General features: G+C 34.5%; 4 protein-coding genes across 4 annotated transcripts; 2 read left to right on the top strand and 2 right to left on the bottom strand.

Moving 5' to 3' along the window:
- Positions 1 to 3,012: 3,012 nt before the first annotated feature.
- Positions 3,013 to 11,488, top strand: LOC123537266 (alpha-mannosidase 2-like). Its single transcript, XM_045320924.2, has 2 exons — positions 3,013 to 4,112; positions 9,082 to 11,488. Exons 1-2 carry the CDS (start codon positions 3,249 to 3,251, stop codon positions 11,377 to 11,379), a joined length of 3,162 nt encoding a protein of 1,053 aa, XP_045176859.2. The 5' UTR covers positions 3,013 to 3,248; the 3' UTR covers positions 11,380 to 11,488.
- A 2,996-nt stretch (positions 11,489 to 14,484) lies between these two features.
- LOC123537457 (mucin-21-like) lies at positions 14,485 to 29,288 on the top strand. The gene is made up of 8 exons (XM_045321176.2): positions 14,485 to 14,671; positions 18,837 to 19,010; positions 19,617 to 19,784; positions 20,424 to 20,579; positions 22,205 to 22,345; positions 23,182 to 23,330; positions 24,245 to 24,821; positions 25,094 to 29,288. The coding sequence occupies exons 1-8, from the start codon at positions 14,605 to 14,607 to the stop codon at positions 25,927 to 25,929; spliced, it is 2,268 nt and encodes a 755-aa protein (XP_045177111.2). The 5' UTR covers positions 14,485 to 14,604; the 3' UTR covers positions 25,930 to 29,288.
- A 4,261-nt stretch (positions 29,289 to 33,549) lies between these two features.
- LOC123536221 (uncharacterized) lies at positions 33,550 to 64,965 on the bottom strand. Its single transcript, XM_053529032.1, has 8 exons — positions 64,669 to 64,965; positions 56,268 to 56,441; positions 45,702 to 45,866; positions 44,146 to 44,304; positions 42,745 to 42,879; positions 40,712 to 40,857; positions 39,817 to 39,895; positions 33,550 to 38,590 (listed from the first exon to the last, which is right to left on the bottom strand). Exons 1-8 carry the CDS (start codon positions 64,736 to 64,738, stop codon positions 37,968 to 37,970), a joined length of 1,551 nt encoding a protein of 516 aa, XP_053385007.1. The 5' UTR covers positions 64,739 to 64,965; the 3' UTR covers positions 33,550 to 37,967.
- A 34,115-nt stretch (positions 64,966 to 99,080) lies between these two features.
- LOC123536864 (heat shock protein 27-like) lies at positions 99,081 to 100,191 on the bottom strand. Its single transcript, XM_045320350.2, has one exon. The coding sequence runs from the start codon at positions 100,056 to 100,058 to the stop codon at positions 99,537 to 99,539; it is 522 nt and encodes a 173-aa protein (XP_045176285.1). The 5' UTR covers positions 100,059 to 100,191; the 3' UTR covers positions 99,081 to 99,536.
- Positions 100,192 to 122,873: the final 22,682 nt, after the last annotated feature.

Genomic DNA, 122,873 nt, shown 5'->3' with positions numbered 1-122,873 from the left:
CATTTCCCGGAAGCACAGAGCCTCCCAAACCCATTCTTAGAGCCACGAATGACTTAAGTCCATTTCTGCCCTAAACGTTTTGATACATATATTAGAGATAACAATTTTGAGTAAGAACATTTTTGTTGTAATACAGGGATATTTCAAAAGAGTTTTAGATAATTTATACGGGCAATTAAAGACGCAATAAAAGGAAATGCAGATGTAAGCTTAAAGGTGGTCAGTCACATTTTAACAACCTTATATCATACTTTTCATTATAGTGTATTCCGTTTTTTTATTTTAGTTTTTTTTTTTCAGTCTACCGCCACCTTGACGGTAATTTATGAAAGTTACGATTTTAGCAAAATAAGACCATATTTTTGAGTTTGGTCCTTCGGTCACGGTATAGAGGCAAAACCGCGCTGGAAAAATACGATCATTACTTCGAGCTCCTGTGATAAAAAAAAACAACGTAGTAGACGGTGAGCCCTAAATCAGACTGTATTGTAGTTCTTTATCTATTTATATACAATTTATATACATTTTGTATTTAAAATTTTAAAGAAATATAACTACCTGATATCAACAATATTTTTACGATAACTTAAAATTTATTTAAAATGTATAATAGAAGACTGTTCAATACAAACTATGTTAAAAGATGGTAAATCAGATTTTGATCGAGTTAAGTTTAACAAATGATCGTTTATGCTTACTTGTGTTCGCTGAGTGTTTAATACATATTCGACCAATTGCAAAGATAGAGGATATTACATGAGTGTCTGTTCATAGTGAATTTATCAAACGAGTTGAATAAAAAGTTGCATTTTAATGAATTTTGGCCACAACTATTTTTTTTGTTAATTAAATCTTTTACAAATATCATACAATAGCTCTTACATTCATAACATTCTCTAGGCAACGCAAGTTTATGACTTTTAAACACAACATCATCTCTGTTGGGAACCAGGATAGTGAAATCAAATTTTAGAAATATAGTGGACGCAACTTGACCCCGATGGTTGACCTTTTTATTATAATACATAATGAGGCACAACCTATTATTGAAAAGGAGTGTACGTTAAACGATTCCTCTCTTTGCATTCATAAATTTAGATACACGGCTACCCTAAGCACCCCTTATTTCTAATTTCTACAATGAAATAATCGATATGAATAATCCACCTAAGGTCAAACATCGCGGTCAAGTTGCGACTACAATACCTCCGGAAATGGAACATGTATTAAACATTCAGCAAACACAAGTAAGCATAAACGATCATTTGTTAAACTTTACTCGATCAAAATCTGATTAACCACCTTTTAACATAGTTTGTATTGAAAAGTCTTCTATTATACATTTTAAATAAATTTTAAGTTATCGTAAAAATATATTACATACAGTATAGCCCTTTTGAAAATGTTGATATCAGGTAGTTATATTTCTTTAAAATTTTAAATATATATAAATAGATAAAGAACTACAATACAGCCTGATTTAGGGCTCACCGTCTACTACGTTTTTTTTTTTATCACAGGAGCTCGAAGTAATGATCGTATTTTCCAGCGCGGTTTTGCCTCTATACCGTGACCGAAGGACAACAACAAAAAAAAAGCAACCCCCCCCCCCCCCAAAAAAAAACACTAGTTCTTTTTAGTATACCCGAGGTTGTGAGTACTGTTCTAAAAGTTGAGATTATGGAAACTGTTGATTACATTCGTAAAGGAAGGCCGCAAGCTCCGTCAATACAGATAAGGCCGGCAAATTTGCTTTCGCGGCCTCGAGCTCCTGTGGTTTTTATCAATGCCTTCAGATAGTCACAGTGCATTGGGAAGTTCACATGGAAGCTCTAGAGAAGGGTAGGCTGTTGTGTACATTATACCTACTCCCACCAGTAAAGTAACCGACCAATCAAAAGTTGGGCCCTGGAAATATGTAAAACTTTTCCCCCCTGCACATTGAGCGCTGTGATGAAAAGCAAGAAACTAGTAAACCGTACCACGCCGTGGTTTTTGCAGAGTTCAGCTCTTCAACAGGGAAGGTATGATTGGTGTACTAACGTATACCGTTCAAATGGGTTATCGAGTATAGAGTCGGTCTCTACTCTACCCTAGAGCTTCTTTGTGAACTTACCCAGTTTTATGCCTTTATTCGAAACTTAGATAATAATAGTACTGTTCGAAAGGATCGACCTCTGACATTCATAAATATTCCGCACATTTCCGTGAATTATGTTTTTCGGTGTTCGAACCTATATAACTATTGTAAACCCAATGTTATACATTTCTTATCAATTAATATATCGCATGTGTAGATATAGTTGTATGGACAAAGCGTCCAGCAATCAGTCTCTGGGTTGTGGATTCGATTTCTCTGTCTCTCCATATATATATTTTTTATTTCATCTGTAAACTTAACAGAAGAGATCATTGTCCCACTTATAACGATTTATCGTTCATTTATCTAAAGTAATACTCTGCCATTCAGCTACGTACATGTCACTTAACCGTTCTAAGAAATGTGAACTAAAAATCTTCAGGACCGGACAAGTGTTCGTTCATTCAAGATACAAGTCAGGGAACTCGCGCCAGTTTCCGAGAAAATGATATGTTTCATAAAATAGTAAAAATATAAGTAATATCGATACAGTTACATTAAATTTATTTATCAAAACGTTTGTTACTAAATTTGAACCAATGGGAACGTGCATAGAAGTCAGAGAGTTTACCACCACGCCGCAATGCCATCGGTTAACTATACCGGTTATTTTGATTAATGTAGATATTTTCATGATACAAAATTTATATCGTGTAAAATAACGATTACGCCCGAAAATATTGGCAAAGATTTATGTGTGCCAGATCAATACTTAGACAATATTAAAGTATATCACATACAAAAAATATGATTTTCAAACAGTCAAGCATCATTTAATCTTGAAAGAAAACTGCAATTTAATTGAAGGTTTAAGGTATGAGAGACGGTCGGTATAACTCTCACAGTCTACTACGTGTAGCTTTTATAATGTATTCAGGCCACCTTTATTCATAACAGTAGTACATATTTATTCGAAACCTTTTTTTTTTTCAAAAGACATGACTAGATTAGATCGCATTTATATTCAATATCAACCCCATATATGTTAAGCTAGGAGTAATTTAAGACTATAATTATGTTTGTTTTATTTCAACGCACTACACACATGTATATACTCGATTGGGGTGGCTATGAATGGAGTTAGATATTTTAGTTTGTGCAGTAAAGAATGAAAATACGTATGGATAAATTTATTGTTCGACTGCTGGTATTTTTTGTACTAATGTTTTTTGTATTTTTAATAACTTTTACAAAAAATACCAATAGAAGCACAACTTTTAACCCCGTGGACAGTATTTTATCTAATAACAATGTAAAATCAAATTCAAAATGGAATTTAGAAATGGGCATAAACTGGACGTGGAATTCAGTTTTGGATATTTTGGAACATTTTCCAGGCCGCGGAGATTTCTTGCCAAGTGATTCAGAGGGTCCATCTGTTTTGTATCCTAACAGAAGCAAGTCGGAGGAGTTGATTAACGATAAATTGTCAGTTTTTGTTCTTTTACATTCACATAACGATCCAGGTTATAGACATACATTAGAAGATTACTACAAATTTAGGGCGAAAAAGGTATTATCTTTAGCTGTCCAGAAACTGACAAAATATAAAGATCTGACATTCATATGGACTGATACATGTTTTCTTGAACGATGGTGGAATGAACAGAACAGTAAAACTAAAAACGAGCTAAAACAGCTAGTAAAATCTGGACGATTTGAAATCGCCTTGGGGGCATGGGTGTCCGCGGACGAATGTGTTACACACTACTTTGCCTATTTAGATCAACTCATAGAAGGTTACTATTGGATACGGCAGCATTTGGGCGTGTTTCCAAAAATATCTTTTAATATGGACCAGTTTGGATCATCTGCATCTGTAAATTACATAAGGAGTGTGGCCGGTATAAAAATCTCATTTTTGAATCATTTACATAAAGGAACAAAGAAGTACTTCAGACAGCACAGACTGCTAGAATTCTACAATCGGCAACTTTCGGACAAGACGGGGGAAGATGATACATTTATGCATGTAAGTACTTCTTTTTCAATAAGAACTCAAAAAATTATACTTTTCAATAGCAATCAGTATTTCAAAACAACATAACAAAATATATAATTTCATCTTTTTTAATTTTACAGACAAAGGAAGAAATTCAATTTTTGTTTCAGATTTTTCCTGTCTGAATTGCACATATGCGAGAAATATCAAAAACTCTATATGAATCTAAAACTCTCCATATAGTTTAAAATATAGGATTCAAATCCATGCTTAGTTACTATGAGTCACAGTGTATAAAAGGTTTATTTGATTATCGGATATCTTTGGTTTAAGGTATCGGATAACACAAATAGAACATTTCAATGCCTATAACGATTTTTGATATAATTTAAAGAGTGTGTGTCTGCTGATTAAGAATAAGTAAATAAGATGACCATAATATGCACGAATCACTACCGTCGTTTTACACTGTAATAATTAGTTTTGTGTTGAAGTTTCATTGAAAACTTTATCGTAAGAAAATAAAAATTATATGATATATTTTTGTCATAATATTGATAATTTTTTTTCTCAGTAGATTTTCACTTTCAATTGATACCAAATATAAACTAGCATACCAGGCTTTAATATTTCATATGTTATAAAGAACTTGTTTATTTGTGGACTGGATACCTTGATTAACATTAACTAGGGTAGTGGAATCCATCATGTATTGGGCTGACTTATTTAAATGCATCAAATGAATGACATCCACATTAATCCTTACTATACTAGACACAATTGATTCTGCCTTTGCGACCAGTGTCCGTGCAGTCTGATCATGATATGCACTGTTCGCTACTGTCCAAATTGGTAGATGGACAAGTTCATTTTAGAAATTTAGCAGAGTAAGGATTTAAACTATTTTTTCCACGATGAACATGAACTTGTTTGATTTATTGTTCGAAGGCATTCATTTAGTTGTTTTTGCACTTACCATATAATCGATTGCTTTAAACACATTTTGCATTATTTAAATTGAAATTTTGAAATAAATTAGCGAAAGCGTAAATGTTTTACAAATTTATTTGTTCTTGTATATACCGTAAAGTCGTCTGCTTTAAAATCATATCTTTTATTTCAATTGAAATATTGATTATATAAGCGAAAAGCGTTATGTCAATAATTGGTTTCGAACAGAAGACATTGTTGTGATTATATCACGCAGAGAAGCTATTTCTGTCGATGTCTTATTGATGAGGGATAAACCTTGTCATAAGTACTAGTTTCAGTTGTAAAAAGAAAATAATTCATGCACATGCCAGTTCATGGTCAGCGATTATAGGCCTATTTGCGTTACTATTGAACTGTTCTGATACGGTTACATCCTAAGTCATATTCCTGTACTTTATTACTAAATTTTGTGTTAACGGCATTAAACATTTAGAACCGACTTTAAATTATGTTTTTAACTGACCGTTATCCTAAAAGTTACACGTTTGGTTTAGCGCCGTTTTCAACTTGGTATTACATTAATTATTTATTTTATGACGGGTTGTTAATCTCACCGTGTGCCTTGATGTTGTCTTCTTCGTAAATACCTGCCTCTCCATAGGAAACAGCAGAGGAAGACACCATGTCTTTTATCAAATTGCCAGGGAGAACAGACGCCACGCCTGGGAAACCGAACTTAGTACCGTGACAGCCGTAGATCTTGCACATTAGATTAAATAGTTTCAGGTGGACATTTTTTTTCAGTGACATAATTGCCAAAATCTCTTTTTTTTCAGTTGATTTGAGTCAGACAAATGTGTGTTATAACATGATATACATGTAGCATTATTTTTAAATCCAACCTTTACCTTTATAATTCCATTGTACCTCATTAAACAACCCATTCATTATTCATGCTGAATTCGTCTTCTGGCGAATGTCTGTTTTCTTTTCTAACGCAATCCTTGAGAAGTTCCAGATGTGTCAACAAATTTACCACCAGAATTCTTTTGTCGGACGTGTTGACAGTTTCAATGGTTTTATTTTACCTGACCAACTAAAATGATGTCAAAATTAAAAAAAATTTATATCACTTTGAAGTCCATATATGTATTCCAAGTTTTCGTTCAATTAGTAATAGACACAACTTATTCTTCATGCATATTTGAATATGAATGGTTGCCCTTACCAACAGTTTCATGAAGTAAATGTAATCAGAATTCACCAATGTAATAGCAAAAACAAACGTTGGCTTGATATTTATTGCCATGCACTCCATTGACAGGTTATAACTTGTTTCAAGAGTAAAAACCTTCAGACAGCCAAGACTTTGACCTAGAGTGGCAATTAAGAAAGCACTTTGTTTCATTTCATTTTACAACGGTCGATTTCAATGGCGAGCTACAGAGCTTGTTGACATAAACACACATGAACTGAAATACCAGCAAATGGGTTTTCAAAATGGTAAGGATAAGAGTACTAATACTGGTCAGTAATGCTCTATTCAAAGCAAATGCCAGACTGGGCTAGTAGAACCTAGACGGTAGTACTTTAATTTTTTTATGTTTTTACTTTATTTTCCTCGATTGCGTTGTATGCTACCAAAGCATCTTCTCAAAGATCATAATATTGTATAGCAATTTTACGGACTTTTTGACACCTAGTATTTCAAACTAACCGTTGAGGTTGGATTATTCTTTTAAGATCGGTGTGCAAAACTGTACATGTCATCCAAATTTCAAAGCTGTATCTTAAAATGGTTTTGATCAGAACGACGTAAACCGTACCTTACTCCTACTTCCCTTTACGTAATAAATGCAGAAAACCTTCTACTATTTCAACGTAAAGCCTTTTCATTTTATGAAATATATGGAATTTTGTATCATTTTTATATTGATCATAACTGAACATATTTGAAAAAAAAAAGAAGATTTAAAAAAAAAAAAAGAAAAATCTGTATTTAGATTGGTTTTACCATTATTTTGTTTTAAAGATGTCAATAGTATCACCTCTTTATTTCAATGACTATTTCATTGATACGTGTAGAAAAAATTATGTATATGAAACTACTGTATAGATTGGGTGCTCTATAAATGCAATAAGATCTTGGGTTACTATATCAATGATCAGCTAAACACTCCTTGGCCCACTGATTAATTTGAATGGGTGCATTTATTAGTCCCCTAGTGGTTGAAAACCAGTTTCGGGGACTATAGGAATGCGCTTTTCCGTCCGTCATTCCGTCCGTCCATCCGTCCGTCTGTCCGCAATTTCGTGTCCGGTCCATAACTGTGTCATCCATGTAGGAATTTTAATATTACTTGGTACAAATATTCCCCATAATGAGACAACGTGTCATGCGTAAAACCCGTACCCCTAGCTTAAAGGTCAAGGACACAGTTGGAGGTCAAAGGTCAACAGGGCTTATTTCCAGTCCGGTTCATAACTATGCCATCCATGAAGGGATTTTAATATTACTCGGCACAAATGTACCTCATAATAAGACGATGTGTCACGTACAACTTTCAGATCCCTAGTTCAAAGGTTTAGGTCACATTTGACAGTCAAATGTTTACATAGCATGAACTGGTCTGTTTCGTGTCCGGTCCATAACTCTGTCATTCATTAAGGGTTTTTAATATCACTTGGCACAAATGTTTCCCATGATGAGACGACGTGTCGCGCGCAAATCCCGGACCCCTGGCTCAAAGGTCAAGGTCACGATTGGAGGTCAAAGGTCAACAGGGCTTTTTTCCTGTCCGGTCCATAACTATGCCATCTGTAAAGGGATTTTAATATTACTTGGCCTAAATGTTCCCCATGATGAGATGACGTGTCATGCGCAACACCCAGAACCTTTGCTTAAAGGTCAAGGTCACACTTTGAGATCAAAGGTTAATAGGACTTTTTCCTGCCCGGTCTATAACTTTGTCATGCAAAACAGAATTTAAATATCAGTATGCACAATTATTCTCCTGGATGAGACAATGTGTTATGTGCAACACCCGAGCCCTTAGCTGAAAGGTCAAGGTCACACTTGGAAGTCAAAGGCCAAAAGGTCTTTTATCCTGTCCAGTCTGTAACTCAACAATCCTTAAAGGAATTTTAATATTACTTGGCACAAATATTCATCACCAAAAGACGGAGTGTCATGCGCAAGAACCTGGTCCCTAGGTCTAAGGTCAAGGTAACACATATAGGCCAAAGGTCAAATACAAGAATGACTTTGTTCGGAGCATTTCTTCTTCATGCATGGAGGGATTTTGATGTAACTTGCCACAAATGTTCACCACCGTGAGGCACCCTTGTTCCTATTATTACGTCCCCTTGTTCTACTATAAATAGATTATATTGTAACTTATTTATTACTGTTCGTAGTGAAAAATCGAGACCAGTTTTCTGTGGTAAAACATGCATTTTATATCCAATTTTTAGAAGCATTTTGACCTGTCTCTACCTGGTAAAGAGTGTCTTGTGGACTTATTATTATTATTATTATTTTCCCTTTGTTGTTACTATAAATAACTTTTGACACCCTTTCTGATAATCGGCCAAAAATGCCATATGCAAACAACTGTAGGTTTTTATATATATACATTTTAATCCAAGTGTTTTGTTATAACATACTGTATATATAGTACAGCATTGTTTATACATCATTGACAGATATCAGTTCATTATGTTATACTACGGTAGAGAAAATAAGGTGCCTTCCAGTAGGGGACTTTGTATTGCATGGCAATACTTCATTCACTTGTTTAATTTTAGATTACGGGCAAGTGCCATAGTGGCTCTTTTCTGCCAAGGCATGCTATCTTGTTGGTACCTCCGCCAGAGCAAGATAAATCATATTTGTCATATTGTCGTGTTGGCGTCCCCACCGGCACAACAGCACCAAGACAGGACAGTACAAGGACACGATCAAAGTAGCGCAATGACACGACAGATGTCCGCTTGAAAGAAATATTGAGTAATACCTAATGTAACACCAGTTAAAAATTTTCTTATTTATTGTTTATCATTGCAGATTGAACCATTTGATGATCTTTCCTTCAAAGGAAGTTGTGGACCAGCCAAAATGGTCTGTGTGTCACTGGACTTAAGAACATTCAAGCTTCCGCACCCTGATGAGCTGTCATTTAAACTCCCCAAACTTCTGAACGGCATGCCGTACTGGAACGTGCACCATTTTGCAAAGGTACTTGTTTCCCAAATGAAAATAAAAAGTGACGGTTACTTACATAATGTTCTAATGCTTCCGCTAGGGAACGATATTCTTTACCACACCGCTGGAGAATGGAAAAATCAGTACAGAAACCTGAAAATATTAATGGAATATATCAACTCTTATAAGCCTTTTAAAGTCCATATGCAATTTGGAACAATAGAAAAATATTATGAAGAGGTTATGAGACAAACAAAACGGTATAAAATACAATACGCTTTGGCCGCTGGTGACTATTTTCCATACACAAGAGGTCCAAAATATTGGAGCGGGTATTTTACCACTCGCCAGTTTATGAAACGTCTTGGACGCGAACTTCAGGAGTCCGTACGCGCGGTAGATCTTTTAATGTCATTTCTTGTATATAATGGTCCAGGTTTGAATAAGCAGACGACTAATTACAAAATAATTTTGTCAAATTTGACTTATGCCAGACGACAGCTATATATATTTCAACATCATGATGCAATAACTGGAACGGCAGAAGAGGAAACCGTGAAAGATTTCAAACAAAGATTATCGTCGGCTTTCATTATGTCACAGGAAGTGATGTCAGAGTTACTAAAAATAGCATTACAAATGAGCTGTACAAATACTGCTTTACGACACAAACATCCTAACAAAGATGGAAACTTCAACCTTGTCGAAAAAGTAAGAGATGTCTTAAATATTTCTATTTTTCCTACTGCTGTCAGAGATAGAGTGGAAGAATTAACGAGACAAGAAGTGCTTAACGTCAGTGGTGACACAACCAAGTTAATTATATTCAACTCTTTTACTCAGACAAGAAGGGAACTTATCACGGTGTCAATTAAAACCAAAGGAAGTGTTTTAATCAAGGACCCAAATAACTTAAGTGTTGATTTTGATGTTGAAATATTTAAAGATATTATGAAAGTTACATTTATATCAGAACTTCCACCAGTAGGCATTTCTGTTTTTAATATAGTAACAAATTCAGATAAGACAATTAAACAAGAAGTAACTCCAAAGAAAGAGGAAAAGTATTTTGTTTGTCAAACTCTTGAAATGAACTTGACGTATTCTATATCCGAGGGGATCCCTTTAACGTTGTGTTCAAAGAAAGAAAATACATGTTCCATTTTCCAAATTGACCTCTTACATTACACGCCAATTAGTGATGCGTATACCTTTCCGGATTCTGGAAAATATACAATTATACAAGACTACTCGTGGCATCGTATCATTAATGGAAAAACGTTTTGCTCTGTGGAATTCTTCTTCAAATTTATAACATTGAAGTACGTTCTTCAAAACGTACATGGTGTGAATGGAAGACGAGTACAGATGGAAATTCACGATAACCTATCTAAAGCAACTGCGAACAATTTTGAAGGTCAGTTCGTCGTAAGGGTAAAAACAAATATTGAGAATGGAGACACGTATTACACGGATTCAAATGGTTTACAGCTCATGAAAAGAACATTCAGAAAACATTTATCTTTTGGTGCAAACGTGTACCCAATGACATCTATGGCGGTTATACAAGATAGATTTCAACGACTCACAGTGCATTCTATTCAGCCTAATGGTGTTGTGAGCAGGGACTCGGGATCGTTGGATATAATGATTGACCGGGTTGTAACAGCATACAGTGATGGAACGGTCCGTGAATTCGCAGGGAACACAAAGGACAATTTACCAACTTTTACTAAACTGTATTTCCAGCTTGAGAAATCTTTATTTTCTGTACAAGACGGTCAAGCAGAAACGCTTCAACCGTCGTTAGAATCTGTAATAACAAATGATTTAATTCAACACCCTGTTCAAACATTCTTCACTCAGTCGAACTTTGCATGCAGTCAAAACTCATTCTCATTTCTAAATTGTGAAATTCCTAGTGAAATGATAATTGCAAACCTTAAGTGTTTAATAGGAGATGAATTTAATTTGGATGGACTAACACTGACATTGTTACGTCGAGACGTTTCTATTAACACATCATATTTGGAATTCAAGCCGTCTACAATATTTAGAAACGGTTCAGTAACGCTTCATAACATGTTTAAAGATAGTAATATATTCCATGGTAATTTTTCTTTCAAACCTCTCGAAATGAAAACATTTTTAATCAAATAGATATAGAAAGGATAGCTGTTATCAAAAATTCATTGAACATTTGTAAATATGTTTATTTATTTTGTATGTGCATATAATAAAGTTTACTATTTTTGTTGTTCGAATACAATTTTATTAACAATGCATTTTCCCAGAGAGTTTAATTATAAAGTACAGTTGTCTGTTTAAGAGTAAGATAAAAAGTATCGTTCACAAAATATACACCCAGTAGCAAGGAAAAAAAAGTAAGATCCGGTGTTCACGAGGGAAAGATTACGAGGGGCGTTCAACATGTAATGTTACTCCGTATGTAGTTCCGTAACCGCTGGTTATTTTAAGATGCAGTTTTTGCACATTATAGAGCAATTTATTGGAAACACAATGCTATATAAATTATAAAAATCGACAGGTTCAAAGTAAAAATATAACCTTTTTAGTGAGGTGTACTCGGGGATACTGGACCATTATTATAATTTAGGTTTGTCCAGGGCATCCAGAGTCTAAGAAAAATAGAATAACTTGTAAAATCACAAAATTCTATCATTTTTCTACAAGGTACAGCAAATTGTGATGCGTTTGCGTTTGTTTTAAACTATTGATTGCATTTTTAATTTTACAACACAACTAGAAAATCTAAACTCGAGGTTGATTCCATCCGGAATGGGTGTTCAGAGGGATTAATCAAAGTTGTAAGAACTAGTTTCGCAATCGAGAATTATGATATTAGTATCAATTTAAAATACAAGAATTTTTAAAGATGACTATCGCGCCTGGCAAAATTGTAGAGGCTTATTGTACTCGCCTTATCATTTTTCGAGTAAACATGGTAAAAATATACACACTCAATTTAAAACTGTTATAAACTTTTTTATTTTAGTTTTCATATGTTTTTGAGAAGATCATGATTTGTTTTATCTGTTTAAACTGAAAACTGAACTATAGTTCTAGTTGTTGAATAGTAGAATCAAGAGATTTTTACATTTCCGAAGGGAGTTGAATACAGGGTTTAGTATTCATAAGTGAAATACGCTCTATGATAAAGTGTAAGATTTTGAAGATATATTTTTGTAAAATAAATGATTAAAGTGTCATTTTGGGAAAAAATGGTTAACAGCAAAAAGAAATGGATAAAGTACACATGAACAAAGTTTTTTTCTCTCTCTCTCTTAAAGGATATGTATTATGTATTATATACTTACTATTGGTGTGAAAGTAAGTTTTACGTTAAAGTAAACTTGTTGGGGAGTTTAAACTAAATCATATTATCATATGCATAGACAGGACAAGACAATGGATAACGACGCGGCTGATGAGTTAAGAAAATACAAGAACACGATGAAAAAATCCCATTTCATAAAATCTATCAAAAAATCCTTTGGAAGCATAGAACGGAACCAAGCCACCAATAGCAGACTCCGTTTGACCTGAAATGTCCAACACCCCTAACGCCCCCTAGCACCTGCTTAAAAGGAATTCTGTTATAGTAAGCGGAATGCTATTAATATAAAACGGAATGTTCTCCCTGATCCCAAATGACCAGAAATTATAACAACACAAAGCCAGAGTATGGGAGAATTTTACATACTACAGTCTAAAAAAAAGAGCAACTTGATTAGGTTGTGTAACAGACTTAATAAACGGCAATGGTGGGCCGCCTTTGGAGCTTATTAGTACGACTAAACTTATTTTTGCACGAGGATTACGCTTTCGTAAAAATGTAGGCTTTGAAAACCACATAAGGAAGTCATGGCGGTTTACATTAGTGGTTTGTTTATTATATACCTAAACATAGTAACGATTTCTTGACTGTTTGAATCAATTAATCATATAAAATATTGACGTTAACGAATTTCTTTATAGCAACGAAACAAGAAAAATAACGTCATATAGGCCTATCCCTAGATGTCTAAAACTGGTCGTTGTGTCCGCTTCCACTTTTTGTGCCCGCTTCCGGTTATTGGCCTGGGTAAGAGGCTTTTGTCCTATGCATTTTCATTAAGTAAGGTATACAATAATCTGTTACATACTTTTCTATAAATATTAACAAAATCCTGTACCCCAGGAGGCGGGCATTATTACCGGAAGCGGACATTATAATCGGTCCGCCACGGATGAGTGACGTCATGTTTGACGTCATTTTATCTTATGTCGTCGCATTAAAAATTCGTAAACATCGATATTTTATGTGATTAACTGATTCGAGAAATCATGTAATCGTATTGTGCTTAGGTATAGTAAGCAACTCATTAAGTGTTTATGACGTTCCTGACGAGGTTATTAGCACTCCTATACCTATTTTGACACTCGGGCTACACCCTCGTGCAATATAGGTTAAGTGGGGCTAATAACCACTTAAGGCCCGCCACTGCCGTTTAATAAGTGTATAATACTCATGTAATGAGTTGTTTATTATAAACACCATGTACCTAAACACAATAATGGGTACCAGCTTGTTTAAATCAATTAATCATTTAAAATACCGACGTTAGAGAACTCTTTAACGCGATAACAAAAGGTAAAATGACGTCAAATAATGACGTCACCCATACGTGGCGAGTCCAATGGCCTGTTATTTTGTCCGCTTCCGGTTATTGGCTTTGGTTACAGGATTCTACCCATACGCTATTTTGTTACTTTTTATAGTAAGGTATATAATAACTGTATATATACACTCTCTTCAACTGGGTAATAACTGTGTACTGTTATTCATTTCTATATCGTCTTGGGATTAAGCAGAAATTGTCTGTTTACGTTGTCCAGTGTTTGGGCGTTTTCAGGCGAGCGTTAACATCCGCAGGCGGTACACTTTTTACGCTTATAGTTCTTAAAATATTCTCGCTTTTAACACGAATAACTTATATTTCATTCCACTTGAAAAACAACAACAAAAAACAATAGGAACAATTTTGTTTTCTCACAGACACAATTTCCCTTCCTGTTCTGCTATCTCGGCATCTTTTGAAGGAGAATGTTGAAGTTTTCAGAACGTGTATTGAAAATGCAAAGTTAATTAAGTCCCTTGTGACCATGACACTCACGTTAGTGTTATTGTACACGCACTTGGCTTTTTTTAGGAAAGTAAGATAATTAGCTCTCGACTCAATGCGTAAGTTCCGGTTAGGCTAAGTGACTACTGGTGACAAAAAATGCATTCATGAAATTCGTATTTGCAATAAAAGTTTATGGTTGCACGCAGCTGATCAAGATTTGTGTAAGACTTTGGTTGTTTTGATTTTAGTTTCAGCCATGGAGATATTCAATATATTGTGTCTACTGACTTTGAATTATTTTGCAACGGACGCATATATGAGAGGTAAGATTTTATGCAAATACAATGTTATGATAGTAACTGCGCAGCTGGCCGGCTTAAATTACTAAATCATATCCGAAATAGCATGCATTTATGATGATCCATAAAGTAGACACTTTGCAAACAATAGCAAAGCATTTTATTTGAATAACTTCCGTCGATATATTTCCGCCAATTTACTTTCCTTCAAACTCATGTATAAATAATTTAAAACGATTCAACATGATCTTAAGATGGATCTGATGGGCACGGAATGAGTCTAGCCAACCCAATTCTAAATCATTAAGACGAAAAATAAGACATCTATTAAATCTTAAGTCACCTGATTAAAGTTTAAGGCAAAAAGCCGTAATAAAAACCTTTCTTGGAGGGAAAGAAAAAGATTTGTTACGATACATTTTATATTTGTTCTCTTTTACTTTCTGTCGAAGAAAGATATTGCTATGAAACTGTGTAATGTCGCGAAAATGCAAGGCACTCTTTATGATTATCATTTATAATTTATGGCAAGTTATTGTCTTGCTATTTTTCAGGTAATCTCCTTGCCTGACATACATATGTCAAATTAATGAAACTCACGGATTTTTTTTACGCGCACGTATTCTGCTTAAGAAATGATCATGTAGCAATGTATTACGAAATGACAGATTTATTTCATGTTTTAGATTAATTATTAGAATTATGTTTGTCCTCAATCCCAGACTTCACCCCCACCCACCCATCCATCCCCAGAAAAAATGACTACATTTTCTTCACCACAACCAAATAAATAATTGTACTTTACGTTTTAAATTGTAGAAAATATAGAAATAAATCTATTTCAAAAGGTCTTTGCTAAATAACGTGTAAATGACACCATAAACACTAAAATGGATGCCTCCATGATTAACAATTTTCTTTACTTTCAAACTGTCATGATATGGATGGTTGAACAATGGCTGCCATATAAAATCACCATATGAGCCACACCATCAGAAAACCAACATAATGCGTTTGCGACCAGCATGGATCCAGACCAGTCTGCGCATCCGCACAGTCTGGTCAGGATCCCTGCTGTTTGCTAACAGTTTCTGTAATTGCAATAGGCTTTGAAAGCGAACAGCATGGATCCTAACCAGACTGCGCGGATGCACAGGCTGGTCCGGATCCATGCTGGTCGCAAACGCACTATGTTGATTTTCTCATGGCGCGGCTCATATACTTCAGCATGCCATTTCCTTCAATCTTTTCTATATTAGAAGGATTCTGTTTCTCGTGCAGTGCTGGACATGAATCTGTCTTAAGCGTTCGAGATCTTGAGAATTCTGCAACCGGTGATGTGAAAACATGCTGACCTTTCACGCGCTGTTTATTCTATATTCAGATACTGCATGTTTAACAGTAAACAAGAAGAACATTTGAAATATAGTTACTGTAGAAAGTGAACAAACTGATCAATCCAAGAAAATGCATTTGGACTATATTGCAAAACACGTTTGTTCTAAAGGATTTGCATTTGAGTGAGGTATGAATCCGTCCTTAAAATTAATTTTTTTTTATAATTCTGCCGCCGGTGATGTGAAAGCCGCACGTAAATACTGCATGTTTTACAGTAAACAAGAAAAATATTTTAAACATAATTACCGTAGACAGTGACCAGATTCGAGAATCGGCTTGCAAAACACCTTATGTTCGAAAGGATTTACATTTGAATGTGTTGACAAAAAACGTGAAAAGATTGTTTGTTTACTTGTTACATATCATTCAAACTCATGTTTAGATGGATATGAGTAACGTTTTATACGTCTATACACTAACGTCATTGATCAGTTTTGCTCATATCATCAAAGGTTTGCTTTTAAATGAAACCAAAACATTTCGGAAACTAAGAAAGTGAATCCTAGCGATTATGAACACATCTCTAATGAATACCCACAGAGGCCACGCCCTTAGCAACAGAAATGAATCTAGTACAGCTTGAACGAATAAAACGTCTTAAAATATATAAAATGAATAACCAAAAGGAATATTTCCTTACAGGGAAGGTAAAAATAACGGAAGGGTTTCAAACTCAATATCTTGTACATTACTCGCACTATAAAAAGTAGCAGAGTACAGTCTTAAAACTATGAAAACTTGTCGACAAATAGCTGTACACCTAAAAGCAAATAAAATTTGCGGAAAGATCCGTTGGAGGCATAGAACTCTACAAGGCAACATAGCAGCAGTTTCGGCATGACTTGACAATCGCACATAAAGCATAATGCCATATTATCTAATTCTATCCAGTACACGAACACTAACGCTTAATACTGCGCTTTATTGTAACCTGATCAAGAATCCAATACTATGTGTAAATTGAAGGAAGCAACAATGTATTCTTAGTCTGTCAAAATAAATAAAACCTATGGCCCTTTATATATCCCAGCATCCCTGGTGAACACTTTATTGTTCCCGAGACAAGAAATGGGAAGTATGATACAATAGGGTTATTATAATAGTAGTCCGATCTTGGATGCTGTATTCAGCTCGAGTAGATTTTGCCAGATCGGATCTCACGAGGCGCGGAAAGCTGAATATTAAATCCCAGATCTAGCTACTGTTATGACCCTTTTATCATATACCTCCACCTTTTAGTTTGTTAATTTGTTTTCGAACGAAACATGTTAAAATAGAACTGAGTGAAGTTTTTATATGCGCTATTTATAGAACCGTGTCAGGTCATGCATATTAAATGAAAGTCATACGGCAACATACAATACAAAAGGTACAATACGGAACTTTTTTCTGTTTGTTCATGTTTACTTGTGAAGTACAAGCCGAATTTTTAACAGAATTTATAAAGGTATATAATAAACACATGTATTATATTCCTATATACATTTTGTTCAAAATACGGCTTGTATTTCACAAACAATACGAACAGACAGAAAAAATCCGTATTGTACCTTTTGTATTGTATGTTGCCGAACTACTTTCATTCAATATGCATGTCAACCAACATTTCTATAAGTAGACCTCAAAAATGACACTCAGTTCTATTTTTATCATCGATAAACATCGAAGAGTTCGTTCGAAAAACAAGACAACAAACAAAATGGTGGAAGTATATATAATAAAAGGGTTTATACAATAGGAACTAGATCTGCGCGCCTCGTGTGATCAAACCTGGCAAAATTCACTCGAGTAAAATACAACATCTAAGCTCTAGCTACTACTGTATAATAACCCTATTTTATTACATGTTCTTCGGTTAATTATTGAAACATTAAAGTGAAATAAGCCTAATAAGTTTGTAGCATAGAAAATCTGGTTAAAATCATTGAAACTTTTATGTACATGCACATCATATATATCTCTGTCTAAAACAACATTTTACAACTATATTGCAATAATTAGCAACGAAAGGAAAGGAGTAACATGAAGGCAAAACGTGTAAGTACAGTGACCCTCCTAATTATAACATTTTTACCGGAACACCGTTTAAGTGGGTTTGCTAATTAGTTGTTTACACGACTTCATGGCGCTACCATCAAATATTTAGAACGGATCCGATTAACTCAAATAATACTTTTCAGCATTAGTTCATTACTACGCATTTACTTTACTCTCAAGTGCAAAGGATTAGTTAGTTTTGTTCGTGCTTTACCACTTCCTTAAAATATGAGAGTATATTGCATTCTATCTAATCTTAACCACATATTATCAAGTATATGAAACAACGATTAAAACTGACTGTTTAACCAAGAACTATTGCAGTTAAGGTGTCATGTTTTAACGCATGTCTGTCCTCTACTATTCTACCTTTTTTCCTACATATATTTTAAGAGTCGACTGAGTTAGTGGTTAGAGCATTGGACTAGCACCCGAGCGATCCGGGTCAGAATCCCGCCACAGGCAGTTGGATTTCTATGCTCTTTGATATGTAAGGCTAACCGTCGAAAGATGAACATCAGGACACAGCCTTAAGCGATAGTCTCTTGGTGGAAACAAAACAACATAACATATACAACAATAAACATTCTTTCAAAAAAAAAGATGGCTTACTCAGTTTTTTTTCGAAAAACAATAATAAAACGTCCAAGAGGCTATGGAATGGATATTACGAACTAAACTAAATCAGTGAAGTGATGGGGTTCTGTCTAACAAAACGAATTTCATTTCTTAAATTTTAAATTGTAAATTTCAGTTGAAAGAGCAGCCAATTGTCCGGGGATTACCGACTTCCCTGGGAGAGTGAAATACAGAAGAAAAGGAACAAGAGCCGTTTTTAAGTGTCCAAAGAAGTTTGACCGGTACGGCTCGAAATTTGCCACGTGTCAGTCAGATGGGACTTGGAGTAACGACCCTCCACTATGCATCAGTAACTATTTCCTTTAACCAGGCATATTGTTATTTACAGTGTTCAATGGCAGCTTATATTGCATCTGTTTTCTAGCTGTATTATACACTTATTGAATGGCTTACCGGTCAATAGTTTTGACTATTGAATGACAAGCCATTCAATGAATGTTTTATTATATGATATTTAAAATAAATTTGAATATTCCTATTCAAGTTTTTGGCCTGATCCCAGCAAATGATGGCGTGGTGGCCTTGAACTATAGTACGGTCAATCGCACAAACTACGAACTGGCGATTTATATTAATAGTGATAAAAATAAATAAACAAAATGCGTAATGGTATTCATGCGGAATTCCTTCTCAATGCAATTTCAAAATGACAAAGATGACCAGTACACCCTGAAATCACTTTAAATGTCACCGATATAGCAATGTTAACTATATATGCTTACAGTAATGTGAAGTAGAATAAAGAAAACCTGGACATTTTTAGCTCTAAGTGGGATATGATCATGAGTGAAATAGTGTACAATATACAGTTACATTTTCAAGAATAACATTTTAAGCAAGATATTGTCGTGCTTCAGTTCATTCTAAAATTGTAAAACAAATGTTTAAATTTCAGAAACTGGCTGTGTACCACTCGACCCGAGTCAGGTAACCAATCTAGATATGGAGGTTGTAAACGGTGCTCTAGTAAAATTCACCTGTTTGGCGGGATATTTGCTTATAGGGGAGACACAGGCTTATTGTAATGGCAAAGACTGGAGTGCTCCCTTACCAAGATGTGCCGGTAAGTTCTTATTTTCATTCTCAATCATTATCTAACCTTTAGCCTGCTAAATTTCTAAAATGGACTGGTCCATCATATTTAGCTTGGACAGTACCATTTATCATTCAAAGGGGTGTTCACTGTACATTTACTGACTGAATAGCGAATAGTGCAGACCATGATCAGCCTGCACAGACGTGCAGGCTGATCTTGATCTACACTGCTCGCAGAGGAGGAATCACTTCCTGCCAGCAGGCTAGAGGTAAACTACCATCCTACCATCATACTGTCCTATTATCATCATCCTACTATCCAATCATCGTGCTTTGGTTACTGGGCATTTGGGCGAGGGGCAAGATATGAAGGAAATTGGATCTGTAGATAGGGATGGGGGCGTGAGAGGTTTTACACTATTTATACCTCTCATGAACAAACTTCGCATAAGCTGGTTCTGGAAGACGTGAAGGTTTTGTTTGCGCTTTTTTATCACTCATGAACAGACTCAATCATGGCAAACAGAATTTGCTGTTATTTTTCTTGAACGCATTCATATACCCAAAGGATTAAAGGATCATCTTATAAGACAATGTATTTAGAAGTTTGCCTTCACTGTTGACTCTATAATATGAAGGAATGACAATGTCATAAACTATGTTATAGCACCACATGAGCTAACAGAATGTGACTTTGAAGAGGATTTATGTGGATGGACACAAGATGACGATGAAGAACAAGATTGGATTAGACAAATGGGACCAACGCAAACCGGAAATACGGGACCAAAACATGACCATACCTTAGGCGACTCGGGAAATGGTATATTTTCGTTAAATATCGTATTTATTCAAGTTATTGTATTGATATCTATATGTGAAATTAAACTTAAAGCTGCACGCCTAAAATTTATGTAAATTTGTTTGAAAATTAGAAAAAAGGCTTTTATGCGTTGGTAATTAAAACAGAAAGAAATGTTAAAGTTATTATTTACGTTTTAGGACATTTTTTTAATCTATAAAGCCCTCTTTTGGTCAATAAAGTTTGTAGAAACTCTCAGAAGAGGCAGTCACGCTCAAGCTGTACATTATACTATCTACGTAACTTTTACCCTGCTATATTTCTAAAGTGGACTAGTCCATCATTCAATTTGGACAGTACCACTTATCATTTAAAGCGGTGCTCACTGAAAATCTTCTGACCGAATAGCGAAGGCAAAATCACTTGCCGCCAGCAGGCTAAAGGATAAATATCGTATTTATTCGAGTTTTTTAATTGATCTATTGATGTGAAATTAAATTTAAAGGTGTACGCCTCCAGTTTTATGTAAATTTGTTTGAAAATTAAAAGAAGCTTTTATGCGTTGGTAATTTAAACAGAAAGAAATGTTCAAGTAATTCTGTACGTGTTAGGAGACTTTTTATCTATAAAACCCTCTTTTAGTCAATGAAATTTGTAGAAAACTCTCAGAAGCGGTAGTCGCGCTATTAAAAATTGATATAGGCTGTGTATTATACTATCTACTTAACCATTACCCTGCTATATTTATAAAATGGACTGGTCCATCATTAAATTTTGGCAGTACCACTTAATATTCAAAGGGGTGTTCACTGAAAAATTACTGACTGGATAGCGAACAGTGCAGACCAAGATCAGCCTGCACGGAATTTCACTTGCCACCAGCAGCAATACTGGCTTAACGTTTTCGATATCTAATGTTTATTGCCTGTTTAAAATATAAATACAAGAATTTTGATGTTCATCTTTAAAGAAAATTTGTTGACTTTAAGTTTGAAGATACAGTAACACACTGCTTGCCAGTGTTGTTGAACGTAAAAATAAGACAACTTCAACTTTTAGCCTGTTGGAAGCAAGTGATTCTGCCTTTGCAACCAGTGTAGACCAAGATCAGCCAGCACGTCCGTGCAGGCTGATCATTGTTTGCACCGTTCGCTATTCAGTCAGTAAATTTTCAATGAACACCCCTTTGATTAATAAATGGTATTGTCCAAATTGAATGATGGACCAGTCCATTTTAGAAATTAAGCAGGGTAAATGTTAATTTTGCAAAGGATTATTGGTGTTAAAAGCTTAAGCTTTACTTGGTACGTTCACATACTAGTTAATAAAAACGCTTAAAAGTAAAACGACGTATATCGTTTATTTTCACAGCTTTTATTTAAAAAAATATTTCAAAGTTTATTTAAATTACTCTCAGTTTGAATATTTACAAATACATGAGACAAAAACATTCACATGTAGTACATTATATAAAACGCACTCAAAAATGAGGGTAACAATAAGAAAATAGAACTATCTTATCGAAATAAAGTCATTCTAGTATGTATACGGTATATGTGCTTCTCTATAACAATTACGATTTTATTTAACAAGAGAGTCTCTTTGTTTTATATGGTATAAATACTTTATAATAATAATATTTTCAGGTCACTACCTTTATTTTGAGACATCAAATCCAACAATGGCCGGGCACAAAGCCAACCTACTTTCACCAGTGTATACGGCGGATCTCAGTCCCATGTGCTTTGACTTCTGGTATCATATTCTTGGCCCTGAGGAAAATGGGCGTAAGTGAAGCTTTGTTTTGTTCTTATTTCAATTGAATAAATAAAGATGACAGTAGTGATCCTATGAAAAGATGTGCTTGATTTTGAAATTAAATTATTGCCATTCAACAAATTTGGTATGTGTAAACTTAGTAAGCGACAATTTAATGGTGTGTCTTAGGTGGGTTTTGCACAGTTAAAACTATTAAACCTATATTGGCACGAGGGGATATGCTACTAATTTGGTTACCATAATTACAACACTCGAAAAACAAAAATCGAATATTTATTATTACCTGGATCTTCATGTCCGACCACCAACCCATATCAGAACCTAGTGTGAAACAGTCTTTGTCACCTCTTTATGTTTATTTTTTTTAAAATACAAAACAATAAACTGCTTTTGCATAAAATGTTTTATTTTCCCAACTATTTTGGAAATGTAATATGTAAAAATAGGACAAAATGTATTCTTTTATCCATCATCGCTATGCAGCAAATTGAGAAATGCATTTCTTTTCATAAAGATTCGCAGCATTCCTTTCATATGTAGTGGCTTTTATAGATAAGCTAAGTCGGTATTCATTAACTTAGACTTCGACCTTAAAATTCTTCTTTGTCATTATAAATAACTATAAACTGTGCTGAAACATTACACTGAGACGCTATCTACTTGTGCAGACGGCTTGTCCAAATTTCAGCCTTATAAGCTTATGATAAAGTTATGAATATTTGAATATTTTGTGTTCCTAGCTCTAATTTTCAAGCTTTAAATATTGCTGAAATGTGACACTGGTTTAAATGCTATAATTAATGGCATATAAACAGGATGCATCATCTCTGTAATACTGTTTTAGACGTTGGATCCCTCGAAGTGTTCATCTTAGACCAGTCACAATTTATTGACGATGACGATGTCCAACCAGTATTCGTTAAAGAAGGAAACCAGGGAGACATGTGGCATAGGGGCGACATATTTATCGATACACAACCGGAACCATACCAGGTCGGTCTTAGTATCCCAGTCAATAGAGCTAAGGATAAACAATGAGAAAAGTTATAGTACTACTTACTCAAATTGATAAATTCATTTATCAACACAAATTCAATTTACTTCTCATAACATATTCAACTGAATAAGAAGAAAAATGCCATACATTCTCTGTCGTGTGCTTAAAAAGTGACATAATCTATGTTAGTGACAATTCTTTACATTTGATAAATATTTGTTTTCATTAATCAACACAAATTCAATTTGCTTCTCATAACACCTACAACTGAATAAGTAGAAAAATGCTATACATTCTCTGCATTGTGCTTAAAAAATGACAATATCAACGTTACCAACATTATGCTAGTGACAATTCTTTACATTTTATGATTATGTTTTCATTTCTCATACTATTGCATCATAATGAAAAAGGTAAAAGTTAAAAAGGACAAGATACCTATTAAACGTACACTACTGTATGTGTAATGTGGCGGATGCAAAAATTCTTGCCGTTCTTTAACGCGGAGTTGTTATATTTTCTGTTAATTTGGGACCATTGAGTCCATTCAATATGTTGCACTTAAGCCGGTGATGGTTGGTATTAGGTGCGTTGTACATTTCATAACATCTCATGACCAGACTCAATCAAACCTAATCTGCTGTTAGTCTGTTTGGTTGCGTTCTATGCCTCCAAAGAATCTTCTTATAGATTATAGATGTACATGTATTTACATAAGCTGAATTTATGTTATGTTTTAATTTTGTTTTCATGGTTAAATAAGAAATCTAATTCCGCATTGCCGACATGACTATATGCATTGAAAAAACAAAATTCTTCGATAACATGTCGTTCGGGATTTTATTTTTGCCCGCTCCACTCTCTGTCAGAAAATTCAACGTACACGCTGTTTTCTGCTGTCTCTTTACAGATTGCAATAGTTGCTACAAGGGCTCTAAGCTACATCAGTGACATTGCTTTTGATGATGTTCGGTTGTACAACTGCACTCAAAGCACAACTTCTACGCCAAGAACAGAAACGACACCAACAATCACTACCACTACGTCAACAACCTCAACAGGAAGCACAACAACTACCGTGAAGAAAACAGTAACTTCGTCGGCGACGCCTGTAATCACTAAAACAACAAAAACAATAACAACAACAGAATCGCCAACGAAGACAACAATAAAGACAGAAACAGTTACTGAATCGCCAACAACAACAACCAAGAGTACAACCATTACCGAATCACCGACATCAACTGCCACAAAAACAACAACTGTCAAACCAAGTTCATCAACGAAAAAGCCAACACCTGTTGCAACATCAAAGCAAACAACTGAAGCGACTACAAATACAAGTCCAAACACAAACACTTGGAGTTCCGTTTTTACTAAGACCACAATGATAACACCAAAAAGTACAAAGCTTTCCACTAAAACTACAACAACTGCACCAACGGAAACGACTGAAAAGACCAAAACTTCCAAGCCAAAGACTTCAGGTATGTTTTTATCCTTTTACTTCATTTTATCTTTAATAAAAAAGGGAATCAAACTGTGTAAACTTATACAAAATAACTAAAATCCCTGATTTCACTTGTTTCATTTTACTGAGGTTTACCTCATGCTTTGTAATATGATATTTGAATGTGCTTTATAATTTAAAAACGAAATATTCTGATTTTGATAAACCGTAATTCGAAGATTAAGTATTGAAAACTGAAAAAGGTAGCTGAAACCACGTTACAATCTACTTCTTTACAATCTTCATCAGCAAACACAAGCAAGTCAACATATGCCTCCTCTTCTTCAACGACTAGCAGGACAGTAACAAGTGCGTCCCCTGTATCATCACAAACCTCTTCTAAATCAACCGTGACAACGTCCTTTAAGACATCCACGGCCACACCAAAGTCCGAGCACAAATCAACGGTAAAAACTTCTATAAAGTCGTCAGGTACACCAATAACAACTTCTACCAAAACAACGACATTTTCAGAAAGAACTACAGAATCCCCAGTTAAAACAGATGCATCCACAAGAAATTCAGCAAGATCTTCAACTTCAAGCACAGTGTCAACCAGATCTTCATCCTCTTTTTCTTCTTCATCCAGTAGCAGTAGCAGTAGTTTTAGTTCTAGTTCAAGTTCTAGTACAACTTCTTCGACCACAAGAAAAGCATCTGCTGAAAGTAAGACGGGAGGAAACAAACAACAGACAACATCACCAAATTATAATACAAAAACTAAAGTCAGTAAAGATTCTAGCGAAGCTACCAAAACTGTTAAACCAACCAAAAGAACGAGTGCTTTAACAACCAAGTCACAGAAATCTAGCAATACATCTATAGACAATTCCATTTCAGTATCTGAAGGCAGATCTCAACACCCCGAAGACGATACACTAAAACCATTAATGATTGGACTATGTGTCGGCATTGTTGCAGGCTTAATCATTATTGGCGTGATCGCTTACGTGTGTGTTCGCCGTCGTAAGTTTTACACGAGTAGATACGAAGATGAACTGAAACCTATAACAAATTCAGCTTCCCTTCAAAGTCTGAATAATGGACACTATTACCAAGACGAAGAATATGAGTCTGAATCATGAGTGCTTTGGTAAGGTCATGAGTGATTGGTATTATGGTAAGAACATAGGTTATGGATGTTTTTGGTGAGATTATGAGTGGTGAGTGTTTTGGTACGGTCATGCGTGTTTTGAGTAGTTCATAAGTGTCTGGTATGGGGCATCAGTGTTTTGACAAGGTGAGGAGTGTTTTGGTAAGGATAGTGTAGCTACTTTGCTTTGCCTTATTTTTTATGAGTAAGATTTGTAATGATAGCAAAGTAGATATTATATTTTAACTTCGATGCGTTCTTTAATTTGTACTTGTTTTTGTTCATTCTGCATGAAAAAATTGAACCACATTTTGCAAAATTTGATGTAGCTTTCAGCTGAATTGTTGACTTTGTTCGCATGTATGAACTCTTATTTAATTTATTAAGCCGTTTCGCTGAGATAGTTGTAGTTAAATGATGTTTGTATTTACTCCACTATTTCAACTCTTGGTCTGGCTTTTACTGCACAACGGCATAGTGTTTTAGACGTACTTTAAGTGTTTGTCTTGGGTAAGATGATGAGTTTTTAGAAACTTATATAAAATCCTCCTTTTTAGATACCAAATTAAATTAGATATTTTTCAGGCCATGTATTGCTTTTGCTTATAGCTTGAATGGTTTGGTATGGCTTAAACATTTCCCCCTCAAATGAGTTTAGCTCTATAGCTTGCGATTGAATTGTTTAGCGGCTTTAAAATGTATGTTGTAATTTTGATCTCCCTCTAACGGTTGAATGTCATAATGTTGTTTAGTTTTCCACTTGATTGAATCAAATGCTATGCTAGACGTAGCTTTTCTTTGGTGACAAGTTAAATTAGTGATGTTTTGCTTTTGTAGATTGCATGTAAATGATTATTTTCCATTATGGAACTATGAACTTGAATATTGTAAAATCACATGACATTTACATCTATTTGAATGATTAAATGATCTGCATGAGTATCTGTGAGATTGACATCGACTGAACTATTCCTTGATTACAGCATTGTCACAGTCTTGTAACGAAGCAGATGCTACCATAGACATTACTACATTCTTCTCGCAAACCACAATGCTTAAATGAAATTACACCTTTTAGTGTTTGCTTGCATGATAGAGGTTTTCGTCGTTACAAACAAGTCCTTGATGAATTTGAGCAATTTGAACTTTAAGTGCTTGAAAGTGCTTGACGAATTTAAGCAATTTGAACTTTAAGTGCTTGGAAGTGCTTGATGAATTTTAGCAATTTGAACTTTAAGAGCTTTATCTAAAACAAGTTTTAAGTGCTTTATTTTAATAATGTTTTATATGAATAAAGCATGATAGGAAATGTTTATACAGAAAAACAGAATCTAATGTTAGGTAAGCAAACTAGCATTTCATGTTTCAGGAAAAAATAATAACAATATATTTTTCACCTGTTAAACTATTGCATATATTGTTCACTAGACGATATATGTAAAGGATAATTGTTTGTTTCTCGTGAATATAGAATATATCTCTCCGAGAAGTCAGACATGTTTTTTTTGCATTTTTTTAAAAATCTGAATATTGCTTCACTTTCAGGTGAGATATATTCCATATTCACGGGAAACAAGTAATTTTATTTGTTTATTTGCTTTGCAATATGCATATTTCAACATATTTTATTCTTACCGTGAGAAATGGACGTCAGACATTTTGTGGCATTATTTGAACACGTGAAAAAAGATATTTTTTAAAGTTCGATTTCATTTATTATTAACAGCATAACGTTATCGGCATAAAACTCTCGTCAAAAAAACGTCATTTGCATCGAGAAATATGATATTTAGGATAAAACGTGCCTACATTTTTCGTCACGGTTGACGCGTAAAATTAGAATTTAATATAGGTGTCTCCATAGCGGAGTGGTTATTGTAACAGTTGCTCACTTTAAATCACCTGCCTCTAACTCATGTTGGTTCGAGCCTCACATAGGTTGTAGAGTTATTCACGTGAGGAAGCCATCAAGCAGGCGTACGCAAGTTCGCTGATTCTACATAGGAGGGGCATAAAACAACAAAATTGAGTGCCGTTGTGAGAAAACCAGCATCAAGAATTTGCAACCAGTTGATCCAGATCAGGTGTCGTATATGGATCCATAATACTCCCATTTCATTTGCATGTATGAATGTGGGATAAATTAACAGTATGCTTGTGTACTGATCTGGTCGCAAAGATCTGACGTTGGAATTTTCGTACAGCTGCGCTCATTTGTTAATTGAATGTAATGGTATTTCCCAATTAAATTTGGTTATGTTGATTAAAACTGGCGTTTCTAGTTAGTTTGAATATTTGGGTTGTCAGTGACAACTTTGAAAAATGTAAATAATATGACACTATGTGCCAAATGTTCTTTGTTTGAAATTTTATCAAGTAACTGTTAGCAAGAGCGTGAACAGTATATCATATTTATGCTCATTGTTTATAAGGTGTAATTAATTTATAGTATTTACATTCACTAAATGTTTGTACAGAACGAGAAAAAATGTTTATTTCCGTGTTTACAATATTTGTATAATATCTTGGGCAACTCTTTCCACCAGGTTGCACGCGCTATGTGACGTCCTTCAAAATGGTGCCGTTGTATAAAAATCGGCAAGCAAAATTTTAAACAGAACGCTAATTAATCCACACAACTTGGTGATGAAATATCTTGAATTTTTAGTTAAAACCAGGATCTGTCTGGATCAGACCGCGAACTGCGACTTAGTGTTAGTGTCACATTTACTGTTGTTTTCTCTAGATGCTGTAAAGCCCGACATTTCTTTTTATGGAAATAAAAAACTTCTTGTAAACCACCTAAGAATTACTAGCGCTATTCGTAGATTTGAAAGAAATCCCAAGATGGTTTATACCCGTCTGTACGCACAAAAATAACATTTATTTTCTTTAATTATATTGCATTGCTTCTTGTCTGCGTCTTCGATTTCAGATTTTTTAAAAATGCCATGTTTAATGCAATTATATTTATAAGCTTTTTACAAATACTTTATATACTTTATCTAAATAAGCCGCGCCATGAGAAAACCAACATAGTGGTTTTGCGCAGTCTGGTCAGGATCCATGCTGTTCGCTAACGGTTTCTGTAATTGCGATATGCTTTGAAAGCGAACAGCAAGGATCCGGACCAGACTGCGCGGAAGCGGAAGCGCAGGCTGGTCTGGATCCATGCTGGTCGCAAAACCACTATGTTGGTTTTCTGATTGTGCGGATCAAAGTACTACACAGTTGTTTGTATAAAATCAATAAACTTTTATATAGTTTTAAACAAATGTCATTAATGTAAATGAATTCATTTCCATGTTATGATTATGTAATATGTATATATTAAATACTAAATTAAGAAAGTGTTATGTTGGGTTTTTATTTTAAAATGGATGGTAGTAGAAATGAAAGTTATGGAATACTGCCAAATCGATAAACATTGATATAAAGACATAATCCTGGTGGTGACGTCACGTTCCACTAGTCCGATTTCTAATTACACACTATGAAACATATAGGAAGGGTGAACTGCGACTTTCACATTTCATAGTTCTTAATTCTTCTTTTCGATACAAAAATTGAGAAGTGTGAAGTGACGTGAACACATTTTACACTTTCTATGTTTCGTAGTGTGCAATAGGAAATGGGAAGAGTGAAGCACTATCGGGACTTTGTACAGAACAGAACAGAACAAAAGTTTATTCAGTAATTTGTACATATAGTACCTCATTACATAATATACATTGACATATAAGATATGATCATGTGACAAAGTTGTTGAAAATTTATAAAAGGAGAACGGATCGTAACGGGTCGTAACGGGCGGGTCTTTTTACCCCAAGACTCCCCAGAGCACCCCAAAACACCTCAAAACAACCACCATGTCACCCAGCATCAAAATAATCACTTAATTTGATATTGTGAGTGGGTAACTATATAACATGATAACTCAAGGGGAACAACCCAAAACCGCTTAACTGTAAATAAAGGTGTTGCAGTTATTTCCCTCTCAATTGGTGCGATTAAGTAGTTGTTATTTAACAGACACACAAACCCAAAAATGTACACTGGGAGGTCCCGGGGCAAAAGGACCCACCGGATCGTAACGGTCTTAAGAATAAAGATGATGATGTTATTAAGAAACACAAAAAGTGTTAAAGTTTCAAACAACTTGGACCTGCTGATATATCCAGAAATTCTGTAGCACCGATATCTTGATGACGTAAAGTGCACGAGTTGCTTATATGTAATATGTAATATTTCAGATTTTAAAAGTTTGCAGCGAAGACATACTCCCAATTGACTCTAACCGCATGAAACCGTCAGAAAAGTAAATAAGTTGCCCATATTTTGTAACAATCTGCAATTCAAGGGTTTATGTAAAAGTAATGTCAGTTGATACATAAAAACAATGAAAAGAAAACAATAAAATATGAACGTATCTTGATTTTTCGAAAGACGTTAGATCATGTGTTAATTTCATATGATATGGCGCGTTATTTTGGTTTTTAAACACTTTTAATATACATTTTATATACTATTTATTATTTAAAACGAACATTCTTAGAAAATGATATGAATCCGTGTAACGTACGTCATAAGTAAATTTTATTGATAATAACAAAAATGAATAAATGTGACATTGCTTGTTGAACAACCCTCATGCTTTATGCCATATTCAGTTGATTACTGTAATTAATATGAAAACACTTTCTAAACAATTCACTTTAAGTTTTATAGCCCATATAGAGTCTAAGGTATATAGAAGTTTCTGTCGACAAACAGTGATGGTAAAGTTGTTTGTTTTTTTTCGTGAAAATTGGTGAAAATTGACATCAGCTATTTAAAGAAACGTTATAGTGAAAGATAAGATTCCGTAAAAGTTTAAATTCTTTACTTACAATCCATGGCTTTATTGATTCTATGTATTATCTCTACAACAGTCTTAAATTGCCGTGCGGCGGCCGTAAAACGTCTCCCATTTCTTGAACGCACTGCTGTTATATTTATCATGGATGGTTTTCAATGTGTCTCTTCAATAGTATTTTGAATGCCGCAAGTACAAAGGGCTTGAGAGTGCTGAACAGTTGATTTCATGTGGCGGTGGTCGATTAAACTCATTTTCGTTATATTATCTGGTGCTTCGGAATCATGAAGGGGTCTAGAGGGCGTGAGAGGTGTTGCACATTTCATTACCTCTCATGAACAGACTAATCAAACCGAGTCTGCTATTATTCTGCTTGGTTGCATTCTATGCCTCCAATGGATCTTTTTACAGATTTTACAAATTTTATTATTCAATGTATCTGTTTAGAATAATTCTATTTAAGCCGATGCAAGCGGGATTGAATGTGCTGTTCTTTTGATATCCTCTCAAGAACATAATCAACCTAAACGCTACTACTGTTTGTATTATGTCCTGTGCTCCCAAAAGATGATGTTATAGCTTTTGTTCATACGCAAGAAGAAATCATATATTCGTTAAATTGTATTTTTTATCACGTTTAGTTAGTATGTAAACTTATATGAGCCGCGCCATGAGAAAACCAACATAGTGGGTTTGCGACCAGCATCCGCGCAGTCTGGTCAGGATCCATGCTGTTCGCTTTCAAAGCCTCATGAAACCAGAGAAACCTTTAGCGAACAGCATGGATCCTGACCAGACTGCGCGGATGCGCAGGCTGGTCTGGATCCATGCTGGTCGCAAACCCACTATGTTGGTTTTCTCATGGCACGGCTCATATATACAATCATTATAATTAAGAAAATACTTTTAATTTTCATAATTTTTAAACAAATAAGATAATATCCGTTTGCTTATGACTTCAAAAAGGTATATGACAGTAAAGGATAATTAATGTCTTGCCCAATATACATTTCTTAAAAAAAGACTTATTGAGTGATGAAATGATTTGTTTTATACTTTTTTTGTATGGTTAAGGGGTCTAACATACTGTCATTGTATACCGGTCTGGTCAGGATCCATGCTGTTCGCTTTCAAAGTCTATCGCAATTAGAGAAACCATTTGCGAACAGCATGTTTCCTGACCAGACTGCCCGGATGCACTATATTGGTTTTCTCATGGTGCGGCTCAAATAAGCTACAACCTAATAAAAGGGAAACAATACACTTATTTCTCTAAACTTTATTGAATTAAAGTGCAGAAAATAATTATACAGAAGCGCCCATACAATGAGCAACAAAATCATCACATATTTACAATATTAATATGTGTTAAGGAAATCTCAACATTAATAGGTGATCAGATTTGCTTTTGAATTCAGACCATAAACCTGCAATATAAACATTATACACATCGTAAAATAACTGAACACAATATTGTATTTCTCCAGTCAAGATCTGGTCATATCGCATATCCCATCATGCATGCAAATGAGATTTGAACATTTGTCCTGTGATCACAATTTGAAAAAACTGAACATTATGTATCAAAAAATGGGATTTTAGCAAAAGTGGAATGCATCAGCAAACATTTGGCTTCTTTTTCATTTGTCTTCTGTGAATGTGAAGAAACATTTTTGAATGGATTAAAAGAAAATAACAAAAAAAAAACACCATATTTGAAAGAAAGAAAGAAAGTACACCATTAAATGGAAACTTCTTTCCACACAATATAACGATACAATCTTCTAAGTACAAAAACAAAGGAATGAACCAGTTTCTTTATACAAATGTAAAGTACTTGTCATGTAGACAGGATGAGATTATTGTACAGATACCCCTTTATAGTGGTAGAACCAATACGCATGCAAAAACACATGCACGCACGCACATATCAACTTTAGACCTAAATGAGACTATATACAGCAATTATGATTAAATTTCCATGAATAATACTGACGTTATGACGTGACGTCGCTGCTCCAACAATTGTGACATATATGGCTTTGAAAGGATGTAAAATTAGGTCAAATAATGTCAGTGTGAATGAGAAAACTCTGTATACATGAATATGAATCGTGATTTGAGTAATTCTTTATCTAAACATGAAGTAAATTGTTGAGTTGGATAATAGCTATATCAAAGCGCCGCTGCGCGTAGCCCAACGTCATGGCTTTGTGACCAGTATGGATCACAATCAATCTGCACATCTGGATCCATACCGTCATTTTATCAGTTGCATGCTAGCGCTGAAATTGATAAACGGGCAGTTCAGATATGCGATGATCAGGATTAATGCTGGACGCGAAGACTTAACGTTCGTTTTCGCACAGCAGAGCTCGTTTGTATCAATACAATTTATTGCCTTGTATCTGTGTCCTATGTTAAATATACAGGGAAATTTATGCTCAGTTCAAATCAACAGGAATCCGATTCATTTCCTATTTTAATACCAAATTACTCCTTAACCTAATTATTGTCTTATTTACATAGCAATGTTAATATAACATGACATAAATGAGTACAGTGACACTTAAACAAACAGGATGTATCATAGACAGATGATATAGATCACATCATCTTTGAAAACATAAAAGTTATCCATAGTTTCCTGTCGGCTTAAACAAAAGGAAAATAACGTCTACCATGTTGTACAATTAATATATTAGTATCAATATGAGCCGCGCCATAGGAAAACCAACATAGTGGCTTTGCGAACAGCATGGCTCGGCACATATATTACTATATATACAGTAACGAAAACGGCGGTGTTTAGTTGGCATTACGAACCACGTCAATCTATTATGAATTTTTGTTGGCACGCTCCTGGTATTCTTTTGTCATTATGGCCTGCTCAAGTTTTTAACGTGTCGTAAGGGACAAGATCACTACATAAAATTATGGCCGCTACGTTGACTATGTTTATATTTTTACATTTTTATCATTTGCCAAAAATAACACGCAAACAGTAAACATTTTCCTGCCTTAATTTTATCTATATATTACTATAGTATTATCTATGGTGGCTGATTTCTGCCATTTCGTTAGGGTGTGTTGGCGCCATTGTAGAGCGCCAACACACCAACACCAAAACATTCCAAACAAGCGCGCCAATACTACAAAAAAAACAAAAACATTTTTGTAGTATCGGCAAGCTAATTTATTGTGCTAGGATGCTGAAGCGCTTGGAGAGACAACACGCGAAATCAGCGCAAAAATCAGGTATTTTTTGTTGCATTAGCTCTCTAAAATGTATCCTTTGGGCATGTTGGCGACTTTATAACGCACCAACACACATGAACGACAAAAACATTTTGAGCATTTAAGGTAGCGGACCCGTAGTGACATTCTACAATGTCCATGCCATAACGTATTCTTCGCATGAGATTGCGCTATTTTTTGGCTAGTTGCCAGAATAAACAAAGTTAGCAGCAGGAAAATGACGAAAAATGACGAAATGTCGTACGGAGAATGCGCTACAAAACGTTAATTGCCAAATGATATTACGGGTCTATTATCTTAAAGGGCACCCACCAACTGGCCAGAAGGATATATAAACGCGCCAAGGCGAGAAAAAACATATTTGTTGTATTTGCGGGCTAACTTTTGTCGCTCTTGCCTGTTGACGCCGTTCAAACGCGCCAACACACCGTCTTGTCAAATGACCAGTTTTAATCTGCTTGTCAGAGATAATGTCTATATAATGCTTAATGAATTTAAAATCACATGAAGAAAACTAGACAATATTTGAAACATGTTGCTCTGTACACAGTTCTACACACACAACATATAATAATTAGATCACGGTCACATACGCCCAGTCAGTACTCCCTATATTTGCTATGTAAAGCTGAAAAATTCAGACCCATTATAGAAAAACAAATCCTTATCTAATTTTGAAGTTTATGATAAAACTGACATAAAAAAGTTGGAGTCATGTAATGTAAAATCACATCCATACCATACTGTTGTGACCTGGCAGTACTACTCATACTACAATCGACTTTCTCTTCACTAAATACTAGTAAAACCTTATCTCCCCTTTTGTTCTAACAGTATGCCCATAATGAAATTCAAACATAAAGCAGCTTGAAATAAAACCTTTGTGGCCATGTCATGTCCAAAATCTGTTTTCAAAAACCTGTCCGACTTCTGGTTCCTTTAGCTTTCGGCCAGGCCTTGACTGACATAGTTTAAGGAGGTAGGTTACCTTTATATCTGTATGTGCGCATGTCCAACCGGAAGCTAACGTGACGATTTACGACGACGTTTACGACAAACTAAATGTGTTTGTATATTCATTCTTCTAAAAACAAATCATAGACCTGTCTTCGATCTGACGCTTAATGGTTTAATAATGCAGAAATAATGAATAAATTGCCGCAGAAACGCTTCAAAACAATGTTGCCTTAAAATGACGTCATTGACGTCATGACGTTACGTGTCAGTTACCGCGCAAAATAAATAGCTTTTATCTTGAAAGTATGTAATTCTGTGCATTTTCTTTATTCAAACTATTTTCAAATAACCATTATTTGCTGAAATATTTTTTAGGAGTCTTTTGCTCTGAATAATAATCAATATTTTGCTTCTTTAATGTAGTTATATTGAAATGTTATGCGGAATGTAAGAAAATGGATGATGGTAACCAATGTTATTTGGAATATAGTTGGGTGAGAGGTTACTTGTTACGGCCATTTTCAAATAAAAAATCTAGCAGTTTCATTTGTAATACCTATTTTTCAGGTTCCGTTGATATTTGTTACTTATATACTAAAACTAAGATCTAAAATTGTTCAAATTTCAGTAAAAAATTGTGGTTTCTTATAATGAATTGATGTTACCATGGAAACGAAGCCCGTGACCTATGTATCTAAATGTAAAATTCAAAAGCGTTGACACTAGTCTATTTAAGAAACACAGCTTCGGCTTTTTATTTTCATTTCAACAATATCCATGAGAATAATAGTAGCATGCTGAACGATTTTTCCATGAAAAATGCCAGACGAGGGGCACTGCTGTAAGTATTCTAAGCTTAGAAATTTGTTTGAATAAATGCAGATAACACGAAAATATAACTTACGTTAGAAATAATATGTTTTAAAGCTACATCAACTAGAAAGATAATCTTATTCAATATTATTTTATAAGAAATTACGTCAAAAAGCAAGATATAAGCCATTTTAAACGTCTCTGTTGCCATGGTTACTTTAAACTTTAAGAAAAATAGGGTACCATGTATAGTGCTTGGTATTTTGCTAATAATATTACCCAAATATTCCATGTTGGTCATTAACAGAATGGCACTGAAGCGGTCGAAAACCCCTATTTTTATACATAATTGTTTAAAAATGAGAGAAAATGCGTTACCATAGAAACACGAGCCCCGCGACATATACATTTAAAGCTTATATTAGAAAGCTAACGTGCATACTAGTAAAATTATAGATTATGCGGACTTCTATGAATATCAATGAAACTAAAATACACCGAAAAGTGCTAAATATCCGTATTTTCCTTCTTCTTTCAATAAGAAATACCTTTGGAGGGTCATGTTCTTCAAACCTGGGTAAAAATTGAACTTGAAGGGACAGAGACAAACGAAACTGAGATTTTAGCAGTTAAAACTTCATATTACACGAAATACAAAAAGATGCTGCGGTTCAACTAATTTGAATTTACCCTTGTAACAAGGTAACCTACCTCCTTAATGACGTCATCTGTTAACTGGCCGGTTCCATAATAAATCGATGCTATGAAACTCAGTTAATTGCGGATGCCTGCAGGTAGCTGAAGAATTAATAGATTGTCTTGTGCGATTATCACTTAATTGCCCTCAAAGTAGGACTTTCTGGTCTACGGCCCTCAAATCAATATGCACTACCTAGCGGGGAAAGTATACATTTATCCGAGCACGCGCCGGGGATAGATATTCCTGTCTTTCCCTAGGGAAAAAACCTTGTCTAAAATAGCGTGCACTAAGGTGACGCCACATAGTACTGGTACCATTGTGACGTCATAAACTTTATAATAATGTCAGGAAATACCAAAGACCTATTTGTCTCCACGATCTATTTTGAACATGATAGGCAAGAAAAATGATCTAACATGTCTGCCTGTGTAAGACAGCTGTTTTCCCTACCCTCGGGACAGCACGGATAAAAAACCTTGCTAACGCTCGGTTTTCCATTCCACACTGTCCCTCGGGTAGGGAAAACCCCGTCTTACACAGGCAGGCATGTAAGATCCTTATAATCTATAGAATATAGTATATCAATTAAAATTCAATTCTATTTCAAAATTTTAAGTCCTGAGTCATGAAATTGATGACAAAAGAATATTCCTAAGCGTAGATCTCCACGATCTGAGTTATAAAGGTTTCGGTTTCTTAAAACTACAAAAATATCACAGATAAGATATGGAACTAAAATACTATGCATGAGTATCGGCTATACATTCTTACCGCGGTACATTATGATTTTTACTCTGTACCACAATGCTTTGCAGATCTAAGTCTACAAAGTTAGGTTCTCCCTATTCTACAGGAAAAAAGTCATTCATTTTTATCTTCTACCAGCTTGATTGTAGTAGCAAACATGACATTTTGCTCTGTGTCAACGATATCTTGATAGAAATGGTGTAAACTTAAGTCATCATGTTTCATCTACAACCGAAAACAATTTTATACTGTTTTGGTTTTTCTTAAAATATTGTAAGAAAGTTCGCATTTTCTCCTTTCGTCATACTTGATTGAAAACAATACCAGTGCATTTAATTTGCCCTGGCACCAACCAATCCCTGGTAGATGTTATAACACGAAAAAACGTGCGTTATCTCCCATAGTTACACATCAAGTTATAATTCATGTTATTAGAATATTGTATGAATAAAAGCTTTAAACATCACTTTATTTTGTAAGAGATAAAACGACCGTTTTTGTGGACCAATGCTACATTTTCTAAATACGTTCAACATTTGTTTAAATCTCATCTCAGACTTAAAAAAAGGTACTTTGGTTTGAATATCATTCATTATGGCTCTAATCAAGAAGCCAGCACATTTTTTTTTCATTTAGTTTTCATATCATTTAAACTTATTCCGTAATCCTTCGATTGTCCGATTTCTTAAAAAAATCATTTTCAGTATCCCCCGTGCCCATCGGGATCCTCGGCAGCAAAATGAACAGTCGCTTCGTCCCCATTTACTGCGGTATACAACGGGTTTGTGGAACTTAATGGATCGAGTTTCTCACGACGTCTGTTACTGCGTCGGTACATAACAATACCAAAAACCACTGCACCAGCAATCACCAAAACTACTGCAACACCCAAGACCACCCACACAATACTAGAGGGACCGGTTCTATCTTCTCCGGGAATATGCTTCGACTCCTGTGAAGAAGGCAAATTAGGGTTAATTTTAGGTTTAAGTGTCTTTTTATACTGGGTGCTTTTTGTTTCATCTGTATATACTTGCTGTGTTTTTGATGTTGTTGATTGTATGTTATCTGTTTTAGCCGTTGGTTTGTCCGTAGTCTTCGATGTTGTTATTCGCCTTGTTGTTGGTACCTGAGTTGTTGGAACTGTTGTTGTTGGTTTTGTTGTTGTTACCCTTGTTGTTGTTTTTACTGTTGTTGTTGTTGTAGTTGGTATTGTTTTTGTAACGATTTTCGTAGTTTCTGTTGATGGTGGTTGAGTTTTCTTCGTGGTAGGAGTGGGTAGCTTGGTAGTTGGCGGGACAGTTCCACCTGTTGTTACATTATCTAAAATAGCCAATAAGACACATCTAGTTCTGTTTAAACATGTAGTCATTTTCAGTTAGTTATATACAATGCATAATACACAAACTTTCTTGTACCATTCCTAATTTTTAATCACACGAAAAATAGGTTTTCAAATAAACTTCACCGCATGAGTTTTCATCACAAAGAAAAATAAGAATGCACTGGATTTTCTTTTGTTATTATTAATTCGTTCTCTAACCTTTTCAATATAACCGTTACAAGTTAAGTGTAAAAGCAGTGATATTCAAATCAGTGTGGAACAACTATCGAAATATACTAAATTAAGTACGTAATTTTTGTTAAAAAACAACAACAACAAAAACCCTCAAAGACAACATTTGTATATGAGACTGTATCCGGATTCACTTCTTGCGCTGTTGGGCTTTCAAAATTTCTTAAACCAGATATAATTTCACGGACACACTACTTTTATTAGTAGTATAGGGTACGTTTTGGGTGCAAGAAAGCGCATGCACATGTAGTATAGGGTACATTTTGGGTCCAAGAAAGCGCAGACTGACTTACTATTTAAATGATTCGGCAGTTGTGGGAGACATGCGCTTTTCTCAAAAGCATCTCTAGTTATATCATGGTGTTCAGAAAGGGACATCACCACGTACAGTTTCGTTTGTAGCAAAAGAATGTGGATTATAAAACAACTAATAAACTATACATTGAAGTCCACTGCTTTTATGCATTTGGTCCCTTAACCCTTAGCCTGCTGGCGGCAAGTGATTCTGTCTTTGCGACCAGTGCAAACAAAGACAGCCTGCACGGTTCGCTATTCAGTCAGTAAATTTTCAGTGGACAACCCTTCAAATAATAAATGGTATTGCCAAAATTGAATGATGGACCAGTCCATTTAAAAAATTTAGCAGGGAAGGGTTAAAAGGTCATTTTAGCCACCATCCGGAGAACTACTTTTGTGTTACTTATGATGTCAAGTCGCGCGAAATGTTAAGTCGTGCTTTAACGGATCATTCATTTTTATTACAAAAGTGCTTGAAATAAAATAAATGCTTGTGTTTGGTTGAAAATTTAAAAAAACAAACAACAACAAAAAAACACACACAATGTCTTCTTATTAACTCCATTTGTAATATTTTCACTCTTTGCGATCAAGGAAAATACTATAGATTCAACCAACTCTCTTTCAATGTAAAGCCAAAGCTAAGACGTAAACCGTTTAAATAATAAATACAAACCTTGGCAAATTTCAAGAGAGACATCATCGACGGCAAAATCGCTTCTATAACTAGTTCCTCGAGTTGCTACCAATAAAATCTGAAGATATATTAAAATATGTTTATAAGGGACACCATGTCGAACCGTTAAGTTCAGCATGGCAATTTTCTTGTGTTAGGCAATCATCAATACTATACCAAATGTAAAGCTGAACAGCATCCTAATATCCATTCAAATACTGATATAACAAAATCTTGAAATTCTTTACATTTTCCCTGTTATACACTTTGGATTATACATCTTTACTATTTTTTGTTCACTTTAGCTTGCCTTTAACCCTTGTGGAACAATAACCGAAAAGTTTCAAAGTATAATTTTACATGAATGTCAATTTTTATATGTGCAAAGCTGCCAACAACTATTTGTAAACAGTAAACATTCTATTTTGAAACATTTTATTTTAATACCACCAAGATAAGTATACAGATGTACATAAAATAGTTTCTATTAACCTTTGTAACCAATGCAATTGTACGAATGTTACGTAACATATACAACATTTGAGCCGCGCCATGCGAAAACCAACATAGTGGATTTGCGACCAGCATGGATCCAGACCAGCCTGCGCATCTGCGCAGTCTGGCCAGGATCCATGCTGTTCGCTTTCAAAGCCTATTGTTATTAGAGAAACTGTTAGCGAACAGCATGGATCCTGATCAGAGTGCGCGGATGCACAGGCTGGTCTGGATCCATGCTGGTCGCAAAGCCACTATGTTGGTTTTCTCATGGCGCGGCTCATTTCTGCAACTGCTTAAATGCCAAATTGAGAAATATATTTCGCAATCTATTGAAGATGCCTTGTTTAAAGAATGGAGTAAAGGTAGATGAACGGACTGATATCACGTCTGATTTTACCTGAAAAGCTTGTGTCTGCAGGGGAATGGGAATGCTTTTCTCATACCAAACATCGCCGCCATCTTCATTTGTATGAAACACGCGATCCAGTGTATTTAGATCGGTAACACTCTCCGGCTTGAAGAAAACTTCAAGGTCACCAATATCTGTGGACAAATCAAAGCGCATGTGTATGACATAACTCAATGTTTCTTCAGAAGGACAAATAAACACACACCCTCTTTCCTCCCCCCCCCCCACCCCCCACCCACCAACGTAATAAAACAGAACAACAGTACAAATACACCTATATGAACTTGACCAGAGAAAGAACGAAAAATGGTAAAAGTAGAGATACACATAAATTAAACTTGACTGAAAGAGAACGAAATGTGGTAAAAGCAAAGATACAACGAAATTAAACTTGAGTGGTGAGAACGAAAAATGGTAACAGTAGAGATACACGTAAATGAAACTGGGAAATGAAAATGGGTAAAAGAAGATATACATATAAACTAAACTGGATAGAAAGAGAACGAAAATGGGTAAAAATATAGATAAACAGGAATTTAAACTGAATAAAAAAGAGTACGGAAAAGGATGCAACTAGAAATACACATGAAATAAAACTGGACAGAAAGAGAACGAAAATGAATCAAACTTCAATATGGCAACCCCAAACTGCATAGAAAGAGAACGAAAAATATAAAACCGGAAGTTACATTTACATTAAGCTGGAGCACAGAAAGAAAGCAAAAATCAGGCATGCATTATACACCCAGAACATAATGAAATGAAAATAACTGAACTTACACCAGCTCCATAGCATAGGTTGAACATGAGTCAACATAAAGATATGGACAGAAAAAGGAAACGAAATAAAAAGAAATTAAACTGGACAAAATAACAAAAGTGAGCAAAATTACAAACACATTTATCAAACTGGGTAGAAAGAGATAGTGCAAGGAATAGATACATATACATTAAACTGGAAAGAACGTGAACAAAATGAGCCAAAGTGCAAATACACATACTTTGAACTGGTAACACATGTAATTAGAAGGAGAAGTACAAATACACCTGCATGGCCGCCAGTGTAAATACAATTACGTTAAACTGGACAGCCAGAAAACGAAAATGAGTCCAAGTACAACATCACTTACATGGTCGACAATGTAATTACAATTAAATTAAACTAGAGTCAGGTATCGAAAATGAGTTCAAGTACAAATACACCTGCATGGGCGCCAGTGTAATTACAATTAAATTAAACTGGACAGCCAGGTAACTAAAATGAGTCAAAGTACAAATACACCTTCATGGGCGCCAGTGTAATTACAATTAAATTAAACTGGACAGCCAGGTAACTAAAATGAGTCCAAGTACAAATAAACGAAAAGAGCCTTAGTACAATCACAATTACATGTATATTTAACCGGACATAGAAAAACGAAAACGAAATGAAAAAAAAAAAGAGATGAATTATTATAACTAATAATTAAGATTTAAACCAAAGACCAGTCCAATGATTGTAGCAGCTAAAATGGTTCCGAACGTTGCCGTGAATGAAATTCATAGCAAATGCAGCTTTATACAGCTACCCTTGAAGGACTGACGTTTGATGTTAAATTTATACTTATAAACATACATTATACATTGTTTAATAACCTATTTGTAATATCATTGCAAATAAATATCAGAAATGCTTAAAACCATGCATTCTGTGTGTTACAATGAAACTATTTGAGCCGCGCCATGAGAAAACCAACATAGTGGGTTTGCGACCAGCATGGATCCAGACCAGCCTGCGCATCCGCGCAGTCTGGTCAGGATCCATGCTGTTCGCCAACAGTTTTTCTAATTGCATTAGGTTTTAAAAGCGAACAGCATGGATCCTGACCAGACTGCGCGGATGCGCAGGCTGGTCTGGATCCATGCTGGTCGCAAACCCACTATGTTGGTTTTCCTATGGCACGGCTCATTTCTTTTTTTAAGGTTATCAGTTCCATTACAACGTCATTATTATAGAAAAAGCATCAACATCAACAACATACCGCCAACACCTAGAATATGATACCAGAATTTGAAACATCTCTGTTGGCTATAGTCCCCTGGATACAGCGGAGATTGCAAGATGGCTTTATGGTTAGTCCTTGTTGGACTTGATGTCTCAAAATACATGTAGTGACCTGTAATGAATCAATATGTTATTTTATAGTGGATTCAAAGCAAATAATGTTTGATATATATAAAATCATTTGTTATTAACCTTTAGCCTGCTAAATTTCTAAAATGAACTGGTCCATCATTCAGTTTGGGCAATACCATTTATTTTTCAAAGAGGTGCTTACTGAAAATTTACTGACTGAATAGCGAACATTGCAGACCAAGAACATTGGTCGCAAAGGCATAATTACTTGCAGGCTAAAGGTTAATACAATTCAAAATTATATCAAAAGAAGTCAGAAAACAAAACTGCATGCTGAAACAATACATTAATTCCAAATTACGTTTTGATTTTTCATTCAAAATTCTAAATGGTTTAAATAGCTCAAGCTGATAATTATTGTCAATGTTCTTATACACTACAACTCATTTAGACTCATTTAGACAGGCAAAACCTACATTTGTACTTGCCCACAGTTTGGGTTAAATTTTTCAGCATGTTCATTTCCATATAGAACGTATATATGACACTGAAAAATGATATTGTGGGAGAAAATAAAAGTTAAATAATGGTAAAAATGCAAGAAGAATCTAAATTGTCTGCATTATTTCAAAAGCGTTGCAACGGTTTACCACCGTCTGCACAATATTTTTGGTTATTTATAAGCATATCTTGCAAAAATTTTATGTCAATCAGTTTGTACTACTAGTCACTTTCAAAATACTCACTATTTATGGATTTCTGAGAGAAATTATTTTCGCCTAAAATGTGTGCGTTAGTCCCGTTTGACACAAGTGATCTCTTCATCAATACAACTTGATTTGTTCGTAAAAAGCAAAAAATATACAGAACAAAAAAAAAAGCAGTATCTTAATATAAGTCTCTCAAACAAGTTTAACTGTATATGTAATGAAGAAACTTCAGTGTTTGTGTTTTTGCCTTTATTTACAAAAAAACTTTATAAACGTCGTTTGTCAATGTTTATAATCATTCAGACTTATTGACATTAATTATATGCATATCGAAACGTACATAATACAGTTTAACATTTTCTGTATTAAAGCTTATTCACAGGCGCCACCTGTAGCCTATATGGGCGAGTCCTCTGAAAGACTGTTGGTAATTTCTGTTGGAGCATATGCAAGATACACAGGACGCTCGAGTCCGAGCGGGAATTCGAAGTCATGACACCCGATTTCCTATCCTTTCCTTTCCTATGGTGACAGCGTCACCATTGGTCCATTGAGCCCTGTCTTAACGTTTAACAGAAAGAAAATAGTGCGTTTACCATCTTTTCCATCACCAAGCGTATGGTCATGGGTAGGACCCGTACGTGACGTACTAGTCTTTCCGGAATTCCATCTCCAGTCTTGGTCGTCTTTGTCGTGGTGAGACCAGCCGCACAGATCTGTTTCTTCAAAATCACATGAAAGCGGGGGATTCCAAGCTAGAAATTTATTAAGATTTCCTGGTTAAGATACTGGACATTCAAACTTGATATAACAATCTTAAGATCGTACAGAAATTAGCAAAATTATTCAACAATTATAATATCACAAAATGTAAATGACTTATAAACTAAATTTCTACATTAACATACAATGTAATGTGTATTCTCAATGCTTCAAACTAATATTCACTTTTTGCACAGGACTAGACCTTTACTGGCTGGGGACACGTAGATGGACAGATTCTCATATTTCAGTTCCATTATTTTCTCAAAAAATATTTGACATAAGTGAAGCCCACACTGCACAGACTTTAGCTCTTTCCGCATCTGATATTGTAATCAGTATCTCGTTGTGACGTACAATATGGGTCCAATGGGGCCTCGAATGTGGTCACAAAAAGAAGTTATTTTCCCCTTGAGCTAAACCAGTAGTCGGACAATTATTTTGATGATGGTTTGCTGTAATTTTGATATCGAAATAAGTAACTGAGCTATTTTTACAGATTTCTTTATCATTAATATCTCCAACAATGCATATGAAAGATAACCAAAGCTAAGAGAGGCTAACCTCAAAAACTCGAAGATTGTCTAACACGAATTCTTAATAATTCAATAGATACAGGAAAAAATTAGTGCAAAAATCGACAGTCTTCCATTTTATGTAACTATTAGTCTATTAGCGTGAAATTAAAAGTAATATATGTCATGTGCAGAAAATCAATGTACAGTTTAATTATTTTTCCCCTCTTGATACCTCGGCAAGTTAAAACTACTGCGCATGCGCAATGCTATCTTCATGCCCCGTTAAGACCGAAAGTTGTTTTGTAAACATAGGTGAGATATTATCATGAAAGTTCAGCCTTGTAAAACAGTGGTTTGTTGTAGACATAAAAACAAACAAACAAATGATCCAGATGAAACATCTGTGCGAATAACGCTCAAATAAAACTGTTATTGTTTGTGTCCGTATACTGGCCCTGTCCGGATACTGGTTCCCAGTATATCAGCATTTCAGTAGAAAAATATATCATTTATATCCAAGTATTTGAGTTATGATACAAGCGGCAGGCCAAACACAACACTCGTTCTACTTCAGAAAATTCATTCTGAAGTTTAATTATCTCCTAGTACTCGTTCCTTGTCTACCTTCCTCCCAGAAATTCGTTTAACAGCTATAAATAAGTACAGTGTCTGAAATGTGGATTTAATGTCATTAAATATTTATATGTGGTATGGTATTAGCTCTTTCAAACAGAAAAGTAGCAGCTCAAACCTGAACTTAAGGTATATGACAACTTTTGAAAATGCGATATCGGTAAAGTGCTTTTGTATCCGTCTACTGGTCTTTTGTAAATACATACCACAATTTGCCAATATAGTTTAGATATACTCACGTGTGCAAGATGGTGTAGGCGCGCTCCAGTCAGTTCCGTCACAGATAAGTTTGATTTCACCTTTCAGTTTATACATCGCTGCGCACGAAAACTTTAGCACAGCTCCGTCAAATTCTTGTGAAATCTTCAAAGTTGACGTCGGTAGTATGGCTTTACAAGTGTTTGCTGAAGTTGAAAGAGTTTTAAAATACATTTACACACACTAAATAAAATAATGACTAATTTTAAAAGGAGCTTACAGTTGCGGTCTTTGAACTACGCATTAAGCGGAGATGGGGAGGGGGCGGGGGAGTGGGTGAGATGTAAGCGGGAGTTAATACGAAGTTTTCGTTTATATGCACATAGACTTTCGCTGTAGCCTCTCAACATTGTCTTTGAAAGATAGGAAACAAAGAGCAAATTCGCCAGAAACGTTTTACAAATGTTAGTGTTAATATCCTTTAAAGAACAACCTACATGTTCAATTTCAATTGTTTTTCGTTATTGTTTATTTTTTTCAGCTAGTACATACACTTTGATCTTTTTGTTTTGCTTAAAACTGTATATGTTTTTTATAGTTAGCTTACTGAAACCCATTGAAACACTTTATTTTGTATTGTATCAAAAGTAAAGCTATACTTAACATTCAAGTCGATAAAGTAGGGTCCTAACTATTTCGCTAACACATAGATACAGTGACCTACTAATGTTTATTGAGCCGTGCCATGACAAAACCAACATAGTGGGTTTGCGACCAGCATGGACCCAGACTAGCCTGCGCATCCGCGCAGTCTGGTCAGGATCCATGCTGTTCGCTTATAAAGCCTATTGGAATTGGAGAAACTGTTAGCGAACAGCATGGATCCTGACCAGACTGCGCGGATGCGCAGGCTGGTCTGGATCCATGCAGGTCGCAAATGCACTATGTTGGTTTTCTCATGGCGTGGCTCATATATCATCAAATAAACAGGAAGCGAGTACTTATGAAACAATTGGACAATAACTGAAAAAACTTAAGAGACCCATATAACCTATGTCACTGCAAATGTGTGTAGGCTTCGTTTAAGAGTTTTGCGACCCCTACTTTAAATGGCACATAGCATTGACAATAAACCTTTGCAGCCATAAATCTAGACACCAGCTGTAAATTATGTATTAACTCACTTAAAGATATACAATAAGTGTACACAACCACTCTTGCAAATTTCACCAAAACGACGCCGTAATATTACTAAATTGTTACTGTTTCAACGCAGAAATCTTATTCGAAGAGCAGCTTCTATTTCCGTATCAAAATTGAATATTCTTAAATGTCTATCGTAGTAATTTGATATTTTTTTTGCTACCGTCAACTTTCCGTAAATGGTCACGTGATTATGCATGTAATAAGCTTAATTAACGCAAAAATAAAGCATTATAACTAGAAGTAAGTAGTAAGACTTTACTCTTATAACAGCAAAAATATGAGCACCTTCATGATATAGGCCAAGACAATGTGTTTAATGTCTAAACATTTGACCTTATTAACTTATGAACAGTACTTAATGTATTTAGTTAGTTTGTTTGATTGTTTTGTATGAACTTTGTTTCTACTGTGTAAAATAATCATTTATTTTTTAAAACTATACTGAAAACAGACTGACTGAATAATGAAGTTGAGAAAAAACATTAATTCAGGAATGGCCTAAATTGTCCACCTGCCATCATGTAAGAATGATTTTCATTAAGTTTATGGTTTATGTGGGTGAGGTGTGGGGAAGGAGGGTAGCGGATGGGAAAGTATGTGAATAGGTTGTGTTGGGTCTTTAAAGCGAGATGCATGAAATTTTCGTAACAAGTATAAGTGGTAAACTTAGGACGTATTTGGTACTACTGCAAGGCAACAATGCGAATTAGCAAATATGGATAAGCCACAACTAAAGTTGATGGATTTTAGTTGTGCAAACTAAGCTTCAGTTTTAAATTGTAGAAATAATATATACTTTGAGAGAAAAATATGCCAGATAGTTTACATTTTGAACAGCTCTTTAACTCACTTAATGTATGCTCAAAGTCATAGATCAAGCCTTGAGTCATAACTTCCGGTTATTGAAACTGACAACTGGATAATATATGTAAATAATGAAACTAAACACGCATGATATGGAAGAAATAAAGAGAGATTTGCACAATTTACTGGTACATATATTTGAAAATTGCGATGTATCCTCATACTATCAGCCAAATAAACCTTTAGCCTGTTATATTTCTAAAATGGGCTAGTCCATCATTCAGTTTGAGTAATACCATTTATTATTCGCAGGGGTTTTCACTGAAAATATACTGACTGAATAGCGAACAGTGCAGACCATGAGCAGCATGCACGGATGTGCAGGCTGATCTTGGTTTGTACTGGTGGCAAAGGCAGAATCACTTGCCGACAGCAGGCTAAAAGTTAAGACGTGTAGTTGAATCAGTCAGGTTTGAAACAGGCATATATAAAAACCTAATTGTGCATAGTGTGCATCCGCGCACTCTGGTAAAGATCCTTGCTGTTCGCTTTCAAAGGTTATTGCAATTAGAGAAACCGTTAGCGAACAGCATGGCTGGTCTGGATCCATGCTGGTCGCAAATGCACTATGTTGGTTTTCTCATGGTGCGGGCTCAAATGTACATTTTGACTTTAATGAGTTTCTTATATTTCTGTAAAGAAATGTACGTGCACTGTGATATGTTTTAGTATTACTCTTATGTTTTACATGTGATGAGACGTAAAACTGACTTGACTTTATGTGGTATCTTTGTATTGTTTTACTTTGTAAGTCGTTGTAATAAACCAAAATACTGTTTTGGCAATACGTGATGTCGCAAAAACAAACTAAAATTCAAGGACATATAAAAATAGGAAAATGAACGTCCTTTTGTTTAGAGTAAAAGTGAGAAATATGTTGCAAACATTATTTCAAATATTATTCTATAACAATTTCATTTTAGTATCATATGACCTTTAGTGATTTTAAGAATAGATAAGTCAAGGTTAATAAAAAAGTTCTAGTTAAGATATTTTTGACTACATTAATCTCTTATGAATCAAATGGTTGGCATTTTAAAGCTTAAAGTGTGATAACAGAACACTTGAACGAAACTACATGAGAATCTGCTCACAAAAACTGGTAATACACCAAACAATGCCTCTGTACCGGAAGTACAACGTCCACTAACAATACTTGAAACTTCTTTTTCATGTTTGTTTATGTTTTCAGCTTAATGTTTGGTCACGTCAGTCAAAAACAAAATTCACTTCAACACTGAAACCATCGTTACAATTTTCTAGAAATGACAGCGATTCGGCAAGCAAATATACTGTTGCCAAGTGGCAAATAGCGACTGGCATAAAGCAATAAAGTAAATTAGCAACTAGCAAATAGCACTGTCTAAGCAGATGAGCAGATGGAAAATAACATTTAGCTAACAAGCATTCGACAAACAGCAATGGCCAAATAAGCAAGTGGTAAATTGCATGTAGCAAATTAGCAATCGGCAAATGGCAATTACCAGATGACACATCTAAACACCCAGTCAGCAAATATTTTTTAATCATTGGCAAATGGCAATTAGCAAATGGCCAAGCATTTAACAAAGGGCAAAGTGTTTATCAAATAGCATCCGGCAATTTGCAACTGGCTGGTCAAAACCCACATTATACACCGATGTACTCTACCGTATGTTTCACACTTTTGCAAATTACATAATGATACTGAAGTTATGATGTAGATTTGACCCCGTTACGATTAAGGCACTGCGATCCAGGAAAATACAAATTATAAGGATAATTGGCGGAATCTGCTTCTCCTTATATTTTTACGCCACGGTAATAAAGGCTAATTTTTTTTTTATCTGTGATATCCTGGTATGTGTTTTTTACCTTGTAATTTAAAGTTTTCGTAAAAAGTGTCTGGGTTCTATTTAATACGGAAAAAACTGAACAGCTCTGTATGTTTATCTTCCTTGCAATACACATGTTAACAGAAAGAATAAAGCCTTTCGTTCTGGTACATGACTTGATTGTTGGTATATTTTCTGGTCCTTCGGGATCATTGATTTCAACTCATTTAGATTTGAAAATTAAATACTGCTTAAGCCGGTGCTAGGGAGCGTGGGTAGTGTTGCAATTGCCATTAATGCTCATGAACAGACTCAATCAAACCGAGTCTGCAATTTTCACTGTTTGGCTTGTTTTCGGTGCTTTCGAGGGATCTACTTTCAAGACTTTATTGATTAAATACAATAATTTAAAAGCACAAGACAAGTAGAGTATTTAACATCTGATGCAATTACGCTTTCCTGCATTTTAACCCATTGCCATTAATTCAGGAATGTATTGAACTACAATGAAATGGAAAGCTAATTTACAATGCTATTCTTGGCAATAAACCAGGTTTTGAACAAGTTCTATTTACAGTGCAATATGCGTGCTTTTTCTAATTGCACCCGCATCTATACCGGCTAAAGTAATTAATTTGAGTGCTCGTTCATGTTTGTTTATGTTCTCAGCTTGCAATTCGGTCACGTCTGTCCATACATTTATAACACAATTCACTTCAACACTTAAACCATCGTTACAATTTTCTAGAAATGAGAGCGATTAACATTTAATTTGCACTTTTGCCAATTTATTTGCAATATTGACAAGTAATCAGCCCCAGAATTACGACTGAAGTTATGAAATGTGAAATTGTGAAGTTGATTATTGCATACTTTGCTGTTTCACGTTTTATGAAATTTTGGAAAATTTTGAAGTTCTGAAGTGTAAAATCGTGAAATTTATGATTTCGTACTTTACAATTTCAAATTCCAAATTATGAAGGTACCACCGGTCGTTCGTGAAAACAAGATAGGTGCTGCCAAAGGCTGCACTTTCTGCCTACTGTTTGGCTGCACTTTCTGCCTACTGTCTGATCAACAAACGTTTGTGACATGTATTCCCCGGTGAATTACCCCTTTTATTACATGATTTTGGTTCACTTTCGAAACATATCTAACAATGTCACTGTGAAAAGTATCAAACGTATTTTTTTCATTGCCATTTAAAACTTACAATACAAAATCTTTCCCTTATGAAAACCAGATTTTACATTATCGGTCATTCTTACGCCGCAAGTGAAAAAGAAATGAGCCGCACCATGAAAAAACCAACATAGTGCATTTGCGACCAGCATGGATCCAGACCGGCCTGCGTATCCGCACAGTCTAGTCAGGATCCATGCTGTTCGCTAACGATTTGTCTAATTGCAATAGGCTTTGAAAGCAAACAGCATGGATCCTGACCAGATTGCGCGGATTCATGCTGGTCGCAAATGCACTATGTTGATTTTTTCATGGTGCGGCTCAAACGAATCTTGCGTTTACTCGGTGTTTGTTACACTGAAACAAACAAAATGCATCTATATTGTGAAAGATAAAGATGGATGTTGTACATAATTTTTAAGGTCTCCAGGGATGATAGTATGAAATTTTGAGTTTTAAAGAAGAAAATGTATCTTGTTAAATGTAGATCTTATTGCCGCGACTATGTTTTCTCCAAGTTTAAAATTCGTGGCAATAAATGTTTGTCGATATCTGTGCGAAAAATATACATCTAAACATTTTTTATGCTAACACAAATACCCCGGTATCTTGAAAGTTTTGTATTGTAAGCTATTAGACATAACTGAGTAATCAATCAGCAAATAAAGTCAGAAATGACATTTGTAAACTTTTCGGTGCCAAGGATGGCTGAAATTTAATATGTACACTACCTTGACAAAACTGTGTTTGACAATAATTTAAAAAAAAACTTTTATATTTGGAAGACGGACTGATTTGTAAATGTGTACAAAAGTGCATTCTGTTATTTCAGCCCACGAAATGTCTATATTTGCAGTACACAAATGATGATAGCTTAATTAAATGTGCAATATCTCGGGGATATCTTTAAAGCCAAAACAAGAGGTAATTGTTGTTTTTTTGTGCTATTGCGATTTCTGACTTATCTTAAAAGCCAAAACAATGGGTAATTGTTTCCTTTTTGTGCTATTGCGATTTCGGACTTATCTTAAAAGCCAGAACAATGCTTAATTGTTTCCTTATTTGTGCTATTGCGATTTCGGACTTATCTTAAAAGCCAAAACAAGAGGTAATTGTTTCCTTTTTTTTGTGTTATTGCGATTTCGGACTTATCGTAAGGTAATATGCGCCACCTAACAATTTTCAACGGACTGTTATGAAATTTTACCAAATTAAAGTTGACGATATTTTCGATTGACTGGTATTTTTTTTCCAGTTTTTGTTATTCTCCATTTTGCAGCTGTAAATCTTCAAACTTGACCACTAACGTCATTTTTCAGCAGAGCGCAAAATGACGTACTTGACAGGTTTTTTAAGTAGCGTTTTTATATACAACAAAAATACGGCAAAAATTCTTTATTTTCAAGTTTGTATTAAAATCATCTCTCCAATGATATATAATTTGTCAAGTTTATTTCGACGTCACATCGGAGGCAAACGATTTATGAACGCAAAACACGCAAAACTGACGTCGAACTTCACCCAAAATTTTGCATAAAGACGCCATATTTAAGAAACTGCCGGATAGTTTTTTAAATAAATTTGAACAAGCGTGCAAAATTTCAATCGCTATCGATTCCGTAAAAGAAAAATGGGGGTCACCGTTTTAGATTTCGCTCTATTTACCGCGGCTCTTCCCCTACCCCCCAGTTAAAATAACGACGTTTTTATATTTATTTTTTAAATTTCCATCAATTTAAATTCAGTTTCGGTTTCTGTTGGTGGATATAATTAAATAATATCACAATAATGATAAAACCAAGACGTTATTTCATGATATTCTTCAAACAGATGAATGTTTTCGAGAAAATGTTCTATACGAGACAAAGAGACAGATTTTATTAGACAACAAACAAATTTGCCTAATACCCCACATGCGGCGCGGCGCGGGTAGCTACGTCTAGCCACGGATAGAAACGCAGTAATCAGTATCAACACTTGGTCAAAACGTATTCAAGACTTATCCCAAACTTGCAAGTTTCTCCAACTTTTGAACATGCATAAAAGTTTGAGCGATCCGTAGCTATTTGAGCGTGACTTTAGTCCAACTTGGTTGAAACTTATTCATCCGTAGTTAAACGTACTAAAACGTAGTCATCCGTACTGAAACGTACATTGCCGTATTGATCCGTAGCTGAACGTAGTTACCCGAGGCTGCCCGTACTAAAGCGGAGTCCAACGTAGTTCACCGCCAGCGGCGTACCTGGGCATACGCCTGTGCGTACAATTAAATTCGGCACCGTGAAAATGAAAAGGCTCAAAATGCTAAAAATGCAATAAAATGTAAAGCCTTAGGAGGTAAGGTGGCTATTTAAAGTTCTTCATTTGAACAATATCATCTTTAAGTTAATAAGATTATCAATTTAATTTTTGAAATACTGTAAATCACGTTATATCCGCATGATCTTTATTTCGCGAATTCCCTCATCCTGAATTATTTCGCGGCTTTATGAATTCGCGACGGGAGGGTCAGAAATTTAAATTCGCGAAGTTTCTTATCTTATATTAGTGAAATTCCAATTCTGGAAGTCGTGATTACATTAATGTCCATTATTCCGTATCGTATCGGATTTATGCACGCCAAAGACTCGTTAAATACATGGTCCGTAACGGTTATTTCGTATTAGTAATCGGTTACTGTGTTCACACAAATTGCTTTTGTTCAACTTAAATTGATTGAAAAGAGCTTTTTAATCCTTTATTCAATTTACGGGCAATTATTCTTGTTACAGTCCTTCACAAATAATTGTAACGTACAAGTATATAATACAACGGTGTGATAAATTGTCCACTAATCCCTATTGTTATTTAAACAAAATGTGTAAAAAATCAGGTTTGTCGAGAAGATAAAGGATGATATGGATCATCCCCTCAGGTAACACGTGCTCTGCTTGTTTGACAAAGTGCATCAAGGAGATGCTCTCCGTAACCTGTTAAAAACAAAGTTATCATCCTGCCAGCTGCATGTAAATCCAACCTCTACACATTAGCGTTAATTCTGTCTTTAAGCAGTATATTCTACATGAAATGTAGTTTCGGTGATTTTTATTATACTTATTGATAATATATTGAAATAAATTGAAGTACATTTAATAAACATCGTGTACAGGCGGCTAGTATTCATTGCTGAACTTGACCGTATTTCGGACATTTTTTTTCGAATATGTCTGTATGTTATGGAAGGACACTTATGCGGATTTATGAATTCGCGATGCACCCGATTCGCGAAAAATAGCGGAAATTAAAACATCGCGAATAATACCAGATTTACTGTATGAGATTGATTTGTATTTTTAATAATCATGAATACAGTAGAAAAAAAACGTAAAAGGTAAGTTTAAATTTCATGGAATCATATAGCACAGCAAACACAGCCAGAGACACAGACCGCCAAATAGAAACACTCATGCACACACGCAAACACCAGTACACAAACTGACAGCGAGGACAAAACGAATGGATATGTGTTTATTGGGCATCCTTTGTTCAAAAATATGTGTGCAAAGTGTATTTTCTGTTTAAATGTCAGCCATTTTTGTTACAGCGATACATTTCGCTCACTTAATCCTTACAGCATACGATCATACGTCCTTCCCCCTGGTTATATTGATTTGTCATGTTTGCAATTAAATCTATCAATCTATATCCAAGTCTAGATACGGAAATACCATATAGCAATTTACGCAGTTTGAATTTGCGTTTGCAAATACAGTAACTAGAAAAAGGTTACGTTTCGCACGAGAAAACTTAAAATATTTGCAATGTGTGGGTAGATACATGTCAAAATTCGGATGCAGAAGTCATGCATTAAATTAAACATTGACAAAGATTTCAAAAACGATAACAAAAAAAAAAAAAACTAATACATCCTTAATGTGTGCATTAACGTTCCATTCATTGCCTAAGAAGTATGCAATCTTTACATTGTAGGGGATATTAAATAATAAATAATGATAATAACAGCTTTTCACACGGTTCGAATATGCGATTTGTTCACATGTATATTTGGGATTAGGTTAGAGTTTAGATGCAGTTATAGTACGGAATCCTGTTTCCGCCATCAACTTTTCGACTACACGAACGGGCAAAATGCACTTCCGCCGAGAAATTTCTAACTTTTGCCTGTTTCCTAGCTACCGGCTTGTGCACACATGTCACGTGCAGTATTATTTTGTATAACGGTTCCTTTTGTCCCTATCACGCGTTCGACAGAATACCAAAGGAAGATAAAAATACACTGACATGGGAATATCCGGACCCGGCATGAATCATACCTGGTAACTATCAGTTCCGTGAACATAAATTTAAAACGAAGTCTTAGATGTACACCAAAATATCAAGTAATAAAATCTCTTAAAGATTGACTACAAACATTTTGTTTAGAACTATAACATTTGATTTGTGTATCAAAGGATTATATTCATTTTTCTGCCGCAGTAATGTTTTAGCATTTCGACAAATATTATTAATGTTCTCAAATTTAAAAAAAAAAAAAAACGTTTGTTTAAGAATTGAAGCTGTAACTACAAATAAGAAATCAGCGTAAGCCCGGTGAATACGACTTTTGGCTAGAACGCACTTTACCGATACGCATTTCATGTTTCAGTAAAAGGATTGTTTGTATTTCTATGTCGTATAGGAGAGCATTTTCTCGAAATCATTCATTTATTTCAAGAATTTCATGAAATAATATCTTTGTTTTATCATTATTGGAATTTGATATCATATATCCACAAATATAAACAGAAACTGAATTTAAATTAATGGAAGTTTACGTAATAAGTATAAAACGTCGTTATTTTAACTGGGAGTAGGGGAAGCGCACCGGTAAATAGAACGAAATCTAAGTCGGTGACCCCCATTTTTCTTTTACGGAATCGATAGCGACTGAAATTTTGCACGCTTGTTCAAATTTATTCAAAAAACTATCTGGCAGTTTCTTAAATATGGCGTCTTTACGCAAAATTTTGGGTGAAGCTCGACGTCAGTTTTGCGTCATAAATCGTTTGCCTCCGATGTGACGTCGAAATAAACTTGACAAATTATATATCATTGGAGAGATGATTTTAATACAAACTTGAAAATAAAGAATTTTTGCCGTATTTTTGTTGTATATAAAAACGCTACTTAAAAAACCGGCCAAGTACGTCATTTTGCGCTCTGCTGAAAAATGACGTTAGTGGTCAAGTTTGAAGATTTACAGCTGCAAAATGGAGAATAACAAAAAACTGAAAAAAAAAAAATACCAGTCAATCGAAAATATCGTCAACTTTAATTTGGTAAAATTTCATAACAGTCCGTTGAAAATTGTTAGGTGGCGCATATTACCTTAAAAGACTTATATCATCCACCTAACGAAGAAAACGCGAAGGACTTCATGAATTCATGTACTAGATGGTAACCATAAAACCTGTATAATATTAGATTGAAAAAAATTCCTTGCATGCATGTGAAAACAGTTATAGAATCGTCTCTTTTGATACATTTACTTGATATACATACCGATACACAGGGGCGGATCGTTTGACCATTTTGAAGTGAAGCACACCGCTCGCTCCATGCCATACAACTGGAAGCCATCGTTACACCAAAATTCTGCCACAGAATTTCCGGAACGTAGTCTGTAGTCTCCATTTTTTATGTCTAGGCTTCTTGTAGAGCAAAATCCCCTTTTAACTGAAAATATATGAGCCGTGCCATGAGAAAACCAACATAGTGGCTTTGCGACCAGCATGGATCCAGACCAGCCTGCGCATCCACGCAGTTTGGTCAGGCTCCATGCTGTTCGCTTTCAAAGCCTAATGGAATTAGAGAAACTAATAGCGAACAGCATGTATCCTGACCAGACTGCGCGAATGCGCAGGCTGGTCTGGATCCATGCTGGTCGCAAAGCCACTATGTTGGTTTTCTCATGGCACGGCTCAATTATCAAGATATGATCAATTTACAAGACACCGCCTGCTTCGTATTAATATGCACACAGCTTAATTTCGTCATTAATATTGTTTTCATCATCTTATCATGAAAATTTGTATCTTCAGATTTAAAATGATAAAAGCTAATTAAAGAATTTACGCATTCAATCATAAATTTCAGCATTGTTTTCTTTCAATCCAGACAGGAATTTCCCGTGGTTTTGTCGGTGCTGGAAGATGACTCACGTGCTGAAATTCATGAAAGAATGCGTAAATTCATACGTTGCTATAATAAAATAGTGCCTAAAAGAAAAGCGTTTGTTTTTATCTTATTTCTTCTATAGATTGAAGAATACGATATGCAAGAAGAAGAATCTATCACTAGTTGAAGGCGCGGAAGGAAATATCAGGCTGGCTCTCGGGTAACTGTTTTGCGGTAACTCGACAGAGCGTCGTGTTAACTATCGCTTAAACAGTTACCTTCGAACCAAATACTCAACCAGTGACAGTTTCTTATATCAGTATAATTATTGATGGCAAATAGCCATTTGATAAGGGGTGAAGTACATCATTTTTTTTTGCAATGGAATGAAAAGTTTTCTACAATCAACTGATAAAAAAACAGGGTGACCAACATATGTGACTTTTTGGTAGCGTACAAACGGAGAAAATGTCCCGATTCAGTTTGGTGAAGTGTTCGAGGAAAGTACTGAGAACTGTTCGTAGAAAAGCACTCATTTTGCGAAAATATGTCAAGTAATAAGGAGAATATAAGTAAATTGTTACATGAATCGAGACATTTTGTTTCGTGTGTACCGTAATCAAAAGCCGCGTTGGCAACCCTGATGAAATGGGCTAATATTATAAATGTGCGATCGCTGTTGCAAGTCTCTTAACACATTGCGGCTTGTCATATTGTATTTACTTGTATATGCAAAACTGTAATCGTTTGAAATTAAAATCCTAATTTTAAAAATCTATTCTGCAGTCAGGGATGAAACAAAGTATAGCCAACTGAAATAGAAGAATTTACTCATACAATTACTCTCCAAACTATTCAATATGACTTTCAACTGTTAGTCACCAAGCACGATAGGGACAAGAGATACGCAATTATTATTGAACATCAGATATATACAAACTTAACATAAGCATATGTGAAAAAACACCTCAAGGGCATCTGAAAGCTTACAGTCTTGTATAACAATTCTCATGAAGCAGATATCCACTTACATTGGAACTCGATGCCCTCGCCGCCTCACCTCACCACCCCCTCATACGTGCGCATGAGTATTAAATAAAGGGGAATCACATACCAATTAAATAAAGTAATTCATTATCTCATGAAATTGACTGACTACAACGCGTACAAATCAATTATAAAAATGACCATCATAAGTGTTAATTTGGGTAACAAATGATGACTAATTAGATGTACTAAAACGCACAGTTAATGAGTCACCATGTACGTAATATTTACTTATAGTACATTTAGATATTTGCAAAGTGTAATCCTGTTACGTAGATTACAACGCAGAGCAAGATATTTAGAAGTATGGTCCATTTTAAGTAGATGGGAACTCAGTGTAACCTTAATACATCTAAGCATGAAAACAGATCAAATTTCAAGCACCACTGGATAACATAAGGAGGCCAGTTCCGGTTTATTTTGTCTTAATTGATGTTCTGCAAGGCTCCTTATTAGAAATACCCCTGCAGGTTTCAAGTGTGCTAAATAATATAAGAACTATAATGCGTAGGTTTTAGCAATCTTCTGCTCTCTATTTTTTTTTACAAGTAGGAAGACATATAACGTACATGGAGAAGCTGTCGCTTCTAGAGACCAGGGATTTGTTTTTCGTAAGAGTATATAGAGGGATAAAGTCAGTAATTCGGTCGAAAATGTGCTTCTACACCATGTGCTTCCGTGGTGTAGTCGAAAGAAGTCCATAGTAAATATATATCCTAATTTTTCCATTTATTTTGCGCAATTCGTGTAGAACAAGTGCTTCGATCACACTTTTTCACTTCTAGAATACATTCTGCATGAAATGAGACGGTTTTCATGTTCGTACATCCCACATGGGAAGTTTTGCAGATCGAAACCGGAAGTTTATTGTACGGACAAGAGCAAATATGCGCCATTTTTAGGGTAGCAGACAACAATTGACTGGCATTTCTTTAGGAACGATTTGAATTACTGACCTTCAACCTAGAACAAAGTACACTGAAATGTATTTAACACTCCCCTTTCAATGTCTGGCAGCTACTTGACATATACGGTATACGATTTCTGTCAAATAACTGAATTTATGAAAAAGTTGTAGCATTTCACACGTCCAGTAGGCAGTGTCCATTATTTCCATTATTACTTAAGTCCGTGTTTTATTTGTTTGTTTTGGGTTTAACGCTGTTTTAATAGTATTTCTGTTATGTAATGACGGGCAATTAACCTAACCAGTGGATTTTGTACCAGCTCTGTTCATCGCAAGTAACCGCCAACTTTCCCACATGAATTAGAGGTGGTGACTAATAATTTCAGACTCAGATATTTACGGAGAACATACGCCTCGCCCAAGGATAGAACTGAAGAATCTTCCAGTTGAGCTAAGCGGGCGGGCGGGCTTTAAAGTTTCAATTCCTGGGATAAAGAAAATTTGATATGGGAAGAAGAACTAGGGAACTGGAAGGCGTTTATAACCTAAGTAGCACTGAAAAATAACGTTTAAGACCGCAACAGAATAACTGTTTTCTTTCGTATTTTCCATGATGGTAATTATATATGATTTGCATGAAAAGATTGAGAAATAAAAGTATCTCGTTATAAATTAACAGTGACATATATAAGACCAAGACAATGTGCGTGCTTAAGACAATGCGGTTAATGTCTAAATATTTCATTGAATGAATGTAGAAGCATGCTCTGTACTTGAGTTAGACCACACTTTGTTTCTACAGGGTAAACTAGTTATTTATTTATGTTTTAAAACAATACTGGAAAGAGATTGTCTGAAAAAGCGTGCAGACGAAGTTGTGAACAACATTACTTAATTCAGAGAGGGTTGTGATCTTGTAATATAGCTGCATTATACTAGTATTATCAGAATGATTTTCACGAAGTTGATGTGGGAGGAAAAAAGAAGGTCCCTAGGTTGTAGCAGGTCTTTAAGAACCCGCGTAAGCGGTCACTAACATTAAAGAGCCAAAATGCCTTAAACAGCCAGTCAGCTAACTTCTCAAACTGACATTTTGTCCTAATTTCAACTTATCTTAATTAAAGCCCTCTACAGACGGTAGGTTTTTGTTGTACAACACTAATTATCTCAAAGATGTACAATTTTTAAAATTGTACATTTTTCACATACAGACAGTATTCCATTCCAATATAAATCACAGAGATTTACCTAGTAAACATAGTGCATCAGGTACTGAAAAGAATGTAACCATTAATAATAAAAAATGATATTCACTTTTTTATGTCCCATGAATTTGATTACGCATGACACAAATAAGCCACGCCATGAGAAAACCAACATAGTGGCTTTGCGACCAGCAAGGATGCAGACCAGCCTGTGCATCCGCGCAGTCTTGTCAGGTTCAATGATGTTTGATTTCAAAGTCTATTGCAATTAGAGAAACCGTTAGCGAACAGCATGGAGCAGACTGCGCGGAAGCTGGTTGGAAACGCACTATCTTGGTTTTCACATGGCGCAGCTCAAATCATTTAACTTTTCAGTGTCATCCTTTTTCCATTATGCATTAGAAGCCATTTTATATTCAGATTTGTGTTTATTTTTGGGGCAGTTGTTTCTGGAATTTCATTCACTTGCCTCTTATCAACTAATTATTTACCAATTTGTTGCTTGTCAACGTGGGTGGTACGTAAAGGCAAAAGTTACGAAATAGAACATGTCCTAATCTGTAAGTCAAGACTTAAGATTTACGAAATTAAGGAATAGCATCATACACACGATAATATTTGGCTGTACATCTTGAATTTAATTGGTGTTGTACAACAAAAACCTACCGTCTGTAGAGGGCAATTAAACAGCCACCATCCTTGAGCAGTCAGAGTGTGTCCCTCCCTTGACGGGCTGTTTAATACAGGTTTAGCTGTACATGTGAACTGTTTTTCCGCATGCTTTATAGTATGTAAATACATTGTTCATCATTTCTCAAATTTAATGTACTTATTCATAAACTGATGCCGGGGCATCGCATTATTCTCTATGAATGTCATTTTTGCATTTGAAATAGTTCGAAGAAACTTTAGAAATGTAAAACAAACAATAGGGATGTTATGTACACCTCTGAATTTTATCACAGACACCTGATTTCATAGAAACGTCAGCAAACGAATCATAACGCGCACTCTGACTTGGTATAACAATATTATATAATGATATCCTGAAATGAAAAAGCTAGCTAACAACTCCAAGGGATCTCGCATGTATATTATTTAAAAGACTTAAACGTTTTGTTTTTTTTTTGTAAAAAAATACTACATACATTACTGATATATTTCATATTATCTAGAATAAATTACAGATGGAATTCCTCGAGGTATATAGTTATACGGCGTTATTTCAAAAGTTAAATCGTACTCATACCGTTTTTTCTTAAGAAATAATAAAGTGACCACGTTCAGACGTTTTCTTACAATTATGGATAATGAGTTCCTATGACATTCGGTGTCATAGCATGGCTTAGTACTGGTTTCTAGGTTGTGAAATATTTCATTCCCTGAAAGCTAAAAGGAAGTGACCATAAGTATGATTAGGATTATTCATGTACTTTATACCGTTTTTTCTTAAGAAATAATAAAGAGACCTTTTCTATAACGAGTTCGTATGACATCCGGTTTCACAGTATGGCTTAGCCCTGGTTTCTGGGTAGTGAAATATTTCATTCGCTGAAAGCTTGAAGGAAGTGACCACAAATTATCATTAGGATTACGCATGCACTTTATACCGTTTTTCTTAAGAAATAATAAAGTGACCCTTTTCGTATCGACAAGTTGAGAAGTTTACTTACGATTATGGATAATGATTTCCTATGATATCCGGTGTCATAGCATGGCTTAGTACTTGTTTCTAGGTAGTGGAATATTTCATTCGCTGAAACCTTGGAGGAAGTGACCACAAGTAGGATTAGGATTTATGCTTTGTACTTATAACTATTTTCGTTAACGAAATGATAAAGATGGTTAGTTTGTTTTAAGGCATTACACCGATTCAGTTTAAAAATAATGTAATCCTGTACAATACGGTTATCAGACATTGGCTTAAGTACTTAGGTAGTGGAATATTTCATTCGCTGAAAGCGTGACGGAAGTGACCACAAAAAATGATTAGTATTATGCATGTACTTTATACCGTTTTCCTAAAGAAATAATAAAGTGACCTTTTCTGTAATGAGTTCCTATGACATTCGGTTTCAGAGCATGGCTTAGTACTCGTTTTTAGGTAGTGGAGTATTTCATTCGCTGAAAGCTTGAAGGAAGTGACCGCAAATTATCATTAGGACTATGCACGTACTTTATACCGTTTTTCTTTAGAAATAATAAAGTGACCCTTTTCGTATCGACAAGTTGAGACGTTTACAATTATGGATAATGATTTCCTATGATATCCGGTGTCATAGCATGGCTTAGTACTTGTATATTGGTAGTGGAATATTTCATTCGCTGAAAGCTTGGAGGAAGTGACCGCAAGATATGATTAGGATTATGCATGCACTTTATGTACTTATAACTATCTATTCGCATTAACTCTGTCCCACAAATATTTGATACATTTCTTAGACTGGTTAGTTTTGTTTTAAAGGCATACCAAGCCTGCATTGCATGTTTAAAAATATGTACATATGTTACAAATATAGTTTATGTAAAATAACAGTAACAAATTTATTTGCATTAAAAGTACTATAGAATGCATATGCAATAATGTTTGAAATAGTACACACTAAATACATGTATATCTAAATACCATAAATGTTTGTTACCACTAAAAAGGTTTTTATTTTAATAACCGACTGATACTTATTGACATCAAAATTTGATGAATGTTGCTTTACAAACAAAACTAATTTATAAGTTTAGTAGAGTTTTCAACATTTTATGAGGATTTTTCTACATAACAAGTTAATATCTAATGACAAAAAAATTAGTAAAAGATGGACATAGCGCTTTTTTTTAACAACGTTATTCTACGTATTGGTCACCGATTATTCTTACCAGTAATCCGTGCAACACTATTTCAAACAGAGTAACTGGTAAGTTCCTTATACCATTTAGATACCAATAAAACTTTAACTTTTGAAGAATTCTTCGGAAGCGAAAAATGCAGTCAATCAAAAAGCCAAGTCCGTGTGATGAAAGATAATGAAAGTGTAAATCCTCTCATGCACATCCCCAACTCATCCCTTCGAACGGAAATTCAAGACTGAAGATTTTACAAAAATGAGTTGATACCAGTACGCAGAAGAATAAAATGTACTTCTGAGAACTGTCAGGAAACCTCCTCCGCCCATGTCTGCCAAGCCTGATAACACTGATTGATATATATATAAACAGTTGTCTGTTATTCGGTTTATCATGAAACTCATATAACCTGTCCAGAACAACATATGTCCTCATTTCTTATTTCGTAAAATTTGACTTCTAAAGCAAAAAGTACATTAACTTAGATTTTACGGATTTGAAAATTCATCCAAACTTGAAACATCTGGACAAAAAACAGATCTGGTGCGCCTGTGATATATATTACAGATATATATATATACCGAATTCAAGCGATTTGAATGTCTAATGTAAAAACTAAAGTCAGTAAATATCGGAGGTCATTAATTTTGATATGACCTGATATCGAAACAAAATATCAGACCTTTGGTATCAGGCACTTTGCATAGTAGTTGCTTGATAAATTACAACATGCTCATTTTTTTTCAGAACCTAACTGAAATCAATTTGATATAGTTGTTGTGACGAAAAAAAAAAAAACAATTCTAGAGAAAACAACATAAAAGGGGATCAAAATATGTGATTTGTAAAAAGGCTTTTGCTCTACCGAGAGCTAAAACATTAATTGAAATTAGAAAGAATCTGACTTTTTAGAGAGACTGTTAACAGAGGATATACTGTAGTGGAGTTATAATGATTTGACATTATTAATATGCAAAAATAGAGTTAAACCTGTCGGTTGAGACCACCCTTAGGAAATGAAAAAAACCTTTATTGACAGGTGGCCTCTTAACACAGATATTTTACACCTTGTATTTGCAGATCAGAAATTAATGGCCCCAATAAACAGGTTTTACAGTAGAGGTCCTTATAAAGGGGTGACAATTAATAAGGCACAATTTAAAACATCCGCATTTTTGCTGCCTTCAATTGAGTAGACACGCGTATGGATAAATTACTTATTGGCAAACTGCTTCTTAATGGTGCGTTCTTCATGATTCCCCAAAAATTCAGTAAGAACCTGGTTCTTATTTCGTAATTTTGAACTGATAGGTTTAATTGGGAAGGTCATGATAGGACCACAATCAAGTGATAAAGACAATTTATTTATCAGACTCATTTACACCCACTTTATTGCGTTGTACTTTACAGGAATGCAGTGGCATACTGATATTAAAGGTAATTCACACTTATCTTACCAGTGAAGACATAAATTTGTTTGACAACAGCAATTTCATGGTCAATAAGAAAGGTCAGATTTCTTCACCCCCACAGTAGGTAAGACATTTTGATAACCGGGCTTCGCCTGGTTATCAGAACCTCTTACCTATACGAACCTGGTTCCTACTGAATTTTGGGGGAATTATGAACAACGCACCATTAAGAAGCAGTTTGCCAATAAATCACGGAGAACCTGTGTCTTATCACTATAAATGCAGGAAATCGAGACGTGCTGTGTATACATATCAGCGATACAAAGCATTTGAACTTGATAATTACTCATTTGTGCAAAAAGTAGAAAACTTACCTCTGACTGATCCACCTATTTGAATTGATACACACAAGACAAGCATACATCTTACAAACAATGCCACCATTGTTTCCCGTTTGAACAGTTAATTAACGTACGTTTGTTTACTGTCATGCAACGAAAATGTCCGTATAATAGTTATCACTGCGCATCTGCAATATGTGCTACATAAAAAGTATCTACACTTGTTTATGATCCCTTGCCAACACTACGTAAGACTAAGAGAAACCTCGCACGGTTTAAACAACAAATACTGTACAAAACACAAGTAGACAACATTCTACTATACTCGACTTCGATCATTACATCAAGTATATACAACAGTGAAATCACATGATCAAAATTGGCGATTTCCGCACCGGGCCGCAATTAGTCAATGCGACGTTGTAAGATTTATCAATAACAAGAAAAGAAAAACAAAAGAGTCCTCAATCTTATATAGATACATCTACTCTTAATAGGTAGATAAAATGATAATCAAAGTGATTGTCAAAGAAGAAAAAGGCCGCCTTAAGACACACTTGTGAAGATCTAACAACATTGAGTGAGAAATTAACTTGAGTGAAAAATGTAAAGGATTAATGAACTGTCATAATTTTTTTACATTACTTGAAAGATTACCGTCATTAATCTAATGATACGGGACAAAAATGTATTTGAAACCAAATGGAGACAGGTGATACTGAATTTGAAAATTCCGCAAAAGAGCGTTGATACTAGTACGAAATAAATGAATAAAAGTAAATAAAATAGATAAAAGAGAAATGTCAGAGGAGAGTAACGTGTTTTCTATCATTGCCAGATATTTACGACATCATCCGAAATATACAGGTACACTCTGGTAAAACCGGTTCAACAACCTCATGACTTTCAGTCTAAATACACTACAGGATATACAAGGAAATTCATTGATGCAAGCATCAAGACGCCGCCAAGTGTTGTGTCTGAAGTACATTTATTGCAATATGAGAAATCACCTAATCATTACTTTATTAGTCTGACTGGCTACAAGTTATCAACATTAGCACATAAAACAATATATGTTATAAACTGTTTAAAACATAAAGAATAAACATGATAGAAAAGTTTTACCATGACATTAACATTGCGAGTAGGCGGTCCCTTTACATACAAAATTAAAGTAATTATTTCACTAACTAAGGTCACCTCCTGTGAAAAGTTCTTATATGCAGGAGCGTGTGTATGAAGTTTCACAAAAAATGCAGTTTGTTGGGAAATGAGGAAATGTCGAAATTATTTCAAACTTGTGGTTCACAGAAACCATTATTTTTATTATCATGTAATGTAATGAGTGTGTTCTATTTACTGATGAAGTTTTATGGACCTTTGTCACCTACATTATAGATTTTAGAATGCAGATTATATACAGCAATTTACTGTTTCCGTTGCCAAAAACAACCAAATATTTTGTCCAAGAAAAGAATGATATAACATAAATTATCTCTATATTGCCCCTATTCACAAAGCATGAATCTTTCTTATATACTTTTGAATATCATAGAATTCATTTTTTTTCCGGACGAACGATAAACTTGAAGTCCTCATTGAACTGTAAGGTTACTGGGAGTATGTCAGTGTCTAGATTCAAATCTAATATTACAAGAAATTTAGCAAGCATAATAACCCACTGCTAAAGTGTAGAAAATATTTCAATGAAAATGTTTCTTTTTTGTTTGTTTTTTTTTTTGTCAAGAATGGGCAAATACAAAAACTATCTATTAATTTAAAAAGAAAAAAGAAAAAAATGAAGCAAGTAACAAGATATAATAAAACCAGAGCAACTGACTAGTCATGCATATAAGATCAATGAACATATAAATTCAACAAGGAATTCTATTTTAAAGTCACTGATGCTTTGATAAGTTATGGTCCCATGGCTTTTGATATTTCGATCTAACCACATTTAAAGAAGTATTAACTTGTCACTGACAAATTCAGCCAAATGCTCTTTAGCCTATTGCACACCTTAGTTGACAGTGTATATCTGTAAACAATGAGTAGATCTATATGACACATAAGCAAAAAAATAAAAAATAAAAAAATAAAAACAGAGAGAAAAAAAACAAACAAACAAAAAAACAAAAAAACAAATAGAAATAGGAATTTGCAAAAGTGTGCGCATTCTGAAATTACATCACTGTACCTATCAACAAAGAAAATAAGACAAAAGGTTAAAAATAAGTTAACAGCGGCACTTCCTTCGTTCATTTCAACATATCTATGCTTATTGATTCCTTTATTTACTTTGTAAATACGTTTTTTTCCAAGGAATTTTTATGCAGGCAAATTGTAATTTTCCACAATTTTTTTTTAAATATTCTCTTCGAAGTTTACTGCAAGATTATTGTAAAATACACGAACGCTCCCTTGTCCAGGCGATTCACGCGTTGCAGTTGCGGTGTGTTGTATTTATAGAAAATGAGATAGGTAAGTAGGTCATGCTAAGAATAGAAATAGAAAACTTGACTTACAGAGTAACCTCCCTTATCAATAAATCGGATCAACATTTTTGACGAAATTGTAAATAAAAAAATATGTTCTGCTCTACAAATAAGGAGAGGAAAGACAGATAGCATTGTTTTAAATCACATAATAAGTTGCATTACATACATTTTTATGTTTTCTTTTTGCCATTTATTTGTTTATTCACTAAAATGTATTGTGCAATATCGTTGATCCTTTTACAAACTATTCACTGTGTTCAGTTTATCACTCCGAAACTATTCATTACCATCTTTACAGGGTCCGAAATAAAAGTGTATCCCATATACTCGACACCGCCTTCAGGGCGGCGTCGAATAAAATAAGCATTTTAATAACAGCTTAATGTCGCTGTAAAATAGTTAGTTACTTATTTTTTAAACAATGGAAACCGTCCGTAAAATTTCATTACATTTTCATTTAAGCAAACTTAATGTTGTTGCTTTTTGTACATTCAACAAATGCGATACAACTTAGTCTAGTAAAATATCGATCTCAGGAAACTAAATGGTTTAAAATGCGTACATGTATCTAATATCACTCCGGGAGAACTACGTTACAACGTTAGCAATGTCTCAACGATATAATGTGACAACATCTCAACGAGGTTGGTTACGGTATCGCTCAGTATGACACGGCTGATATTATTTTCATATAATTATAATAATTACTTTGATTACATTTACTTGTGTCTTTGCATGAACATGTATCCAGATTCTAAAAATAATCGCATAAATTGATTGAAACATTTAGATTTTGAAAACATACAGTATTGATTATCGGCGTACGCATGTATCAGTTTTTACATGTTCTTGTGTGCACACGTACTATTTCGTACGTGCCAATGTATAAGCTATTTTGAGCCCATTTAGTAACATTAACGAAGGCTTTTACGTCACTCCGAGACGATTAAAGATATTAAGGCGACTTTTAAGATTTTTGCGGTGATGGAAGGCCCCAGGTGTCCCTCTGAACATTATTTCAAATACGGACGGGCACCTTGGTAGAGCAAACGACCTACTGCAAGCCGACTGGATGGCTTTCTTACATGAGAATTCCATACCCAAAGCTAAATTTTAAGCACATGGTTGACAGCGACCATTGGCCTCGGAGGCCTTTCACGTAATAACTTACTATGGGCGCATAGAATATGCAATGCCATTTTAAATGATGTTTGTAAAATTCATACGAAATCCTATTTGAGATCTTGAAGACCATTCATTAACTCTATACGAATATCTTTTTAAATGATATCTATTGCAACAAAACAAAATCTTTTCACAAGAAGTAATGGAAAAATGTAAAACTGTACGGGATTTTAATAAAATCACATGATCTAATTAACTGTGAATTTAGAAAAAGCGAGGGGATAAAACGGACGTAGTAACATAGCATAATGCTCAAATAAATACTTGAGTCACTGCGAACATAGATTGGAGGAAATAAATAAATAATAATTTAATGAGATTGCTGAAAAGCAAGTTTTGTTTTGCTTTTAGAGAAAGGAACGCAGTTAACTGCAAATTTGTCTGAGATTAAAATAAATGCTTATCTTTGCATGACTTTCAATTTAAAGAAAGGAAAAGGGCGATTCAGTAAAACGCGAAAGTAAAAGAGATTGGAGTTACTGCACGATTTTCATTAATTGAGTTTGAAAAAAAATATATAAAGGTAATGCAATAAGTTGCGTAAGTATGGCGGATCTTAGTAAATGCACAAGTTTCGTGAATTTAAAAAGGAAATTGGGAGGCGAAAACAACGCGAAATAATGAATCAGTAAATGCGCGTGTTTAACAATACGAAGGAGAAAGAAATGATGATCAAAAGGTAAATTTCTTGCAGTTTATGATAGACCTTGGATCGTTTTTCCATCCTGAGTAGGTGCTATCAAATGTTTAAATGTAATGAAAGGCCCATTACACAAAACATAAAAATGTGGGCCTATAGAAAAAAATATATTCACTATGACCGTGTACTGAAAAGAGAAGCTGACAGGAAAGCACATCCTGTTGTTTATTTTTTCTTTATAGTTTTTCTACGTTTTAGCTGGTTTTCATAGAAACATTCTGCTGCTGATTCTAGGAATCCTGTGTTCTGTAAACATCAAAGGTAACCAACTGAATATAAATACTTATAAATTAATTACATTGACCTCTTTTATTCTGCAAACGTATCCGGTTCATAATATGAAACATACTCTTCCACTAAAGCTTAAAAAGAATATTTTACTGTGCTGTATAAGAGGCACAATAACCTACTTGTTACTAGACTAGCTATTAGTCTGATAATATTTTTTTTACATATTTACATACTCATATTTCCTAGTCAGAGAGCTTTCATTTATAGATTTCTCCCTGTTGAATAGCTGGCTGTGTTGGTCAAGAGAGGGCCCTGTAAATTAAACCAAAGAAGAAGAAGATGTTATGCTTTATCTAGTAATTTGTGCCATTGTTCACTTACATTCGGCAGCAGGAAAAGGTAACCATGTTATAACTATGAAGGAAAGTAATTTAACATAAAATATGAGAAGACACTATGACTGGCAAATGTAAGGACTGTGACCAGTCTACGATATCACTTGAAGTGGATAATGGGGCCTCCGTGGCCGAGTGGTTAATAAGGCCGCTGACTTCCAATCACTTGACTCTCGCCGGTGTGGATTAGCTTCACCCGGGGCGTTGAATTCTTCATGTGAGGAAGCCGTCCAGCTGGCTTACGGGAGGTCGGCGGTTCTACCCAGGTGCCCGCTCGTGATGAAATAGTGCACGGAGGGGCACCTGGAGTCTTCCTCCACCATTAAAGCTGGCAAGTCCACCATATGACCTATAATTGTGTCGGTGCGACATTAAACCCAACAAAAAGAAACATCAAAGAAAAAAAAATCAACAACAACAAAAAAAAAAAACACTTGAAGTGACAGCCAGTAAAGACTGGAGTTCAAAAATAAAATAAAAAAAAATATTGTAATGTGTTTTGATGAGCGTTGTTGTCTCTTGTTTTTTTTCCACTTGAATGTGTCAAGTTGCACGTACATTGTATATTTATTGACTTTGTGTCTAAAGTAAACATGTTGCAAAAAGATGAAAGTAAAAGTTAGTGTTATCAAATGACAGAAATTCCACTTCTGCTAGATTACACTGAAGTTTACTATGTACAAAAATATTTTGGATTATACCTGGTGTTAAGATTATTAAACAAAAATATCTAATTTCGGTTGTTTGACTTTTTGATAAGCCTGACCCAAAAAGTTATATGAGCTTTTCATCAGCAATCATGTACGGCAATTTAATCGTCTTATTTTCTACAATTATAATAAATTGCCTAGCAAAAATAGTATTTGTGTTATGCATAACAGGAATACCTTGTAACGATGATACCAAATGGGAAATAAACATAGCCCGACTCTTTGACTACTGCAAACATTTATCTCCCTTGCACAGCTGTATATACGACTCGAAAGAATAACATATACTGAAATACGAAGAAAATAACAACAAATCTATCACTACCGTTATGACACATAACAGCAAGATAAATCTTATATCAAATTATATATCACAGAGCGGCATTGGTATCTGTCTTCTCTCGCTTTTTGTTGGATACTTATGGTGCGTATGCCTTCCGCAAAGTCATTGCCAAAGACTATAAGCTTACTCGTTTCCACGAGGTTACTTATATATTTACAAGTGTGTTTCTGTTGATAACATTCCCTGCTTCATCATTACCATTGCTTGCTTATTGGATTTACATGGCGAGAAATACGTTAATTAATTTTATAAGTTGTCCTGTATCCTTGGAGCACAGAGGGAATGTAAATCAAAAGTGGGGATTTGTGCACATCAAACTTGATAAACCTTGTTAAACTCCAGGGTAATGGTTTTTCCGCTAACCGCTCATTGTCTATGTTTTCCGCATTTTTTAATTGCTTATTTTACCTACATATTAGAACTGTACATACCCATTATTCACTACTTGCGAGGACTATGTTCTTGGAAAGTGGCTATTCATTTAATGTTAGCCCTTGTTCTATCTTTAAGTTCTCTTAATTGTTCTGAATTGCCTTTTTAATGACACTTGGTATTTTTCCAAAAATGTTAATAAGATATTATCGAAAATCGGCCTGAATTTCTTTAGTTTTAGAGTGCGCATTCGTTACTCTTTGCGCAAATGAAAACGATATTAATACACAATTGTGTATTTATGAAGTGATATCTAATTTTTGTATGATATTTTATCTCAGCTTTTAAGAAATTGAGGACAATGCAATTTCGTATCATAATGATTTTAAACTAACCGCAAACTGACAATTTTAATTAAGCCTGTACACGTTTTTTTTCTGTTCCAAGACACAGACAGTATTGTTTTAATGGAAAGTTTGTCGGATAGATCTTCTGATTTTATTCAAGGAAGTGAAAGAATTTAAAAACTCGTCTTAAAATTGAAAAGTTGTAGACATCATTGTTTGATCAAAAAGGTATTAAATTTATTTCTATGACAAAATGGTGGATTTCATTTATCTTCAGACATTTATTTAAACTGTAGTTCTTATATTTCTGTAAACTAATTTCTCTATTTTTTCAAAGATATCAAAAGCAAATATCATGCTCTACATCTTAAGATAAAGAAACTATATGAATTAATGTATTTATAAGGATACTTGTAGAATATAGTATAAAGCTGTGTGTAAATAATGCCATGAACACATTAAAATGGCTGCCTCCATTTTCAGCCATTTTCTATAATTTCAAACTGCCATATCTTTCCGACAACTTATTATTATTTTGCATTCCTTTGCTATTCCTATGACTATAATTTTAATAATTTGATTATAACATTTTTATCTAAAAACGTAGATCAACAACAACAACAATCGGACTGAAGACAATAAACTGTTTACAGAAATTTGAAATTCTGTACTAAATAAATGACACGCCTTATATGGTAATAAAATGGCATATGTGAAAAAGTGCATAATATTCACTTAATAGCAAACTACTTTTCAAGTGGTTACAACAAAGCAAGGAAGTACGAATAATAACAACAGTAAACAAAGACTTGACCCTTTTTTCTATCAAGGTTACCTAGATATGTTGACCATATCACATAGTCTGGCTACCGACTAGATAATCTTTTTTTTTTTTTTAGAAAATAAATTCTGTTATATATTCTGACTTCATCAGTCTTGGCTCTAATTATCTAGTCTGGCTACCGACTAGATAATCTTTTTCTTTTTTTAGAAAAAAAAATTCTGTTAAATATTCTGACTTCATCAGTCTTGGCTCTGATTCGTATGTTTTGAGAAGAGAAGGGACATAATTATACAAAATTTGAATAGCCTCAGGAGTTATCTCCTATGAACAAAACATACGGTCTTAACACAGACTACAGATCACGATGAAAGATGCCTAGATAAAATATGATAAGAAATAACCATTTAAATTGTAAAATGTTCAGATTTTTTAAATTGATATTATTATATAAAACGCTATGCTAATTTTCATATTCTGTATTACAAGATTATTTTATACTTTTAGTTCTGAATGAACGAGAAGTCGTATCTACAGTTAGGGTAATTTTTTACCCCACACTTTTTGAATTCCGTTTTATCGAATATTGTTCAATATCTTAGTTCGAAACTATACATAAAGTTGTTTGGCTACATTAGCTGTACATAAATTATAAAATCTTTCAACGGTGACGATCAAGCAGATTTGCGCCTGGTACGTGCACGAATTTAACACTTTGCACGAGGAAATGTTGGTAAGTAAAAAGATCGATTTTTATTTTTATTCTAATAGTTATTCTAAAATTCTATTCACCCTGAAAGAACATAATTTTGCTATTAAAATTTTAATGGTTAAGATGAATATCCAAGAGCGCGGTCGTGCAATCGGCAAGACCTGTACGTCGACAAACAGTCGCCAGGCGGCTCCGCAAACAGGGATTAAGAGCTAGCATTCAGGGAGGGAACTTATTCTGACAGCATCATCGACATCAGCGGGAGCGATGGGCCCGTCAGCACCAGTGTTTGACACGAGTTGAGTGGTCAAATGTCCTGTTCACAGAAGAGAGTCGGTTTAACTTGTACCACAACAACGGAAGGATGCGAGTGTACAGACTTCGAGGAGGTGAAAGATAGAACGACGCGTGTGTTTTTCAACGAGACCGGTATGTCGGTGGTTCCTTGATGGTACACATCAAGGCAGACGTGATAATTGTTCGCGGGAACCTTAATGCAGCTAGGTATCAGCAGTACATATTGGTCCCTGTTGCAATTCAGCACCTACGAGCCGGTGGACGTGGCATGCAATTGCTGCAAGACGGAGCACCGGCCCATACCGCTCGTACGACAAAGATATTACTGCATCAACAGAGCATGCGGCAGCTGCCTTTCCCGCTTAAGTCACCTATTGAGCACCTGTGGGACAAGCTGAACGGGCGAGTACGGAGTCGACCCGCACCCCCTCGCAATCCCTGTGAACTGAAACAGGCCCTTGTGCAGGAATGGAGAATAATTCCCTAATGGGTCATGCAGAACTACGTGCTGTCGAAGAGGCAGAGGTTTGTGAATGTTGTGTCGGAGAGCCGTGGGAGGACACACGAAGTATTAATTACTCGGACGTGATTCAGTTACTTTTCACATTGTTAGAATTTTACGTTATGCCATTTTGTGAATTCAAATTTTACAGTGATATTTTTATTGATACCTACATGTTTGTCAATTGGGATTAAATTACGGGGAAGAAAGTCTGTGTTAAATTAACTATATTCAAAATTTGAACGAAATCCGTTCACAAATAATTGAACTACATGGCATTATATAGGTGACGGGTTAGAAATGGCCCTAAGAGTCGACTAGTTAGAACTGAAATGAAAATGACTTAACGAAAACTGAATGTTTTAAATAGATATCTGTCATTTTGTTTCTTTTTATTTTTTTGTCAGAATCCTTTTGAATTTTTACAACGTTTTCCTTTCGTTCATTGGCTTTTCTTCTGACTGCGGCCAGCTTTTCAGAAGCTCCGACACTACAAGCGTTGGTCATTTTTCTATCTCGTGGAAAAAGAGGACAGGGGTCGCGATTAAGCTTGAACGATCTTCATGAAGATTGGACGGAGCACAATACCTCACAGGTAATTTATCCCACACATTGTGTGAATTATATAAAGCACATGTATGTGTTCCTGCGGAGAATAAATTGGTAAAGGGACGAATCTCAGAAACACCAATTATGTATAATATCCGCCATTGCATAAGTTGGTTTTTAACAGATGAGTTTACACATATAAAACAAAATTAAAACAGCAAATCATCATCATCATCATCATCATCATCATCATCATGAATAAGAGCAACAACATATTTTGCTATTGAGCTCAGTTCTTTGAAAGATAAACCTTTAAGATTGATATATTTACTTTATCGTGCTGTACAAACATCTTATATCGTGACCCAACCTGCATAGTTTTAGCTTTCGACTATCTGTTAAAAATGAATTGGAATTACAAAGAAATAACGTACTTATACAAGTATAAGCAATAGGCATTGACAGCATTCTTATGCCGATGTTGCTTGCTAGCAAGATTACCGAGGAAGCAGGTGTAAATACTTATCATAACAATAACACATTCATTATACGTTAAAGAACAGAACAGCTATTGACCTAGTAAAGACTTTATCAAATGCCAAAATTGTTTCTTAAATAATTTGTTTCGCTTTTTCATTTTATATAATAAATAGTGCATTTGTTGAATTGATAGTGCAATTATTTTAGGAAAATTAAATGACGTTACATCATCAGGGGATCCCTTTATTTCCTAAAAAGCAAAGAGTAAGATCCAGTACTGTGCTATCTATTCAATGTGACATGTATCATATCTAAAATAACGTTTATGATATGAAACATTTTTTTTTCTTCTAAGATTTTGGCAAAGTCTTAACATTGAACTGAACTATAATGATATTAACTTTTAGAACAACTATAGATAACCTCACAAGTTGTAACATTTAAAAACAATCGATAATTATTAAAAGTATGAAAATGTCAAACTTTTACACGAAAATTTGATGTAATACCTCGATGACAACATACTAAATATGTTTTGTTTCATAATGATGAAAAAGTAGCACAATACTGCATGTTGCTCAAATTATTTTTGTTTTCGATCGAATTCTGTATGTGAGCTGATCACATTTATACTGGCATTATAAAGCAACCTGTGTACATTTTCGTACATATATTTAGTCATTCTTAAATATTCTACTTTAATGAATAATTACCAACAAGACGTTTAAATGCATGCAACTTCTGTAAATCTGCTTTCATGAAGTCGCTCAATGGTATTCAGGTGTTGTTTAGCATCAGTTCCTTCTACTAGCAGATAGACCATATTTTCAAGTATCACGGTAATATTTTTTTCTCTTATTATGCGACTTGATCTAATTTAAGTTTTACTAAATTAAATGCAACAAAGCAATAAATAAAATAGCCGCACCATGAGAAAACCAACATAGTGGGTTTGCGACCAGCATGGATCCAGACCAGCCTGCGCACCCGCGCAGTCTGGTCAGGATGCATGCTGTTCGCTTTCAAAGCCTATTGGAATCAGAGAAACTGTTAGAGAACAGCATGGATCCTGACCAGACTGCGCGGATGCGCAGGCTGGTCTGGATCCATGCTGGTCGCAAACCCACTATGTTGGTTTTCTCATGGCACGGCTGAAATGAGAAGATCCTTCGGAAGCATAAAAACGCAACCAAGCAATATAATGACAGACTCGGTTTGACTGAGTTTTCTCATGAGAGGCAATGAAATGTGCATCACCTACCACGCCTCCTTGCATAATCCTAAAAATAAAAAGGTAAGAGGATCCTTTGAAAGCATAGGATGCAGCTAAGTAAATTTAGTCTAATAGCAGACTCGGTGTGATTGAGTCTGTTCATAAGAGGTAATGAAATTGCTGCATCCCTCATATCCCTCATATCCCCCTAACACCAGCTTTCGCGGAATTATCTTAGTACATAAATATTAAATGGACTCTGTGATCCCAAAGGGACACTCAATGAATATTGATTTGAAATTTAAAACACCCAAAATGGTAACAAAAAACGTAATGAATTATGAACAACAGTAAATAGTATTTTCCTTCATATCGAAAATACAAATGTTAAAAATAAGCATACAGTTTTATTAGAACTTGTTTTTTAGAAATATAAGCACTTTTGCAACTGTATTTCGAAGCTTTGTAACTTGGTGTCTTTGTTTTGAAAAATACATATGCATGTTGTCAATTTTCTGTACGATCCTGTGACACCCAGTATTGTTTACTTTCTCGATGCAACGAGATACTAATTCGTGGGAACGATGGTAACAAATTATAGTCCTACGATTCGTAATTCGTGGTCACAAAATCGTTTCGAAATTCTTCTAAGGACATTACATCACAAGTAATTTACCCATCCGTCCAATTTGATTTTTATAAGGAACATGTTTTGTTTCTACCGAAGAATAAATTGTATTTTAAACATCGCTTTAATTATGTGGCCACATTTAGATAACAAATGGTCGGAAAACAAAATGATTTTACACATAAAACAAAACATCAAAATCATCTTCAAGAAAAACATTAACATCTGTTGTTTTGTATATTCTATTGTCATTTAATGAGGACCTAATGGAGGGTGTACTTCTTCAACAAATATTCTTACTTTATTGATATGCGTCTTAGATATAAATACTTTAAGGTATCCGATTCACAAGATGCCTGGTGACCCCATGCTTTTAATAACATTTAAAAGAGTTGGGTCTGCTATACTAGAATAAGTTGTAAGATGACCATAAAGATATGCACGAAACACTAAAGCCATGCTTTTTTCTTTCTTACATTGTAATAACAGGATTTCTTTTGAAGTATTATTTAAAACAAGTAAAAATAAAATAGAAATTCTCTTTCATGTTTTTGTTATGTAATTAATATGGTCTTTTTCAGTAGACAATACATTACCATATGATACCAAGATTACACATGAGCTTACCAGGCATCAATATTTGATATATTTTAATATCACTGTGATACAGATCTTGCTTATAAGTGAACCGGATACTTTAAATTGAAACAAAACTTGTGTACCGTTTGTTTTAGTCAATTTAGTTATTTTGTTATGGAATTACAAGTATAAACAATATAAAGTGTCAGCATTCTTTGCTAGTTAGATTATCAAAGAAGCAGGTGTACATTCTTACCTGAACAATAATACATTCCTGTGTAAGTTACGTCAAAAACATAGCAGTCATTGACTTCGTATTAAGCTATATCAAGTGCTAAAAATGTTCCTTTAAATGTCTTTCGCTCTTCGGTTTTAAGCTAGAAATTTTCATAGTGATTGGCTGTGCTTTTGTATCAAATTGTTTCTCATATCAATGATGCATTTGTATAAAAATGTTGCTAATGTTAATAGTGCATTTGTATAGAACAAGTTCTTTTATCAATAGTGCATTTGTATAAAACTGGTTCTGTTGAAACATTATCAAGTTCGAATAAAAAATTAATTTAAAATAGATCACAATTAGCCTTATCCTGAATGACATAAACCCAAAAATACAATTAACATTATTAATCTAAGCTCAATGCTGATCAAAGCTTCTTCACAAATGTTTTCCAGTAATCCTTACGAAGTTACGGTTTGGGGAGAATGTAGCCTTATTCCGCCGCAGACGGGATTTGAACGGACGATCGTCTTGATGACAACCATACTAATGTACGTTACTGTACTACACGTCTCTGATTCTCTATGACGACAAACAAAGACGTCACAGGGGAATAATGAACGAAGGCAACTACACAGTTAATTCGTCTGAATAACTTTAAAAAGAATTAATACACATTCCGAGATGGAAAGTTGATTGAAAAAACAGGCACTCACAGTTAATTTGTCTGAAAGTAATGCCGCATTGGTACCTGTTCTCCACATTGCTCTCTATGTTATCATGCTGGATTATCATATCGTGTTGCAAACGTTTAACAATACTATATCACTATGTTGTCATTGTTGTGATATATCTATTTACAAAACAGAGTATCTGTGAATATTTTGCTCAACGGTGGCACCATATTCAAAGCTTAATGTACGTTACTGAAGCAGTATATATCTATTCAAATCATGTTTCTATGCAGAAAGCGATTTTATGTAACTCAGGCGGAAAACGTTTACATAAAAAATATGAATCCAATCCATGGTTTTGTTTTATAAAATCATAAAATGTTTAAACGTTGTATTACGGTCCTGATTCCAGTAAAATCTTGTGTTAAATCAGCAGTCAATGGGAAGATATTTGTACTTAATGGGGCAAGGTAGCAATCTGATGAATATATAATGATTTTAAAGACTTAGTACAAATTAATTGAAAGAAGTCATGCTGCTTCTTCTTCATCTGAACGATTTAACAGTCTGGCAAAGAGCGAGTTTCTTTCCTGTCTTACAAAGACATTCTTTCAGGTGGGATACACATAGTATCTATGATGTAAAAAATAAATAATAAGTTTACATAAGTATTTTACACCATGAATCATCTGGGAATGTGCTTATTTTCTTTTTGTTTTGGGTCAAGTTCAGCATATAAACATATAAAAACTATTAAACGTTCAATTCAACGAGTGTCGTGTGAACGTTCCGTACATATGCGTATTCTGAATATGTTTCTTTAAATTGTCACAATATTTACTTTAAACTAAACAAGAGTAACCCACAAAAAGCTAACTGCAAACATTTCTTTGTACATCTAATTCTTTCTTTCCGGTTAAGGGGCTGACAAGCCTTTCTTATAATTGTCCCATTTTTCTGTTATTGCTACATATTGTATCTTTTTATAGAATGAAAGAATTAAGATCACTTGACTTTCTAAAATGTGTTTATTGTTTTGTTTTGTTTCATAATGTTTAGTTTGCAGAACTTTCCTGTTTCTAGTCTCAATGTTTGAAAAAAAAAGATTATCTCATGTCGTGTTTTTCGAATATCAAAAGTTCCTTGCCTAAAATAAAAAGATATTATACAATCAGTTCCTTGCATCGATTAATGCAAATACAGGTTGATAAGCCACCGTACTGACCAAATGCATGAGACAGGCTGAACACTAAACGCTTTGCAAATATTTTGTCTTAGACATACATTTGATTATAATTAACAATCTTGTGATCGTTCACACATTGACGCCTTTAATGTGTTAAGTTGTTTTGTATAATTTATTTAAAGTACCTTTTATTTCTAAACGCAATAAAACGTGAAATAAAACAAGGTAATAAAATGTGAAATAAAACAAAATATTTTAGCAAAAATCGATCATAAACTGCATCTTTCTTTTACCTGAATTAAGATTCAATCTATTGAGACCAATAACAAAACAAGCATGCCCACCATTTAAAATCTATTTTTATTGACCATTTTTCTTAACCTAAAATTATCTATTAGTGCACATTGATATATCTGAAGCATGAAAATAAATTGTTTGGACACCACGACAGGAAAGGTATATGACGTCATGAATAATTGCACTATCGTGCACTATTGACGACTTCAGGTGCAACACTTCTGTAAATTTTATCAGTAATAACTAAAAGCATGGCTAAAATATTACTATAAAAATGCCTGAAGAATTTCGCCTAGTTACATGTGCACCGTTTATGCAGAATGAATGCATTAACTCTGACAGACAATCTATCAGCGTCTTGTTGAAGCTATCGATTTTCTTTAATGCTCACAGATATGCATTGAATGCAGAATCTTAGGGCACAATTGAAGAAACTATATTGCAGACATATTTAATTGTATTTCAAAGGACAAAATAAAGATTGAAGCCGTTACTTTATGAACATTCGAGTATAATTGCTACATGTTTAACGGAATAATCCAGAGAAAAAAGTACCAATTTGAAATTAAGTTTTAGGATATTTTATGTTTACTGTAAACATTAACATTAACTCATTCTGTCTATGGAACAAACCCAACAATTTCGACTTTGAGAAAATTAGGCATTCATTGGATTCAAGCTCCATTAGTTAGACTTATCTGTAAGTGATAAATCTATTGTTAAGTTTTATTTATAATTTGAAAAAGCCGTGGCTGAGGGGTAAAGGTCGCTGACTAAAAGTCATTTGCCTTTCACCGCTGTTGGCTCTAAATATTGAGGTGTTGAATTCATTCAAGTCAAGAAGCCATCCAACTGGCTTACGGAAGGCCGATTGGTACCCGCTTGTGCCTGAAATGATGCCTCGGTGGTTCACCTTGGATCTTCATTCACATCAAAGTTGGAAAGTGGCCATAAGGGCTATAGTTTTGTTCGCGTGACGTAAAGCCCCAATCCTAAACATAACTGGAACGAACGTACATTTCAACATTTCGTATATTAGTTGTTACCATAATTTATATTATGAACATTTCAATATTATCTTTGTGACGTTTGAAAATTTGTACGATGAATAAGATTGTCCGTTTGTCCGTCTGTTTGTTAGGTTAGCAAAAATCCTGCTATGTGTTGTTTTTGCGCTATCGATTTATCGCACAAATCAAATTAGGATTTAATATATCATTATGTAAAATATATTTTGAAAAACTAAAATATTTGAAACTAATTTCACTCTTAATGTGACATGATTTGTGGCTTCAGATACAGAAGTTACAAGGGGACAAGTGTGCGGCTTAAATTTTTATCTAGAGGCTAAAAGATACTAGGTCGAGGGAACTAGATGGTAACTTATGGTCATACGATAAGTAACTCGTGGTCATGCAATGGTTTCGAACTTCTTCTAAAGACATTACATCACACGTAATTCGCCCATCCGTTCCATTTAAATTCTGTTTAGGAACGTGTTTTACTTCAAGCAAAGAATAACTTGAAACATGAACATCGCTTTATTTAAGTTGCCGCATTTATATAACATGTGGTTAAATAACAAAATAATTTACACATAAAACAAATCACAACATCATCTTCAAGAAGAACATAAACATTTGTTGTTTTGTATAGTCTGTTTTTATTAAATGAGTACCTAATGGAAGGTGTACTTTTTAAATAGATATTCTTACTTTACCTTATACATGCGTCATAGTGTTATATCGTTTCCTCTATCCAATTTTGTTAATTTGTTATGGAATTACAAAGAAATATACCACTTATACAAGTATAGGCAATAAAAAGTGTCAGCATTCTTTGCTAGTTAGATTATCGTGGAAGCAGGTGTACATTCTTACCCAAACAATAATACATTCCTGTGCAAGTTACGTCAAAAACATAACAGTCATTGACCTCGCATAAACTATATCAAGTGCCATTATATGATTTTCGCTCTTCGTTTATAGCTAGAAACTATTCATAGTGATTAATTGTGCTTTTGTATAAAATTGTTTCTCATATTGTTGATGCATTTATGTAAACATGTTTCTTATGCTAACAGTGCATTCGTATAAAATAGGTTCTTTTATCAATAGTACATTTGTATAAAACTGGTTCTGTTGAAACATCATCAAATTCGAATAAAAAATAATAAGTAAGGGTAGATTTCTCGGAAGCACAGAGCACTAAAACACAGCCACAGAGCCACGCATTTGCATAGTAGACCCACAACAACAAAAAAAAAAGCTGTAATGGTAAAATATTTCAGACGGGTTGCTTCAAACATCCAAAAAGTACATATAAATTTATACTAAATATAGATGGAGGAGAAGGAAATGGTAAGGGGCAAAATTGGGCCGGGGTGGAGGTGGGGTGTGTGTGTGTGTGGGGGGGGGGGAACCCGAAAGGGAAAGTTGAACAAGGCCGACTATACAAAGGGAATGCCACGATCATTAATAACAGTCACACTACAACGTAAACCACAATAGCGTAGACACTCGTGTACCAAAGATAAATATCCCAGCAAACACACAACGTTAACACAACGTTGTGTTTTAGTTGTATGTTAGTTGTGTTATTTTACAACGTTGTGACAACGTTGTAACAACGTTGAGAACTATTCAAAGTAGTGATTTGAAATGTATAGGAGAAAGCCCTATGCAAGCAATGTGTGAATGTACTGAAAAGACCCTATAAAAAGACACACTGAGTTTTTATCTGAATCTTGTAAAATCTACAACGTTAGTACAACGTTGTGCAAACGTTGGGCTACAACGTTGTGTACGTAACAGTGCTGTAACGTTGTCACAACGTTGTTAAGTAACGTTGTCACAACGTTTTACTCAAGTTTGAATCACAACGTTGTTAAGGTAACGTTATATTAACGTTTTTACAATGTTGCCAATTTTCAGTGAAAGAGTAGTTATGAAAGTATATTCAAAACTGACAGTTGCCTAGAAAAGCCTGCCTACTAGTGGAGCTACCGAGGTCGCCTGCTCAGCAGCTGTCAACTGCCTCATACACGAACTGCTTTGCTACTCCATTATATACTAATTTTTTTCGCTCGATTGTGAAGAATAAAGCTTTGAGTCCGTTTCCGGGAAAACCTTCGTTGGAATGGCGTTTAATGAGGACGTTAACTGTCATGACCCATTATTAGGGTTCAAACCCACGTCTCTGTGGTAAGCAGCCGGCACCTTGTCTCCAACACCACCACATCCCTTCTGCCGCAAAACATTGCCAATTATATAGGTAATTTGTACAGCATATGCTGTATGCAGGTCTAGAATTTTCTCCTTTTTTTTATAGATATTCTGTAAATATATGTACAATCCATATAAATCTGAAGTCCAGAAGATTTTTCAGTATAAATTTATATAGACTGGTTGTATGAGATCTGTTTAAAATTACAATTTAAATCATAACTGCAAGTTAAAATGAAATTTTTCACTCATTACATTAGCATGTAGATCTAGATTAAAAACATAGAAATTATTTTATACAGATGGATCACTTTATTTTTTTCACATTTTCCAAAAATTCGAAGTTGTCACAATATTGACAGAAAATCACACAAAGAAACCTTCATATCATTCTAAGTTTAACCCCTGCAGTTTTGACTAAACTGTAATTCAGATATCGATACATGAATACACCCAATCTTTAATTAAATTTATTGACCAAAAGATGTTTAAATTTTCGGATAGAATTGAGCTTCTTCTAAAGAGCAGTTCAGCTCAAAGGAGAAATATACCGTACAAGTTCCCGAATATTACTGCGAGTGTCAATTTTTAGAAGAATATGCCCCCGGCCCCCACCCCACCCCACCCCCGCCCTATCATACCTGGGACCTACGCTTAAGCAAATTATGCATTTGTGAGGGTACATCAGAAATACTGATGACCTGAACTTCAAACTTCTGAAAAATAAGCTTGTTTCTTGAAATAAATTAGGTTATTTTAGTGTCAATATTTTGTTGTTGTTGTTGTTGTTGTAGTAGGTCACAATAGCCTAAATAGTTTCCCCTATATATTCTATATAAAACTGACCTTTTTCAAAGAGCTACCAAACATAGCTAGACCCATTTCAGAGAACAAACCCTTACCTCATTTTAAAGAGTTATGATAAAACTGATATAAAATGAGAGAAAAGTAGGGGTCATGTATCTCTAAGAAAGATTTCTCTGGTCACATTTACTTACTGTAAACTGACATCAAAATCACACTGCTGTGACCTGGAAGTACACTCATACTAAATGGAGCTTGACTTCACCAAATACAGCCTGCTCTCCCATTTTTCCTACCAAATGTCAACAATACATCACAATGAAATTAAACAAAACTAGCCTCAATTTAGATCTCTGTTGCCATGCCAAGTGAAAAATTAGTGTTCAATACCTGGCAGCCATTACGCGACTAGACCAGATGGCTCCCACGCTGGTTCCTTTAGTTTAGTTAGGCCTATAAGAAAAACTGTTTTTCTGTAATAGTCTCAATTTCATTTGTATAGTACCAGTAACCCATCTGCATGAAAAATACCAAGTTTCAGCTTGATTAAATCAGTTTTCCAGGTTTTATGGCATTTTCAGTAATGCGTGTCCCTGGCGCCAATTTTCCTTCAAAACTGATGTCGCGACATAATTTTTAACCAGTTCTTGTAGCCAGAGCTGGTTTTTGCCCTATTTCATAAATTTTCACCATAATTTGCAAGCAAATTACACATTAACACTTTGAAATATACAAATGTCCCCTCTGAAAGGTATAGATGGCATAATTTAGAGAGCAAATTTGCATTTTTAAAAAAAAAAAATACCCCCAAGACAGTGAAAATGTGATTTTTTGGGTTTTTTTATCCAATTTTTGCAGGAAAATTTCAATGAAATGCTCATTTTTTACCAAAATCTGACCAAACTAGTTCATTTATATCAATATCTGGACAAATCTCATTTTTGCCCAATTTTCTTATAGGTCACAATAGCCTAAATAGTTTCCCCTATATATTCTATATAAAACTGACCTTTTTCAAAGAGCTACCAAACATAGCTAGACCCATTTCAGAGAACAAATCCTTACCTCATTTTAAAGAGTTATGATAAAACGATATAAAATGAAGAGAAAAGTTAGGGGTCATGTATCTTCTAAAAAGATTTCTCTGGTCACATTTACTTACTGTAAACTGACATCAAAATCACACTGCTGTGACCTGGAAGTACTACTCATACTAAAATGGAGCTTGACTTCACCAAATACAGCCTGCTCTCCCATTTTTCCTACCAAAATGTCAACAATACATCCACAATGAAATTTAAACAAAAACTAGCCTCAATTTAGATCTCTGTTGCCATGCCAAGTGAAAAATTAGTGTTCAAATACCTGGCAGCCATTACGCGACTAGACCAGATGGCTCCCACGCTGGTTCCTTTAGTTTAGTTAGGCCTAGTAGTATTTCATTATGTAAAGCTGACTTCGTAGCGATAGGTTCGAATCTATATTTTGCATTAATAATTTCGTTTATTTTAATTTAAGTTGTCGAATATACTGTAATATCATTGAACTTAAATATTTTTTCGTAAATTTACTTTGAGTATCTCCTTCTTAAAAAGAAACGTTGATTCAGATGTACTGAGACCTGAATATCTGCATGCGCGCCGATGTTTACAAAAGGAATGTCCAGTATTTTTGGTGTCTTTCGGTGATACCATTACACATTAGAACAACTGAATAAAATCTCCTTTCAATTAACTATCGATATATCTGGTATTTTACGTAAGACTGAGGTAAGTACATATAAATTATAATACTTATACTCTGATCTATCTTGATAATTCTTAAATTCATTTTGGCGCAAATTTAAGTTATCCCAAGATTTGGGCCAAGTCAAGATTTTGTTGCAGATCAAATAACCTACATATGCGTTCGTTAACAGCAACATGAAATTTATTCAGTAAAAACCCTAAAGTCTAGTTTCTGTAAAGAAAAAAAAAAAGAATGCAAATTGCTGCCCTACCCCACCGACTTCCGTTAAACAAGAAACTTTCCATATAATATTCAGCACTGGTAAAGGTAAGTTTTATTTACCGTCGCTTTGTGAAACAATTAACAAAAGCTCTCTAGAGCTTTTCTGCGACCCTATATTAAGAACAGTTAAAACCAATTATACCTCACCCCCTGCAATTTGCTGGTACCCATTTACAGCTGGGTCGACAGAGGCATCGTGATAAAAGTGCCTTGCCCAAGGACACACCGCAGTGGGAGTAGCCAGGATTCGAACAGGGGCCTTCACCTCCGTAGGAAAGCGTCTTAGCCCTTTCGACCAATGCGTCCGCAACTATTTAATTTCTGTTTCGAAGTCTTTCAGTGCGTTCACGGGATCTACTTTTCAGATTATATTTACAGCACAACAAAACAATTTTATTTTAAATCTACAGACAAAAAAAATAAAAAATTGTTTTTATTTTTTAAAGGGGCTGTGTGGGGGGCCCAAATAAAAAAGTTGCCCAACTTCTTTTCCCAGTGTTATATTTTTTCCCGGTCTTGGGGATAAATTTGATTTCAATTTAAATTTACTGTTTTAGATTTAAAGATTGAATACGGGGGGCTTAACTGCAATTTTCCCTGTTTGTTAAAATTTTTTTTTTCTGGGTTGTTTCCCAAAGGGGACCCTACTTTTCAAAATTATGTTTTTTTTTTTTTAAACAAAATAAGTTTTAAAAACAGAGCTTCAGAAAACCGCGTACTTATGAAAAAAAATTTTCAAAAAAAACCCTGTTTAAATTAAAAAAATTAAAACCCCAAGGGATGTGTCAAACCCCCGGGTTCCGGGGTTTCCGAATCCCCTAGTCTGAGATTTAGCCAATCTGAGATCCCTTTACCAAATCCCCTAGAAAAATCCCAAGGTTTTTCAAACCCATCCGGTAATAGATTTCCAAATGAATAAGTAATAAAAACCTTTGTTATTTTACTGAAAAAAAAAAGATGTCGATACTCATCTGCAAACAAAACTTGGGGTGAAAAAAAAACTACAGATTTACTTTAATCGTGCATGTAGATACAAAAACTTGCATGTCATATTTAAGGTCATTTTATAAACTCATTCATGGGGGAAAGCTAAGTGGGGGTTTCTTTGTAAATCTTCGGGTTTTTTTACATGGAGGGGTGCGAATCCCTTTAAAATGGTATACCCCTCATCCCAAAGTGGACGGGAAGGTCGTACAAATGAAATGTAAATACCGAAACTTGAAATGTCAATTCAGGTGCATAAAACAAGAAAACAAAATTCAAGTCTAAAAAGCTATCCCCTTTTTCTTTTGTCAAGCCCAAAACCTTTTTTACATGGAGAGGTGGAGATACCTTAAATGGTTCGACCCTCATGCCAATTAAAACAGGAGAGAGGGACATTTCCATGTAGAACCAAGACTTGCATAATGAAAAATAAAAAAAGAAACGCATACAAAGAAAAACCAATTCAAACTGGAAGATATCTTTTTGTTTTTTTGTAAAAACCTCCCCCCTTTTTTTTACATGGAAGGTGGTGAATACTTAAATTGCCAAATCCTCATGTCAATGGGAAAGGAGAGGTGGTAAAAAGAAATGAAGATACCAAAAATTTGCAGTCACTACTTAAAAAGTCATTGTAAACAAAATTTAAAAGTCTGAAAGCACAGTAAAACCAATTCAAATCTGGAAATTTTCCCTGTTTTTTGTAAATCCTCGGGCCTTTTAAAAGGGAAAGGGGGGAAATTTACCTTAATTGGCCCACCCTCTGCCAATAGGACAGGAGAGGTGGAAAAAAAGCTGTAAAATCCCAATTTTTTGCATGTTACTACTTAGTATATATAGTTAACTAATTAAAGTCTGAAAGCTATAGAAAAAACCAATTCAAACGGGAAGAAAAATCTCATGTTTTTGGGTAAATCCCAGGCCTTTTTATACATGGAGAGGTGGCGAATCCCTTAAATTGGGCCCCGATCCTCACCCCAATGGGACAGGAAGGTGGTACAAATGCATGTAAAACCAAAATTTTGGGCATGTCCCTATTTTAGAAATGTCATAGTAAACAAATTCAAGCCCAAAAAGCTATTACTTGTTTCTTTTGACAATCCTCGGCCTGTTTATTTTGGAAAGGTGGCGAATACAAGTACCGAAATGGTATACCCTTTGGTGCAAAGTAGGACTGAAAGAGGGTCCAAATGCAGGGAAAGATCCCAAGACTTGCATGATTTTAAATCCCTTAAATACTTCATACAATATAAAAAAACAAAAAATTTTTTTAGGTTTTTCCCGGCCCCACCAAACACAGTAAGGGTTTTAAAAATCCCAATTCAATTGAAATCTGAAAGCATTTTCATTTTTCTTTGCCCAATCCCACCTTTTTACATGGAGGGGTGGCAAAAAATCCCTTTTAATGGTTCGATCCCAGGCCAGAAGGACAGAAGGTGGTAAAAAAGCTTTAAATCCCAAAGTTTTTGCAAATTTTAAATACCTAAGTTTGCCCATAGGGCCCCCCAAAAAAAAACCAACTAAAAATCTGAAAGATATCTCAGGTTTCTTTTAAATCCTCAGGTCTTTTTACAGGGAGATTTGGAAAAATCCCTTTAAATTTTCGATCCTCATCCCAAAAGTAACAGGAGAGGGGTAAAAATGCATAAGAAAACCAAGATTTTCGGGATTAAATACCTAATTTTTTGTCAAACGTTGAAAAAAAAATTTAAAATCGAAAGATATCACGGGGTTTCTTTGTAAATCCTCGGCCTTTTTAAAAGGGAAAGTGCAAAAACCCTTAAATGTTACGACCCTCAGGGCCAAGTGGGAAGAAAGGAGAGGGGTACAAATGAAAGTAGATACAAAGATTTTGCAAAAAGTAAAAAAATTTAAGAATGCCATACTTTTAAAAAACCAATTCAAATCGAAAGCTATCCTCATGTTTCTTTGCCCATCTTCACCCTTTGAAGAAGGGAGAGGGGCGAATACCTTAATTGGAAAGGTTTCCCCCTTGCCAAGTGAGACATGAGAAAGGGAAAAATGCATGTAGATACCAAGCTTGCATAAAGAAAAATTTTTAATTACGACATACCTAGGATTTTAGTCCCGTTAGTTTTTCCTAAACAGCCCCTTTAAATTTTAAAAAAATTTTTACAGCACATAAACCAAAAATGACCCAAAAGGAACACTTTTGAAAATTTCCCAGTAATTTTTGACCTTCCCCTTTGCCCTTGGATATTTTTTAAAGGGCAGTGTTTCAGAAAAAAGGGGAAATTTTAGGTCCCGGGACGAAAAGGAGGTTTTTCATCCCCTTCAGTGAAAAGCTCTAGTTATTTGAATTTTAAAGATTTAATGACTAAAAATTAAAACATTTGATACCATTAATGGCAAAAAAAATTTTATTCAATGAGTACGTTTTGTTTTTTTCTAAAAGGAACTAGGGGAAAAAAAAACGGAAGACCTGCATGCCTATCCGCGGGCCCAAGGGCTGGCGGGCGGGCCAAATTTTGAGTAAGTTCTGTAACGGGTTACAGGTGGGAAAAATTTGTTTTTAACATGTCCAGAGAAAGGGGATGGGTAGTTTGGGTAATTAAAAAAAAAAAAGTTTAGAAAAAATTGATAACATATATCATCATCATTGACAGGTATTTTTTTAGACAAACAGAAAAGAAAAAACTCGCTGGGGGCCCCCTTTTTCTCAAACCATTTTTTCCCGCCCATTTGTTTTTTTTCTAAAAACATCAAACAATCGGGAAACCCTTTTTAAAAGCTTTTTAAAAACCATTTGTTGTTTTTTTAATAGAATATAAGATTTAAATAAAATACATGTGACATGGCGCCTAAGGGGGATGCCTTTTTTGTGAAAAAAACGGCAATTTGATTACAACTTTTACAAACCCCTGTAATGATTTTTTTTCAAAAACTTTTTATGAGTACTCAAAAAACAATAACCCAAAAAAAAAAAAGCTGAAAGGGTACTGTTTTTTAAAAAATTTCCATTCAAAAAGGTGGATTGAAAAAAAAGTAGGGTTTTTAAAATTCTAAATTCTTTTTTTATTTTTTCAGTGTTGATCTTTTTGGAAAAAGTCAGAAAATTTAAAAACATTAAAAAAAGCACTTGCTTTTGAAGGGGAAACTAACTTTGGGACAGTTAAATGTATCTAAAGAAAAAAATGTAACTTTAGCTCTTGGGTATCTTCAGCTTTAAAAAAAAACTTTTTTATTTTTGGGGTTGCCTAAAAAAGGGCCCGCATAAAAATTTGGGTTCAGGTTTTTCTGCAGGATTTAGGGTGGGGTTAACTGATATAAAATTAAAGAACCAAAACTTTATCCCTTTAAAATTTTCTTAAAACAAAATTTTTAAATTTTTTAAAACAATTTAAACAAAAAATGTGTCTTTGCCCAAAATCATTCTATCATTGACTTGTTTTAAAACCCCAAATACTTTTAAAATCAATGAATTATATTAAAACAAAAAAATTTTTATTATTAAAAGAAAGGTGTGATGGGGGCGGGTTACTGCAGGCAGGGGGATTTGACGTCAGCCAGAGGGTTTTTGGGGGATATACTGTAAAGTCTTTAATGTGGGCTTTTTCCGGGGGGGGGGTTTAATTTTTTCAAGGGGAGTGGTGTGAAAGTATGTCAGTTTTTAAATTGAGTATGACAATTTGCTCAAACACATAACCAAAAAACTTTGAAGCGGTTTTTTGTTGACGTCATGACTTTTTTTTTAATACCAGGGATTGGGGAATAGGCCCATTTATTAAATACTGTAAAAAAATGGAAAAAAGTTTTACTGCTCGAAAAAGAAAACATATGGGGCCCGATCTCTGAAGAAATTTATGAAACCCAAAAAAGGCAAAAAATAAAAACCTACGTAGTGGGTTTAAATTTTTGATATTGTTTTAAAAAAGATCTGGCCTGTTTTTAAAAGGATCTTTTGTAAAAAAAAATATCTATAACTTAAAAATTTTTCAATTAACTCAAAAAATTTTCACGCTCCCTTTTAAAAATTTCAAAAGCAAGACTACAAATTTGTATATAAACCAAAAAAAATAGATTTGGGAACTTGGAAAAAGGGGTATAGGCAAATCTCGCCAACCCCACATGGCAAATGAATGAATCCGTTTTTGTAAGCATATTTGATCACAATTTATCGTCAGCAAATGCTTTGGGAAAAAAAAAAACTTGATCAGTGTAAAATGCAATGGACTTTTTTTAAAAAGTTTTCAGTATTTTTTTTCACAGGAAAGCAATGAATTTTTGATTGGAAGTCTGAGAAATCAAAAGTTTAAATTTTAAAATGGGCTCGATTCGGTTTATACCCCCAGTGTAACATTAAATAAAAGACCACGTTGAAAAAATTTACCCCAAAGATCCTTTTACAACTTGAGAATTGACCCCGTCAAAAATTTTAACAACAAATTGGAAAAAAAACAAAGGGGGCATTTTTTTTAAAGTTAAAATTTAAAACCCCCTCAACATTTCCCAAAATTAAAATTTTTATCAAAAGTCCTTTTTTAGCGGTTTAAAATGGGGCCCCCCCAACATTTCAACATTAAATTTTGATCATTGGGGGGGGAAAAACTAAAGTTAAAAACCCCGGCAGGGACGCCAGTTTTAAAACTTCAGTAAGCAAACTGTTGATTTTTACACGACTGACAAAACGGCAAAAACTTTGAAAAAAATAAAACCCCGCTAACACGGCTGATGCAAGACTCTCCAGTTTCCAAATTACTTTTCAAATCGCCGAATAGTGGAAACGCGCGTCTTTCAGACAGCTCTTTTTGTTGAGGGCCCCTTAAAGGGAAAATTTTAAAATTTTTTTCGCAAATCTTCACTCTGATGTGTTTTTCACCAAGTCCATCCATATAACCATGGTCAAGGTAAAACTTTGGTCAAAGGCCCCCAAAGAGTTTTATTCTAAAAAAACCCCTTCTTTGTTTAACAAAATTTAAACAGAAAAAACAAAATTAAATTTATTTTTTCCCCGCGTTACTTAAAATTTTTTTTTTCTTTAAAAACTGTCGAAGGGAACCATTTGAAACTTTGGGAAAATTGGTTTTTCCCCTTTTTCACATTTTATTCATTGCAATGCAGGTAACCCTGTGATTTGTTTTTTTTCAGAATTTAAAACCTTTTTTTTAACCGGGCCCCCCCGGTTTTTGTCTCCAAATTTTTCCCAAAAAATGAAAAAAGGTATTTTCTTCTTTTCAGTGGTGGGCCTCATTCTGCTGACCCAGGTGACTTTTAAGATTTTTTTGTTGACAAAATTGGGAAATTTTCGACCTTAAATTTTTTAGTTGTTTTTTTTTTTTTTTCAATCCAATTAAACCCCGTATCTTTTCAAAGGGATTTACATGAAACTAGACAAAAATTTATTGTGAAAGACCCAATTGTTAAAAAGAGGAGGTAACTCTATCAAAGGGTCATTTTCTAAGAATTATTGCCCTTTTATACGCCCGTTTGAAAAATTGGGGCTATTATGGGAACGCCCCTGGGGGGCCGGGAGGGGACGTCCCCGGGGGCATATCTTCTTCATGCAAGGGGGGATTTTGATGAAACTTGGGACAGTTTCTCACCCAAACATGAGACGGAGGTCAAAGCGCAAGAACCAGGGCCCCTAAGGGCGTTCAGAGTAAATTTCAAACCCCTGCGTGGTCCGGATTTAAATTTTCCAGAAATTTTAACTTTGAAAAAGCATGGAGTAATCTTTGTTTATATTTGGGAAAGAATTTTTAAACCCCAGTGAGAGGAGTCATGTGCAAACCACAGGTTCCTAACTCGAAGGTCAAAAAGGGTTTTTAATTTAATAAAAGACTTTATCCGGAGCATTTCTTTTTCTTGCATGGGTAAATTTTTAGAAGCTTGGCACAATGTTCACCATCAGGGGACGGAGTGGGCATGCGGGAAGAACCAGGTCCCTAGGTCATTTGGTCAAAGGGCACAATTGATGTCAAAAGGGTACAAAAAATGGAAAAATTTGTTGGGGCATTTTTTCTTCTGCCAAAAGGGGGGATTTTGATATTTAAATTGGCACAAATGTTAACCCCCCACGAGACAGTGTTTATGCGCAAAAAACCAGGTCCCTAGGGCAAGGCCCGGGCATACATGAGGCTAAAGTTCAAAATTTCCAAAAATAACATTGCCGAAGCATTTCTTTTTCAAAAGCTAAGGGGTTTTGATTAATTGCACAATTTACACCATCATAAACGGAGTGTTAAGCCAGGTCCCTTATTTTTGAAATTTCCCTTTCCTTTGGTTTTTTCTATAAATAGTTTTGGCCTAAAAAAAAAAATTTTTTGTTTCCGGGAACATGCTCAAAAAAATTTGGGTAGGGAGGGCGGGAAAAAATTTTTTTTTAATTTGTTTTTTTTTAAGGGAGACTTTTTTGGGAAATTAAATTTTTTTGGGGCAAAAAAAGGAACAAATAAGGGGGTTAAACCTTAAGCACATAATTGTTTTTTAAAAATCACTGCCAGGTTTTTAAAAAAAAAAGTGAAAAATTTTTTTAAAATTTTTTTTTAAAAAAATTGAAAAAAAAATTCCAAAGGTCATAAAAAAATTAAGGGGCGGGCCAAAAAATTTTGGGTAGGTAGGAAACAAACAAATTTTTTTTCACCTTTTATTGCAACTTTTTCAATTTCTAGTCGTATGGGAAAAAAGGAAAAACACTTTTTTGTAGTCAACATGCAAGATACATCCAATTCTGAGATGTTTTTTTTACCTGTCTCTAACCCGGGAAGAAATTTTTTGGGACTTGCAAATTTTTTTAAGGGGGGGGGGGTTTTTTTTTTTTTAAAATTAACTTCCCCTTTGTTTTTACTAAAAATAACTTACATTTTTAAATTTTTTTAATTTTTCCATATGGAAAAAAACCCAAAACCACCTTTTTGGGGTACAGCTAGATGTTTTTTTTTAATCGTAACTTGAGAAAACCCCTTTTCCAAAAAGTTAAAACATAAAAGGGTATTTCACAGCAAGTTTAAAGACCCCCTTTTTTTTGGGGGGGGGGAAAAGGGACCTGAAAAAATGAAAAAACAGTTTCCCCCTTTCAAAAGCTTAAGAACCACTAATCCCGAATTTTGAAACTTTTTCCGGGTATTGGACATGCCAAGTAGAAATCCCTTTTTCAGCCAACCTCCTTGCTCTTTGACTTTTACCTTTTGTCCCCTATTTACTTCTGTCAAACACTAAGCATTTTGGGGGGACATGCATTTTTCCTTTAAAATCCTCTTCCCCAATTCACCTTTGCCAATCTTGCAGGGTTCATGAAGTCTGTATTTACCTTGTTCCTGTGGGCATGTCATTGTATTAGATTTTGTTATCGTTTAACTACATAAGCTTTTGTATTTAATTAAATTGAATTATCGTTATCGTTAAACTACATAATCTTTTTATAATTTTAGACTTGAATTATCATATATTGTTAAACTACATAAGTTTTTTGTATTTGATGGATTTAAATAATTGTAATAATTAAACCATATTGTATTATCTAGGGGTGCGGTATTCCCATATACTGCTTAAGGGATTACTTTCGTTGTTTCTGAACTTTAACAAATATTTTAGTAAATTTTATAATTAGATCCTGAATTAAAATACGTAATTGAAATTTTGTTTTGCTTATTTATTTAAACATGAGCCGTCAAAAGTAGGTTGTATTTTGGTGGTTTCACAACGTTAACCAACAACGTTGTCACAACGTTGATACGACTCCACATTTTTACGTTGTCACAATGTTGTATCTGACCGCAACACAACGTTATGCCACAACGTTGTCGCAACGTTGACACGACTCCACACTTTTACGTTGTCACAACGTTGTTTCTAACGTTGTCACAACGTACAGCACAACGTTGTAACAACGTTGTCACAACGTTACTGTGCTTCCTGGGATACAACCAAGACTTATTGAATAACATAGAAAAACGAACAAGCAACACATAAGAAAACAGTAGGGCACCGTTATAGACTCACAAGCATGCAAACGCACTCACACAAGTAGAAAAAAACAATCGTGTACCGTCTTAGAATTCCGGCTGCCAAAACAAAGGGGAGCCACGAAAACTTACTCAAAGTAAAGGGGGAGGTGTTGCAAAAAGTAGCGTAAATGCAAGGGAAAAGAGGAGCAATGGGGGAGTGAGGTGGGGAAAAAAACCGCTAACAACAAACAAGAAAATATACGTAACAGACAATACAAAACACAACCAGTTGAAAGCAGAAAAAGAAAACAGAAAAAGTATCAATTTAAAATAGATCACAATTAGCTTTAAACTGAATGACATAAAACCAACATTACAATTAACATTATTCATTTAAGCTAAGTGCTTTCTAAGCTTCTTTCACAAATGTTTTACCAGTAATCCCGAAGAAGTTACGGATTCTAATTCTGCCGGGATTTGAACGAACGATCGTCTTGATGACAACCATACTAATGTACGTTACTACACTACACGTCCCTGATTCTCAATAACGACAAAGAAAGCCGTCACAGGGGAATGATGAAAGAAGGCATTACATAATAAATTCGTCTGAATGACTTTAAAAATAATTAAAACACATTTCCAGATGGTTGGTTAATTGAAATTACAGACATCACAGCTAATTTGTCTTAAAGTAATGCCGTATTGGTACCTGTTCTTCGCATTGCGCTCTGTGTTATCACATTGACTTATCATATCGTGTTGCAAATGTTTTACCATATTACATCGTTGTGCTTATAGTTGTGATGTATTTATTTACAAAACAGAGTACCTGTGAATATTTACCTGTAAAAATAACCTAAATTTCATTGGCCGAAACCGCTCATCAGTTTTCAAAATATATTTCATGTTTAATGGTTTGTGGGGTTTCCCCATTAAACATGACTTTCTAAAAAAAGAACTGAAGTTTCACGTAGTTATTATTACTTTCAAACATTAAATATGTTGCAACAAATGTTTGTTCATATAATAAAACAGTTATTGACTCTTGAGCCATTGAATATGATGTCGACTCGGTCAATATTGCCTTCTTCCGGTGAATATCACATTATATCCAATGGCTCAAGAGTCAATAATTGTATAATGTTAAATCAACAATAATGGGAAGAGAGTTGTACTTAATGCGGTAAGGTAGCAATCTGGTGAATATATAATACTTTTAAAGTACAGCTTGACAGAAAGAAGACTGTGATTAATTAAGATTTAATTTATTGAGACCAATAACAAGAGTAGCATGACCACCTAATTAAAGTCTATTTTTATTGGCCATTTTTCTTACCTAAAATGGTCTATTAGTGCACATCGAAAATAAGGCGGCACATCTTAAGCATAAATATAAGTTATTTGGACACCACGACAGGAAAGGTATATTACGTCATGAATAAGTGCACATTTTCAATCAACACCTTCAAGTGAAGTGCAGCACTTCTGTATATTTTGTCAGTAATATCTAAATTCCTTGGCTAAAATATTATTATTTTTTTAAGTTTTGTTTGTTATCGTCTTAAGAATTTAGTCTAGTTACATGCGCACCGTTTATGCAGAATAAATGCATTAAATCTGACTGACGATCTGCCAGCGTCTAGTTAAAGCTATCGATTTTCCTAAATGCTCACAGATATGCATTAGATGCAGAAACTTAAGTCACAATTGAAGAATCTAAATTGCAGACATAGTTAATTGTATTTCGAAGGACAAAATAAAAACCGAAGCCGTTATTTTATGAACATTAGAGTAGAATTGCTACATGTTCAACGGTATAATCCAGGGAAAATGGTAAGAATTTGAAAATATGTTTTAGGATATTTTATGTATAATTGTACGCAGTTAACTCATTCTGTCCATGAAACAAACCCATCGATTTTGACTTTGAGAAAAGTAGGCAAGTTCCATTAGTTAGATATGTCCGTAAGTAATAACGCAATTGTTATTTTTTTTTATAATTTGAAAAAAAAAATAACCCGTGGCTGAGGGGTAAAGGTCGCTGACTAAGATCATATACCTTTCACAGCTGTGTGCTCTAAATATCGCTTTGGGTGTTGAATTCATACAAGAAGCCATCCAACTGGCTTACGGAAGGCCAATGGGTACCCGCATGTGCCTGGAATAATGCCTTGGTGGGTAACCTGGGGTCTTTCTCCGCCATCAAATTTGGAAAGTGGCCATATGGCCTATAGTTTTGTTCGCTTGACGTAAAACCCCGCATTGGTACCTGTTCTCCACATTGCCATCCATGTTATCATGCTGGCTTATCATATCGTGTTGCAAAGTTTTTACAATACTATATCATTGTTCTCTTAGTTGTGATGTATGTGTTACAAAACAGAAAACAAACCTGTAAATATTTTGCTCAACGGTGGCACCATATTCAAAGCGTAATGTACGTTTACTTAAATGAAGCAGTATATATTCATTCAAATCATGTTTCTATGCCGAAAGCGATTTTATGCTACTCAGATGAAAAACGTTGACATGCTTATTACGATTGAGATTTATAAAATCATGAAATGTTTAAACGTTGTTTTACTGTCCTGATTACAGTAAAACTCAATGTTAAATCAGCAATCAGTGTGAAGAGATTTGTACTTTATTTCGCAACGTAGCAATCTGGTAAAAGCTTCTTTTCTGTCTTTCAAATACATTCTTTCAAGTCGGATACGCGAAGTAACTATGATGTAAAGAGTAAGGAATAAGCCTTGCTTATAATTGTCCCATTTTTCTCTTGTTTCTACATATTGTATTTTTATAGAATGAAAGTTTATAGATCACTTGGCTTTCTAAAATGTGCTAATGTTTTTGTTTCATCATGTTCATAATGTTTAGTTTGCTGTACTGTGCTGTTTCTAGTCTCAATATTTGAAAAAAAATGATTATCTATGTCGTGTTTTTCGAATATCAAAAGTGTCTTGCTTAAAATATAACGTATTATGCAATCACTTTCATGCATCGATTAATGCAAAATTAAGGTGGATAAACCGCTATTCTGATCAAATGCGTGAGACAGACTAAACACTAAACGCTCTGCAAGTATTTTCTTCTCCGACAAACATTTGATTGTAATTAGCAGATCTTCTGATCATTCACACATTGAGGCATTTATGTTTTGCACATTAAGGCATTTAATGTGTTAAGTTGTATTGTATAATTTTATTTTAAGTACTTTTTATTTCTAAACGCGATAAAACCTGAATTAAAACGAGGTAATAAAATGTGGAATACAACAAAATATTTTAGCTAAATTGTATCATATACTGCATCTTTTTTTTATCTGAATTAAGATTTAATTTATTGAGACCAATAACAAGGGTAGCATGACCATCTAATCGAAATCTATCGTGGCTGTATTTTTCAGTCAACACCTTCACGTGCAGCACTTCTGTATATTTTATCAATAATGTCTAAAATCCTGGGCTAACTGTTACTTTTTTAAAGTTTTGTTTATTATCGTCTTAAGAATTGAGCCTAGTTACAATCAGCACCGTTTATGCAGAATAAATGCATTAAATCTGACAGACGATCTATCAGCGTCTAGTTAAAGCTATCGATTTTCCTCAATGCTCACAAATTGTACACAGAATCTTAAGTCGCAATAGAAGCTGAAGAAAGAATCTAAATTGAAGACATATTTAATTGTGTTTCTAATGGCAAAATAAAGATCGAAGCCGTTAATTTTTGAAAATTCGAGAAGAATTGCTACATGTTCAATGTATAATCCAGTGAAAATGGTAAGAATTCGAACATAAGTTATAGGATATTTTTTGCATAATGGTAAGCATTAACAGTTAACTCATTCTATCCATGAAACAAACCCATCGATTTTGACTTTGAAGAAAGTATGCATTCATTTAATCCAGGCCTACTTAGATATGTCTGTAAGTGGTAAGGTATTTAAAATTTGCAAACATTGAGAGGGGCTTCTTTGGCTAAGGCGTAAATGTCGCTGTCTAAAAAACATTTGCCTTTCACTGTAGAGTTACGAAGTCTGTTGAGATCAAATAATCTGTAATATAGTTTATTTCTTTCTTCATAATGATACTGATAATTTCTAAGAAAACCCCTTTCTATCTAGGCTCGTCTCAAAACAGTTAGTGTCAGAGATAAGAAAGTGCTATTTGAGAGGATTTGATGTCAGAGGTATTTGTTTTAAAGGACTCTAACGACTGATGCCAGTCTATTTTCACTGCTGTGGGCTCAAAATCTCGCTTTAGATGTAGAATTCTTTCACGTTAGGATGCCATCTAGCTGGCTTACGAAAAGCCGGTGGGTCCATCCGTGAAATAATGCTCATGTCTGGCATCTGGGGTCTTCCCCTACCATCAAACGCTTGAAAGTCGCCATTAGATCGCCATGATTTTGATGGCGTGATGTTACCCCCAACCCTATACATATACTGGTTTTGTATTAAGCCCAGTTAAATATTTATGACTTTACGACTTTCAAGAATTAAATAAATTCTTAAAGATATCATAGTTTAGAGAAAGGTCTTTAAAAGGAAAAGCCTGGAAAGTATATTATATTCGCACAGGAAGAACAAATATACACACTTTTAACTCATAATTCAACTTTGTAATAACACATTTTTATTGTAATATCATATCAATTTGTTAATCTACTGTTTTATAAATATTTATACAAATTAAACATATAATTTATATATGAAAAACAGTATTAATAGATAATTTATAATGATTGATATGCATAGTTATCCTGACTTACGAATTTTATATTGTACAGAATCCATCCAATGTTATATTATCCAGGCACAGTCAGAGAAAAGTCACTTTCCAAAATATGTTTAATAACTCAAGCAAAAAGTCATAACATAACAAAATATGAAGCCTAATTAGTAAAAATAATAGAATTGAACAACTTAATTATAACAAATAATTCAACAGTACTTCAAATGAACTGGAATGCGCAGACTAAAAAAGTGTTTCTTCATTTTTAGAGCTAACTGAAGTTCAAGCACGGCTTTAAAGATAACAGTTTTTAAGTAACTGTGTTTTTCATAGTTTACAGTTTCTCTATTGGAATCAAGAATTCTCTTGGTGCTTCTACACTCGGAGGAGCTGGAGCTTCGACCTGGAGAACGCCGTCCTTTGATAACGTTGACGTCAAACGTAACGCATCAATATTGTTTGGAAGCGTATATTCCCTAGTGAACTCCCTGTAAACTTTCTTGCCTGGTGACTCTTCTGTGTGTTTAGCGTGTACACATAAACGTTTGTCCATGGTTTTTACGCTAATTTCTTCTGGTTTGAACTGACTACAGTCAAATCGAAGTGATAACTTCTTGTTACCGATGGGATCTGTTATAAACGGCCTCTCAACCTTAAGCATAGATGAACCTGTGTCCAATTTGAAGAGGTCCTTTTTAATTCTTTCCAATTCCCTGTCAAATCTCGTTCGAGAGGATTCAAAGTCCATAGATTTCCATTCATCATCAAATTCTTTCACCCAGTCCGAAAATAAATCCCTTTGACGATCGAAGAAACCAAAGTCTCTTTTAAACAGTGGTACTATATTCCAAGACATTTTCTCTTAAGAGTAATGTAACACAAATTTTAATATATCTTTAACAGTTTGCTTCTATTCTCCTAGCTTTACCGCAAATAAACTGTCAAACAAGCGAGTTATCTATCTGTTTTATAGCCGAGTAGCGAATGGTACAGTGACTGCTTGCGGTATGACTCACAAATAGCATTCGCTTGAATTCTCCTGCAGGAGCGTGATTTTAGTATTTCCTTGGTGATATGAATCACAGAAATTCTACATTTACTAGCTTCCTTCCTTACTAAGTCATTAATTATTATATATGCACTTTAACATCTAGGTCCTATTTTGTTAACTGATACAGTATGAAATATTTTGACATGTAGTTTTGTATTTTTGTATTTCATTGTACGGATAACGCATGTTTTTTTCGTGTTATAACGTCTGCAAAATCCCGAGGGATTCCGAAGATGTTATAACACGCAATGAACATGCGCTAACGCTATTCTAGCATAAAACGCGAAAAAAACTAATAAATGAATACATTCTCCCTCAACGTCATTAGATTTCCGTGAAATGCGCGGGAACATCTGAGTTGTTTTTTCACGTTGACGTCATTTCGATTTGAATTATCCGTTTTGGGGCCATAATACGTTTACGCTTTGCCGGAACGCGCATATATAAAAAGGTGTTATAACAGCACGCGAGCGCGAGAATCCCTCTGTTTACACACGTTTTCTCTCCTGTTAAAACACCCCCGAAAAGTGACAAGAACAGCAGTTTTATGCTAGAATATGCTATCTTACCTTATATTCAGAACACATTAACTAAATAAATCGAAAGTCACATATACATTTGAATAATATTGAATGTATCAGAAAAGGTCGATGTATAATATATAACGAACAAATGATATATCCACAACATTGATTTGTCGTTAAATACACTCATTGTCTGGATGCCCTCGTGGTATAATAGTACGCTTCTAAACGATTAAGAATGAATTTAATCAAGAGAAAGTCACTGTTTCGAATATATTTTTTCAATACTAACAAAATATCAAGGATTAATAGTTATACCCTTGACGACATCCACTAAATATTTGCCTATATTGTGTGGTTTTCTTTTCCAACACGACGCTATGACATTTGACGTACAAACAGTTATTTGTTGCAAATTAACACAGAGATTTTAAAATGTTATTTCGTAAAAACGAATACATTTCGTTTTTGAGAAATACATTTTGTTTTTACGAAATAACGTCTTGTTTTAATTTATGAAATACATTTCGTTTTTCACAAAATAAGATTTCGTTTTTACCAAATACATTTCGTTTTTACGAAATAATAACATAAGATTTCGTTTCTGCGAAATAACATTTCATTTTAGCGAAATAACAATTCGCTTCGTAAAATCGAAATAAAAAAGTTTCACATGTCACTTTACGGGCACCGCACAAACTCAATCACATGTAATTAACATTTGTTTTAAACAATTAACCTACATAACTTTATTTCATCCCTTTTATGCACATAAGTGATTATTCATTCAGTTGGTAAAGTGACAGTACAATTAATTTTAAAGCAAAAATTAGCAAGGTTTGTATGTATGTGATATTTCTATTTCATTACTATTAATGTAAATTAACTGTATGTTCTTCATATGCACAGTGATAGAGGACACGCTTTGAGTGTGTGAGGTCGGAGGTTCGCTCCTTGGTCGAGTCATATCTATATACATGCGGTTCCTTTACTTTACACAGCGGTAGAATAAGTGAGTGATTAAGTTAGTATAAAACATTAAATATATTGTATACGCTCATGTTGCTTTTTGTTTACACCTCTTTCCCTTCAAATATACCGTGTAATATTGCCATTATCATGCACACATGTCAAATGGAATAATAAGCAGACATTACTTATCTATGTTATATTGTAATTCTGTAATATGCATTGTGTCAGTGTCTAATTGGCAACCCATTGATAAGCAACAATAAGTTTAGAATCAATGGGAAAAGTATTCATAAAAACTTTAAGCAATTTTTCATTGGGAATAGCATCACGCCGGGTCATTTATTGGTCTTGTGGCGACTGTCTGATCATGATGTTGCAGGAAGACCCTAGGGACCACATCCGAGTATCATTTCATCTGTAGAGAAGACCGGCACCTTGGCAGAACCAAGGGCCTTCCGTGAGCCAGCTGGATGGCTTACTCACAATTTAAAATTCTATACCCTAATCGAGATTTTATTAAAAGAGTGGCCGTAAACTTAAAATCTTTGTATCGTTCCATTGTTATTATCGATTGAAATTTCGATATGCTATTTATTAATTCTAAAACGATCAGGTTTAATTCCCAGTCATACAAAAAAACAAAGACTGAGACTGTATGTTATTATGCAACACATTCGCTATTTGTACGTCATAATTATTACGTAATACGTCATAGCGCGCGGTGGAATAGAAAACCACACAAAACAGGTAAAATATTGGTGGATTTCTTCAAGTCTACAATTTCTTTTTAGAATCGCAATGATACGCCCCAAACAATGATTTGTCGTAAGCTAAAATAATTGTTTGGAGTTCAGATGCGTATTATTATGCGAATTATTGCATCACGAGGGCTGCGCTCTCATGATATATTTTTTTTCGCATCTGAACTAAAAACAATCATTTTATCCAACGACATTTTTTTTCGGATATGTTATTTCTTAAATAACTTTCTGAGAGTATGCTCTGTTGTAACAAACTGCTCTAAACGCTTTAAAAGATGTTGACAAAATATCAAGTAATATGTTGAAAGGTTCGATAAGTACATTATTATATTCATTGAAATTATTTTGTATCCATAATTTGATTAATCTTGATAGAAATTTATCTTATTCTTTCTAAATGACATAAAAACTTATGTTTCAAGTAAATATTAATATTATGAACGCCACGTTTTCGTTCTTGTTCTGTCACTTCAATTTTCAGAAACAGCTGGTCCGTCTACACATTTTATAACGCAAGCTATAGATTTGTGTGTTTGTTTGTTTTATTGGAATTTTAGAAACAGTGACAAAGTGTAGGTCATAATAAAATAAATATTAAGATTTTAAGCTTTTTATGGCAGAGGAAAACTAGGATGTACCTGGCCATTATTTCATGGACAGGGGTTTGGGTAAAGCTCACGGAATGTCGTAAAACTGTTGGACTGCATTCTCGCTTGAAAGAGATCTACATCTACATGTACATCCATTGCGTGGTTTCAGACACACTGAGTGATCCAGTAATGCAGAGATCTTACAACTCGGCTAAGGAGATCCCCATAAACCATAGATTTTTCTCGCAATCAGTTAAGTATAAAATGCAATTATTTGAAGGTTTGCGGTGCCAGGTAAAGTGTTTTATGACTAAATGTTGCATGTGCAAGTTGGCAACGTCTTATCAAAGTGTCAGCTTGCGGTAGGTATCCATCGTTAATTATATACGACAAGGTAAACAAAGTGGAGATATTTTAACATCTCACGTTCAATATTTTTTTTGGAAAGTCCACAATTCCAGTACATGCAAATTTCGTGTAATTGGAAATTAAACGGACAACAAGCGCAACTTTCTTCATGCATACTGGCAAATTATCAAGTGTTAGACATAGTTTTCATTTTCTGAAATCTGTCATTTTTTAAAAATGCACGGGGTTTCAATTAAGGAATGAGACTATTTAAGTAATTTAGTTTAAATATGAATTACATCTGGTCTGTGTGAGTGTTGAGTCTTTGAAAACACCTAAATTGATTTTTTTTTCGAATGAAATTTACTGAACAGAGTGTTATTACATACGGTTGCACTTCTGCTAACCTAGCATGAAAAAATGTTGTTGACGAATTCGCAGCGACTCTTGCACACAGTGCAACACAATGCACACCGCAGCACACGTTCCAGTGACAACTTTGAAAATCACTATTAAAACGTTGTACAAAAAAAAAAGAAAAAAAAAAGAGAACACTATTGTTGCAAATGGGACAGACTCAAAAATTCTCAAATATGATTGACGGAACTTTCGGAATAAAATAAAGAACGAACACAAATATATTAAATAGATTACTATAAAACAAATGCGATCTTTTAAAAGTACCCCTGCATTTCAATTAATTCTGAGGCAATAACTCATTTTTGACTGGCTCAAGGTCATATAACATACCAACCGATCAGACCGAAATATGTTGCCAAAGATTAATATAACAATAATATTTGCTGACATTAGCAGTCGTACCAGACAAAACTGATACAGGAAAACTATAGCTTATACTGGAATGAACATTTGTAGCACGTGCAAAGGAGTAGTAAAGAAATATATGCCCTTCAAATATTAAAGTACATCAGATATATATTGGTACAGAAAGAGAGGAGATATCAAAGTAGTGTTTTATGTAAATTGCAGGCAACCTTTGAAAAATTAAGTTCATATGTTTTTTATTACGAAGTTGCTTTCCGGAAAAAGTGTTTTGCATTTGTTTACGGTTTTTATCTTTTTCATCACTGTGTTGAAAATATCCCAATTTTAATGTTTATGGACCTTTTAATTTTATGCTGTCTGTGCATCTTTTTAGATAGTTAACACCTGCTGTCAAATGTCTGCAATGCACGATAACTATGCTATATATATAACGTGAAAAACTTGGTATCTCGAATTCAAAGCGATCGAGTGTTCTAATTCGAGATAACCGAAGTTGGACTTAAAATGAAATTTTGCGCTCTTGTTTTCGGAATGGGACTTTAAAATGTCTTCGAGATAGTAGGCATTTTGAGATATTATTAGTTCGATATATCGAGTGTCAAATGTATGTATGCATGTATTATTATACCAGGTTTATATAGCGGCCTTTTCATGATAAACACGTTCAAAGGCGCTCTACATATAGCAGACGCAGCCATACAGGGCGCGAGATTCATCCTTTTCTAGTACAGACACATAGTGATCTGACCAGAGGGACAGAGTGAGATAAAGTCCCCAGAACAGATAGAGAGAAAGCAGTTTAGATACAGGCCTGTCCGGCTGACTTAGCCTAGCTCTTTGCGAATGGACAGTCTGGATCTTTAACGTGACTGGTGTATAGCACCAGTACACGCGAATCCGTCTTTCCTGGGAAGAACCAGACTACAGGCCTCTTAGTTAGGTGGGAGACACTCAAGAGCATCTCAGAAATTTCTAGTGCCTGGACCGGGATTCGAACCCTGGACCTCTCGATGGACAGTCTAGCGTGTTCCCACTAGACCACCGGCCCACCTTATCCCCAAAGCCCCGGGTTAAGCAAATATGTAAAGTTAACGTGGTTCTAACGATTATTCTAACACGACCTGATTCATTTACCTATTCAACAAAGAAGGCTGAAAGTTGTGTTTTATTTTACAACAATTCACTGTTCTGACGTCATAATTATTACGTCATAGCGTCAAACGGCATAGCGGCGCGTTGGTAATCAAACCAACAAAAAACAGGCAAATATTTGATGGGCGCCGTCAAGGATATACTCAAAAATCCTTGGTAACGTGTTAGAATCGAAATAATATATCTCTTTTAGTGATTTTCTCTTGAATAAAATCATTGTTTGTCGTTCAAATCGTATTTATAGGTTATTAGCTTTGTATCGGGAAATATGCACGAGTTCTTCAACGGAAATATCGCGCGACTTTAGGAGCGCAATATTCTTCCGCTGAAGAACGAGTGCATAAACCTTTTTATTACATATGCATCTACACGTATAAACATTATGTAAATATCATAAATATGTTCAATTACCTGAATAGGGCTGACAATACTGAACTAAAAAGAAAAAAATACTGCAATAACACACACTGAATTACGTCACGCACCCGATATGAAATTCAGGCGTCATTGTATGGAAAAATATTGACGTTTCCGGTACCAGTGTAACTTAACGGGAAATAGAAACGAGTATGTAATAATATTATATATCACTCGGGCTGTACCCTCTTGATATACTTTCTTAGCATCTGAACTCCAAACTATGATTTTATTCAACGACAAATCACTAGATGAGATATATTATTTCTTATACAAATGTAATACAAAATGTATGGCAACATCATGAACATAATATATATATGAATGATGTTCTTTTAGGACCAACAAACATTATAGATTCAAATAATGATTGAAAAAGATAAGAACGGTACATTTTAAATGGAAGTGCATTTAGTATTAATAGATTATGTATGCAAACAGGCAAATAAATATGCCCCTTTTTCAAATGAAGACGAACTGATCATGTAAATATCTTGGCTTAGACTGAACATTACAGGAGAAAATGGTTGGGAGTTAAGCCACTGATCTGGTATAGGTTTCTGATAAAAGTTGTAATCAATGGATTTACAGCCTGAAGACAATTGTGTAAGACTGTCATTGTCTCATTCAGACGTTATTCTGTGAAGGCAGTCTAAGATGATTACATTTTAGTCGACTCTTGAAAATTGCTAATTTAAGAATAATCCTATAAGTTTAGTTTGTATTGTACTAATTTATCTTAGCTCGATTAAGAAAGCAAGTAACGTGTACAAATGTATTTGAACAACTTTGAAAATGAAAAGTAATAGCAGAAGTCATGAAATTATTATGCAGATCAAATACAATCACACTCACAAACTGTAAAATAGAAAAAATGGAAACCAGCAGGCCTACCGTCCACGCCTTCTAGCCCCGTGTTGAGCAGAACTCAACATCAATACATGAAAAAACAAAACAAAAAACAAATCATGAGCCATCCGCAGAAGTGTCCATAAGACATTGTACATGGAATCTATTAAACACTACTCTATGAGAATCAGTATATGGTCCTCAGCTGAAATAACGGACGAGCCCTTAACGAGACAACAATGGTCCGAACTAAACAAACAATAATTTAGGGCGGGTTCCCGAGGTTATGGAACCTGCATATCAAAGAAACTGTCAAACGACAATTAAAAAAATAAAAAATAAATGAGCCGTGTCATGAGAAAACCAACATAGTGGGTATGCGACCAGCATGGATCCAGACCAGCCTGCGCATCCGCGCAGTCTGGTCAGGATCCATGCTGTTCGCTAATAGTTTCTCCAATTCCAATAGGCTTTAAAAGCGAACAGCATGGAGCCTGACCAGACTGCGCGGATGCGCAGGCTGGTCTGGATCCATGCTGGTCGCATACCCACTATGTTAGTTTTCCAATGGCACGGCTCAAATAAATAACATGCATCATATATCTAAAGAATGATTACACAATTCCGAAAAGCATGAAGTATTAAAGGAGTATTCGAACAACCACACACGGTACACCATACCCTTATACTGTAAATCGATTTACACATGAATAAACACTGTTATAAAAAAGTAGATACATTCCTTTAAAATACAATTATTATTGTCATATGAGATAGTACACAGTCGTGACAGCAGTGAGATCTAATGCAGATTGAATTATTTCTGTTCTTCTTGGCTTAGTTACCGTTTAAATGTTTATAGTGCATTGCCAATTCCAGACAGACCATCAACGTCAGTTGTATATCATGTATAACATATATATCTGTTTGTTTGCTTTCCTTATCTATTTCAGTATATTTCTAACGGATCTGTAAACCAGACTAGAATTGCTTTCGCTGCACTGTTTGTTATACGATAATTCTTGTAGACATTTGCAGCCGTTCGTCAGGTGATAGCGATGCAGAGAAACAAGGGCCGACATTGGAATGTAGCATCCGTATGAAACAATGACAAGGAAATAATGAGGAATTCTGTACCTGTATGCAAAAGTTCAACTGAGGATAATTCATTTAATACAATCTACAGAGATCTCATACAAAGCGATGTGATTGAAGGAATAAAGAAAATGTTTTGTTCGAGTTAAAACATCTGCATAGTCTCAAAGGATTGGTTAGTGACCGAGTCTGGTTGAGCTATTCTAGTATTAAATGTGTACAAAGCTAAAAAAATATTATTATGTCGATTAGCGTCACTTGATTTTCATCGAATGCGCGGGAAAGTCTGTGTAGTCTAGCTGATTACGATGACGTCATTCCCTTTTAAAATATGCGTTATCTGGCCGTCATATATTGAAATACGCATATTTAGTCGCTCCATTAACACACGCTTTCTTTCCTGCGTACTCGCCTCGAGGAAACAACCAAACAACAGTTTCATGATAGGATAATCAATTATGTTTCATACAATACAATGAAAATATTTGGTCTTTTTGGTCTTTTTATTATAATATTTCTTTAGTTTTTCATTCCGAGTCCTTCTTAACAATACCGTCGTACTATTCACCCCCAAAGAGTTATGTTCCAATGTCTTGACTTGTTTTAGTTATCATCGATGTTTTTTTTTTTTTTTTTTTTTAGTGAACAAACGAAATCTCGTTTGTTTTTGAATAGCTTTGATACTTTGATGGCTTAATTTTAGCAGCGGTGTTAATGATATGTGAAGACCTGCAAATTAGAATTCTATACAGTTTCAAAATATCAAAATACAGTAAGATATCTTAAGCATCAGTAGATTCAGATTAAGCATAATATGTATAGATATTTCCTTTAATTCATTTTTTTTTTATTCTAACACGACCAGCAAATAACCTACATACATGTAGAGCAAAATCTATCTCGGGTTATTCTGCAATAAACCACTCGCGTGCAAAGATGTCATCCGATCCAGGTGCGTAGCACGGCCGTAAAAAGTAGTTTCCATTTTTTCTAACACTGTTTATACTAGTATGTCGTGTTAGAATCGAAATAATCAGTTTCCAAGTGTGATTTATCGTAGAATAACCCGAGTTTTTCCGAACTCAAAACACGGGTTATTCTACGATAAACCACGTTTGGGAACGTATTATTTCTTAATTAAACATAACAAGAGAGACATTATTAACCTTTATTTCAAATTTTGTTACGGAACTTGTAACAACCTTTTTATAAAAAAACTTCTTATTCCATCTGCCTATGTGACTTTCGATTGTTCGAATAAAAATGTTTTGCAAATAAGTAAATGCCATTGAATTGTGTATCATATTAATTTTTGTGGTATACTTTAATAACAAATTCCAAATACAAAACATTATCATTTCAAAAGACATACCAAATAGACAATGGTCATTATTTCGACGAGTATCATTTACATCACGTTACATATTTCTTGGTACCATACAGAAGCCGGGAAAAGGTGTTACTATACTTAATCTTCTAGTTAATAAAAATCATTTCCGAACCAAAAATGGTGTAACAAAACGGTATTACACTTAACTGGCATACTCTGAATCGATTACTGTGGCGAACAATAATTCATTAGATGTATTATTCTGTCGGACGTAAAGCCCCTCGCCGTGCTTTAATGTTATTAGAAAATAAACACGTCATGTTGTCAATATTTGGCGCCAAACATGTGCTAGTGAAATAGTTCTTCCATATTACAGACTGTTTTTATAAACATGAGAGAAATAATATGGTAGCCGCTTAAAATAATTCACTCGCCCTCATGAAATGTATAACCTCGTAATCGTGTTTAAATATATTGAAAGATGGTTCTGCTTCATATTTTTCTGAACTATTTTGGCATATTAAGAATTGCCAAAACAATAGTAAAAGCTCTGCACTTCAAATATTATCATAGTGGCTCAGTGCAGCTAAAATGTCATTAATATATGAGGGTTGTTCTGTTAGATCAGACATGTGTATTTATCATTGGTAATTTGTTCTTCGCCAGTATGCTGGAATTATTCATTTTATTCAAGTTTTAACGTAGTTTAACGTTGCCACTTTTGCACTTGTTCCAAAGGTCTTTGAACTTTTGTAAAGACATATCTTTTAGGTGAGTTAACGTTGTCACTTTTGCACTTACTCCAAAGGTCTTTGAACTTTTGTTAAGACATATCTAGCAGGTGAGATGTACCGTATATCTGCATATTGTTTATCAATGTTCTCTTGGTAAATGTAACAGGATTTATATAAAGAATATGATTCGTCTTACCTGCTTCTTGACAACACAGCCCAGAACAATTTCAGTTATCAAAATGGCAAGAGAGCTTTTAGCTGGTACTTTGCCATCTAACTTGTTGTAAGTCATCAAAATGGTTTTGCGTCTCTAACATTTTGATATTTACTTGCATAATTTTGTAATTAGTAAACACGTGTTTTGTTTTTTGGATAATGTAAACATAATGATGCAAAGCTAAACAAAATGGTATAAACACGGTATGAACAATTACTTCATTATCTGCGTAATTGAAATTTAAGTGAAAAGTCAAGTGAAAATAACAAACTGCCACGTCATGATATTGCTATATTCACAAAACTTGTAAACACGTGTCATGCAGTTTGTGAATGAAGAACGGAAACACCATTATCCAAGTGGAACGTATCCATGAAATAACTATGAGCTGTACATGCAATATGTACAAAATATTTGGCAATAATGTTATAGCTAGTACCCTTTTATAGTACAACTATTTATGCATTCATTTTATTACAGTAGAAGTGAATTAAACGCATGAAGACCAAAGCTCGCTGCATATGATAGTTTCATTATTTTGTAATGCACGCATTACCAAAGTACGCAGGCTATCATACCCCAAGAAATATTTGTTTGTTTCTTGTGTGGTTTTAAGTGATATCGAGACATCTTATACCATGTGGCTAATATCCGCATTTAATGGTAGAGGAAGACCCAAACGGCTTATTTAAAGCACGTACGGGTGCCTTGGTAGAATCAATAACCTTTCTCAAGTCAACTGGCGCTTTAAGTCTGTTACCTTAATCATTCAGCAGAGAAGGCTTCGGTCTTAAGAAAAAATATCAAACGTCTTGAGTGATGCCTCTGAAAAGGCAAATGTTCACACATCAAAAAGATTAAATGAATGAATGGCAGCTCTTTGCTAAGGCCTGTAATCACCCTGATATGCTACACCAAAGCTGACAGTTGCATCATACTGCATTCTTTCCAATCACATGTAACGTTCTTCTACGTGCATCTATCTTCTAAAAAGTGGATGATGCTCGAAAATAAATTTTGAATGCATAAGCTGTTTTACTTAACTATTACATTTTTATACTTTTATAATTAGCTCACATATAAACAAACAAACCACTAAGAGTGGATAACTTGACCAAGAATTAGAATTTACAGTGCTTATTTGATAACATTTCATTTCGTTTCATTTCATTTATTGGCAAATCGGCATTACAAATGCCCATGACCATTTACAATATGTTTATTCAATATGGCCAAGACATATACATATATAATTATATGATATACACAAATACACAAAATATATCATTTCAATAAAACATTAATACTGTGCATACATAAATTCAGCTAAAAATTACACGAAAATCTAAGAAGCAGTTAGATCTTCAAGAGTTTGTTCGCGTAGTTTGAAAGCTTCGCTTATATATTTCGCATTTTTTATCAATCTTTTCTTGTTAGTAGAGGACATGATATATATGAATTTATTAACAGACGGCCAATCTGTATTAATACAATATTTCTGTCTAATATGTGAATACTTATTGCAACAAAGCATAAAATGGTATTCAGATTCAACAAAATGACTAGAGCATATTTTACAAATACGATCTTATCTATCAATACTAGTATATCGGCCTACTTCGATTTCTAAGCTATGTGATGCAGTTCTAAAACTTGTGTATTGTTTTCTCAGTAAATTGTTTGGTAAAATATCTAAATATTTCTCATAAAAAAATTCAAGTTTATATTTTCTATAATATTCAAGTTTCGATACATTTTGAATTGACGCTTTCCAGTTTTGTATGATCACATAGCCGTTGCTTAAACCTAGCATAATAGTTACAGTTCGAATCAAAATTCAACCAGACATCACTAAAACCTAAACTATCTATCAAAGATTTAATTTTATGTGACCATGATTCACCATTTAGGCTATTGCATTGCTCATTTAAAATTTTATACAAAAGTAATAGGCATTTCCTGATTTTTTCATGATTTTTATCTAATATTTTAAGGCTCTCTCTTTCATAATTACTGATAATTGAAAGCGACCAAGCTCACCAAAGACAGCTCAGTTAGGAGTTTGATTTCGTACCCCTAGGATATGTTTACAAAATCTTAAATGTAATTTGCTGTCGATTTCTTTAAATTCATATATTCCGCAAATAACAATACGTCTAGAAATGTGCAATTATGATTTACCTGACGCGGATAACGCGTAACAAGAAATGGTGTTGAACGCAAACACACATGCACTTACGAAATACTGTCAAAAGAAATAGAAAAAATCTATACTTACTTAGAACCTAGTAAACGCATACTAGTACCTAAGTAAAAACAAAGATACAAGTATAGTGTAAAATAAAATGTTAGAAGAATTCAATGCAATAAAAAGAAAAGGTAAAATTATTTAAATTGCTGCAAATAAAATAGTGCGCCATTAAGTGTGTTTATCTTATTTACCGCATGTCTATCTGCATTCTGTGGCAATTATTGTATTTATTTATATAAGAAGTAAACATGGTATTGAGAACATAACATTTCCACGACAAAAAATAGATATAATTATGTGTAAGTAACATTAAACAATATGTTTCCAGATGAAAATAAGTGCGCACTACAACATACTCTCAAGATATAATCGAATAAGAATATAATCAGAATGAATGATTGAATACTTGAGTAAAAACTGGCATATGTTTGATTATTGCACCTGTTGCATATACCTAATTAGCACTCTACTTAAATTTACAACATTTACCTTCACTGAATAAAATAAATAATTGTCCTGCAACTAGAAGGCAATTCCTTTTATTATATACAGCTAACACAATTTGAAAAATATTTGATATAACAATGTAATTGCTACAAAAACTATTGACATTTTCTGACATATAAAAAATATTGAATGACAGAAATTGTTGTTCCTGATATTTGGCCAATCAATAAAAAACAATGACAATCCCCCCAAAACATATATACAAAGGGGTAGGGCATGACAAGTACACAATGACAGGCTTTACCTATTTCTTTTTTATCTCTGACCAGAGTACAGAAAATTAAAAAGTAATAATATGAAGTTAGACGTCAAGTTCGTGAATATTTATATGATAATAAATCTTTGAATTTTTAAATAATTATGTTAGATCAAGGCTAGAAAAATATGATCCCTAAATCGTAAACAAACGTGTATGGAAGAACTTTTTAAAAGTGAAATCTAATGATATATTCATGAAATGAGCCGTGCCATGAGAAAACCAACATAGTGGGCTTGCCACCAGCATGGATCCACACCAGCCTGCGCATCCGCGCAGTCTGGTCAGGATCCATGCTGTTCGCTTTTAAAGCCTATTGGAATTGGAGAAACTGTTAGCGAACAGCATGGATCCTGACCAGACTGCGCGGATGCGCAGGCTGTTCTGGATCCATGCTGGTCGCAAACCCACTATGTTGATTTTCTCATGGCACGGCTCAAATATATACTCCAGTTATAGACGGACTGCAATATTAGAAAAATAAGCATCTATTATCATAAACGCAACGTCTGAACTTTGTAATAAATCATTTACAGTCCAGGATCGTATTTCTATTCTAACCTCAAATGTGGACAATTCCCGTTGTCACAATCTTTTGACCACGCTTGTTCACATACTTCAAATCGTCATGTGACATACGTGCATTTAATCGGATGTCGCACATAGAAGATAGTTCAATTATTTACAGAAGTTAAAAACAGTAATATAAGATTCCGATGAGTTAGAAAGAAAACTGGCCGCTAAACAAAAAGAAAAATGTCTTAGATATTTTTTCTTGTTCCAAATTGACAGTAACTCCGATATTGCAGTTTCTTGCTTAATACCGTTTTTTCCAGTAGCTCACTATCATGGTACCATCCTCTCCTGTCAACAAACTTTTATATAACACATTTGGCTGTTTTATTATGGTGATAATCTCAGTCGACGTCTGTCGGGCCCAAATAAATATCCGCCGCTCATATAAACCTTGAAAATTGTAAACTTAAGGGAAGCAATCAAAGCAAATGTATATTTAGTGTATCCGTAAATGGGACTAACTTAAATATCTATCAGTGTTAGTTACAACGCCAATACCATTTAATATTTTTATTGTCTGATAAAATATACATTAAACACGATTGAAGCAATTCACATAATACACGTATGGTAAGATACCGATAGCCCTGAACATAACTTCTTTATCATCATGATATAAATAAATCACTATAATCTGTGGATAATTTATAATTGGAATGTAAATTGGACTTAATTCTGAGTTAATTTACGTGACTTGTTTCCTGAATGGCGTTAAATCTTATTTGGCGGAAATTCAAAAACTGTGCCAAAATAAAACTACGCTAATGTAATCATTTAGGAATAATACCGGAAATTTGTTCCGCCAGAACTGTGCGTTATAGAATATCAAATTTCGATATCGTACACAGGAATGAGTGTTGAAATAATATCTGATCCTTTGTAATCGTAGCTTCCATTCGATGTTCCTTACCTATAGAGTTCCACTGAAGCTAGTGCTTATCTCTCATGAACAGACTCAATTAAACTGACTCTGCTATCATTTGGACAGTTGCGTTCAACGTTTCCGAAGGATCTTTTCTGTTCTTATACAATAGCAGAATCAGCTTCTAATTTGCATTTTATATCTCCTTCAGGCAAAACGCTTGACATAGGATCTGTAAAATCAAAATGAATAAAAAATCTCCTCGTACTTGGATTTATGGAACATCAGCTCTACGGCAGAAAAATAGTGGATGTAAATACATCGGGATGAAACTTAACCGCAACCGAACATACTTGATACTTGAAGGTATTATGATAAGAAAGTAAAGAAGATAAATAATGGAATGCCTTAGTGGAATGATATACCTTGAACTAGAGCACCTGTTTGCACAAAGAACGATATAAAGAATAATATAAATGTTCCAACCTGTTCCAATCTATTCCAATCATTGGCACACATGTCCTTACCTTTTGCTGTTATTCAGTTGTTGTTTTTTTCAAGTTTATTTATCCGTGTTGTAATGCAATGATAGTATGCTTTTAGGGTATGCATTTTCAGTCTCCTTGTGTCCACAGTAGGAGATGGTCGTTAATATGTTTTCATATTGACTAGCAAATATCAAATCGGATGCTAATGCCATTTATGACGTCATTTAAACGCGTGTCCTCGCATTATAATTTTAACTACGGAATATTGTTTCTTTGCAGTAAGTTGAACGCCCAAATTGTTTATAACTGGTGTTATATATACCTTGCGAAAAAACAACAACAGAGTTATGATATGATATACAGATAACGTACAAAAAAAGAGATATAGTGAAGAAATTTCTGGAATAGAAATTGCATGAAGGTGTTTACAATGCATTGGGGAATGATTGTCAAGTACCTGGAACATTATCAAATATCAGGTACTGATGTTGCCGTCATGCTTGTACAGATAATATATATATATAACGATTGTTACTTTTTTGTTCAGAACCACATATTGGCTGTCCTAATCAATCATTCAAATCCCTTAGGAAATCACTTGCATCACGACCACAGCACGTTTCGCACCTGGATGTTAATTATTTTTACAAGGGGTTGTAATGTTTCTCGTTTAAATCAAAGAACGAAGTAAACTGAAATGAAAGTAATGACCACAATTTATTGAAAGCAAAAAAATTGAAAAACAAAATAGTTTATATATTCATTTGTTTGCAAGATAGATCTATCATTTTTTGTCTTCCTTTGTTAAAGATAGTCATCTGTCTTATTACTGTATAAAGTTTCTTTCATTTTTCACATTCGTGGTGACAAATCTAGATAGAAATTTTATGTTCTTGGTTTATAATGTTATCATCAAATGTAGCTTTTATAACAAAATATGTAGTATCTTGAGACCAAATTGTGTTTGTATGTTTATAGTGTTTTTATTAGGACCCCGTCCTATAGCTATCAGTCTGTTCGACTATCCATGTGCGAACATTGACTTGTCAGGGTGCAACCTGTTGTTCTTTTCTATTCAAGCATTTTTGATCCCCCTTTCGGTAAACCCCGTTTTTCTATATCTATATAAGCATAAATACTTACCATAACCTTACGGAGTGTAGTGCACATAATGATTCATCCTATCTTTAAGTCAAGATCAGGAGAGTTCAAAAGGGTATTGTCTTACAATGTCCTTTCTGATATACATGTTACATTAAAAAAAATTACTTTTATGAATCAACAATAAAGAAAATCAATCAATGCTAACGTAACATCAATCACTTACAATTTAATCGAAAAAACATCGCAATGTAATATGATGACAGGCACAAACGGAACTTCAATCATAAAGCAGTAATGCGTGGAATGGTAAATATTGTAATAAGTGCAGTCAAGAAATATAAATATCTTATTTTGGCAATATACAGGTCCAGGATGCGAATCGTGAAACACAAAGCTTCTAAAAATGTTCATAATCACTCGCCTTTTTAAAAACAATTTTAAAATATGATCTCTTCCACCTACTAGAATCAGTCAAACTTTCCCAAAGTTGATGTAACCGTACAAAACGAACGTGCTCATTGATTAATCATGCTGAAATTCTGATACATAACTTCTGGTCCAAAATGCCTATATTTTGTGATCAAGGGCTGACGCCCTTTCGTCTCAGCTGGTTTTTCTTTGCAGTTGTTCATTATTTTCATGTATGCTCATGTATTGCGTTTGGGTGTGTTGTAAGAACGTCATAGTCAGTCATCGATGTAGATTTTCGTCACCATTTTGGCGTGAATCATTTATTCATAATTCTTCGTGTATCACTACACAACACAAAATCCGTTAAATAATTTAATTAACGTTAAGAGTACATAAACAAATCTGTTGCCTTTCCTCTGGTAAACAACATTCTTGTTTGTCATAAAAATGTTTTGTTTCATGGGCATTTAGTTTCATGGTTACTTTTGCATAAATCTCATAATAAGTTTAGGAGAAAATTAGCTCGTGTTTAACTAACAAAAATAATAAAAATACTTTTGAAGAAGATTTCTTCATATCTTTGGTAGAAGGGCACTGTCTACTGAAAAGGCAACTGAAGGAAACACACAAACATAGACAGTAAAATGAAGACTTAGATAAAGTAAGACAAATTCGCGATGCCAATAGAATATTTCGCTGGGTTAAAGTGTTTGATACGGATGTAAACGAAACAGAAACTGAACCAATAAATATTACATGACAGATCCAATATGACTGTTCTTACAACACTTGACATCTTATAAAGCATTTTGGAGGCACTTCACAATTGTCCAAATCAGGCGCTAGGGCTTAACAGGTATTGCACGTTACATTAACTCTCATGAACAGACTCGAGTCTGCTATAACTTCTATGCTTCCAAAGGACCTCCTTCTACATTTTATTTGCTGCTAAATGTAATTTCTTCTAATATCATATTGATACAGATTAAATAGGACAGTGCTGAAACTTTGGATGACAATAGGTATGTCTTTGTGCTGCAGAATTTCAGTATCTTTCTCTGACTTTGATGATAATGAGTATTTCTCTTTCACCAAAATAATTGCGCGTGAAGTATATGCGCAGGAAATACCGCTGCCAGAATCGTTCAACCTTCGAAGAGAGATATGCTATTTTCCTGAAGACAAGTCTGAGTTTTTTTTTTTTTGTTTGTTTTGCAGCAGTTTGCACTGAATTCAAGGATTACTAGAAACCATTATATCAAAGAAGTGCGTTTTCATCAAGGTCACCATTATTATAACGCTATGTAAGGTCGGTCTTTGAAACAAATACAGTACAACTAAAACATGGCCTTGCACACCCGGAAGTCTTTGGGTTCAATATGTTTTGATACAGAAAAAAAAACACTTTTAATTCAATTGTATCTGATATTTCTAAACAAAAAAGAATATAATGCCAACATTTTGAGGCAAAGTACATAATTTTATAGTGTGAATCACTGCGCTTTTATTTTTTGATGATGCGATCATAACTCAGAAATGCTTTACTCCTAGACCCTACACATAACGGACTGACGGATTGAGACTTGGTTCTTGTCCTACATTTTGCAAAGGTCATTCCCTCAAAGTTGCAGACACCTCGGACTGTTTTATTTTAGACATCCGGGAGTGTGTTTGTGTTAGAACTTAGCTCAGCATCGCAATAAATGTAGAATATAAGTTAATGTGAGTTTGGTATTCCACATTCTCGTTTAAATCCGACAGACTTCTTCTGTCTAAGGTTACATACTAAACAGAGGTAATGTTCCTATTGCTTTTTCTCCGAACTGCTTTATTCCCAGTTGCGGTTGGTAGAATCAATGTTTTCGACTGGTCTACTTTGATTTTTATCATTATGAGAGATACGCTCCGGTATGACTGAGATATATCTGGAACAGACAGAAATAACTTGTACAAATGTTACAGTAAAAATGTTTAAAGCTATTTCTGAATGAATGCGTTAATCGACTCTTAAGCCGAAACAAGTCTCGTCCATTACGTATTACTACCGAAGCTCTTCGCACGACTGTCCGTATACATGTAAAAAAGTAAAAATAAAATTGTCGAAAACAAAACTTTACTTTAATAGGGAATCGATCCCTCTACGGTAACATGCGATATATATACCAAATGAGATATACTATCGAATTGAAAAATGTGGTCTTCCGGCACGTGCACAGTGCGTCTGACTTCGGATTTTTTGGAAGAATACGCTTTTTCCTTGTGCGTAATAAGCGTCCACATAAATTGTTCGAACCGCAAAGTCTTGCACATCAGTACAAATATGGGCAGTATTGTTTTTTATTCCAAAATCTACCTTTAAATGGATACAAATGCATATTTCTCGACAAGTTGATGGACTGTAACGATTCCCGATTGAGGCATTGCCTTATTTCATATTATTTTGTCAAAATAGCTTACATCTTATATGTATACAAAGGTTAAAACCACACATTTCGCTGGAATAAGCGTCTTCACAGCAAAGATAAATAGATTAGTGAAGATACGAACTATATTATCTATAGTATCAATAACTGGCTGTGCAACATTTAAAATATTCAATCAAAACTTTTGTTTGTTTGTTTGTTTTGGGTTTAACGCCGTTTTTCAACAGTATTTCAGTCATGTAACGGCGGGCAGTTAACCTAACCAGTGTTCCTGGGTTCTGTACCAGTACAAACCTGTTCTCCGCAAGTAACTGCCAACTTCCCCACATGAATTATCAGAGGTGGAGTACTAATGATTTCAGACACAATGTCGTTTATCAAATAGTCACGGAGAACATACGCCCCGCCCGAGGATCGAACTCGCGACCCCGCGATCCGTAGACCAACGCCCTACTGAGCTAAGCGGGCGGGTCAATCAAAACTGGACGACAAAACGGGCGCTTTATTTGAAGTAGAAGTGCATGTATAAAGTTTTCGTCGCTCCAGCTCGTGTAAACATACTATCAATAGTAAAATTCCTCGAAACATTAAGCATAGCAACAGTCAGTGCCAACAATTGCAAATGAGGCCATCCATAAATTGAAACCACAGATTAATAATATAGTAGACGGTATGTTAAACATGTTAATCTTCAAAAACTGCTTCGCTTGTTTGGCATTATTTCAGTAATTGTTTGAGTAATTGTTTGACAAACAATATAAATACAAGATCCCCGTGTTCATCCAATGAACAATAGTATACTAGATCAAATTTGCGGCTATACGACATCATTAATGATAAATTGCACATTGATACCAAGACCAATTATGTAAGTGAGTGCGACGAAAACTTTATTTGGTCAGAAGTGCATTTCCAAATATTTGATTTCAAACGTTTCATTAGTTCGGATGTGTACAAAAATACCTAGGAAAGTGCTCTAAAATCTTCATTTATTTATCTGTTTTGTTGAAACTTAAAAACATGACAGATTAGAAAATACACTGTGAGCATCTAAAAGTCAATTTTCAGAACATAAACATAATCTACATTATTCATCGTTTCTATGGCAACGTCACTACCGGTTATCCGAACTATTATGGCACCGAAATATCAAACAAATCAACCAGTACAGTTAGCAATTATACCAGTTATACAATTTTTATTCATTAAATTGTTATATTCTATTGTTCTTTTCCAACGAAAAAGCTATTCATACGAGGATTGTTCAAATATGAATGCATCTAGCAATAATGCAAAAATCACGAGGAAATTAAGATTATTGGGTAGATAAACATGTTAGCTTTACATTGATACCACACCCATTAAAATCCGTTCACTTTAGCTGTGTCTATCGCTCGCTAAACATTGCCTACTTGTGTCTACTAATACAAAAAAAATGGTTGGAAGAAGGTCAGTGTACGCTGTTGAAATACGGTCCTATATTAAGAATCGTTGTATTCTTGGCATAGGGTGTAAAGACATTTTTGATGAAATATGTTCTGTTTATGGGCATAATGAAATGTCGACAGTTATTCGTTGGTTTAAGAAATTCAAATGTGGGTTAGTTTCAACAGAAGATGCAGCACATGGCCGTCGGCCGAAAACAGCACCGTCTGGCAAGATAGGTGAAAGAAATAGTTGCTACTGATGCAAGATACACCGCTAGGCAAATAGCTAGTATGGTTGGCATCTCATTAGGTGCAGCTCATACAATTCTGCAAAGTAATTTGAAAATGATAAAGATCTGTGCTAGATGGATTCCCCATCTGTTGACTGATGAGCAGAAAAAGGCACGCGTGCAATGCGCAAAATTGTTGCTTAAACAGTTTCAAAATTACAATGCACGGTCTTTCGCAAATGTCATCACTGATGACGAGACATGGGTTCACTTTTTTGAGACCAAACGAAAGATTCAGAACAAAATATGGGCAACAAAGTCTGGCAAAAGACCATGCATTGCAAAGCGGACAATGAGTGTCAAGAAGGTAATGTATGCCATATTCTTCACAGCTCAGGGTCCTGCCATTCAGGTTGCTGTACCTAAAGGCAAATCCGTAAATGCGAAGTTTTACAAGACTAAAGTTCTTCGAAAACTGAAGGAATATTTCAAAAATCGAAGACCCGCAACTGGTTTGGCCAATGTCAGATTGCTACATGACAATGCGTCGTCGCACAAGGCGTATATTATACAAAACTTTCTGAAGCAGGAAAAGGTTGTTGTGCTCCCTCACCCTCCTTATTCGCCTGACCTTGCCCCGTGTGACTTCTTTTTGTTCACATGGCTCAAAAAATACCTTTCTGGTCGAAAATTTGTGCAGCGCAAATACCTCGGTTCTGCAATATTCCAGTGTCTTTATAGTATACCTAGAAAAGACTATGAAAATGCCTTTAAGGATTGGATTAGAAGACTGAAACTTTGCATATCTGTTGGAGGTGAATACTTATATTATTACCACAACGAGATTTATAGGAGTAAATATTGCATATTAATTGGCAAAGATAATTATTTCTAGGTAAGAATAATCTTTTCTTCTCGTAAATTTCCTGTAGAAAGTTTTATCTTCGTTAAAATAATTTTGAAATTTGACATCAGAATAATTGGTATGGTATGTAGCATGTGTTTATGTCAGTCAAAAGTATATCGTGTTTTAGTGCTTTCAAACATAGAACAAAACGTAACAGTAACTCAGCTAGTAGTAACAATCTTTATTTACATCTCATCATTGCACATATTAATAGGTTAACAACATAAAAGTACAATGCAACTCCAACATGGAGTTATAAGAGATGGCTGACGATATCACAGCTATTTATCGTTATCATTGTATAAGTTTACAGAATAAAACCGAAACAGATACTGCTATCCAGATGCTAGTATTACATTTTGATCTCTTTATGATGTTTTTAAAACAATGAAAGTATAAAAAGGTGCAAAGAAACATGCGTTAAAGAGATGGTAAATGACATGAAATATAATTTCGCTTTGATCAAATCAAAATGAATAGGATTAGCAGAGAGGTATTCCAGGCGAAATAAAAAGTACTTCAATATTTACCTTAAGTAAGAATTATTGACATTATTTACAACATTAAACGCTTTTTACAGATTAAAAACTGACGTCGCTGTAGAATCATAAAACAGGTTTTGGCACAACTACGAATCGTATCCGGCTTCGAAAACAGAAAAAAGTATCTATCATAATCAGACAATGAGAGGAAATTGGTATTCAAAGACTTTGCTTTTGTGAACAAATCTTGTCTTAAATCACTGTACACAGAACAATTTAATATGACATGAAACTCATTATCTATAGTAGCAATATCACAAAACGGACAAGTCGTAGATTCCTTTGGTAAACCCACATACCATCCGGTTTCAATCCTTATGGGTGCGATTCCCATCCGATCTTGCAAAAGGCAGAACGGTATGGTGAATTGTGAAAAACATGTTGCTTAAAGAAAGGTACTGATGTGAGGGCACGTTTGTTGCTTGCTGTAACAGCTTCAATAAGCTGAAGTCACCAGAAGTGTCCGTGGCAATCAATGGAGTGCAAAGCATGTGAACTGTCAGAATCTAATGTAAAATACAAGTTGTAATATCGCCATTAAATTCGCTCTACCCATTTGCAAGCTTGATATACAGGAAAATAAGACGAAATGTTATTCAAAGTAAATTATTTCTATCTCTTATAATAAACATTTGTTTATTTCTAATATGTAAATTGAAAAAATGAAAATACCAGATGTGGGTCACTGATTAAAACAGTTAAAGGCAGCGTTGATGCGGGGTAGATGGAGTATTACGAGTTTCTTTGAGAGTTTGTTATAACAAAAATAAAGTTATAGATAATCTACATATGAGCCGTTGCCATGAAAACCAACATAGTGGGTTTGCGACCAGCATGGATCCAGACCAGCCTGCGCATCTG

The sequence above is a fragment of the Mercenaria mercenaria genome, chromosome 17, assembly GCF_021730395.1.
Source record: "Mercenaria mercenaria strain notata chromosome 17, MADL_Memer_1, whole genome shotgun sequence".
NCBI lineage: Eukaryota > Metazoa > Mollusca > Bivalvia > Venerida > Veneridae > Mercenaria > Mercenaria mercenaria.
The sequence above is the reverse complement of the archived record's forward strand: the minus strand, read 5'-3'. Positions and strand labels throughout refer to the sequence as shown.

What these genes read in the sequence shown, in the direction of transcription:
- LOC123536221 (XM_053529032.1), bottom strand. Translation starts at nt 64,738, where the DNA reads ATGGTGGCATTGTTTGTAAGATGTATGCTTGTCTTGTGTGTATCAATT. An exon ending in GCTTGGTGATGGAAAAGATG is followed by an intron (nt 42,880 to 44,145) that starts GTAAACGCACTA and finishes GATTCATTACAG; the next exon opens with GTCACTACATGTATTTTGAG. An exon ending in CTCTCTTGAAATTTGCCAAG is followed by an intron (nt 38,591 to 39,816) that starts GTTTGTATTTAT and finishes TGGCTATTTTAG; the next exon opens with ATAATGTAACAACAGGTGGA.
- LOC123537457 (XM_045321176.2), top strand. Translation starts at nt 14,605, where the DNA reads ATGGAGATATTCAATATATTGTGTCTACTGACTTTGAATTATTTTGCA. An exon ending in AACGGACGCATATATGAGAG is followed by an intron (nt 14,672 to 18,836) that starts GTAAGATTTTAT and finishes TGTAAATTTCAG; the next exon opens with TTGAAAGAGCAGCCAATTGT. An exon ending in CTTAGGCGACTCGGGAAATG is followed by an intron (nt 20,580 to 22,204) that starts GTATATTTTCGT and finishes TAATATTTTCAG; the next exon opens with GTCACTACCTTTATTTTGAG.
- LOC123536864 (XM_045320350.2), bottom strand. Translation starts at nt 100,058, where the DNA reads ATGTCTTGGAATATAGTACCACTGTTTAAAAGAGACTTTGGTTTCTTC.
- LOC123537266 (XM_045320924.2), top strand. Translation starts at nt 3,249, where the DNA reads ATGAAAATACGTATGGATAAATTTATTGTTCGACTGCTGGTATTTTTT. An exon ending in AAGATGATACATTTATGCAT is followed by an intron (nt 4,113 to 9,081) that starts GTAAGTACTTCT and finishes TTATCATTGCAG; the next exon opens with ATTGAACCATTTGATGATCT.